Below are 144179 nucleotides of genomic sequence, written 5' to 3'. Positions count from 1 at the left end.
ATCGGTGCTGGTCTAATCGGTGCTGGTACCGGTCTTGGCACTGATACATTTGGTCTCATCACGGGTCCCGAAAATTCGGTCACTTCGAGATCCAGCATCCCTAGGACGAGCGGCAAAGTCATATCGGGATATCTTGCGGGTACTGTTGATAACAGTAATTCGATAAGCTCAGCCCTTCTGAGCCGCGAGTATCCACGTAGGCCAAGGTACCTCGCTCGGGCTCTTAAATCAGGGACCGTGAAAAGATCAAAGTCATCAATATATTCTCTACTGTGTATCAAATCGAGAACGATTCCTGAAGACATGCTTGGCTATGATATACGATTTTGTAATCTTTAAGCCATTTTTATAAATCGTAAACCGGGGTGGAGGATCGTGAGGGGCTTCGTTCGCAAGACAACCACCCGGGGTTGCGCTGCTCCATGGTGGTAAAACACGGTTTATGATACCGACATCGCTCCACCATGGATCGTTTCCCGGAGTGTAAATGTGGGTGGGTACCCCCCCAGGGAAAAAAATCAGGACCTCCGAGGTCGCGAGGATCGTGAGGGGCTTCGTTCGCAAGACAACCACCCGACCCCATGGCGGTAAAACACGTTTTATGATACCAACATCGCTCCACCATGGGTACCCACCCACCAGCACCAAGAGGGTCGTGACCGGTACACCATGGGTACCCACCCACCAGCACCTAGAGGGTCGTGACCGCTCCACCATGGGTACCCACCCACCAACATTTGTTACTCGTCTGAGTAACAAAAAAGGGTTGTTCAATCACTTGGATCTTTTGTCGTTATAACGTTTTTGAGCTTTTAGATATGCCTCCCTGTTTTTCGACCTCCACCTTGAACAGTATCCATACCATTCCTTCTTGGTATCCAGATCGATGGTGTAGGATGGGTCGAGATCATTCTTCTCAATCACCTCAACCAGTTTAGCCTTTCTCATACCCACGATATACTTAATTCCGCGGGATTTGGCAACCTCTCGCAACTCTCTCAGTTTCATCAATTTGTATTCGGGTACGGTGGAATCGCAATGTAGATCGGTATCGGTATTCATGTCTGACATCTTAATATATATATAATAAATATAAAAACTTTAAGCACTTTTATCGTAACACATCATAACAAAAAGGAGATAAATAAAGGTGTGCATAAATAAAACATGTCAAACTCTAAACTTCAAGAGACTTACTATCAACCTCAAAATTTATGGAAAGGACAAAAGGCTGTTCAGAGCTTAAGAGGATTCGGCTTCGGGCCAAAGGAGATTAAGAAGTGGCTATCAAAACAAGCATTTTGGCAAGTACATTTACCCGCCCCAAAACATGTTGAAAGACCACATTATGAAGTTACCACCCCTAATGATTTACATCAATTCGATTTATTGTACATGCCCGGTGACATACTGTATGGTAATAAATATAAGTACATTTTGTCGGGAATCGATGCTGCTTCCAGATACAAGGTAGCCCGACCTTTGAGGACTAAGAAAGCCAAAGAGGATGCCGCTATGATTGAAGACATCTACAAGGCAGGACCATTAACTTATCCGAAAACTTTCCAATGTGATAACGGTTCAGAATTCAAAGCAGATGTGACAAAGCTGTTGGAGAAGCATAAGGTTGAAATTAAAAGGGCGACTACAAAATATAAGCATACGCACACAGCTTTTGTTGAGGCGTTGAACAAGATACTTGCGGAAAATTTATTCAAAATACAAGATGCTCAGGAACTGAATGATTCGGAAAAGGTATCATCTACATGGGTTAAGCATCTGTATAAACTGATTGATAGGCTAAACGATACAAAGACGCAGATGATTGATATGAAGCCAAAAGATGCTATTATAATGAAAGAGGTGCCTTTGGTTAATCAAGAGAGCTATCCACCTGAAGTAGAATTACCTAAAGATGGCCTGTATAGATATCTACTACAACCTGGTGAAGAGCATGATGATGGGCGGAGACGGGCAACCGATAGAATATGGTCGAAAAACACATATAGATTGCGTGAGGTAATAGCGCAACCTGGTAACCGTGTAATGTACTATGTTCAAGACGGACCCGGACGGGCTTTTGTAAAAGAGGAATTGATGTTAATACCTGAAGATACAGAATTACCTCCTGATTATGTGCAAGGTTGGTGAAAAAGGGGGACGATATCTTTACCTGTTTCTGGTAAAGATGATTGTGCCGAGGATCGCGTGGGTCGGTCGGCAGATAGGGCCGCTATGGCTCAGTCTTGGGGGGACGATCGCGCCGCATAATGTCACAAACCGCCTTAATATTAATTTTTATCGTACCACACGAAATATGCGAGCGGTGTACATGCGCACATCACTAACCTTGATTTACGGTCCTTCTGAGGCTTTGAACCTGGTCCATTAGACTTTTTTCAAACTGGTTGCGAGTTTCGCTCTCCATCTTTCTGTCGGTTTTCGTCATCTTGTCCAGAGCTTCGTAGTATATACCGCTCAGGGTTTGAAATTCAATGTGACTAATGTCGTCATTATTCAGAGCCCGCGAGACGGAGTTTTCAAACACGGCGATGGCGGACGTCGCAACATCATATAATTTCATGACCTTGTCAAGTTTGCTCCGATATCTTTTAATCAGAGCCATGACGGAGCCCGTGAAAATGGTTCCCGACAGTGCTACGGCTCCCAATCCGACGGAAGCGGGGATTCCGATGAGCGTAGCACCGGTTACCACCGAACCTATGCCCGAAGCGACGGTTAGGGCCGTGGCGCTGGCATTTAAAAGCACCAGTCTGTGTAGCGTCTTGTTATATTTCTCATATTTTGTATTGAACTTATCCCGTAATTTTCTAAGCTCCCCAAGTTGAGAGTTCACAGTATTAGTATTAAACTTGTCCTGCTCGCTCGAATACTCGGGAGCCGTGGGTAGCTTCGGATAAATCTCTGCCATTTGGTTACTACAAAGAAAAAAACTTTACTCTAAATAACCTATATCCAGTTTATCCAGATCCTTGAGAGTTCTATGATACGTATCACACAAATTCTCAAAATCGGCTCTACAGATCCGAGTGTGCCAGAGTAGCGTTTTATCGAAAACATCGATGGCATTTTGTACAACGCGATATGCGGCTCTTAATTTGATAAGTTTCACCCAATATGTCCTAACATATTGGGCGGTAACCGCATAGGAAGCCGAGCCCAATAGACACATACCCGAATTCCACATGTAATTTCCATGGGTACCGCCCAAATTTCTAATAATGGTCACCGCGGTCGCTATCGAGCCGGTAATTTCTGCGGTTCCGGATAATCCCTCCAGAATCGACCATATGATCAGAGATCCTCCGTGTTCGTGTGTCCTGTCTTGGAACTTACCTCGTAATTTCACCAGCTCCTCAAGTTGGGAATTGGATATATCCGTTTTAAACACTTCTTCTCTGGTACTAGAACTCTCTGCCATTTCTATTATATTAGGAAAAAACTATCCTCTAAATAAATAAAATAATGTCGGACATTGATATTGATCCGTTTGGTGACCACGACCAACCCGACGAGGGTACCGATGACTCCACACCTCTGGTACCGAGGGAACGCACACGAGTACAGATACATACTCCCGATGAGGAGACATCATTCGGTGGAGAAACCTCTCTGCGCTCCAGAGTTACCAGTGAGCTGGTTAAATCGCTCTATAAGAAGCTACTAACTATATATCCAAACGAGAACCCGAGCGTGATACATACCGATCTGTTTGAGTCTCGTGGTGGTGAATTATACTACAAGGGTGATAACAGACCTCTGACAAATGGTGGATCTCTAAGGTCTACCGGTACCATTGCAGATCTATTGGGCAAGAAAAGGCTGCGCGGTTTGGGGTTCGATATACCGAAAGGTAGTATAACCCCCCGACAGGCCGCTAGGCTAAACAAAATAGAAGAGAGACTACCGTCACCGGATAAAATAGAGAATGCGACCGATATAGAATTAGAAACCATGTCTGGGGATGTTGTGAACAGTGCGGAAGATTTAATTTCATTGGTCAAACAACAATCTGTAGACCATGAAGCAACCCAGACCGGTGATCTATTTGAATATCCTATGCGTGAATTGCTAGGATTGGATAGATCATTGAGAAACATAAGAGGAAGTCTTCAGGATGAAGTTGTAAAAAAGGTTCAGCTCGAACAGCATATTGACAGAGAAAAAAGCAAGTTGGAAGAGATGGAAAACACACCAAATATGACCGAGGAACAACAAAATGAAGCGAAAGAAAGGTTGGAAGGTTTGCAAAATGAGTTGAAAGGCCGGCAAGAGATTATCGATATTCTCAAAGGTAAACTTAACAGTCAAATAAAAAGCATCAGGGAGACGATTACCAAAGTACTTGACAAAGAAACTACATTGGGTGAAAAGATACGAACGCTATTCCGTGAACAGGGTATCACCATCGTCAGTGTACTAACGGCATTTGGTATGGTTATCGGCCTTCTAGTTGAAACTTTGACACCAGGGGGTGGGGGGTCATCCACCGGTAATACAAAAAATCATGAAAAAACCAAAGGTGGTGCGAGGGAATGGATAAAGAACAAGCTGAACGCGCTGGGATCTCTCCTGGGTAGATTAGCCAGTGCCGCGGCCGCATCACTACCTGGTATAATTGGATCCATCGTATCGTGGATCCTAAATAGAGCAAAGGAAGCGGTCGGTTGGTTGAGTCAAAACCTGTGGGCTTTGATAGTCGGAATCGGAGGTCTGATATACACCTACATGGTGACAAAGCGTTAGTGATATTGAATATATGTTACATGTGTCATGTAACATAATACCCGCGGTATCGTACTATTTTTCGAAATACCACACGGCACCTCCGACGCCGATCATGCTTAGCGCAATAAATGCCAATTCCCGTTCATGCTGGCCGTTGCTGGGTGTATAAAAGTCGCTCAATACGGGCCTGCGCGGAATATCTGTGAGAGGTGATCCTCCAAATACTTTTTTATATTCCCGCATCGCGTCATCCAGCTCCGTGAATTTACCCTCAGCCTTCTTCTCAAGTCTGAGCTGCTTATTGATAAAGTCCACCCTCTCTTGTCTTTTACGTTGCCATATAACCTGAGCCTTCTGCAGTTGTTCTATGGCTAGATCATGCCGCTTCCGTTCCTTATCTATCCTATCCTTGGATAAACTTGAAAAGAGGTAGCTTGATCCGGTGAAAGCCAAAGCGTTCGCGAAGGCACCTCCCAACATCATTGCAATTGAAGCCATGTTTATATAATCCGATATAATATGGTGGCGTTATTTTAATGCGATAGCCTCGGAGGCTATGACATCAGAGTCGTCTATGACCTCGGTATCGATGTATTCCACCTTGGGTAAAATCCTCTCAACTTTCTTGCGCTGGCATAAAACCCAGACCAACCATTCCAGTATTCGCAACATTATATATTTATAGTTTCAGGTATAATTTTTTGCTTAACTAGATATTCTCTTGTCATTTCACTTGCGGCGACTATGGCTACAAGCTTTCCGGTATCTTCCAGGTCAAACTTCTGAATTGAGGGTGGTGTCATTTTTAATACCTTTTTCCCGAGCATTGAATAGCCTACAGCGAAAACGCATACGACCGATGCCTTATAAATATCGTTGACTATACTTTTCTTATCCATGTCTTATATACTTCGAGATTATAATATCGCGATATTATCCCTTTATTCCATTTCAAGTTTACTCCTAGTTTTTCTGACGTCCGATGGAGCTCTCGGTGGGGTATCCTTCACCTTACTCTGCGAGATGTTGTTCCTCATCACCACCAACGCTCCAATTAGTAGCATAACTATCACACCACCACCCATTATTGTGTAGTTCACTCCACCGTGTTTAGGGCCATCTATCACAGAATCCTCAATTACAATATCCTTAGGATCCTCCAACTGTGTCTGAGGCGCCGACTGTGCCTGAGGTGTCGGCTGGGTTTGTGTCTGAGGTGCCGACTGTACCTCCGTCTGTGCCATGAGCAATCTTTTATATTCTTCCCTATTTTTACGGTTGAATTCGGCAAGCCTCTTACCAGCCTCAACCTTTTTAGGGTTCTTCGTTGTCACCTGAACTGGAGTATCCGACATCTTTAGTATCCGTATCGATATTGTTTAAATTTTTTCCCGCGATATAATGCCTACCTGTAATTAGACCCACACTGATTGGTGATAGTAGTGATCCGAACTTATAATACAAATCGCACGTGAACCTTTGAAGGGCGGAGTTTAGGAATGGGTCATTCTCCAGGTCATCACTCAGAGCTTTTTGATTTTTTATGCCCAGAGCCGCACAGGCACCCAGAGAGTACATGTGGATTATTGACTCTCCAAGAGACTTTATCATTTGACCAGATAGTTTAGCCTCGTATATGGCGAAAAGTTTATCCACCTCACCATTCCCGAGCTTCCGGATCCCCTCCTCCGTATACATCTTCCCCAGATACAGCTTGCTATTTCCGGTCAGCACGCACTCGAGCAATTTCTGTCTCTTCCCATCATCCTGTTCATCCCGTTCATCGATAAAAATTAGGTTGTCAATTGCCGTTTCAGCCATTTTCAATAGCGATAGGTATTTTAATACAAAAAAGGCAAAAACTAACCAATACCAGCAATAGCGCCACGGCTGTCACCAGTAATATGAAATTTATATATTCTATCATGGTATTGTAGGATAGTACTGTAGTTTTCCTATAGATTTGTTACAAGACTCTTGTAACAAAAAAATGCCCATTCTAGCAAATCACATAAGTTCTTGGATGTTCCATTCTCATGACTAAATGTGTGTATTTGCCATCTTTTAGCCTTTCCTTAACCTTCTGGATCTCTGACCGTGATTCAATGACATCATTCTCTTCATGAATAGTTGCGAGATCTTGCCTGTCCTTCGGATACCACACATATAACATTTTTGCCTGCCTTCGTAAGTTCTTCGGTATCGCGGTGTATGATTGTGTGAGTAGCCACATAGTGTGGTTTCGATGTCGTCCACTAATGGCCAACTCCAGAAGCGGTTGCCTCTTTTTGTCCAGTTTCTCATCTGCGATGATATCGTCGATCAGGAATAATGTTTTGTATCCGGCACAGAAATCCGTCATCTTTTGGATCCATTCATACAACATGCCCATGGGCTCAATTAGAATCACATATCTATCCCTCCAGAACCAGTTACTCCCCATATATGTCTTGTTCCATCTTAATGTTGGACATATAATCACAATGAAATCGAAGTGGTTGTAGTACACGCTCTCTAGCAGTTTTACAACGCGTTGGGATTTTCCGCAGCCCGTGGGACCGACGAATAATGCCGTGTGAGGATCTTTCATGTAGTCCATCTTAATATAGTACATCCATAATTTCACCGTTTTGAATATTTAATTGAGCATCCATGATTAGATATATGTAGGCGTTTAAGGATCCCGCGGTTTCGGCCGTCTTTTCAACTTGCAGTGTGATGCCCTCGCTCGCATTTTCAATCCGTCGGCCGGTCCCATGCAGTGAGTTTTCATCTATGGTTCTAAAATCCAGCCATAGAGCATATTTCGTGGTTAGGTAGTCCGCGACCTTCACATCATGTAGTTGCAGATGTTTCTGTATTTCACCAGCGTTGCTGTCCTTTTGCTTGCCCTCTGCGAAATACTTGCATATTTCACCATAATGCTCAAACGGCTGCATCCCCTGAGCGAAAAGTTGGTTAGGCTTACCCTCAACTATGGCCGATACCTTTTTGATCTTCAGAGACTTGCACGGTGTATTGAACGACCAATTCCACGTTGTGTCCGACTTATCCACCCTAATTTGTCTATGTCTCAGAAATCTATCATAGAGCACGGCCATCTTTTCATACTCATTTGAGATGAATCTGGCGAGCGTGGGTTGTGTCACAATCTCATATTCCAGAGATATGTTGAATATTTTATATTTGGCGTCCGGCGCCGGTGCCGCGGATGCTCCCGAGGGTTTGGCTGGTGTTGATAGTACTACCCTGTCGTAATTGTTGAATGTTATCTCATAACACAGCCTATTACCTAGTCCGGCCTGATAATATGGGATCGTGCTATCCAACATTTCGAAATCCAGTGGTATGGTGAACTTGTTTTTGTATGCATCATAGATTGCTTTGTCCGCCACCTCCGATGCGTCTTTATCCGCAGCTCCAACTCTCAGTTTCATACAGTTTTCTGTACACCCTTCATCAAAGATGATACCTTGTCTTATTGCATTTCCTTTTTCGGACTTGGTTAGCCATAAATCTCTGTAGCACCCGAAAAGATCAAAGTCATCAATGCTCAGAATCTCGGTACCCTCGAACTTGATAGCTAGCTTTTTAACAATTGCCCTCCCGATGTTAGAGACCAATGTTCTCTTCGTGTCGACTTTTGACTCGAGTTCAACGTCGAAACTTATTTTGGAAGTCCCTGGAACAATAACATCATCGTTACCTAAATTAGGGAACCTAATCAGGAGTAACTGGTTCTGATCAATCTCACTTGGGTTGTGAGTGACAATTACTTTTTGATGCGTTCCTTTTACGCCATGTGCGGTTCTAAGTGAACGCTCTGGGTTTAACTTTTTCCCGTATTCCATGCTATTCCATATTACTTTTATTTTATTTTACTTTAATTCGGTTAATGCTATTGTATCATCTGTTCGCCGTATCTCTTATGTGTAGGGTAACTGCTGTCTTCATACCACCCCATAGCACCTTACCATCCTGACCTGTGACTCTCATGGTAAGTGATTGAAGTAAACCTTTCTTTAGTTTCTTATATTGCGGATTTTTCGGTTCAATATATGTAAAATCACCACCATACTCGGATATATGATATGTCATCAGGTTGTTGCTATATTCACCATCTTTAAGATTTAACGAGTTATCCAATTCATTAAGATTAAAATGTAGTTCCGTTACACCCTCCATATTGAATATTTTACTCAACTTAGAGTTTCTAGCTAGTTGTGTTGATTTTACATCACCTCTCACGATTGAATTCAACTCCCTCCCCGTGTAGTGCTGACCCTGTTGTAACCTAACCGTGGTAACTCCGTCAGCCAAGGGTATATCTATTGGAGCTGTAGCTACATATGTGACATTATCCGAAAACGTCTCCACGATCGCAACCTCCTTTGTACCATGTGAGTTGTCTATCGGTTGATACAAATAGATTTTCTTCTCGCTATTTACGTCCTTTATTGTGATATACATTATTATATTAGAGATTGTGAATATATTTAAATCAAAGAATGGATGACATTTTCAGATATAACCCGAATGCGACATATAAACCAAATGGAGGGCTGGATCTTCAAATATTGGGCGCTAGGGATCTGTACAAACAGGCCATTATTGTGTCCAAAAATGGCTCTTTCCCCGCTTCCTTTCCTAATATTTTTACCAATTATGAACTTAGTCATAACGCGCAACGTATGAGAATTTGGAATGAGCAACCTTTTAGATTATGGCAAACCCAGCTAAATTTCGCCACTTGGTGTGCTTCAAGTGCCTGTGGGGTAAGTTCGGAACACCTGAAGGATGGTAGATCTATGGTCGGGTCAATATATCGTTTTCATGTGTATTATCACATTAGACGAATCATTAAGCGCCTACAGACACCTCTGCCATTTGAGGATAGTTTTAATCAATATGATAATCCTTATTCAAATGAGGAATTTCTAAAAATCTGTGGTGAGTATGATGTTGATTCCAACCCCATGAAATACAGAGGTCAGTACTTTTTCACTTCATATCAAAAAAGACGTAAAGACTATCCAACTCCCGGGTTGAGTTATTTCACTAACGACTCCATGACGCGGTGGATTGTGGAAAAATCCGATGGATTTACAAAAACGGGCCTTGTGAAGATCTCAAGCAGTGTTAGGGCCTATGCCTATCTTGTTCTTAGTTCTCAGGCCTCGGCACGCTCCTCCATCCTTGGTAATGATTCAAGTGCTCTGACCGCCCAAAGAGTTTTTATGAATAACCTTGAAGACATTGTTAACCGTAGGGTTGATATTCAGGAGGACATTAAGCGTTATCAGGATACGTTAAACTACGCTTCAAGTAAGGTTGATTATTCGGTTGGACAAGGTATTTATATGTTACCTAGTGACATGAATCTCAGAATTAAGACAGGGGTGGTAGGTTACAACAACAAGATTTTGATATCGGGTGAAGATCTTACCATTGGTATCAATCGAAAGGTCAATGTTACCGAATCACATAAGATAACTAAAAAGAAGCCTGTAACACCCGATCATCCTGATAAACACATCACCGTACACCACGTGGATACTACAGATAAACACATTACTGCACCTTACCACAAAGATACTCCTCCTACACACGAAGATGAGAAGATCGCTCTTGTGATTGTTATGACAACGGGTTATTTCATATGGTATTTGTTTAGATAAAGATTGACGTCAATTAAATGTCAATCAAGCCAGAATAACAATAGAGAAACAATGCATTCCTTACATACCAAATATCCTTAGCAACGGCTACTTTCGTTTTAACTTTTTTCTTATGTAAACAACTTTCTAGTATGTAAAATATGTAAAATCCTATTGTTATAAGCGTTTGATTGACAGATGGTTTTACAAGATAACAAAAACTGCTTTCCGATAGAATCTATAAAGTGGTATAAAGAGATATGCGAGAGGACATTATAGACACACATAACACTATAAATTATAGGGCACGACAGATGAGGGTGGGGAGGGACCCATGGGACGGGGAGGGGGCCCGGGGGACACGGCTGGGGAGGGGGTTTTGGACAGATATTATAGAGCATGCCCGCTTATTTAACGTAAAGTGGTAAAGTGCACATGGATTTTATCGACTCTTCTATCGTTGATTTGACGTGGATGATCTATAAATTGACGTGGAGTGGTAAAGTGCTAACGGATTTATCGACTCTTCTATCGTTGATTTGACGTGGATGATCCATAATTTAACGTGGGATAGGAAACTGCTAAGGGGATCTGTCCTAACATTGGTATTTTCCTATCTCTAATCGCGGGTTTTCGATTGCCGGCGATTAAACTTCTTTTATTCAGCGTCTCATCAAAAATAAAAATATTTTTGAAAACTACAAGTCTCATGCGTTTTACTGGTGAAAAAATAATTTGAAAAATCGTTCGGGAAATGAGTTTACTCCCTGGGTACTTTTTTTGTATACTTCTGACCATACGGGCCGAGTCAGGGATTTACTTGAAATCGCGGGTTTTCGTTTCCCGCCGATTAAACTTCTTTTATTCAGCGTCATGAGGGTACTTTCTTTGTATACTTTTGACTATACGAACCGAGTCCGGGATTTACGGGAAATCGCAAGTTTTCGTTTGCTGGCGATTAAACTTCTTTTATTCAGCGTCTCATCAAAAATGAAAACATTTTTAAAAACTACAAGTCTTATGCGTTTTACTGGTGAAAAAATAATTTAAAAAATCGTTCGGGAAATGAGTTTACTCCCTGGGTACTTTCTTTGTATACTTCTGACTATACGGGGCGAGTCAAGGATTTACGGGAAGTCGCGGGTTTTCGTTTGCCGGCGATTAAACTTCTTTTATTCAGCGTCTCTACAAAAATGAAAACATTTTTGAAAACTACAAGTATCATGCGTTTTAGTGGTGAAATACTAATTTAAAAAATCGTTCGGGAAATGAGTTTACTCCCTGGGTACTTTCTTTGTATACTTTTGACTATACGGGCCGAGTCCGGGATTTACGGGAAATCGCAGGTTTTCGTTTGCCGACGATTAAACTTCTTTTATTCAGCGTCTCATCAAAAATGAAAACATTTTAAAAAACTTTGTATACTTTTGACTATACGGGCCGAGTCCGGGATTTACGGGAAATCGCAGGTTTTCGTTTGCCGACGATTAAACTTCTTTTATTCAGCGTCTCATCAAAAATGAAAACATTTTAAAAAACTTTGTATACTTTTGACTATACGGGCCGAGTCCGGGATTTACGGGAAGTCGCGGGTTTTCGTTTGCCGGCGATTAAACTTCTTTTATTCAGCGTCTCTACAAAAATGAAAACATTTTTGAAAACTACAAGTCTCATGCGATTTAGTGGTGAAAAACTAATTTAAAAAATCGGTCGGGAAATGAGTTTACTCCCTGGGTACTTTCTTTGTATACTTTTGACCATACGGGTCGTGTCCGGATTTAGGGGAAATCGCGGGTTTTCGTTTGCCGGCGATTAAACTTGTTTTATTCAGCCTCTCATCAAAAATGTAAACATTTTTAAAAACCACATGTCTCATGCGTTTTAGTGGTGAAATACTAATTTAAAAAATCGTTCGGGAAATGAGTTTACTCCCTGGGTACTTTCTTTGTATACTTTTGACTATACGGGCCGAGTCCGGGATTTACGGGAAATCGCAGGTTTTCGTTTGCCGACGATTAAACTTCTTTTATTCAGCGTCTCATCAAAAATGAAAACATTTTTAAGAACTACAAGTCTCGTGCGTTTATGTGGTGAAAACCTAATTTAAAAAATCGTTCGGGAAATGAGTTTACTTCTTGGATACTTTCTTTGTATACTTTTGACTATACGGGTCGTGTCCGGGATTTAGGGGAAATCGCGGGTTTTCGATTGCCGGCGATTAAACTTCTTTTATTCAGCGTCTCTACAAAAATGAAAACATTTTTGAAAACTACAAGTCTCATGCGATTTAGTGGTGAAAAACTAATTTAAAAAATCGGTCGGGAAATGAGTTTACTCCCTGGGTACTTTCTTTGTATACTTTTGACCATACGGGTCGTGTCCGGATTTAGGGGAAATCGCGGGTTTTCGTTTGCCGGCGATTAAACTTGTTTTATTCAGCCTCTCATCAAAAATGTAAACATTTTTAAAAACCACATGTCTCATGCGTTTTAGTGGTGAAATACTAATTTAAAAAATCGTTCGGGAAATGAGTTTACTCCCTAGGTACTTTCTTTGTATACTTTTGACCATACGGGTCGTGTCAGGGATTTAGGGGAATTCGCGGGTTTTCGTTTGCCGGCGATTAAACTTCTTTTATTCAGCGTCTCATCAAAAATGAAAATATTTTTGAAAACTACAAGTCTCATGCGTTTTACTGGTGAAAAAATAATTTAAAAAATCGTTCGGGAAATGAGTTTACTCCCTGGGTACTTTCTTTGTATACTGCTGACCATACGGGCCGAGTCAGGGATTTACTTGAAATCGCGGGTTTTCGTTTCCCGCCGATTAAACTTCTTTTCTTCAGCGTCATGAGGGTACTTTCTTTGTATACTTTTGACTATACGAACCGAGTCCGGGATTTACGGGAAATCGCAAGTTTTCGTTTGCTGGAGATTAAACTTCTTTTATTCAGCGTCTCATCAAAAATGAAAACATTTTTAAAAACTACAAGTCTTATGCGTTTTACTGGTGAAAAAATAATTTAAAAAATCGTTCGGGAAATGAGTTTACTCCCTGGGTACTTTCTTTGTATACTTCTGACTATACGGGGCGAGTCAAGGATTTACGGGAAGTCGCGGGTTTTCGTTTGCCGGCGATTAAACTTCTTTTATTCAGCGTCTCTACAAAAATGAAAACATTTTTGAAAACTACAAGTATCATGCGTTTTAGTGGTGAAATACTAATTTAAAAAATCGTTCGCGAAATGAGTTTACTCCCTGGGTACTTTCTTTGTATACTTTTGACTATACGGGCCGAGTCCGGATTTAGGGGAAATCGCGGGTTTTCGTTTGCCGGCGATTAAACTTGTTTTATTCAGCCTCTCATCAAAAATGTAAACATTTTTAAAAACCACATGTCTCATGCGTTTTAGTGGTGAAATACTAATTTAAAAAATCGTTCGGGAAATGAGTTTACTCCCTGGGTACTTTCTTTGTATACTTTTGACTATACGGGCCGAGTCCGGGATTTACGGGAAATCGCAGGTTTTCGTTTGCCGACGATTAAACTTCTTTTATTCAGCGTCTCATCAAAAATGAAAACATTTTAAAAAAATTTGTATACTTTTGACTATACGGGCCGAGTCCGGGATTTACGGGAAATCGCAGGTTTTCGTTTGCCGACGATTAAACTTCTTTTATTCAGCGTCTCATCAAAAATGAAAACATTTTAAAAAACTTTGTATACTTTTGACTATACGGGCCGAGTCCGGGATTTACGGGAAGTCGCGGGTTTTCGTTTGCCGGCGATTAAACTTCTTTTATTCAGCGTCTCTACAAAAATGAAAACATTTTTGAAAACTACAAGTCTCATGCGATTTAGTGGTGAAAAACTAATTTAAAAAATCGGTCGGGAAATGAGTTTACTCCCTGGGTACTTTCTTTGTATACTTTTGACCATACGGGTCGTGTCCGGATTTAGGGGAAATCGCGGGTTTTCGTTTGCCGGCGATTAAACTTGTTTTATTCAGCCTCTCATCAAAAATGTAAACATTTTTAAAAACCACATGTCTCATGCGTTTTAGTGGTGAAATACTAATTTAAAAAATCGTTCGGGAAATGAGTTTACTCCCTGGGTACTTTCTTTGTATACTTTTGACTATACGGGCCGAGTCCGGGATTTACGGGAAATCGCAGGTTTTCGTTTGCCGACGATTAAACTTCTTTTATTCAGCGTCTCATCAAAAATGAAAACATTTTTAAGAACTACAAGTCTCGTGCGTTTATGTGGTGAAAACCTAATTTAAAAAATCGTTCGGGAAATGAGTTTACTTCTTGGATACTTTCTTTGTATACTTTTGACTATACGGGTCGTGTCCGGGATTTAGGGGAAATCGCGGGTTTTCGATTGCCGGCGATTAAACTTCTTTTATTCAGCGTCTCTACAAAAATGAAAACATTTTTGAAAACTACAAGTCTCATGCAATTTAGTGGTGAAAAACTAATTTAAAAAATCGGTCGGGAAATGAGTTTACTCCCTGGGTACTTTCTTTGTATACTTTTGACCATACGGGTCGTGTCCGGATTTAGGGGAAATCGCGGGTTTTCGTTTGCCGGCGATTAAACTTGTTTTATTCAGCCTCTCATCAAAAATGTAAACATTTTTAAAAACCACATGTCTCATGCGTTTTAGTGGTGAAATACTAATTTAAAAAATCGTTCGGGAAATGAGTTTACTCCCTAGGTACTTTCTTTGTATACTTTTGACCATACGGGTCGTGTCAGGGATTTAGGGGAATTCGCGGGTTTTCGTTTGCCGGCGATTAAACTTCTTTTATTCAGCGTCTCATCAAAAATGAAAATATTTTTGAAAACTACAAGTCTCATGCGTTTTACTGGTGAAAAAATAATTTAAAAAATCGTTCGGGAAATGAGTTTACTCCCTGGGTACTTTCTTTGTATACTGCTGACCATACGGGCCGAGTCAGGGATTTACTTGAAATCGCGGGTTTTCGTTTCCCGCCGATTAAACTTCTTTTGTTCAGCGTCATGAGGGTACTTTCTTTGTATACTTTTGACTATACGAACCGAGTCCGGGATTTACGGGAAATCGCAAGTTTTCGTTTGCTGGAGATTAAACTTCTTTTATTCAGCGTCTCATCAAAAATGAAAACATTTTTAAAAACTACAAGTCTTATGCGTTTTACTGGTGAAAAAATAATTTAAAAAATCGTTCGGGAAATGAGTTTACTCCCTGGGTACTTTCTTTGTATACTTCTGACTATACGGGGCGAGTCAAGGATTTACGGGAAGTCGCGGGTTTTCGTTTGCCGGCGATTAAACTTCTTTTATTCAGCGTCTCTACAAAAATGAAAACATTTTTGAAAACTACAAGTATCATGCGTTTTAGTGGTGAAATACTAATTTAAAAAATCGTTCGCGAAATGAGTTTACTCCCTGGGTACTTTCTTTGTATACTTTTGACTATACGGGCCGAGTCCGGATTTAGGGGAAATCGCGGGTTTTCGTTTGCCGGCGATTAAACTTGTTTTATTCAGCCTCTCATCAAAAATGTAAACATTTTTAAAAACCACATGTCTCATGCGTTTTAGTGGTGAAATACTAATTTAAAAAATCGTTCGGGAAATGAGTTTACTCCCTGGGTACTTTCTTTGTATACTTTTGACTATACGGGCCGAGTCCGAGATTTACGGGAAATCGCAGGTTTTCGTTTGCCGACGATTAAACTTCTTTTATTCAGCGTCTCATCAAAAATGAAAACATTTTTAAGAACTACAAGTCTCGTGCGTTTATGTGGTGAAAACCTAATTTAAAAAATCGTTCGGGAAATGAGTTTACTCCTTGGATACTTTCTTTGTATACTTTTGACTATACGGGTCGTGTCCGCGATTTAGGGGAAATCGCGGGTTTTCGATTGCCGGCGATTAAACTTCTTTTATTCAGCGTCTCTACAAAAATGAAAACATTTTTGAAAACTACAAGTCTCATGCGTTTTAGTGGTGAAAAAATAATTTAAAAAATCGGTCGGGAAATGAGTTTACTCCCTGGGTACTTTCTTTGTATACTTTTGACCATACGGGTCGTGTCCGGATTTAGGGGAAATCGCGGGTTTTCGTTTGCCGGCGATTAAACTTGTTTTATTCAGCCTCTCATCAAAAATGTAAACATTTTTAAAAACCACATGTCTCATGCGTTTTAGTGGTGAAATACTAATTTAAAAAATCGTTCGGGAAATGAGTTTACTCCCTAGGTACTTTATTTGTATACTTTTGACCATACGGGTCGTGTCAGGGATTTAGGGGAATTCGCGGGTTTTCGTTTGCCGGCGATTAAACTTCTTTTATTCAGCGTCTCATCAAAAATGAAAATATTTTTGAAAACTACAAGTCTCATGCGTTTTACTGGTGAAAAAATAATTTAAAAAATCGTTCGGGAAATGAGTTTACTCCCTGGGTACTTTCTTTGTATACTGCTGACCATACGGGCCGAGTCAGGGATTTACTTGAAATCGCGGGTTTTCGTTTCCCGCCGATTAAACTTCTTTTATTCAGCGTCTCTACAAAAATGAAAACATTTTTGAAAACTACAAGTCTCATGCGATTTAGTGGTGAAAAACTAATTTTAAAAATCGGTCGGGAAATGAGTTTACTCCCTGGGTACTTTCTTTGTATACTTTTGACCATACGGGTCGTGTCGGGATTTAGGGGAAATCGCGGGTTTTCGTTTGCCGGCGATTAAACTTGTTTTATTCAGCCTCTCTTCAAAAATGTAAACATTTTTAAAAACCACATGTCTCATGCGTTTTAGTGGTGAAATACTAATTTAAAAAATCGTTCGGGAAATGAGTTTACTCCCTAGGTACTTTCTTTGTATACTTTTGACCATACGAATCGTGTCAGGGATTTAGGGGAAATCGCGGGTTTTCGTTTGCCGGCGATTAAACTTCTTTTATTCAGCGTCTCATCAAAAATGAAAACATTTTTGAAAACTAAAAGTCTTATGCGTTTTACTGGTGAAAAAATAATTTAAAAAATCGTTCGTGAAATGAGTTAACTCCCTGGGTACTTAATTTGTATACTTCTGACTATACGGGCCGAGTCAGGGATTTACAGGAAATTGCTGGTTTTCGTTTGCCGCTGATTAAACTTCTTTTAATCAGCGTCTCATCAAAAATGAAAACATTTTTGTAAACTACAAGTCTCATGCGTTTTAGTGCTGAAAAAATAATTTAAAAAATCGTTCGAGAAATGAGTTTACTCCCTGGGAACTTTCTTTGTATACTTTTGACTATACGGGCCGAGTCCGGGATTTACGGGAAATCGCAGGTTTTCGTTTGCCAACGATTAAACTTCTTTTATTCAGCGTCTCATCAAAAATGAAAACATTTTTAAGAACTACAAGTCTCATGCGTTTTAGTGGTAAAAAAATAATTTAAAAAATCCTTCAGGAAATGAGTTTACTCCCTGGGTACTTTCTTTGTATACTTTTGACCATACGGGTCGTGTCCGGGATTTAGGGGAAATCGCGAGTTTTCGTTTGCCGGCGATTAAACTTGCTTTATTCAGCGTCTCATCACAAATGAAAACATTTTTGAAAACTACATGTCTCATGCGTTTTAGTGGTAAAAAAATAATTTAAAAAATCGTTCGGGAAATGAGTTTACTTCTTGGGTACTTTCTTTGTATACTTTTGACTATACGGGCCGAGTCAGGGATTTACGGGAAATCGCGTGTTTTCGTTTGCCGGCGATTAAACTTCTTTTATTCAGCGTCTCATCAAAAATGAAATCATTTTTGAAAACTACAAGTTTCCTGCGTTTTAGCGATGAAAAAATAATTTAAAAAATCGTTCGGGAAATGAGTTTACTCCCTAGGTACTTTCTTTGTATACTTTTGACTATACGGGTCGTGGCCAGGATTTAGAGGAAATCGCGGGTTTTCGTTTGCCGGCGATTAAACTTCTTTTATTCAGCGTCTTATCACAAATGAAAACATTTTTGAAAACTACAAGTCTCATGGGTTTTTGTGGTGATAAAATAATTTCCAAAATCGTTTGGGAAATGAGTTTACTCCCTAGGTACTTTCTTTGTATACTTTTCACTATACGGGTCGTGTTCTGGATTTACGGGAAATTGCGGGTTTTCGTTTGCCGGCGATTAAACTTCCTTTATTTAGCGTCTCATCAAAAATGAAAACACTGTTGAAAACCACAAGTCTCATGCGTTTTAGTGCTGAAAAAATAATTTAAAAAATCTTTCGGGAAATGAGTTTACTCCCTGGGTACTTTCTTTGTATACTTTGGACTATACGGGTCGAGTCCGGGATTTAGGGGAAATCGCGTGTTTTGGTTTGCCGGTGATTAAACTTCTTTTATTCAGCGTCTCATCAAAAATGAAAACATTTTTAAAAACTACAAGTCTCATGGGTTTTAGTGGTGAAAAAGTAATTTAAAAAATCGTTCGGGAAATGAGTTTACTTCCTATGTACTTTCTTTGTATACTTTTGACTATACGGGTCGTGGCCAGGATTTAGGGGAAATCGCGGGTTTTCGTTTGCCGGCGATTAAACTTCTTTTATTCAGCGTCTCATCACAAATGAAAATATTTTTGAAAACTACAAGTCTCATGGGTTTTAGTGGTGAAAAAATAATTTAAAAAATCGTTCGGGAAATGAGTTTACTCCCTGGGTACTTTCTTTGTATACTTTTGATTATACGGGTCGTGGCCAGCATTTAGGGGAAATCGCGGGTTTTCGTTTGCCGGCGATTAAACTTCTTTTATTCAGCGTCTCATCAAAAATGAAAACATTTCTGAAAACTACATGTCTCATGCGTTTTAGTGGTGAAAAAATAATTTAAAAAATCGTTCGGGAAATGAGTTTACTTCCTGGGTACTTCCTTTGTATACTTTTGACTATACGGGCCGAGACAGGGATTTACGGGAAATCGCGTGTTTTCGTTTGCCGGCGATTAAACTTCCTTTATTTAGCGTCTCATCAAAAATGAAAACACTGTTGAAAACCACAAGTCTCATGCGTTTTAGTGCTGAAAAAATAATTTAAAAAATCTTTCGGGAAATGAGTTTACTCCCTGGGTACTTTCTTTGTATACTTTTGACTATACGGGTCGTGGCCAGGATTTAGGGGAAATCGCGGGTTTTCGTTTGCCGGCGATTAAACTTCTTTTATTCAGCGTCTCATCACAAATGAAAATATTTTTGAAAACTACAAGTCTCATGGATTTTAGTGGTGAAAAAATAATTTAAAAAATCGTTCGGGAAATGAGTTTACTTCCTGGGTACTTCCTTTGTATACTTTTGACTATACGGGCCGAGACAGGGATTTACGGGAAATCGCGTGTTTTCGTTTGCCGGCGATTAAACTTCCTTTATTTAGCGTCTCATCAAAAATGAAAACATTTCTGAAAACTACAAGTCTAATGCGTTTTAGTGGTAAAAAAATAATTTAAAAAATCGTTCGGGAAATGAGTTTACTCCCTAGGTACTTTCTTTGTATACTTTTGACTATACGGGTCGTGGCCAGGATTTAGGGGAAATCGCAGGTTTTCGTTTGCCGGCGATTAAACTCCTTTTATTCAGCGTCTCATCAAAAATGAAAACATTTCTAAAAAATACATGTCTTATGCGTTTTAGTGGTGAAAAAATAATTTAAAAAATCGTTCGGGAAATGAGTTTACTTCCTGGGTACTTCCTTTGTATACTTTTGACTATACGGGCCGAGACAGGGATTTACGGGAAATCGCGTGTTTTCGTTTGCCGGCGATTAAACTTCCTTTATTTAGCGTCTCATCAAAAATGAAATCACTGTTGAAAACCACAAGTCTCATGCGTTTTAGTGCTGAAAAAACAATTTAAAAAATCTTTCGGGAAATGAGTTTACTCCCTGGGTACTTTCTTTGTATACTTTTGACTATACGGGTCGTGGCCAGGATTTAGGGGAAATCGCGGGTTTTCGTTTGCCGGCGATTAAACTTCTTTTATTCAGCGTCTCATCACAAATGAAAATATTTTTGAAAACTACAAGTCTCATGGGTATTAGTGGTGAAAAAATAATTTAAAAAATCGTTCGGGAAATGAGTTTACTCCCTGGGTACTTTCTTTGTATACTTTTGACTATACGGGTCGTGGCCAGGAATTAGGGGAAATCGCGGGTTTTCGTTTGCCGGCGATTAAACTTCTTTTATTCAGCGTCTCATCAAAAATGAAAACATTTCTGAAAACTACATGTCTCATGCGTTTTAGTGGTGAAAAAATAATTTAAAAAATCGTTCGGGAAATGAGTTTACTTCCTGGGTACTTCCTTTGTATACTTTTGACTATACGGGCCGAGACAGGGATTTACGGGAAATCGCGTGTTTTCGTTTGCCGGCGATTAAACTTCCTTTATTTAGCGTCTCATCAAAAATGAAAACACTGTTGAAAACCACAAGTCTCATGCGTTTTAGTGCTGAAAAAATAATTTTAAAAATCTTTCGGGAAATGAGTTTACTCCCTGGGTCCTTTCTTTGTATACTTTTGACCATACGGGTCGTGGCCAGGATTTAGGGGAAATCGCGGGTTTTCGTTTGCCGGCGATTAAACTTCTTTTATTCAGCGTCTCATCACAAATGAAAATATTTTTGAAAACTACAAGTCTCATGGGTTTTAGTGGTGAAAAAATAATTTAAAAAATCGTTCGGGAAATGAGTTTACTCCCTGGGTACTTTCTTTGTATACTTTTGACTATACGGGTCGTGGCCAGGATTTAGGGGAAATCGCGGGTTTTCGTTTGCCGGCGATTAAACTTCTTTTATTCAGCGTCTCATCAAAAATGAAAACATTTCTGAAAACTACAAGTCTCATGCGTTTTAGTGGTGAAAAAATAATTTTAAAAATCGTTCGGGAAATGAGTTTACTCCCTGGGTACTTTCTTTGTATTCTTTTGACTATACGGGCCAAGTCCGGGATTTACGGGAAATCGAGGTTTTTCGTTTGCCGACGATAAAACTTCTTTTATTCAGCGTCTCATCAAAAATGACAACATTTTTAAAAACTACATGTCTCATGCGTTTTAGTGGTGAAAAAATAATTCAAAAAATCGTTCGGGAAATGAGTTTACTTCCTGGGTACTTCCTTTGTATACTTTTGACTATACGGGCCGAGACAGGGATTTACGGGAAATCGCGTGTTTTCGTTTGCCGGCGATTAAACTTCTTTTATTCAGCGTCTCATCAAAAATGAAAACATTTTTGAAAACTACAAGTCTCCTGCGTTTTAGTGATGAAACAATAATTTAAAAAATCGTTCGGGAAATGAGTTTACTCCCTGGGTACTTTCTTTGTATACTTTTGACCATACGGGTCGTGGCCAGGATTTAGGGGAAATCGCGGGTTTTCGCTTGCCGGCGATTAAACTTCTTTTATTCAGCGTCTCATCACAAATGAAAATATTTTTGAAAACTACAAGTCTCATGGGTTTTAGTGGTGAAAAAATAATTTAAAAAATCGTTCGGGAAATGAGTTTACTCCCTGGGTACTTTCTTTGTATACTTTTGACTATACGGGTCGTGGCCAGGATTTAGGGGAAATCGCGGGTTTTCGTTTGCCGGCGATTAAACTTCTTTTATTCAGCGTCTCATCAAAAATGAAAACATATCTGAAAACTACAAGTCTCATGCGTTTTAGTGGTGAAAAAATAATTTTAAAAATCGTTCGGGAAATGAGTTTACTCGCTGGGTACTTTCTTTGTATTCTTTTGACTATACGGGCCAAGTCCGGGATTTACGGGAAATCGAGGTTTTTCGTTTGCCGACGATAAAACTTCTTTTATTCAGCGTCTCATCAAAAATGACAACATTTCTGAAAACTACAAGTCTCATGCGTTTTAGTGGTGAAAAAATAATTTTAAAAATCGTTCGGGAAATGAGTTTACTCCCTGGGTACTTTCTTTGTATTCTTTTGACTATACGGGCCAAGTCCGGGATTTACGGGAAATCGAGGTTTTTCGTTTGCCGACGATAAAACTTCTTTTATTCAGCGTCTCATCAAAAATGACAACATTTTTAAAAACTACATGTCTCATGCGTTTTAGTGGTGAAAAAATAATTCAAAAAATCGTTCGGGAAATGAGTTTACTTCCTGGGTACTTCCTTTGTATACTTTTGACTATACGGGCCGAGACAGGGATTTACGGGAAATCGCGTGTTTTCGTTTGCCGGCGATTAAACTTCTTTTATTCAGCGTCTCATCAAAAATGAAAACATTTTTGAAAACTACAAGTCTCCTGCGTTTTAGTGATGAAACAATAATTTAAAAAATCGTTCGGGAAATGAGTTTACTCCCTGGGTACTTTCTTTGTATACTTTTGACCATACGGGTCGTGTTCGGGATTTACGGGAAATCGCGGGTTTTCGTTTGCCGGCGATTAAACTTCCTTTATTTAGCGTCCCATCAAAAATGAAAACACTGTTGAAAACCACAAGTCTCATGCGTTTTAGTGCTGAAAAAATAATTTAAAAAATCTTTCGGGAAATGAGTTTACTCCCTGGTTACTTTCTTTGTATACTTTGGACTATACGGGTCGAGTCCGGGATTTACGGGAAATCGCGGGTTTTGGTTTGCCGGTGATTAAACTTCTTTTATTCAGCGTCTCATCAAAAATGAAAACATTTCTGAAAACTACATGTCTCATGCGTTTTAGTGGTGAAAAAATAATTTAAAAAATCGTTCGGGAAATGAGTTTACTTCCTGGGTACTTCCTTTGTATACTTTTGACTATACGGGCCGAGACAGGGATTTACGGGAAAGCGCGTTTTTTCGTTTGCCGGCGATTAAACTTCCTTTATTTAGCGTCTCATCAAAAATGAAAACACTGTTGAAAACTACAAGTCTCATGCGTTTTAGTGGTGAAAAAATAATTTTAAAAATCGTTCGGGAAATGAATTTAGTCCGGGATTTACGGGAAATCGAGGTTTTTCGTTTGCCGACGATTAAACTTCTTTTATACAGCGTCTCATCAAAAATGAAAACATTTTTGAAAACTACATGTCTCATGCGTTTTAGTGGTGAAAAAATAATTTAAAAAATCGTTCGGGAAATGAGTTTACTCCCTGGGTACTTTCTTTGTATACTTTTGACTATACGGGTCGTGGCCAAGATTTAGGGGAAATCGCGGGTTTTCGTTTGCCGGCGATTAAACTTCTTTTATTCAGCGTCTCATCAAAAATGAAAACATTTCTGAAAACTACAAGTCTAATGCGTTTTAGTGGTAAAAAAATAATTTAAAAAATCGTTCGGGAAATGAGTTTACTCCCTAGGTACTTTCTTTGTATACTTTTGACTATACGGGTCGTGGCCAGGATTTAGGGGAAATCGCAGGTTTTCGTTTGCCGGCGATTAAACTCCTTTTATTCAGCGTCTCATCAAAAATGAAAACATTTCTAAAAAATACATGTCTCATGCGTTTTAGTGGTGAAAAAATAATTTAAAAAATCGTTCGGGAAATGAGTTTACTTCCTGGGTACTTCCTTTGTATACTTTTGACTATACGGGCCGAGACAGGGATTTACGGGAAATCGCGTGTTTTCCTTTGCCGGCGATTAAACTTCCTTTATTTAGCGTCTCATCAAAAATGAAATCACTGTTGAAAACCACAAGTCTCATGCGTTTTAGTGCTGAAAAAACAATTTAAAAAATCTTTCGGGAAATGAGTTTACTCCCTGGGTACTTTCTTTGTATACTTTTGACTATACGGGTCGTGGCCAGGATTTAGGGGAAATCGCGGGTTTTCGTTTGCCGGCGATTAAACTTCTTTTATTCAGCGTCTCATCACAAATGAAAATATTTTTGAAAACTACAAGTCTCATGGGTTTTAGTGGTGAAAAAATAATTTAAAAAATCGTTCGGGAAATGAGTTTACTCCCTGGGTACTTTCTTTGTATACTTTTGACTATACGGGTCGTTGCCAGGATTTAGGGGAAATCGCGGGTTTTCGTTTGCCGGCGATTAAACTTCTTTTATTCAGCGTCTCATCAAAAATGAAAACATTTCTGAAAACTACATGTCTCATGCGTTTTAGTGGTGAAAAAATAATTTAAAAAATCGTTCGGGAAATGAGTTTACTTCCTGGGTACTTCCTTTGTATACTTTTGACTATACGGGCCGAGACAGGGATTTACGGGAAATCGCGTGTTTTCGTTTGCCGGCGATTAAACTTCCTTTATTTAGCGTCTCATCAAAAATGAAAACACTGTTGAAAACCACAAGTCTCATGCGTTTTAGTGCTGAAAAAATAATTTTAAAAATCTTTCGGGAAATGAGTTTACTCCCTGGGTCCTTTCTTTGTATACTTTTGACCATACGGGTCGTGGCCAGGATTTAGGGGAAATCGCGGGTTTTCGTTTGCCGGCGATTAAACTTCTTTTATTCAGCGTCTCATCACAAATGAAAATATTTTTGAAAACTACAAGTCTCATGGGTTTTAGTGGTGAAAAAATAATTTAAAAAATCGTTCGGGAAATGAGTTTACTCCCTGGGTACTTTCTTTGTATACTTTTGACTATACGGGTCGTGGCCAGGATTTAGGGGAAATCGCGGGTTTTCGTTTGCCAGCGATTAAACTTCTTTTATTCAGCGTCTCATCAAAAATGAAAACATTTCTGAAAACTACAAGTCTCATGCGTTTTAGTGGTGAAAAAATAATTTTAAAAATCGTTCGGGAAATGAGTTTACTCCCTGGGTACTTTCTTTGTATTCTTTTGACTATACGGGCCAAGTCCGGGATTTACGGGAAATCGAGGTTTTTCGTTTGCCGACGATAAAACTTCTTTTATTCAGCGTCTCATCAAAAATGACAACATTTTTAAAAACTACATGTCTCATGCGTTTTAGTGGTGAAAAAATAATTCAAAAAATCGTTCGGGAAATGAGTTTACTTCCTGGGTACTTCCTTTGTATACTTTTGACTATACGGGCCGAGACAGGGATTTACGGGAAATGGCGTGTTTTCGTTTGCCGGCGATTAAACTTCTTTTATTCAGCGTCTCATCAAAAATGAAAACATTTTTGAAAACTACAAGTCTCCTGCGTTTTAGTGATGAAACAATAATTTAAAAAATCGTTCGGGAAATGAGTTTACTCCCTGGGTACTTTCTTTGTATACTTTTGACCATACGGGTCGTGGCCAGGATTTAGGGGAAATCGCGGGTTTTCGTTTGCCGGCGATTAAACTTCTTTTATTCAGCGTCTCATCACAAATGAAAATATTTTTGAAAACTACAAGTCTCATGGGTTTTAGTGGTGAAAAAATAATTTAAAAAATCGTTCGGGAAATGAGTTTACTCCCTGGGTACTTTCTTTGTATACTTTTGACTATACGGGTCGTGGCCAGGATTTAGGGGAAATCGCGGGTTTTCGTTTGCCGGCGATTAAACTTCTTTTATTCAGCGTCTCATCAAAAATGAAAACATATCTGAAAACTACAAGTCTCATGCGTTTTAGTGGTGAAAAAATAATTTTAAAAATCGTTCGGGAAATGAGTTTACTCCCTGGGTACTTTCTTTGTATTCTTTTGACTATACGGGCCAAGTCCGGGATTTACGGGAAATCGAGGTTTTTCGTTTGCCGACGATAAAACTTCTTTTATTCAGCGTCTCATCAAAAATGACAACATTTCTGAAAACTACAAGTCTCATGCGTTTTAGTGGTGAAAAAATAATTTTAAAAATCGTTCGGGAAATGAGTTTACTCCCTGGGTACTTTCTTTGTATTCTTTTGACTATACGGGCCAAGTCCGGGATTTACGGGAAATCGAGGTTTTTCGTTTGCCGACGATAAAACTTCTTTTATTCAGCGTCTCATCAAAAATGACAACATTTTTAAAAATTACATGTCTCATGCGTTTTAGTGATGAAACAATAATTTAAAAAATCGCTCGGGAAATGAGTTTACTCCCTGGGTACTTTCTTTGTATACTTTTGACCATACGGGTCGTGTTCGGGATTTACGGGAAATCGCGGGTTTTCGTTTGCCGGCGATTAAACTTCCTTTATTTAGCGTCCCATCAAAAATGAAAACACTGTTGAAAACCACGAGTCTCATGCGTTTTAGTGCTGAAAAAATAATTTAAAAAATCTTTCGGGAAATGAGTTTACTCCCTGGTTACTTTCTTTGTATACTTTGGACTATACGGGTCGAGTCCGGGATTTACGGGAAATCGCGGGTTTTGGTTTGCCGGTGATTAAACTTCTTTTATTCAGCGTCTCATCAAAAATGAAAACATTTCTGAAAACTACATGTCTCATGCGTTTTAGTGGTGAAAAAATAATTTAAAAAATCGTTCGGGAAATGAGTTTACTTCCTGGGTACTTCCTTTGTATACTTTTGACTATACGGGCCGAGACAGGGATTTACGGGAAAGCGCGTGTTTTCGTTTGCCGGCGATTAAACTTCCTTTATTTAGCGTCTCATCAAAAATGAAAACACTGTTGAAAACTACAAGTCTCATGCGTTTTAGTGGTGAAAAAATAATTTTAAAAATCGTTCGGGAAATGAATTTAGTCCGGGATTTACGGGAAATCGAGGTTTTTCGTTTGCCGACGATTAAACTTCTTTTATACAGCGTCTCATCAAAAATGAAAACATTTTTGAAAACTACATGTCTCATGCGTTTTAGTGGTGAAAAAATAATTTAAAAAATCGTTCGGGAAATGAGTTTACTTCCTGGGTACTTTCTTTGTATACTTTTGACTATACGTGCTGAGTCAGGGATTTACGGGAAATCGCGTGTTTTCGTTTGCCGGCGATTAAACTTCTTTTATTCAGCTTCTCACCAAAAATGAAATCATTTTTGAAAACTACAAGTTTCCTGCGTTTAAGCGATGAAAAAATAATTTAAAAAACGTTCGGGAAATGAGTTTACTCCTGGGTACTTTTTTTTGTATACTTTGGACTATACGGGTTGAGTCCGGGATTTACGGGAAATCGCGGATTTTGGTTTGCCGGTGATTAAACTTCTTTTATTCAGCGTCTCATCAAAAATGAAAACATTTTTGAAAACTACAAGTCTCATGGGTTTTAGTGGTGAAAAAATAATTTAAAAAATCGTTCGGGAAATGAGTTTACTCCCTAGGTACTTTCTTTGTATACTTTTGACTATACGGGTCGTGGCCAGGATTTAGGGGAAATCGCGGGTTTTCGTTTGCCGGCGATTAAACTTCTTTTATTCAGCGTCTCATCACAAATGAAAACATTTCTGAAAACTACAAGTCTCATGCGTTTTAATGGTGAAAAACTAATTTTAAAAATCGTTGGGGAAATGAGTTTACTCCCTGGGTACTTTCTTTGTATACTTTTGAATATACGGGCCGAGTCCGGGATTTACGGGAAATCGAGGTTTTTTATTTGCCGGCGATAAAACTTCTTTTATCCAGCGTCTCATCAAAAATGAAAACATTTTTGAAAACTACGTGTCTCATGCGTTTTAGTGGTTAAAAAATAATTTAAAAAATCGTTCGGGAAATGAGTTTACTCCCTAGGTACTTTCTTAGTATACTTTTGACTATACGGGCCGAGTCCGAGATTTACGGGAAATCGAGGTTTTTCGTTTGCCGACGATTAAACTTCTTTTATACAGCGTCTCATCAGAAATGAAAACATTTTTGAAAACTACAGGTCTCATGCGTTTTAGTGGTGAAAAAATAATTTAAAAAATCGTTCGGGAAATGAATTTACTCCCTGGGTACTTTCTTTGTATACTTTTGACTATACGGGCCGAGTCCGGGATTTACGGGAAATCGAAGTTTTTCGTTTGCCGACGATTAAACTTCTTTTATCCAGCGTCTCATCAAAAATGAAAACATTTTTGAAAACTACGTGTCTCATGCGTTTTAGTGGTGAAAAAATAATTTAAAAAATCGTTCGGGAAATGAGTTTACTCCCTAATAACTTTCTTAGTATACTTTTGATTATACGGGTCGTGGCCAGGATTTAGGGGGAATCGCGTGTTTTCGTTTGCCGGCGATTAAACTTCTTTTATTCAGCGTCTCATCACAAATGAAAATATTTTTGAAAACTACAAGTCTCATGGGTTTTAGTGGTGAAAAAATAATTTAAAAAATCGTTCGGGAAATGAGTTTACTCCCTGGGTACTTTCTTTGTATACTTTTGACTATACGGGTCGTGGCCAGGATTTAGGGGAAATCGCGGGTTTTCGTTTGCCGGCGATTAAACTTCTTTTATTCAGCGTCTCATCAAAAATGAAAACATTTCTGAAAACTACATGTCTCATGCGTTTTAGTGGTGAAAAAATAATTTAAAAAATCGTTCGGGAAATGAGTTTACTTCCTGGGTACTTCCTTTGTATACTTTTGACTATACGGGCCGAGACAGGGATTTACGGGAAATCGCGTGTTTTCGTTTGCCGGCGATTAAACTTCCTTTATTTAGCGTCTCATCAAAAATGAAAACACTGTTGAAAACCACAAGTCTCATGCGTTTTAGTGCTGAAAAAATAATTTTAAAAATCTTTCGGGAAATGAGTTTACTCCCTGGGTACTTTCTTTGTATACTTTTGACCATACGGGTCGTGGCCAGGATTTAGGGGAAATCGCGGGTTTTCGTTTGCCGGCGATTAAACTTCTTTTATTCAGCGTCTCATCACAAATGAAAATATTTTTGAAAACTACAAGTCTCATGGGTTTTAGTGGTGAAAAAATAATTTAAAAAATCGTTCGGGAAATGAGTTTACTCACAGGGTACTTTCTTTGTATACTTTTGACTATACGGGTCGTGGCCAGGATTTAGGGGAAATCGCGGGTTTTCGTTTGCCGGCGATTAAACTTCTTTTATTCAGCGTCTCATCAAAAATGAAAACATTTCTGAAAACTACAAGTCTCATGCGTTTTAGTGGTGAAAAAATAATTTTAAAAATCGTTCGGGAAATGAGTTTACTCCCTGGGTACTTTCTTTGTATTCTTTTGACTATACGGGCCAAGTCCGGGATTTACGGGAAATCGAGGTTTTTCGTTTGCCGACGATAAAACTTCTTTTATTCAGCGTCTCATCAAAAATGACAACATTTTTAAAAACTACATGTCTCATGCGTTTTAGTGGTGAAAAAATAATTTAAAAAATCGTTCGGGAAATGAGTTTACTTCCTGGGTACTTCCTTTGTATACTTTTGACTATACGGGCCGAGACAGGGATTTACGGGAAAGCGCGTGTTTTCGTTTGCCGGCGATTAAACTTCCTTTATTTAGCGTCTCATCAAAAATGAAAACACTGTTGAAAACTACAAGTCTCATGCGTTTTAGTGGTGAAAAAATAATTTTAAAAATCGTTCGGGAAATGAATTTAGTCCGGGATTTACGGGAAATCGAGGTTTTTCGTTTGCCGACGATTAAACTTCTTTTATACAGCGTCTCATCAAAAATGAAAACATTTTTGAAAACTACATGTCTCATGCGTTTTAGTGGTGAAAAAATAATTTAAAAAATCGTTCGGGAAATGAGTTTACTTCCTGGGTACTTTCTTTGTATACTTTTGACTATACGTGCTGAGTCAGGGATTTACGGGAAATCGCGTGTTTTCGTTTGCCGGCGATTAAACTTCTTTTATTCAGCTTCTCACCAAAAATGAAATCATTTTTGAAAACTACAAGTTTCCTGCGTTTAAGCGATGAAAAAATAATTTAAAAAACGTTCGGGAAATGAGTTTACTCCTGGGTACTTTTTTTTGTATACTTTGGACTATACGGGTTGAGTCCGGGATTTACGGGAAATCGCGGATTTTGGTTTGCCGGTGATTAAACTTCTTTTATTCAGCGTCTCATCAAAAATGAAAACATTTTTGAAAACTACAAGTCTCATGGGTTTTAGTGGTGAAAAAATAATTTAAAAAATCGTTCGGGAAATGAGTTTACTCCCTAGGTACTTTCTTTGTATACTTTTGACTATACGGGTCGTGGCCAGGATTTAGGGGAAATCGCGGGTTTTCGTTTGCCGGCGATTAAACTTCTTTTATTCAGCGTCTCATCACAAATGAAAACATTTCTGAAAACTACAAGTCTCATGCGTTTTAATGGTGAAAAACTAATTTTAAAAATCGTTGGGGAAATGAGTTTACTCCCTGGGTACTTTCTTTGTATACTTTTGAATATACGGGCCGAGTCCGGGATTTACGGGAAATCGAGGTTTTTTATTTGCCGGCGATAAAACTTCTTTTATCCAGCGTCTCATCAAAAATGAAAACATTTTTGAAAACTACGTGTCTCATGCGTTTTAGTGGTTAAAAAATAATTTAAAAAATCGTTCGGGAAATGAGTTTACTCCCTAGGTACTTTCTTAGTATACTTTTGACTATACGGGCCGAGTCCGAGATTTACGGGAAATCGAGGTTTTTCGTTTGCCGACGATTAAACTTCTTTTATACAGCGTCTCATCAGAAATGAAAACATTTTTGAAAACTACAGGTCTCATGCGTTTTAGTGGTGAAAAAATAATTTAAAAAATCGTTCGGGAAATGAATTTACTCCCTGGGTACTTTCTTTGTATACTTTTGACTATACGGGCCGAGTCCGGGATTTACGGGAAATCGAAGTTTTTCGTTTGCCGACGATTAAACTTCTTTTATCCAGCGTCTCATCAAAAATGAAAACATTTTTGAAAACTACGTGTCTCATGCGTTTTAGTGGTGAAAAAATAATTTAAAAAATCGTTCGGGAAATGAGTTTACTCCCTAATAACTTTCTTAGTATACTTTTGATTATACGGGTCGTGGCCAGGATTTAGGGGGAATCGCGTGTTTTCGTTTGCCGGCGATTAAACTTCTTTTATTCAGCGTCTCATCACAAATGAAAATATTTTTGAAAACTACAAGTCTCATGGGTTTTAGTGGTGAAAAAATAATTTAAAAAATCGTTCGGGAAATGAGTTTACTCCCTGGGTACTTTCTTTGTATACTTTTGACTATACGGGTCGTGGCCAGGATTTAGGGGAAATCGCGGGTTTTCGTTTGCCGGCGATTAAACTTCTTTTATTCAGCGTCTCATCAAAAATGAAAACATTTCTGAAAACTACATGTCTCATGCGTTTTAGTGGTGAAAAAATAATTTAAAAAATCGTTCGGGAAATGAGTTTACTTCCTGGGTACTTCCTTTGTATACTTTTGACTATACGGGCCGAGACAGGGATTTACGGGAAATCGCGTGTTTTCGTTTGCCGGCGATTAAACTTCCTTTATTTAGCGTCTCATCAAAAATGAAAACACTGTTGAAAACCACAAGTCTCATGCGTTTTAGTGCTGAAAAAATAATTTTAAAAATCTTTCGGGAAATGAGTTTACTCCCTGGGTACTTTCTTTGTATACTTTTGACCATACGGGTCGTGGCCAGGATTTAGGGGAAATCGCGGGTTTTCGTTTGCCGGCGATTAAACTTCTTTTATTCAGCGTCTCATCACAAATGAAAATATTTTTGAAAACTACAAGTCTCATGGGTTTTAGTGGTGAAAAAATAATTTAAAAAATCGTTCGGGAAATGAGTTTACTCACAGGGTACTTTCTTTGTATACTTTTGACTATACGGGTCGTGGCCAGGATTTAGGGGAAATCGCGGGTTTTCGTTTGCCGGCGATTAAACTTCTTTTATTCAGCGTCTCATCAAAAATGAAAACATTTCTGAAAACTACAAGTCTCATGCGTTTTAGTGGTGAAAAAATAATTTTAAAAATCGTTCGGGAAATGAGTTTACTCCCTGGGTACTTTCTTTGTATTCTTTTGACTATACGGGCCAAGTCCGGGATTTACGGGAAATCGAGGTTTTTCGTTTGCCGACGATAAAACTTCTTTTATTCAGCGTCTCATCAAAAATGACAACATTTTTAAAAACTACATGTCTCATGCGTTTTAGTGGTGAAAAAATAATTCAAAAAATCGTTCGGGAAATGAGTTTACTTCCTGGGTACTTCCTTTGTATACTTTTGACTATACGGGCCGAGACAGGGATTTACGGGAAATCGCGTGTTTTCGTTTGCCGGCGATTAAACTTCTTTTATTCAGCGTCTCATCAAAAATGAAAACATTTTTGAAAACTACAAGTCTCCTGCGTTTTAGTGATGAAACAATAATTTAAAAAATCGCTCGGGAAATGAGTTTACTCCCTGGGTACTTTCTTTGTATACTTTTGACCATACGGGTCGTGTTCGGGATTTACGGGAAATCGCGGGTTTTCGTTTGCCGGCGATTAAACTTCCTTTATTTAGTGTCCCATCAAAAATGAAAACACTGTTGAAAACCACAAGTCTCATGCGTTTTAGTGCTGAAAAAATAATTTAAAAAATCTTTCGGGAAATGAGTTTACTCCCTGGTTACTTTCTTTGTATACTTTGGACTATACGGGTCGAGTCCGGGATTTACGGGAAATCGCGGGTTTTGGTTTGCCGGTGATTAAACTTCTTTTATTCAGCGTCTCATCAAAAATGAAAACATTTCTGAAAACTACATGTCTCATGCGTTTTAGTGGTGAAAAAATAATTTAAAAAATCGTTCGGGAAATGAGTTTACTTCCTGGGTACTTCCTTTGTATACTTTTGACTATACGGGCCGAGACAGGGATTTACGGGAAAGCGCGTGTTTTCGTTTGCCGGCGATTAAACTTCCTTTATTTAGCGTCTCATCAAAAATGAAAACACTGTTGAAAACTACAAGTCTCATGCGTTTTAGTGGTGAAAAAATAATTTTAAAAATCGTTCGGGAAATGAATTTAGTCCGGGATTTACGGGAAATCGAGGTTTTTCGTTTGCCGTCGATTAAACTTCTTTTATACAGCGTCTCATCAAAAATGAAAACATTTTTGAAAACTACATGTCTCATGCGTTTTAGTGGTGAAAAAATAATTTAAAAAATCGTTCGGGAAATGAGTTTACTTCCTGGGTACTTTCTTTGTATACTTTTGACTATACGTGCTGAGTCAGGGATTTACGGGAAATCGCGTGTTTTCGTTTGCCGGCGATTAAACTTCTTTTATTCAGCTTCTCATCAAAAATGAAATCATTTTTGAAAACTACAAGTTTCCTGCGTTTAAGCGATGAAAAAATAATTTAAAAAATCGTTCGGGAAATGAGTTTACTCCTGGGTACTTTTTTTTGTATACTTTGGACTATACGGGTTGAGTCCGGGATTTACGGGAAATCGCGGATTTTGGTTTGCCGGTGATTAAACTTCTTTTATTCAGCGTCTCATCAAAAATGAAAACATTTTTGAAAACTACAAGTCTCATGGGTTTTAGTGGTGAAAAAATAATTTAAAAAATCGTTCGGGAAATGAGTTTACTCCCTAGGTACTTTCTTTGTATACTTTTGACTATACGGGTCGTGGCCAGGATTTAGGGGAAATCGCGGGTTTTCGTTTGCCGGCGATTAAACTTCTTTTATTCAGCGTCTCATCACAAATGAAAACATTTCTGAAAACTACAAGTCTCATGCGTTTTAATGGTGAAAAACTAATTTTAAAAATCGTTGGGGAAATGAGTTTACTCCCTGGGTACTTTCTTTGTATACTTTTGAATATACGGGCCGAGTCCGGGATTTACGGGAAATCGAGGTTTTTTATTTGCCGGCGATAAAACTTCTTTTATCCAGCGTCTCATCAAAAATGAAAACATTTTTGAAAACTACGTGTCTCATGCGTTTTAGTGGTTAAAAAATAATTTAAAAAATCGTTCGGGAAATGAGTTTACTCCCTAGGTACTTTCTTAGTATACTTTTGACTATACGGGCCGAGTCCGAGATTTACGGGAAATCGAGGTTTTTCGTTTGCCGACGATTAAACTTCTTTTATACAGCGTCTCATCAGAAATGAAAACATTTTTGAAAACTACAGGTCTCATGCGTTTTAGTGGTGAAAAAATAATTTAAAAAATCGTTCGGGAAATGAATTTACTCCCTGGGTACTTTCTTTGTATACTTTTGACTATACGGGCCGAGTCCGGGATTTACGGGAAATCGAAGTTTTTCGTTTGCCGACGATTAAACTTCTTTTATCCAGCGTCTCATCAAAAATGAAAACATTTTTGAAAACTACGTGTCTCATGCGTTTTAGTGGTGAAAAAATAATTTAAAAAATCGTTCGGGAAATGAGTTTACTCCCTAATAACTTTCTTAGTATACTTTTGATTATACGGGCCGAGTCAGGGATTTACGGGGAATCGCGTGTTTTCGTTTGCCGGCGATTAAACTTCTTTTATTCAGCGTCTCATCAAAAATGAAACATTTCTGAAAACTAAAAGTCTCATGCGTTTTAGTGCTGAAAAAATAATTTAAAAAATCGTTCGGGAAATGAGTTTACTCCTGGGTACTTTTTTTTGTATACTTTGGACTATACGGGTCGAGTCCGGGATTTACGGAAAATCGCGGATTTTGGTTTGCCGGTGATTAAACTTCTTTTATTCAGCGTCTCATCAAAAATGAAAACATTTTTAAAAACTACAAGTCTCATGCGTTTTAGTGGTGAAAAAATAATTTAAAAAATCGTTCGGGAAATGAGTTTACTCCCTAGGTACTTTCTTTGTATACTTTTCACTATACGGGTCGTGGCCAGGATTTAGGGGAAATCGCGGGTTTTCGTTTGCCGGCGATTAAACTTCTTTTATTCAGCGTCTCATCACAAATGAAAACATTTTTGAAAACTACAAGTCTCATGGGTTTTAGTGGTGAAAAAATAATTTAAAAAATCGTTCGGGAAATGAGTTTACTCCCTGGGTACTTTCTTTGTATACTTTTGACTATACGGGTCGTGGCCAGGATTTAGGGGAAATCGCGGGTTTTCGTTTGCCGGCGATGAAACTTCTTTTATTCAGCGTCTCATCACAAATGAAAACATTTTTGAAAACTACAAGTCTCATGCGTTTTAGTGCTGAAAAAATAATTTAAAAAATCGTTCGGGAAATGAGTTTACTCCTGGGTACTTTTTTTTGTATACTTTGGACTATACGGGTCGAGTCCGGGATTTACGGAAAATCGCGGATTTTGGTTTGCCGGTGATTAAACTTCTTTTATTCAGCGTCTCATCAAAAATGAAAACATTTTTAAAAACTACAAGTCTCATGCGTTTTAGTGGTGAAAAAATAATTTAAAAAATCGTTCGGGAAATGAGTTTACTCCCTAGGTACTTTCTTTGTATACTTTTCACTATACGGGTCGTGGCCAGGATTTAGGGGAAATCGCGGGTTTTCGTTTGCCGGCGATTAAACTTCTTTTATTCAGCGTCTCATGACAAATGAAAACATTTTTGAAAACTACAAGTCTCATGGGTTTTAGTGGTGAAAAAATAATTTAAAAAATCGTTCGGGAAATGAGTTTACTCCCTGGGTACTTTCTTTGTATACTTTTGACTATACGGGTCGTGGCCAGGATTTAGGGGAAATCGCGGGTTTTCGTTTGCCGGCGATGAAACTTCTTTTATTCAGCGTCTCATCACAAATGAAAACATTTTTGAAAACTACAAGTCTGATGGGTTTTAGTGTTGAAAAAATAATTTAAAAAATCGTTCGGGAAATGAGTTTACTCCCTAGGTACTTTCTTTGTATACTTTTCACTATACGGGTCGTGGCCAGGATTTAGGGGAAATCGCGGGTTTTCGTTTGCCGGTGATTAAACTTCTTTTATTCAGCGTCTCATCACAAATGAAAACATTTTTGAAAACTACAAGTCTCATGGGTTTTAGTGGTGAAAAAATAATTTAAAAAATCGTTCGGGAAATGAGTTTACTCCCTGGGTACTTTCTTTGTATACTTTTGACTATACGGGTCGTGGCCAGGATTTAGGGGAAATCGCGGGTTTTCGTTTGCCGGCGATGAAACTTCTTTTATTCAGCGTCTCAACACAAATGAAAACATTTTTGAAAACTACAAGTCTCATGGGTTTTAGTGGTGAAAAAATAATTTAAAAAATCGTTCGGGAAATGAGTTTACTCCCTGGGTACTTTCTTTGTATACTTTGGACTATACGGGTCGAGTCCGGGATTTACGGGAAATCGCGGGTTTTGGTTTGCCGGTGATTAAACTTCTTTTATTCAGCGTCTCATCAAAAATGAAAACATTTTTGAAAACTACAAGTCTCATGGGTTTTAGTGGTGAAAAAGCAATTTAAAAAATCGTTCGGGAAATGAGTTTACTCCCTATGTACTTTCTTTGTATACTTTTGACTATACGGGTCGTGGCCAGGATTTAGGGGAAATCGCGGGTTTTCGTTTGCCGGCGATTAAACTTCTTTTATTCAGCGTCTCATCAAAAATGAAAACATTTTTGAAAACTACAAGTCTCATGGGTTTTAGTGGTGAAAAAATAATTTAAAAAATCGTTCGGGAAATGAGTTTACTCCCTGGGTACTTTCTTTGTATACTTTTGACTATACGGGTCGAGGCCAGTATTTAGGGGAAATCGTGGGTTTTCGTTTGCCGGCGATTAAACTTCTTTTATTCAGCGTCTCATCACAAATGAAAATATTTTTGAAAACTACAAGTCTCATGGGTTTTAGTGGTGAAAAAATAATTTAAAAAATCGTTCGGAAAATGAGTTTACTTCCTGGGTACTTTCTTTGTATACTTTTGACTATACGGGTCGTGGCCAGGATTTAGGGGAAATCGCGGGTTTTCGTTTGCCGGCGATTAAACTTCTTTTATTCAGCGTCTCATCAAAAATGAAAACATTTCTGAAAACTACAAGTCTCATGCGTTTTAGTGGTGGAAAAATAATTTTAAAAATCGTTCGGGAAATGAGTTTACTCCCTGGGTACTTCCTTTGTATACTTTTGACTATACGGGCCGAGACAGGGATTTACGGGAAATCGCTTGTTTTCGTTTGCCGGCGATTAAACTTCTTTTATTCAGCGTCTCATCAAAAATGAAAACATTTTCGAAAACTACAAGTCTCTTGCGTTTTAGTGATGAAACAATAATTTAAAAAATCGTTCGGGAAATGAGTTTACTCCCTGGGTACTTTCTTTGTATACTTTTGACCATACGGGTCGTGTTCGGGATTTACGGGAAATCGCGGGTTTTCGTTTGCCGGCGATTAAACTTCCTTTATTTAGCGTCTCATCAAAAATGAAAACACTGTTGAAAACCCCAAGTCTCATGCGTTTTAGTGCTGAAAAAATAATTTAAAAAATCTTTCGAGAAATGAGTTTACTCCCTGGGTACTTTCTTTGTATACTTTGGACTATACGGGTCGAGTCCGGGATTTACGGGAAATCGCGGGTTTTGGTTTGCCGGCGAATAAACTTCTTTTATTCAGCGTCTCATCAAAAATGAAAACATTTCTGAAAACTACAAGTCTCATGCGTTTTAGTGGTGAAAAAATAATTTTAAAAATCGTTCGGGAAATGAATTTACTCCCTAGGTACTTTCTTTGTATACTTTTGACTATACGGGCCGAGTCCGGGATTTACGGGAAATCGAGGTTTTTCGTTTGCCGATGATTAAACTTCTTTTATACAGTGTCTCATCAAAAATGAAAACATTTTTGAAAACTACATGTCTCATGCGTTTTAGTGGTGAAAAAATAATTTAAAAAATCGTTCGGGAAATGAGTTTACTTCCTGGGTACTTTCTTTGTATACTTTTGACTATACGTGCTGAGTCAGGGATTTACGGGAAATCGCGTGTTTTCGTTTGCCGGCGATTAAACTTCTTTTATTCAGCTTCTCATCAAAAATGAAATCATTTTTTAAAACTACAACTTTCCTGCGTTTTAGCGATGAAAAAATAATTTAAAAAATCGTTCGGGAAATGAGTTTACTCCTGGGTACTTTTTTTGTATACTTTGGACTATACGGGTCGAGTCCGGGATTTACGGGAAATCGCGGATTTTGGTTTGCCGGTGACTAAACTTCTTTTATTCAGCGTCTCATCAAAAATGAAAACATTTTTGAAAACTACAAGTCTCATGGGTTTTAGTGCTGAAAAAATAATTTAAAAAATCTTTCGGGAAATGAGTTTACTCCCTGGGTACTTTCTTTGTATACTTTGGACTATACGGGTCGAGTCCGGGATTTACGGGAAATCGCGGGTTTTGGTTTGCCGGCGAATAAACTTCTTTTATTCAGCGTCTCATCAAAAATGAAAACATTTCTGAAAACTACAAGTCTCATGCGTTTTAGTGGTGAAAAAATAATTTTAAAAATCGTTCGGGAAATGAATTTACTCCCTAGGTACTTTCTTTGTATACTTTTGACTATACGGGCCGAGTCCGGGATTTACGGGAAATCGAGGTTTTTCGTTTGCCGATGATTAAACTTCTTTTATACAGTGTCTCATCAAAAATGAAAACATTTTTGAAAACTACATGTCTCATGCGTTTTAGTGGTGAAAAAATAATTTAAAAAATCGTTCGGGAAATGAGTTTACTTCCTGGGTACTTTCTTTGTATACTTTTGACTATACGTGCTGAGTCAGGGATTTACGGGAAATCGCGTGTTTTCGTTTGCCGGCGATTAAACTTCTTTTATTCAGCTTCTCATCAAAAATGAAATCATTTTTTAAAACTACAACTTTCCTGCGTTTTAGCGATGAAAAAATAATTTAAAAAATCGTTCGGGAAATGAATTTACTCCCTAGGTACTTTCTTTGTATACTTTTGACTATACGGGCCGAGTCCGGGATTTACGGGAAATCGAGGTTTTTCGTTTGCCGATGATTAAACTTCTTTTATACAGTGTCTCATCAAAAATGAAAACATTTTTGAAAACTACATGTCTCATGCGTTTTAGTGGTGAAAAAATAATTTAAAAAATCGTTCGGGAAATGAGTTTACTTCCTGGGTACTTTCTTTGTATACTTTTGACTATACGTGCTGAGTCAGGGATTTACGGGAAATCGCGTGTTTTCGTTTGCCGGCGATTAAACTTCTTTTATTCAGCTTCTCATCAAAAATGAAATCATTTTTTAAAACTACAACTTTCCTGCGTTTTAGCGATGAAAAAATAATTTAAAAAATCGTTCGGGAAATGAGTTTACTCCTGGGTACTTTTTTTGTATACTTTGGACTATACGGGTCGAGTCCGGGATTTACGGGAAATCGCGGATTTTGGTTTGCCGGTGACTAAACTTCTTTTATTCAGCGTCTCATCAAAAATGAAAACATTTTTGAAAACTACAAGTCTCATGGGTTTTAGTGCTGAAAAAATAATTTAAAAAATCTTTCGGGAAATGAGTTTACTCCCTGGGTACTTTCTTTGTATACTTTGGACTATACGGGTCGAGTCCGGGATTTACGGGAAATCGCGGGTTTTGGTTTGCCGGCGAATAAACTTCTTTTATTCAGCGTCTCATCAAAAATGAAAACATTTCTGAAAACTACAAGTCTCATGCGTTTTAGTGGTGAAAAAATAATTTTAAAAATCGTTCGGGAAATGAATTTACTCCCTAGGTACTTTCTTTGTATACTTTTGACTATACGGGCCGAGTCCGGGATTTACGGGAAATCGAGGTTTTTCGTTTGCCGATGATTAAACTTCTTTTATACAGTGTCTCATCAAAAATGAAAACATTTTTGAAAACTACATGTCTCATGCGTTTTAGTGGTGAAAAAATAATTTAAAAAATCGTTCGGGAAATGAGTTTACTTCCTGGGTACTTTCTTTGTATACTTTTGACTATACGTGCTGAGTCAGGGATTTACGGGAAATCGCGTGTTTTCGTTTGCCGGCGATTAAACTTCTTTTATTCAGCTTCTCATCAAAAATGAAATCATTTTTTAAAACTACAACTTTCCTGCGTTTTAGCGATGAAAAAATAATTTAAAAAATCGTTCGGGAAATGAGTTTACTCCTGGGTACTTTTTTTGTATACTTTGGACTATACGGGTCGAGTCCGGGATTTACGGGAAATCGCGGATTTTGGTTTGCCGGTGACTAAACTTCTTTTATTCAGCGTCTCATCAAAAATGAAAACATTTTTGAAAACTACAAGTCTCATGGGTTTTAGTGCTGAAAAAATAATTTAAAAAATCTTTCGGGAAATGAGTTTACTCCCTGGGTACTTTCTTTGTATACTTTGGACTATACGGGTCGAGTCCGGGATTTACGGGAAATCGCGGGTTTTCGTTTGCCGGCGAATAAACTTCTTTTATTCAGCGTCTCATCAAAAATGAAAACATTTCTGAAAACTACAAGTCTCATGCGTTTTAGTGGTGAAAAAATAATTTTAAAAATCGTTCAGGAAATGAATTTACTCCCTAGGTACTTTCTTTGTATACTTTTGACTATACGGGCCGAGTCCGGGATTTACGGGAAATCGAGGTTTTTCGTTTGCTGATGATTAAACTTCTTTTATACAGTGTCTCATCAAAAATGAAAACATTTTTGAAAACTACATGTCTCATGCGTTTTAGTGGTGAAAAAATAATTTAAAAAATCGTTCGGGAAATGAGTTTACTTCCTGGGTACTTTCTTTGTATACTTTTGACTATACGTGCTGAGTCAGGGATTTACGGGAAATCGCGTGTTTTCGTTTGCCGGCGATTAAACTTCTTTTATTCAGCTTCTCATCAAAAATGAAATCATTTTTTAAAACTACAACTTTCCTGCGTTTTAGCGATGAAAAAATAATTTAAAAAATCGTTCGGGAAATGAGTTTACTCCTGGGTACTTTTTTTGTATACTTTGGACTATACGGGTCGAGTCCGGGATTTACGGGAAATCGCGGATTTTGGTTTGCCGGTGACTAAACTTCTTTTATTCAGCGTCTCATCAAAAATGAAAACATTTTTGAAAACTACAAGTCTCATGGGTTTTAGTGGTGAAAAAATAATTTAAAAAATCGTTCGGGAAATGAGTTTACTCCCTAGGTACTTTCTTTGTATACTTTTGACTATACGGGTCGTGGCCAGGATTTAGGGGAAATCGCGGGTTTTCGTTTGCCGGCGATTAAACTTCTTTTATTCAGCGTCTCATCACAAATGAAAACATTTCTGAAAACTACAAGTCTCATGCGTTTTGGTGGTGAAAAACTAATTTTAAAAATCGTTGGGGAAATGAGTTTACTCCCTGGGTACTTTCTTTGTATACTTTTGAATATACGGGCCGAGTCCGGGATTTACGGGAAATCGAGGTTTTTTATTTTCCGACGATTAAACTTCTTTTATCCAGCGTCTCATCAAAAATGAAAACATTTTTGAAAACTACGTGTCTCATGCGTTTTAGTGGTGAAAAAATAATTTAAAAAATCGTTCGGGAAATGAGTTTACTCCCTAGGTACTTTCTTAGTATACTTTTGACTATACGGGCCGAGTCCGGGATTTACGGGAAATCGAGGTTTTTCGTTTGCCGACGATTAAACTTCTTTTATACAGCGTCTCATCAAAAATGAAAACATTTTTGAAAACTACAGGTCTCATGCGTTTTAGTGGTGAAAAAATAATTTAAAAAATCGTTCGGGAAATGAATTTACTCCCTGGGTACTTTCTTTGTATACTTTTGACTATACGGGCCAAGTCCGAGATTTACGGGAAATCGAGGTTTTTCGTTTGCCGACGATTAAACTTCCTTTATCCAGCGTCTCATCAAAAATGAAAACATTTTTGAAAACTACGTGTCTCATGCGTTTTAGTGGTGAAAAGATAATTTAAAAAATCGTTCGGGAAATGAGTTTACTCCCTAGGTACTTTCTTAGTATACTTTTGACTATACGGGCCGAGTCAGGGATTTACGGGAAATCGCGTGTTTTCGTTTGCCGGCGATTAAACTTCTTTTATTCAGGGTCTCATCAAAAATGAAACATTTCTGAAAACTACAAGTCTCATGCGTTTTAGTGCTAAAAAAATAATTTAAAAAATCGTTCGGGTAATGAGTTTACTCCTGGGTACTTTTTTTTGTATACTTTGGACTATACGGGTCGAGTCCGGGATTTACGGGAAATCGCGGATTTTGGTTTGCCGGTGATTAAACTTCTTTTATTCAGCGTCTCATCAAAAATGAAAACATTTTTGAAAACTACAAGTCTCATGGGTTTTAGTGGTGAAAAAATAATTTAAAAAATCGTTCGGGAAATGAGTTTACTCCCTAGGTACTTTCTTTGTATACTTTTCACTATACGGGTCGTGGCCAGGATTTAGGGGAAATCGCGGGTTTTCGTTTGCCGGCGATTAAACTTCTTTTATTCAGCGTCTCATCACAAATGAAAACATTTTTGAAAACTACAAGTCTCATGGGTTTTAGTGGTGAAAAAGTAATTTAAAAAATCGTTCGGGAAATGAGTTTACTCCCTAGGTACTTTCTTTGTATACTTTTCACTATACGGGTCGTGGCCAGGATTTAGGCGAAATCGCGGGTTTTCGTTTGCCGGCGATTAAACTTCTTTTATTCAGCGTCTCATCACAAATGAAAACATTTTTGAAAACTACAAGTCTCATGGGTTTTAGTGGTGAAAAAATAATTTAAAAAATCGTTCGGGAAATGAGTTTACTCCCTGGGTACTTTCTTTGTATACTTTTGACTATACGGGTCGTGGCCAGGATTTAGGGGAAATCGCGGGGTTTCGTTTGCCGGCGATTAAACTTCTTTTATTTAGCGTCTCATCAAAAATGAAAACACTGTTGAAAACCACAAGTCTCATGCGTTTTAGTGCTGAAAAAATAATTTAAAAAATCTTTCGGGAAATGAGTTTACTCCCTGGGTACTTTTTTTGTATACTTTGGACTATACGGGTCGAGTCCGGGATTTACGGGAAATCGCGGATTTTGGTTTGCCGGTGACTAAACTTCTTTTATTCAGCGTCTCATCAAAAATGAAAACATTTTTGAAAACTACAAGTCTCATGGGTTTTAGTGCTGAAAAAATAATTTAAAAAATCTTTCGGGAAATGAGTTTACTCCCTGGGTACTTTCTTTGTATACTTTGGACTATACGGGTCGAGTCCGGGATTTACGGGAAATCGCGGGTTTTGGTTTGCCGGCGAATAAACTTCTTTTATTCAGCGTCTCATCAAAAATGAAAACATTTCTGAAAACTACAAGTCTCATGCGTTTTAGTGGTGAAAAAATAATTTTAAAAATCGTTCGGGAAATGAATTTACTCCCTAGGTACTTTCTTTGTATACTTTTGACTATACGGCCGAGTCAGGGATTTACGGGAAATCGCGTGTTTTCGTTTGCCGGCGATTAAACTTCTTTTATTCAGGGTCTCATCAAAAATGAAACATTTCTGAAAACTACAAGTCTCATGCGTTTTAGTGCTAAAAAAATAATTTAAAAAATCGTTCGGGTAATGAGTTTACTCCTGGGTAATTTTTTTTGTATACTTTGGACTATACGGGTCGAGTCCGGGATTTACGGGAAATCGCGGATTTTGGTTTGCCGGTGATTAAACTTCTTTTATTCAGCGTCTCATCAAAAATGAAAACATTTTTGAAAACTACAAGTCTCATGGGTTTTAGTGGTGAAAAAATAATTTAAAAAATCGTTCGGGAAATGAGTTTACTCCCTAGGTACTTTCTTTGTATACTTTTCACTATACGGGTCGTGGCCAGGATTTAGGGAAAATCGCGGGTTTTCGTTTGCCGGCGATTAAACTTCTTTTATTCAGCGTCTCATCACAAATGAAAACATTTTTGAAAACTACAAGTCTCATGGGTTTTAGTGGTGAAAAAGTAATTTAAAAAATCGTTCGGGAAATGAGTTTACTCCCTAGGTACTTTCTTTGTATACTTTTCACTATACGGGTCGTGGCCAGGATTTAGGCGAAATCGCGGGTTTTCGTTTGCCGGCGATTAAACTTCTTTTATTCAGCGTCTCATCACAAATGAAAACATTTTTGAAAACTACAAGTCTCATGGGTTTTAGTGGTGAAAAAATAATTTAAAAAATCGTTCGGGAAATGAGTTTACTCCCTGGGTACTTTCTTTGTATACTTTTGACTATACGGGTCGTGGCCAGGATTTAGGGGAAATCGCGGGTTTTCGTTTGCCGGCGATTAAACTTCTTTTATTTAGCGTCTCATCAAAAATGAAAACACTGTTGAAAACCACAAGTCTCATGCGTTTTAGTGCTGAAAAAATAATTTAAAAAATCTTTCGGGAAATGAGTTTACTCCCTGGGTACTTTTTTTGTATACTTTGGACTATACGGGTCGAGTCCGGGATTTACGGGAAATCGCGGATTTTGGTTTGCCGGTGACTAAACTTCTTTTATTCAGCGTCTCATCAAAAATGAAAACATTTTTGAAAACTACAAGTCTCATGGGTTTTAGTGCTGAAAAAATAATTTAAAAAATCTTTCGGGAAATGAGTTTACTCCCTGGGTACTTTCTTTGTATACTTTGGACTATACGGGTCGAGTCCGGGATTTACGGGAAATCGCGGGTTTTGGTTTGCCGGCGAATAAACTTCTTTTATTCAGCGTCTCATCAAAAATGAAAACATTTCTGAAAACTACAAGTCTCATGCGTTTTAGTGGTGAAAAAATAATTTTAAAAATCGTTCGGGAAATGAATTTACTCCCTAGGTACTTTCTTTGTATACTTTTGACTATACGGGCCGAGTCCGGGATTTACGGGAAATCGAGGTTTTTCGTTTGCCGATGATTAAACTTCTTTTATACAGTGTCTCATCAAAAATGAAAACATTTTTGAAAACTACATGTCTCATGCGTTTTAGTGGTGAAAAAATAATTTAAAAAATCGTTCGGGAAATAAGTTTACTTCCTGGGTACTTTCTTTGTATACTTTTGACTATACGTGCTGAGTCAGGGATTTACGGGAAATCGCGTGTTTTCGTTTGCCGGCGATTAAACTTCTTTTATTCAGCTTCTCATCAAAAATGAAATCATTTTTTAAAACTACAACTTTCCTGCGTTTTAGCGATGAAAAAATAATTTAAAAAATCGTTCGGGAAATGAGTTTACTCCTGGGTACTTTTTTTGTATACTTTGGACTATACGGGTCGAGTCCGGGATTTACGGGAAATCGCGGATTTTGGTTTGCCGGTGACTAAACTTCTTTTATTCAGCGTCTCATCAAAAATGAAAACATTTTTGAAAACTACAAGTCTCATGGGTTTTAGTGGTGAAAAAATAATTTAAAAAATCGTTCGGGAAATGAGTTTACTCCCTAGGTACTTTCTTTGTATACTTTTGACTATACGGGTCGTGGCCAGGATTTAGGGGAAATCGCGGGTTTTCGTTTGCCGGCGATTAAACTTCTTTTATTCAGCGTCTCATCACAAATGAAAACATTTCTGAAAACTACAAGTCTCATGCGTTTTAGTGGTGAAAAACTAATTTTAAAAATCGTTGGGAAAATGAGTTTACTCCCTGGGTACTTTCTTTGTATACTTTTGAATATACGGGCCGAGTCCGGGATTTACGGGAAATCGAGGTTTTTTATTTTCCGACGATTAAACTTCTTTTATCCAGCGTCTCATCAAAAATGAAAACATTTTTGAAAACTACGTGTCTCATGCGTTTTAGTGGTGAAAAAATAATTTAAAAAATCGTTCGGGAAATGAGTTTACTCCCTAGGTACTTTCTTAGTATACTTTTGACTATACGGGCCGAGTCCGGGATTTACGGGAAATCGAGGTTTTTCGTTTGCCGACGATTAAACTTCTTTTATACAGCGTCTCATCAAAAATGAAAACATTTTTGAAAACTACAGGTCTCATGCGTTTTAGTGGTGAAAAAATAATTTAAAAAATCGTTCGGGAAATGAATTTACTCCCTGGGTACTTTCTTTGTATACTTTTGACTATACGGGCCAAGTCCGAGATTTACGGGAAATCGAGGTTTTTCGTTTGCCGACGATTAAACTTCCTTTATCCAGCGTCTCATCAAAAATGAAAACATTTTTGAAAACTACGTGTCTCATGCGTTTTAGTGGTGAAAAGATAATTTAAAAAATCGTTCGGGAAATGAGTTTACTCCCTAGGTACTTTCTTAGTATACTTTTGACTATACGGGCCGAGTCAGGGATTTACGGGAAATCGCGTGTTTTCGTTTGCCGGCGATTAAACTTCTTTTATTCAGGGTCTCATCAAAAATGAAACATTTCTGAAAACTACAAGTCTCATGCGTTTTAGTGCTAAAAAAATAATTTAAAAAATCGTTCGGGTAATGAGTTTACTCCTGGGTACTTTTTTTTGTATACTTTGGACTATACGGGTCGAGTCCGGGATTTACGGGAAATCGCGGATTTTGGTTTGCCGGTGATTAAACTTCTTTTATTCAGCGTCTCATCAAAAATGAAAACATTTTTGAAAACTACAAGTCTCATGGGTTTTAGTGGTGAAAAAATAATTTAAAAAATCGTTCGGGAAATGAGTTTACTCCCTAGGTACTTTCTTTGTATACTTTTCACTATACGGGTCGTGGCCAGGATTTAGGGGAAATCGCGGGTTTTCGTTTGCCGGCGATTAAACTTCTTTTATTCAGCGTCTCATCACAAATGAAAACATTTTTGAAAACTAAAAGTCTCATGGGTTTTAGTGGTGAAAAAGTAATTTAAAAAATCGTTCGGGAAATGAGTTTACTCCCTAGGTACTTTCTTTGTATACTTTTCACTATACGGGTCGTGGCCAGGATTTAGGCGAAATCGCGGGTTTTCGTTTGCCGGCGATTAAACTTCTTTTATTCAGCGTCTCATCACAAATGAAAACATTTTTGAAAACTACAAGTCTCATGGGTTTTAGTGGTGAAAAAATAATTTACAAAATCGTTCGGGAAATGAGTTTACTCCCTGGGTACTTTCTTTGTATACTTTTGACTATACGGGTCGTGGCCAGGATTTAGGGGAAATCGCGGGTTTTCGTTTGCCGGCGATTAAACTTCTTTTATTTAGCGTCTCATCAAAAATGAAAACACTGTTGAAAACCACAAGTCTCATGCGTTTTAGTGCTGAAAAAATAATTTAAAAAATCTTTCGGGAAATGAGTTTACTCCCTGGGTACTTTCTTTGTATACTTTGGACTATACGGGTCGAGTCCGGGATTTACGGGAAATCGCGGGTTTTGGTTTGCCGGTGATTAAACTTCTTTTATTCAGCGTGTCATCAAAAATAAAAACATTTTTGAAAACTACATGTCTCAAGGGTTTCAATGGTGAAAAAATAATTTAAAAAATCGTTCGGGAAATGAGTTTACTCCCTGGGTACTTTCTTTGTATACTTTTGACTATACGGGTCGTGGCCAGGATTTAGGGGAAATCGCGGGTTTTCGTTTGCCGGCGATTAAACTTCTTTTATTTAGCGTCTCATCAAAAATGAAAACATTTCTAAAAACTACATGTCTCATGCGTTTTAGTGGTGAAAAAATAATTCAAAAAATCGTTCGGGAAATGAGTTTACTTCGTGGGTACTTCCTTTGCATACTTTTGACTATACGCGCCGAGACAGGGATTTACGGGAAATCGCGTGTTTTCGTTTGCCGGCGATTAAACTTCTTTTATTCAGCGTCTCATCAAAAATGAAAACATTTTTGAAAACTACAAGTCTCCTGCGTTTTAGTGATGAAACAATAATTTAAAAAATCGTTCGGGAAATGAGTTTACTCCCTGGGTACTTTCTTTGTATACTTTTGACCATACGGGTCGTGTTCGGGATTTACGGGAAATCGCGGGTTTTCGTTTGCCGGCGATTAAACTTCCTTTATTTAGCGTCTCATCAAAAATGAAAACACTGTTGAAAACCACAAGTCTTATGCGTTTTAGTGCTGAAAAAATAATTTAAAAAATCTTTCGGGAAATGAGTTTACTCCCTGGGTACTTTCTTTGTATACTTTGGACTATACGGGTCGAGTCCGGGATTTACGGGAAATCGCGGGTTTTGGTTTGCCGGTGATTAAACTTCTTTTATTCAGCGTCTCATCAAAAATAAAAACATTTTTGAAAACTACATGTCTCAAGGGTTTCAATGGTGAAAAAATAATTTAAAAAATCGTTCGGGAAATGAGTTTACTCCCTGGGTACTTTCTTTGTATACTTTTGACTATACGGGTCGTGGCCAGGATTTAGGGGAAATCGCGGGTTTTCGTTCGCCGGCGATTAAACTTCTTTTATTTAGCGTCTCATCAAAAATAAAAACATTTCTGAAAACTACAAGTCTCGTGCGTTTTAGTGGTGAAAAAATAATTTTAAAAATCGTTCCGGAAATGAGTTTTCTCCCTGGGTACTTTCTTTGTATTCTTTTGACTATACGGGCCAAGTCCGGGATTTACGGGAAATCGAGGTTTTTCGTTTGCCGACGATAAAACTTCTTTTATTCAGCGTCTCATCAAAAATGACAACATTTTTAAAAACTACATGTCTCATGCGTTTTAGTGGTGAAAAAATAATTCAAAAAATCGTTTGGGAAATGAGTTTACTTCGTGGGTACTTCCTTTGCATACTTTTGACTATACGGGCTGAGACAGGGATTTACGGGAAATCGCGTGTTTTCGTTTGCCGGCGATTAAACTTCTTTTATTCAGCGTCTCATCAAAAATGAAAACATTTTTGAAAACTACAAGTCTCCTGCGTTTTAGTGATGAAACAATAATTTAAAAAATCGTTCGGGAAATGAGTTTACTCCCTGGGTACTTTCTTTGTATACTTTTGACCATACGGGTCGTGTTCGGGATTTACGGGAAATCGCGGGTTTTCGTTTGCCGGCGATTAAACTTCCTTTATTTAGCGTCTCATCAAAAATGAAAACACTGTTGAAAACCACAAGTCTCATGCGTTTTAGTGCTGAAAAAAAAATTTAAAAAATCTTTCGGGAAATGAGTTTACTCCCTGGGTACTTTCTTTGTATACTTTGGACTATACGGGTCGAGTCCGGGATTTACGGGAAATCGCGGGTTTTGGTTTGCCGGTGATTAAACTTCTTTTATTCAGCGTCTCATCAAAAATAAAAACATTTTTGAAAACTACATGTCTCAAGGGTTTCAAAGGTGAAAAAATAATTTAAAAAATCGTTCGGGAAATGAGTTTACTCCCTGGGTACTTTCTTTGTATACTTTTGACTATACGGGTCGTGGCCAGGATTTAGGGGAAATCGCGGGTTTTCGTTTGCCGGCGATTAAACTTCTTTTATTTAGCGTCTCATCAAAAATAAAAACATTTCTGAAAACTACAAGTCTCATGCGTTTTAGTGGTGAAAAAATAATTTTAAAAATCGTTCGGGAAATGAGTTTTCTCCCTGGGTACTTTCTTTGTATTCTTTTGACTATACGGGCCAAGTCCGGGATTTACGGGAAATCGAGGTTTTTCGTTTGCCGACGATAAAACTTCTTTTATTCAGCGTCTCATCAAAAATGACAACATTTTTAAAAACTACATGTCTCATGCGTTTTAGTGGTGAAAAAATAATTTAAAAAATCGTTCGGGAAATGAGTTTACTTCCTGGGTACTTCCTTTGTATACTTTTGACTATACGGGCCGAGACAGGGATATACGGGAAATCGCGTGTTTTCGTTTGCCGGCGATTAAACTTCTTTTATTCAGCGTCTCATCAAAAATGAAAACATTTTTGAAAACTACAAGTCTCCTGCGTTTTAGTGATGAAACAATAATTTAAAAAATCGTTCGGGAAATGAGTTTACTCCCTGGGTACTTTCTTTGTATACTTTTGACCATACGGGTCGTGTTCGGGATTTACGGGAAATCGCGGGTTTTCGTTTGCCGGCGATTAAACTTCCTTTATTTAGCGTCTCATCAAAAATGAAAACACTGTTGAAAACCACAAGTCTCATGCGTTTTAGTGGTGAAAAAATAATTTTAAAAATCGTTCGGGAAATGAGTTTTCTCCCTGGGTACTTTCTTTGTATTCTTTTGACTATACGGGCCAAGTCCGGGATTTACGGGAAATCGAGGTTTTTTGTTTGCCGACGATAAAACTTCTTTTATTCAGCGTCTCATCAAAAGTGACAACATTTTTAAAAACTACATGTCTCATGCGTTTTAGTGGTGAAAAAATAATTTAAAAAATCGTTCGGGAAATGAGTTTACTTCGTGGGTACTTCCTTTGCATACTTTTGACTATACGGGCCGAGACAGGGATTTACGGGAAATTGCGTGTTTTCGTTTGCCGGCGATTAAACTTCTTTTATTCAGCGTCTCATCAAAAATAAAAACATTTTTGAAAACTACAAGTCTCCTGCGTTTTAGTGATGAAACAATAATTTAAAAAATCGTGCGGGAAATGAGTTTACTCCCTGGGTACTTTCTTTGTATACTTTTGACCATACGGGTCGTGTTCGGGATTTACGGGAAATCGCGGGTTTTCGTTTGCCGGTGATTAAACTTCCTTTATTTAGCGTCTCATCAAAAATGAAAACACTGTTGAAAACCACAAGTTTCATGCGTTTTAGTGCTGAAAAAATAATTTAAAAAATCTTTCGGGAAATGAGTTTACTCCCTGGGTACTTTCTTTGTATACTTTGGACTATACGGGTCGAGTCCGGGATTTACGGGAAATCGCGGGTTTTGGTTTGGCGGTGATTAAACTTCTTTTATTCAGCGTCTCATCAAAAATAAAAACATTTTTGAAAACTACATGTCTCAAGGGTTTCAATGGTGAAACAATAATTTAAAAAATCGTTCGGGAAATGAGTTTACTCCCTGGGTACTTTCTTTGTATACTTTTGACTATACGGGTCGTGGCCAGGATTTAGGGGAAATCGCGGGTTTTCGTTTGCCGGCGATTAAACTTCTTTTATTCAGCGTCTCATCAAAAATGAAAACATTTCTGAAAACTACAAGTCTCATGCGTTTTAGTGGTGAAAAAATAATTTTAAAAATCGTTCGGGAAATGAATTTACTCCCTGGGTACTTTCTTTGTATACTTTTGACTATACGGGCCGAGTCCGGGATTTACGGGAAATCGAGGTTTTTCGTTTGCCGACGATTAAACTTCTTTTATACAGCGTCTCATCAAAAATGAAAACATTTTTGAAAACTACATGTCTCATGCGTTTTAGTGGTGAAAAAATAATTTAAAAAATCGTTCGGGAAATGAGTTTACTTCCTGGGTACTTTCTTTGTATACTTTTGACTATACGTGCTGAGTCAGGCATTTACGGGAAATCGCGTGTTTTCGTTTGCCGGCGATTAAACTTCTTTTATTCAGCGTCTCATCAAAAATGAAAACACTGTTGAAAACCATAAGTCTCATGCGTTTTAGTGCTGAAAAAATAATTTAAAAAATCTTTCGGGAAATGAGTTTACTCCCTGGGTACTTTCTTTGTATACTTTGGACTATACGGGTCGAGTCCGGGATTTACGGGAAATCGCGGGTTTTGGTTTGCCGGTGATTAAACTTCTTTTATTCAGCGTCTCATCAAAAATAAAAACATTTTTGAAAACTACAAGTCTCAAGGGTTTTAATGGTGACAAAATAATTTAAAAAATCGTTCGGGAAATGAGTTTACTCCCTGGGTACTTTCTTTGTATACTTTTGACTATACGGGTCGTGGCCAGGATTTAGGGGAAATCGCGGGTTTTCGTTTGCCGGCGATTAAACTTCTTTTATTCAGCGTCTCATCAAAACTGAAAACATTTCTGAAAAGTACAAGTCTCATGCGTTTTAGTGGTGAAAAAATAATTTAAAAAATCGTTCGGGAAATGAGTTTACTCCCTGGGTACTTTCTTTGTATACTTTTGACTATACGGGTCGTGGCCAGGATTTAGGGGAAATCGCGGGTTTTCGTTCGCCGGCGATTAAACTTCTTTTATTTAGCGTCTCATCAAAAATAAAAACATTTCTGAAAACTACAAGTCTCGTGCGTTTTAGTGGTGAAAAAATAATTTTAAAAATCGTTCCGGAAATGAGTTTTCTCCCTGGGTACTTTCTTTGTATTCTTTTGACTATACGGGCCAAGTCCGGGATTTACGGGAAATCGAGGTTTTTCGTTTGCCGACGATAAAACTTCTTTTATTCAGCGTCTCATCAAAAATGACAACATTTTTAAAAACTACATGTCTCATGCGTTTTAGTGGTGAAAAAATAATTCAAAAAATCGTTTGGGAAATGAGTTTACTTCGTGGGTACTTCCTTTGCATACTTTTGACTATACGGGCTGAGACAGGGATTTACGGGAAATCGCGTGTTTTCGTTTGCCGGCGATTAAACTTCTTTTATTCAGCGTCTCATCAAAAATGAAAACATTTTTGAAAACTACAAGTCTCCTGCGTTTTAGTGATGAAACAATAATTTAAAAAATCGTTCGGGAAATGAGTTTACTCCCTGGGTACTTTCTTTGTATACTTTTGACTATACGGGTCGTGGCCAGGATTTAGGGGAAATCGCGGGTTTTCGTTCGCCGGCGATTAAACTTCTTTTATTTAGCGTCTCATCAAAAATAAAAACATTTCTGAAAACTACAAGTCTCGTGCGTTTTAGTGGTGAAAAAATAATTTTAAAAATCGTTCCGGAAATGAGTTTTCTCCCTGGGTACTTTCTTTGTATTCTTTTGACTATACGGGCCAAGTCCGGGATTTACGGGAAATCGAGGTTTTTCGTTTGCCGACGATAAAACTTCTTTTATTCAGCGTCTCATCAAAAATGACAACATTTTTAAAAACTACATGTCTCATGCGTTTTAGTGGTGAAAAAATAATTCAAAAAATCGTTTGGGAAATGAGTTTACTTCGTGGGTACTTCCTTTGCATACTTTTGACTATACGGGCTGAGACAGGGATTTACGGGAAATCGCGTGTTTTCGTTTGCCGGCGATTAAACTTCTTTTATTCAGCGTCTCATCAAAAATGAAAACATTTTTGAAAACTACAAGTCTCCTGCGTTTTAGTGATGAAACAATAATTTAAAAAATCGTTCGGGAAATGAGTTTACTCCCTGGGTACTTTCTTTGTATACTTTTGACCATACGGGTCGTGTTCGGGATTTACGGGAAATCGCGGGTTTTCGTTTGCCGGCGATTAAACTTCCTTTATTTAGCGTCTCATCAAAAATGAAAACACTGTTGAAAACCACAAGTCTCATGCGTTTTAGTGCTGAAAAAAAAATTTAAAAAATCTTTCGGGAAATGAGTTTACTCCCTGGGTACTTTCTTTGTATACTTTGGACTATACGGGTCGAGTCCGGGATTTACGGGAAATCGCGGGTTTTGGTTTGCCGGTGATTAAACTTCTTTTATTCAGCGTCTCATCAAAAATAAAAACATTTTTGAAAACTACATGTCTCAAGGGTTTCAAAGGTGAAAAAATAATTTAAAAAATCGTTCGGGAAATGAGTTTACTCCCTGGGTACTTTCTTTGTATACTTTTGACTATACGGGTCGTGGCCAGGATTTAGGGGAAATCGCGGGTTTTCGTTTGCCGGCGATTAAACTTCTTTTATTTAGCGTCTCATCAAAAATAAAAACATTTCTGAAAACTACAAGTCTCATGCGTTTTAGTGGTGAAAAAATAATTTTAAAAATCGTTCGGGAAATGAGTTTTCTCCCTGGGTACTTTCTTTGTATTCTTTTGACTATACGGGCCAAGTCCGGGATTTACGGGAAATCGAGGTTTTTCGTTTGCCGACGATAAAACTTCTTTTATTCAGCGTCTCATCAAAAATGACAACATTTTTAAAAACTACATGTCTCATGCGTTTTAGTGGTGAAAAAATAATTTAAAAAATCGTTCGGGAAATGAGTTTACTTCCTGGGTACTTCCTTTGTATACTTTTGACTATACGGGCCGAGACAGGGATATACGGGAAATCGCGTGTTTTCGTTTGCCGGCGATTAAACTTCTTTTATTCAGCGTCTCATCAAAAATGAAAACATTTTTGAAAACTACAAGTCTCCTGCGTTTTAGTGATGAAACAATAATTTAAAAAATCGTTCGGGAAATGAGTTTACTCCCTGGGTACTTTCTTTGTATACTTTTGACCATACGGGTCGTGTTCGGGATTTACGGGAAATCGCGGGTTTTCGTTTGCCGGCGATTAAACTTCCTTTATTTAGCGTCTCATCAAAAATGAAAACACTGTTGAAAACCACAAGTCTCATGCGTTTTAGTGGTGAAAAAATAATTTTAAAAATCGTTCGGGAAATGAGTTTTCTCCCTGGGTACTTTCTTTGTATTCTTTTGACTATACGGGCCAAGTCCGGGATTTACGGGAAATCGAGGTTTTTTGTTTGCCGACGATAAAACTTCTTTTATTCAGCGTCTCATCAAAAGTGACAACATTTTTAAAAACTACATGTCTCATGCGTTTTAGTGGTGAAAAAATAATTTAAAAAATCGTTCGGGAAATGAGTTTACTTCGTGGGTACTTCCTTTGCATACTTTTGACTATACGGGCCGAGACAGGGATTTACGGGAAATTGCGTGTTTTCGTTTGCCGGCGATTAAACTTCTTTTATTCAGCGTCTCATCAAAAATAAAAACATTTTTGAAAACTACAAGTCTCCTGCGTTTTAGTGATGAAACAATAATTTAAAAAATCGTGCGGGAAATGAGTTTACTCCCTGGGTACTTTCTTTGTATACTTTTGACCATACGGGTCGTGTTCGGGATTTACGGGAAATCGCGGGTTTTCGTTTGCCGGTGATTAAACTTCCTTTATTTAGCGTCTCATCAAAAATGAAAACACTGTTGAAAACCACAAGTTTCATGCGTTTTAGTGCTGAAAAAATAATTTAAAAAATCTTTCGGGAAATGAGTTTACTCCCTGGGTACTTTCTTTGTATACTTTGGACTATACGGGTCGAGTCCGGGATTTACGGGAAATCGCGGGTTTTGGTTTGGCGGTGATTAAACTTCTTTTATTCAGCGTCTCATCAAAAATAAAAACATTTTTGAAAACTACATGTCTCAAGGGTTTCAATGGTGAAACAATAATTTAAAAAATCGTTCGGGAAATGAGTTTACTCCCTGGGTACTTTCTTTGTATACTTTTGACTATACGGGTCGTGGCCAGGATTTAGGGGAAATCGCGGGTTTTCGTTTGCCGGCGATTAAACTTCTTTTATTCAGCGTCTCATCAAAAATGAAAACATTTCTGAAAACTACAAGTCTCATGCGTTTTAGTGGTGAAAAAATAATTTTAAAAATCGTTCGGGAAATGAATTTACTCCCTGGGTACTTTCTTTGTATACTTTTGACTATACGGGCCGAGTCCGGGATTTACGGGAAATCGAGGTTTTTCGTTTGCCGACGATTAAACTTCTTTTATACAGCGTCTCATCAAAAATGAAAACATTTTTGAAAACTACATGTCTCATGCGTTTTAGTGGTGAAAAAATAATTTAAAAAATCGTTCGGGAAATGAGTTTACTTCCTGGGTACTTTCTTTGTATACTTTTGACTATACGTGCTGAGTCAGGCATTTACGGGAAATCGCGTGTTTTCGTTTGCCGGCGATTAAACTTCTTTTATTCAGCGTCTCATCAAAAATGAAAACACTGTTGAAAACCATAAGTCTCATGCGTTTTAGTGCTGAAAAAATAATTTAAAAAATCTTTCGGGAAATGAGTTTACTCCCTGGGTACTTTCTTTGTATACTTTGGACTATACGGGTCGAGTCCGGGATTTACGGGAAATCGCGGGTTTTGGTTTGCCGGTGATTAAACTTCTTTTATTCAGCGTCTCATCAAAAATAAAAACATTTTTGAAAACTACAAGTCTCAAGGGTTTTAATGGTGACAAAATAATTTAAAAAATCGTTCGGGAAATGAGTTTACTCCCTGGGTACTTTCTTTGTATACTTTTGACTATACGGGTCGTGGCCAGGATTTAGGGGAAATCGCGGGTTTTCGTTTGCCGGCGATTAAACTTCTTTTATTCAGCGTCTCATCAAAACTGAAAACATTTCTGAAAAGTACAAGTCTCATGCGTTTTAGTGGTGAAAAAATAATTTTTAAAATCGTATGGGAAATGAGATTACTCCCTGGGTACTTTCTTTGTATACTTTTGACTATACGGGCCGAGTCCGGGATTTACGGGAAATCGAGGTTTTTCGTTTGCCGACGATTAAACTTCTTTTATACAGCGTCTCATCAAAAATGAAAACATTTTTGAAAACTACATGTCTGATGCGTTTCAGTGGTGAAAAAATAATTTAAAAAATCGTTCGGGAAATGAGTTTACTTCCGGGGTACTTTCTTTGTATACTTTTGACTATACGTGCTGAGTCAGGGATTTACGGGAAATCGCGTGTTTTCGTTTACCAACGATTAAACTTCTTTTATTCAGCGTCTCATCAAAAATAAAAACATTTTTGAAAACTACAAGTCTCCTGCGTTTTAGTGATGAAATAATAATTTAAGAAATCGTTCGGGAAATGAGTTTACTCCCTGGGTACTTTCTTTGTATACTTTTGACCATACGGGTCGTGTTCGGGATTTACGGGAAATCGCGGGTTTTCGTTTGCCGGCGATTAAACTTCCTTTATTTAGCGTCTCATCAAAAATGAAAACACTGTTGAAAACCACAAGTCTCATGCGTTTTAGTGCTGAAAAAATAATTTAAAAAATCTTTCGGGAAATGAGTTTACTCCCTGGGTACTTTCTTTGTATACTTTGGACTATACGGGTCGAGTCCGGAATTTACGGGAAATCGCGGGTTTTGGTTTGGCGGTGATTAAACTTCTTTTATTCAGCGTCTCATCAAAAATAAAAACATTTTTGAAAACTACATGTCTCAAGGGTTTCAATGGTGAAACAATAATTTAAAAAATCGTTCGGGAAATGAGTTTACTCCCTGGGTACTTTCTTTGTATACTTTTGACTATACGGGTCGTGGCCAGGATTTAGGGGAAATCGCGGGTTTTCGTTTGCCGGCGATTAAACTTCTTTTATTCAGCGTCTCATCAAAAATGAAAACATTTCTGAAAACTACAAGTCTCATGCGTTTTAGTGGTGAAAAAATAATTTTAAAAATCGTTCGGGAAATGAATTTACTCCCTGGGTACTTTCTTTGTATACTTTTGACTATACGGGCCGAGTCCGGGATTTACGGGAAATCGAGGTTTTTCGTTTGCCGACGATTAAACTTCTTTTATACAGCGTCTCATCAAAAATGAAAACATTTTTGAAAACTACATGTCTCATGCGTTTTAGTGGTGAAAAAATATTTTAAAAAATCGTTCGGGAAATGAGTTTACTTCCTGGGTACTTTCTTTGTATACTTTTGACTATACGTGCTGAGTCAGGCATTTACGGGAAATCGCGTGTTTTCGTTTGCCGGCGATTAAACTTCTTTTATTCAGCGTCTCATCAAAAATGAAAACACTGTTGAAAACCATAAGTCTCATGCGTTTTAGTGCTGAAAAAATAATTTAAAAAATCTTTCGGGAAATGAGTTTACTCCCTGGGTACTTTCTTTGTATACTTTGGACTATACGGGTCGAGTCCGGGATTTACGGGAAATCGCGGGTTTTGGTTTGCCGGTGATTAAACTTCTTTTATTCAGCGTCTCATCAAAAATAAAAACATTTTTGAAAACTACAAGTCTCAAGGGTTTTAATGGTGACAAAATAATTTAAAAAATCGTTCGGGAAATGAGTTTACTCCCTGGGTACTTTCTTTGTATACTTTTTACTATACGGGTCGTGGCCAGGATTTAGGGGAAATCGCGGGTTTTCGTTTGCCGGCGATTAAACTTCTTTTATTCAGCGTCTCATCAAAACTGAAAACATTTCTGAAAAGTACAAGTCTCATGCGTTTTAGTGGTGAAAAAATAATTTTTAAAATCGTATGGGAAATGACATTACTCCCTGGGTACTTTCTTTGTATACTTTTGACTATACGGGCCGAGTCCGGGATTTACGGGAAATCGAGGTTTTTCGTTTGCCGACGATTAAACTTCTTTTATACAGCGTCTCATCAAAAATGAAAACATTTTTGAAAACTACATGTCTGATGCGTTTTAGTGGTGAAAAAATAATTTAAAAAATCGTTCAGGAAATGAGTTTACTTCCTGGGTACTTTCTTTGTATACTTTTGACTATACGTGCTGAGTCAGGGATTTACGGGAAATCGCGTGTTTTCGTTTACCAACGATTAAACTTCTTTTATTCAGCGTCTCATCAAAAATGAAAACATTTTTGAAAACTACAAGTTTCCTGCGTTTTAGTGATGAAAAAATAATTTAAAAAATCGTTCAGGAAATGAGTTTAATCCCTGGGTACTTTCTTTTTATACTTTTGACTATACGGGTCGTGGCCAGGATTTAGGGGAAATGGCGGGTTTTCGTTTGCCGGCGATTAAACTTCTTTTATTCACCGTCTCATCAAAAATGAAAACATTTTTGAAAACTACAAGTCTCATGGGTTTTAGTGGTAAAAAAATAATTTAAAAAATCGTTCGGGAAATGAGTTTACTTCCTGTGTACTTTCTTTGTATACTTTTGACTATACGGGCCGAGTCCGGTATTTACGGGAAATCGAGGTTTTTCGTTTGCCGACGATTAAACTTCTTTTATACAGCGTCTCATCAAAAATGAAAACATTTTTGAAAACTACATGTCTCATGCTTTTTAGTGGTGAAAAAATAATTTAAAAAATCTTTCGGGAAATGAGTTTACTCCCTGGGTACTTTCTTTGTATACTTTGGACTATACGGGTCGAGTCCGGGATTTACGGGAAATCGCGGGTTTTGGTTTGCCGGCGCTTAAACTTCTTTTATTCAGCGTCTCATCAAAAATGAAAACACTGTTGAAAACCATAAGTCTCATGCGTTTTAGTGCTGAAAAAATAATTTAAAAAATCTTTCGGGAAATGAGTTTACTCCCTGGGTACTTTCTTTGTATACTTTGGACTATACGGGTCGAGTCCGGGATTTACGGGAAATCGCGGGTTTTGGTTTGCCGGTGATTAAACTTCTTTTATTCAGCGTCTCATCAAAAATAAAAACATTTTTGAAAACTACAAGTCTCAAGGGTTTTAATGGTGACAAAATAACTTAAAAAATCGTTCGGGAAATGAGTTTACTCCCTGGGTACTTTCTTTGTATACTTTTGACTATACGGGTCGTGGCCAGGATTTAGGGGAAATCGCGGGTTTTCGTTTGCCGGCGATTAAACTTCTTTTATTCAGCGTCTCATCAAAACTGAAAACATTTCTGAAAAGTACAAGTCTCATGCGTTTTAGTGGTGAAAAAATAATTGTTAAAATCGTATGGGAAATGAGATTACTCCCTGGGTACTTTCTTTGTATACTTTTGACTATACGGGCCGAGTCCGGGATTTACGGGAAATCGAGGTTTTTCATTTGCCGACGATTAAACTTCTTTTATACAGCGTCTCATCAAAAATGAAAACATTTTTGAAAACTACATGTCTGATGCGTTTTAGTGGTGAAAAAATAATTTAAAAAATCGTTCGGGAAATGAGTTTACTTCCTGGGTACTTTCTTTGTATACTTTTGACTATACGTGCTGAGTCAGGGATTTACGGGAAATCGCGTGTTTTCGTTTACCAACGATTAAACTTCTTTTATTCAGAGTCTCATCAAAAATGAAAACATTTTTTGAAAACTACAAGTTTCCTGCGTTTTAGTGATGAAAAAATAATTTAAAAAATCGTTCAGGAAATGAGTTTAATCCCTGGGTACTTTCTTTTTATACTTTTGACTATACGGGTCGTGGCCAGGATTTAGGGGAAATGGCGGGTTTTCTTTTGCCGGCGATTAAACTTCTTTTATTCAGCGTCTCATCAAAAATGAAAACATTTTTGAAAACTACAAGTCTCATGGGTTTTAGTGGTAAAAAATAATTTAAAAAATCGTTCGGGAAATGAGTTTACTTTCTGGGTACTTTCTTTGTATACTTTTGACTATACGTGCTGAGTCAGGGATTTACGGGAAATCGCGTGTTTTCGTTTGCCGGCGATTAAACTTCTTTTATTCAGCGTCTCATCAAAAATGAAAACATTTTTGAAAACTACAAGTTTCCTGAGTTTTAGTGATGAAAAAATAATTTAAAAAATCGTTCGGGAAATGAGTTTACTCCCTGGGTACTTTCTTTGTATACTTTTGACTATACGGGCCAAGTCCGGGATTTACGGGAAATCGAGGTTTTTCGTTTGCCGACGAGAAAACTTCCTTTATTTAGCGTCTCATCAAAAATGACAACATTTTTAAAAACTACATGTCTCATGCGTTTTAGTGGTGAAAAAATAATTTAAAAAATCTTTCGGGAAATGAGTTTACTCCCTGGGTACTTTCATTGTATACTTTGGACTATACGGGTCGAGTCCGGGATTTACGGGAAATCGCGGGTTTTGGTTTGCCGGCGATTAAACTTCTTCTATTCAGCGTCTCATCAAAAATGAAAACACTGTTGAAAACCATAAGTCTCATGCGTTTTAGTGCTGAAAAAATAATTTAAAAAATCTTTCGGGAAATGAGTTTACTCCCTGGGTACTTTCTTTGTATACTTTGGACTATACGGGTCGAGTCCGGGATTTACGGGAAATCGCGGGTTTTGGTTTGCCGGTGATTAAACTTCTTTTATTCAGCGTCTCATCAAAAATAAAAACATTTTTGAAAACTACAAGTCTCAAGGGTTTTAATGGTGACAAAATAATTTAAAAAATCGTTCGGGAAATGAGTTTACTCCCTGGGTACTTTCTTTGTATACTTTTGACTATACGGGTCGTGGCCAGGATTTAGGGGAAATCGCGGGTTTTCGTTTGCCGGCGATTAAACTTCTTTTATTCAGCGTCTCATCAAAACTGAAAACATTTCTGAAAAGTACAAGTCTCATGCGTTTTAGTGGTGAAAAAATAATTTTTAAAATCGTATGGGAAATGAGATTACTCCCTGGGTACTTTCTTTGTATACTTTTGACTATACGGGCCGAGTCCGGGATTTACGGGAAATCGAGGTTTTTCGTTTGCCGACGATTAAACTTCTTTTATACAGCGTCTCATCAAAAATGAAAACATTTTTGAAAACTACATGTCTGATGCGTTTTAGTGGTGAAAAAATAATTTAAAAAATCGTTCGGGAAATGAGTTTACTTCCTGGGTACTTTCTTTGTATACTTTTGACTATACGGGTCGTGGCCAGGATTAAGGGGAAATGGCGGGTTTTCTTTTGCCGGCGATTAAACTTCTTTTATTCAGCGTCTCATCAAAACTGAAAACATTTCTGAAAAGTACAAGTCTCATGCGTTTTAGTGGTGAAAAAATAATTTTTAAAATCGTATGGGAAATGAGATTACTCCCTGGGTACTTTCTTTGTATACTTTTGACTATACGGGCCGAGTCCGGGATTTACGGGAAATCGAGGTTTTTCGTTTGCCGACGATTAAACTTCTTTTATACAGCGTCTCATCAAAAATGAAAACATTTTTGAAAACTACAAGTTTCCTGCGTTTTAGTGATGAAAAAATAATTTAAAAAATCGTTCAGGAAATGAGTTTAATCCCTGGGTACTTTCTTTTTATACTTTTGACTATACGGGTCGTGGCCAGGATTAAGGGGAAATGGCGGGTTTTCTTTTGCCGGCGATTAAACTTCTTTTATTCAGCGTCTCATCAAAAATGAAAACATTTTTGAAAACTACAAGTCTCATGGGTTTTAGTGGTAAAAAATAATTTAAAAAATCGTTCGGGAAATGAGTTTACTTTCTGGGTACTTTCTTTGTATACTTTTGACTATACGTGCTGAGTCAGGGATTTACGGGAAATCGCGTGTTTTCGTTTGCCGGCGATTAAACTTCTTTTATTCAGCGTCTCATCAAAAATGAAAACATTTTTGAAAACTACAAGTTTCCTGAGTTTTAGTGATGAAAAAATAATTTAAAAAATCGTTCGGGAAATGAGTTTACTCCCTGGGTACTTTCTTTGTATACTTTTGACTATACGGGCCAAGTCCGGGATTTACGGGAAATCGAGGTTTTTCGTTTGCCGACGAGAAAACTTCCTTTATTTAGCGTCTCATCAAAAATGACAACATTTTTAAAAACTACATGTCTCATGCGTTTTAGTGGTGAAAAAATAATTTAAAAAATCTTTCGGGAAATGAGTTTACTCCCTGGGTACTTTCATTGTATACTTTGGACTATACGGGTCGAGTCCGGGATTTACGGGAAATCGCGGGTTTTGGTTTGCCGGCGATTAAACTTCTTCTATTCAGCGTCTCATCAAAAATGAAAACACTGTTGAAAACCATAAGTCTCATGCGTTTTAGTGCTGAAAAAATAATTTAAAAAATCTTTCGGGAAATGAGTTTACTCCCTGGGTACTTTCTTTGTATACTTTGGACTATACGGGTCGAGTCCGGGATTTACGGGAAATCGCGGGTTTTGGTTTGCCGGTGATTAAACTTCTTTTATTCAGCGTCTCATCAAAAATAAAAACATTTTTGAAAACTACAAGTCTCAAGGGTTTTAATGGTGACAAAATAATTTAAAAAATCGTTCGGGAAATGAGTTTACTCCCTGGGTACTTTCTTTGTATACTTTTGACTATACGGGTCGTGGCCAGGATTTAGGGGAAATCGCGGGTTTTCGTTTGCCGGCGATTAAACTTCTTTTATTCAGCGTCTCATCAAAACTGAAAACATTTCTGAAAAGTACAAGTCTCATGCGTTTTAGTGGTGAAAAAATAATTTTTAAAATCGTATGGGAAATGAGATTACTCCCTGGGTACTTTCTTTGTATACTTTTGACTATACGGGCCGAGTCCGGGATTTACGGGAAATCGAGGTTTTTCGTTTGCCGACGATTAAACTTCTTTTATACAGCGTCTCATCAAAAATGAAAACATTTTTGAAAACTACATGTCTGATGCGTTTTAGTGGTGAAAAAATAATTTAAAAAATCGTTCGGGAAATGAGTTTACTTCCTGGGTACTTTCTTTGTATACTTTTGACTATACGGGTCGTGGCCAGGATTAAGGGGAAATGGCGGGTTTTCTTTTGCCGGCGATTAAACTTCTTTTATTCAGCGTCTCATCAAAACTGAAAACATTTCTGAAAAGTACAAGTCTCATGCGTTTTAGTGGTGAAAAAATAATTTTTAAAATCGTATGGGAAATGAGATTACTCCCTGGGTACTTTCTTTGTATACTTTTGACTATACGGGCCGAGTCCGGGATTTACGGGAAATCGAGGTTTTTCGTTTGCCGACGATTAAACTTCTTTTATACAGCGTCTCATCAAAAATGAAAACATTTTTGAAAACTACAAGTTTCCTGCGTTTTAGTGATGAAAAAATAATTTAAAAAATCGTTCAGGAAATGAGTTTAATCCCTGGGTACTTTCTTTTTATACTTTTGACTATACGGGTCGTGGCCAGGATTAAGGGGAAATGGCGGGTTTTCTTTTGCCGGCGATTAAACTTCTTTTATTCAGCGTCTCATCAAAAATGAAAACATTTTTGAAAACTACAAGTTTCCTGAGTTTTAGTGATGAAAAAATAATTTAAAAAATCGTTCGGGAAATGAGTTTACTCCCTGGGTACTTTCTTTGTATACTTTTGACTATACGGGCCAAGTCCGGGATTTACGGGAAATCGAGGTTTTTCGTTTGCCGACGAGAAAACTTCCTTTATTTAGCGTCTCATCAAAAATGACAACATTTTTAAAAACTACATGTCTCATGCGTTTTAGTGGTGAAAAAATAACTTAAAAAATCATTCGGGAAATGAGTTTACTCCCTGGGTACTTTCTTTGTATACTTTTGACCATTCTAGTCATGTTCGGGATTTACGGGAAATCGCGGGTTTTCGTTTGCCGGCGATTAAACTTCCTTTATTTAGCGTCTCATCAAAAATGAAAACACTGTTGAAAACCACAAGTCTCATGCGTTTTAGTGCTGAAAAAATAATTTAAAAAATCTGTCGGAAAATGAGTTTACTCCCTGGGTACTTTCTTTGTATACTTTGGACTATACGGGTCGAGTCCGGGATTTACGGGAAATCGCGGGTTTTGGTTTGCCGGTGATTAAACTTCTTTTATTCAGCGTCTCATCAAAAATGAAAACACTGTTGAAAACCACAAGTCTCATGCGTTTTAGTGCTGAAAAAAAAATTTAAAAAATCTTTCGGGAAATGAGTTTACTCCCTGGGTACTTTCTTTGTATACTTTGGACTATACGGGCCGAGTCCGGGATTTACGGGAAATCGAGGTTTTTCGTTTGCCGCCGATAAAACTTCTTTTATTCAGCGTCTCATCAAAAATGAAAACATTTTTGAAAACTACATGTTTCATGCGTTTTAGTGGTAAAAAAATAATTTAAAAAATCGTTCGGGAAATGAGTTTACTTCCTGGGTACTTTCTTTGTATACTTTGGACTATACGGGTCGAGTCCGGGATTTACGGGAAATCGCGGGTTTTGGTTTGCCGGTGATTAAACTTCTTTTATTCAGCGTCTCATCAAAAATAAAAACATTTTTGAAAACTACAAGTCTCAAGGGTTTTAATGGTGACAAAATAATTTAAAAAATCGTTCGGGAACTGAGTTTACTCCCTGGGTACTTTCTTTGTATACTTTTGACTATACGGGTCGTGGCCAGGATTTAGGGGAAATCGCGGGTTTTCGTTTGCCGGCGATTAAACTTCTTTTATTCAGCGTCTCATCAAAACTGAAAACATTTCTGAAAAGTACAAGTCTCATGCGTTTTAGTGGTGAAAAAATAATTTTTAAAATCGTATGGGAAATGAGATTACTCCCTGGGTACTTTCTTTGTATACTTTTGACTATACGGGCCGAGTCCGGGATTTACGGGAAATCGAGGTTTTTCGTTTGCCGACGATTAAACTTCTTTTATACAGCGTCTCATCAAAAATGAAAACATTTTTGAAAACTACATGTCTGATGCGTTTTAGTGGTGAAAAAATAATTTAAAAAATCGTTCGGGAAATGAGTTTACTTCCTGGGTACTTTCTTTGTATACTTTTGACTATACGTGCTGAGTCAGGGATTTACGGGAAATCGCGTGTTTTCGTTTACCAACGATTAAACTTCTTTTATTCAGAGTCTCATCAAAAATGAAAACATTTTTGAAAACTACAAGTTTCCTGCGTTTTAGTGATGAAAAAATAATTTAAAAAATCGTTCAGGAAATGAGTTTAATCCCTGGGTACTTTCTTTTTATACTTTTGACTATACGGGTAGTGGCCAGGATTAAGGGGAAATGGCGGGTTTTCTTTTGCCGGCGATTAAACTTCTTTTATTCAGCGTCTCATCAAAAATGAAAACATTTTTGAAAACTACAAGTTTCCTGAGTTTTAGTGATGAAAAAATAATTTAAAAAATCGTTCGGGAAATGAGTTTACTCCCTGGGTACTTTCTTTGTATACTTTTGACTATACGGGCCAAGTCCGGGATTTACGGGAAATCGAGGTTTTTCGTTTGCCGACGAGAAAACTTCCTTTATTTAGCGTCTCATCAAAAATGACAACATTTTTAAAAACTACATGTCTCATGCGTTTTAGTGGTGAAAAAATAACTTAAAAAATCATTCGGGAAATGAGTTTACTCCCTGGGTACTTTCTTTGTATACTTTTGACCATTCTGGTCATGTTCGGGATTTACGGGAAATCGCGGGTTTTCGTTTGCCGGCGATTAAACTTCCTTTATTTAGCGTCTCATCAAAAATGAAAACACTGTTGAAAACCACAAGTCTCATGCGTTTTAGTGGTGAAAAAATAATTTAAAAAATCTGTCGGAAAATGAGTTTACTCCCTGGGTACTTTCTTTGTATACTTTGGACTATACGGGTCGAGTCCGGGATTTACGGGAAATCGCGGGTTTTGGTTTGCCGGTGATTAAACTTCTTTTATTCAGCGTCTCATCAAAAATGAAAACACTGTTGAAAACCACAAGTCTCATGCGTTTTAGTGCTGAAAAAAAAATTTAAAAAATCTTTCGGGAAATGAGTTTACTCCCTGGGTACTTTCTTTGTATACTTTGGACTATACGGGCCGAGTCCGGGATTTACGGGAAATCGAGGTTTTTCGTTTGCCGCCGATAAAACTTCTTTTATTCAGCGTCTCATCAAAAATGAAAACATTTTTGAAAACTACATGTTTCATGCGTTTTAGTGGTAAAAAAATAATTTAAAAAATCGTTCGGGAAATGAGTTTACTTCCTGGGTACTTTCTTTGTATACTTTTGACTATACGGGCCGAGTCAGGGATTTACGGGAAATCGCGTGTTTTCGTTTGCCGACGATTAAACTTCTTTTATACAGCGTCTCATCAAAAATGAAAACATTTTTGAAAACTACATGTCTCATGCGTTTTAGTGGTGAAAAAATAATTTAAAAAATCGTTCGGGAAATGAGTTTACTTCCTGGGTACTTTCTTTGTATACTTTTGACTATACGTGCTGAGTCAGTGATTTACGGGAAATCGCGTGTTTTCGTTTGCCGGCGATTAAACTTCTTTTATTCAGCGTCTCATCAAAAATGAAAACATTTTTGAAAACTACAAGTTTCCTGCGTTTTAGTGATGAAAAAATAATTTAAAAAATCGTTCAGGAAATGAGTTTACTCCCTGGGTACTTTCTTTGTATACTTTGGACTATACGGGCCGAGTCCGGGATTTACGGGAAATCGAGGTTTTTCGTTTGCCGCCGATAAAACTTCTTTTATTCAGCGTCTCATCAAAAATGAAGACATTTTTGAAAACTACATGTTTCATGCGTTTTAGTGGTGAAAAAATAATTTAAAAAATCGTTCGGGAAATGAGTTTACTTCCTGGGTACTTTATTTGTATACTTTTGACTATACGGGCCGAGTCAGGGATTTATGGGAAATCGCGTGTTTTCGTTTGCCGACGATTAAACTTCTTTTATACAGCGTCTCATCAAAAATGAAAACATTTTTGAAAACTACATGTCTCATGCGTTTTAGTGGTGAAAAAATAATTTAAAAAATCGTTCGGAAAATGAGTTTACTTCCTGGGTACTTTCGTTGTAAACTTTTGACTATACGTGCTGAGTCAGGGATTTACGGGAAATCGCGTGTTTTTGTTTGCCGGCGATTAAACTTCTTTTATTCAGCGTCTCATCAAAAATGAAAACATTTTTGAAAACTACAAGTTTCCTGCGTTTTAGTGATGAAAAAATAATTTAAAAAATCGTTCAGGAAATGAGTTTACTCCCTGGGTACTTTCTTTTTATACTTTTGACTATACGGGTCGTGGCCAGGATTTAGGGGAAATCGCGGGTTTTCGTTTGCCGGCGATTAAACTTCTTTTATTCAGCGTCTCATCAAAAATGAAAACATTTTTGAAAACTACAAGTCTCATGGGTTTTAGTGGTAAAAAAATAATTTAAAAAATCGTTCGGGAAATGAGTTTACTTCCTGGGTACTTTCTTTGTATACTTTTGACTATACGGCCGAGTCAGGGATTTACGGGAAATTGCGTGTTTTCGTTTGACGGCGATTAAACTTCTTTTATTCAGCGTCTCATCAAAAATGAAAACACTGTTGAAAACCACAAGTCTCATGCGTTTTAGTGCTAAAAAAATAATTTAAAAAATCTTTCGGGAAATGAGTTTACTCCCTGGGTACTTTCTTTGTATACTTTTGACTATACGGGCCGAGTCCGGGATTTACGGGAAATCGAGGTTTTTCGTTTGCCGACGATTAAACTTCTTTTATTCAGCGTCTCATCAAAAATGAAAACATTTTTGAAAACTACAAGTCTCAAGGGTTTTAATGGTGAAAAAATAATTTAAAAAATCGTTCGGGAAATGAGTTTACTCCCTGGGTACTTTCTTTGTATACTTTTGACTATACGGGTCGTGGCCAGGATTTAGGGGAAATCGCGGGTTTTCGTTTGCCGGCGATTAAACTTCTTTTATTCAGCGTCTCATCAAAAATGAAAACATTTCTGAAAAGTACAAGTCTCATGCGTTTTAGTGGTGAAAAAATAATTTTTAAAATCGTTCGGGAAATGAGTTTACTCCCTGGGTACTTTCTTTGTATACTTTTGACTATACGGGCCGAGTCCGGGATTTACGGGAAATCGAGGTTTTTCGTTTGCCGACGATTAAACTTCTTTTATACAGCGTCTCATCAAAAATGAAAACATTTTTGAAAACTACATGTCTGATGCGTTTTAGTGGTGAAAAAATAATTTAAAAAATCGTTCGGGAAATGAGTTTACTTCCTGGGTACTTTCTTTGTATACTTTTGACTATACGTGCTGAGTCAGGGATTTACGGGAAATCGCGTGTTTTCGTTTGCCGGCGATTAAACTTCTTTTATTCAGCGTCTCATCAAAAATGAAAACATTTTTGAAAACTACAAGTTTGCTGCGTTTTAGTAATGAAAAAATAATTTAAAAAATCGTTCAGGAAATGAGTTTAATCCCTGGGTACTTTCTTTTTATACTTTTGACTGTACGGGTCGTGGCCAGCATTTAGTGGAAATCGCGGGTGAAAAGATAATTTAAAAAAACCGTTCTGGAAATGAGTTTACTCGTAGGGTACTTTCTTTGTATACTTTCGACTATACGGGCCGAGTCCGGGATTTACGGGAAATCGCGGGTTTTAGTTTGCCGGCGATTAAACTTTTTTTATTCAGCGTCTCATCAAAAATGAAAACATTTTTGAAAGCTACAAGTCTCATGCGTTTTAGTGCTGAAAAAATAATTTAAAAAATCGTTCGGGAAATGGGTTTACTCCCTGGGTACTTTCTTTGTATACATTCGACTATACGGGCCTAGCTCTGGATTTACGGGAAATCGCTAGTTTTCGTTTGCAGGCGATTAAACCTCTTTAATTAAGCGTCTCATCAAAAATGAAAACATTTTTGAAAACTACAAGTCTCACGCGTTATAGTGGCGAAAACATAATTTAAAAAATCGTTCGGGAAGTGAGTTTACTTCTTGGGTACTATCTCTGTATACTTTTGACTATACGGGCCGAGTCCGAGATTTACGGGAAATCGCGGGTTTTCGTTTGCCGGCGATTAAACTTCTTTTATTTAGCGTCTCATCAAAAATGAAAACATTTTTGAAAACTACAAGTCTTATGCGTTTTAGTAGTGAAAAAATAATTTAAAAAATCATTCGGGAAATGAGTTTACTCCCTGGGTAGTTTCTTTGTATACTTTTGACTATACGGGCCCAGTCCGGGATTTACGGGAAATCGCGGGTTTTTGTTTGCCAGCGATTAAACTTCTTTTATTCCGCGTCTCATCAAAAATGAAAACATTTTTGTAAACTACGAGTCTCATGCGTTTTAGTGGTGAAAAGATAATTTAAAAAATCGTTATGGAAATGAGTTTCCTCACAAGGTACTTTCTTTGTATATATTCGACTATACGGGCCAAGCCCGGGATTTACGGGAAATCGCGGGTTTTCGTTTGCCGGCGATTAAACTTCTTTTATTCAGCGTCTCATCAAAAATGAAAACATTTTTGAAAACTACAAGTCACATGCGTTTTAGTGGTGAAAAAATAATTTGAAAAATCGTTCGGGAAATGAGTTTACTCCCTGGGTACTTTCTTTGTATACCTTTGGCTATACGGGCCGAGTCCGGGATTTACGGGAATTCGCGGGTTTTCGTTTGCCGGCGATTAAACTTCTTTTATTCACCGTCTCATCAAAAATGAAAACATTTTTGAAAACTGTAAGTCTCATGCGTTTTAGTGAAGAAAAGATAATTTAAAAAATCGTTCTGGAAATGACTTTACTCACAGGGTTCTTTCTTTGTATACATTCGACTATACGGGCCAAGCCCGGGATTTACGGGAAATCGCGGGTTTTCGTTTGCCAGCAATTAAACCTCTTTCATTAAGCGTCTCATCAAAAAAGAAAACATTTTTGAAAACTACAAGTCTCATGCCTTTTAGTGGTGAAAAAATAATTTATAAAAACGTTCGGGAAATGAGTTTACTCCCTGGGTACTTTCTTTGTATACATTCGACTAAACGGGCCTAGCTCGGGATTTACGGGAAATCGCTAGTTTTTGTTTGCCGGCGATTAAACCTCTTTCATTAAGCGTCTCATCAAAAATGAAAACATTTTTGAAAACTACAAGTCTCATGCGTTTTAGTGGCGAAGAAATAATTTAAAAAATCGTTCTGGAAATGAGTTTACTCCCTGAGTACTTTCTTTGTATACTTTTGACTATACGGGCCGAGTCCGGGATTTACGGGAAATCGCTGGTTTTCGTTTGCCGGCGATTAATTTTCTTTTATTCAGCGTCTCATCAAAAATGAAAACATTTTTGAAAACTACAAGTCTTATGCGTTTTAGTAGTGAAAAAATAATTTAAAAAATCGTTCGGGAAATGAGTTTTCTCCCTGGGTAGTTTCTTTGTATACTTTTGACTATACGGGCCGAGTCCGGGATTTACGGGAAATCGCGGGTTTTCGTTTGCCAGCAATTAAACCTCTTTCATTAAGCGTCTCATCAAAAAAGAAAACATTTTTGAAAACTACAAGTCTTATGCCTTTTAGTGGTGAAAAAATAATTTAAAAAAACGTTCGGGAAATGAGTTTTCTCCCTGGGTACTTTCTTTGTATACTTTTGACTATACGGGCCGAGTCCGGGATTTACGGGAAATCGCGGGTTTTCGTTTGCCAGCGATTAAACTTCTTTTATTCCGCGTCTCATCAAAAATGAAAACATTTTTGAAAACTACGAGTCTCATGCGTTTTAGTGGTGAAAAGATAATTTAGGAAATCGTTATGGAAATGAGTTTACTCACAGGGTACTTGTATATATTCGACTATACGGGCCAAGCCGGGGATTTACGGGAAATCGCGGGTTTTCGTTTGCCGGCGATTAAACTTCTTTTATTCAGCGTCTCATCAAAAATGAAAACATTTTTGAAAACTACAAGTCTCATGCGTTTTAGTGGTGAAAAAATAATTTAAAAAATCGTTCGGGAAATGAGTTTACTTCCTGGATACTTTCTTTGTATACTTTTGGCTATACGGGCCGAGCTTGAGATTTACGGGAATTCGCGGGTTTTCGTTTGCCGGCGATTAAACTTCTTTTATTCAGCGTCTCATCAAAAATGAAAACATTTTTGAAAACTACAAGTCTCATGCGTTTTAGTGGCGAAGAAATAATTTAAAAAATCGTTCTGGAAATGAGTTTACTCCCTGAGTACTTTCTTTGTATACTTTTGACTATACGGGCCGAGTCCGGGATTTACGGGAAATCGCTGGTTTTCGTTTGCCGGCGATTAATTTTCTTTTATTCAGCGTCTCATCAAAAATGAAAACATTTTTGAAAACTACAAGTCTTATGCGTTTTAGTAGTGAAAAAATAATTTAAAAAATCGTTCGGGAAATGAGTTTTCTCCCTGGGTAGTTTCTTTGTATACTTTTGACTATACGGGCCGAGTCCGGGATTTACGGGAAATCGCGGGTTTTCGTTTGCCAGCAATTAAACCTCTTTCATTAAGCGTCTCATCAAAAAAGAAAACATTTTTGAAAACTACAAGTCTCATGCCTTTTAGTGGTGAAAAAATAATTTAAAAAAACGTTCGGGAAATGAGTTTACTCCCTGGGTACTTTCTTTGTATACATTCGACTAAACGGGCCTAGCTCGGGATTTACGGGAAATCGCTAGTTTTTGTTTGCCGGCGATTAAACCTCTTTCATTAAGCGTCTCATCAAAAATGAAAACATTTTTGAAAACTACAAGTCTCATGCGTTTTAGTGGCGAAGAAATAATTTAAAAAATCGTTCTGGAAATGAGTTTACTCCCTGAGTACTTTCTTTGTATACTTTTGACTATACGGGCCGAGTCCGGGATTTACGGGAAATCGCTGGTTTTCGTTTGCCGGCGATTAATTTTCTTTTATTCAGCGTCCCATCAAAAATGAAAACATTTTTGAAAACTACAAGTCTTATGCGTTTTAGTAGTGAAAAAATAATTTAAAAAATCGTTCGGGAAATGAGTTTTCTCCCTGGGTAGTTTCTTTGTATACTTTTGACTATACGGGCCGAGTCCGGGATTTACGGGAAATCGCGGGTTTTCGTTTGCCAGCGATTAAACTTCTTTTATTCCGCGTCTCATCAAAAATGAAAACATTTTTGAAAACTACGAGTCTCATGCGTTTTAGTGGTGAAAAGATAATTTAGGAAATCGTTATGGAAATGAGTTTACTCACAGGGTACTTGTATATATTCGACTATACGGGCCAAGCCGGGGATTTACGGGAAATCGCGGGTTTTCGTTTGCCGGCGATTAAACTTCTTTTATTCAGCGTCTCATCAAAAATGAAAACATTTTTGAAAACTACAAGTCTCATGCGTTTTAGTGGTGAAAAAATAATTTAAAAAATCGTTCGGGAAATGAGTTTACTTCCTGGATACTTTCTTTGTATACTTTTGGCTATACGGGCCGAGCTTGAGATTTACGGGAATTCGCGGGTTTTCGTTTGCCGGCGATTAAACTTCTTTTATTCAGCGTCTCATCAAAAATGAAAACATTTTTGAAAACTACAAGTCTCATGCGTTTTAGTGGTGAAAAGATAATTTAAAAAAACCGTTCTGGAAATGAGTTTACTCGCAGGGTACTTTCTTTGTATACTTTCGACTATACGGGCCGAGTCCAGGATTTACGGGAAATCGCGGGTTTTAGTTTGCCGGCGATTAAACTTTTTTTATTCAGCGTCTCATCAAAAATGAAAACATTTTTGAAAGCTACAAGTCTCATGCGTTTTAGTGCTGAAAAAGTAATTTAAAAAATCGTTCGGGAAATGAGTTTACTCCCTGGGTACTTTCTTTGTATACATTCGACTATACGGGCCTAGCTCTGGATTTACGGGAAATCGCTAGTTTTCGTTTGCAGGCGATTAAACCTCTTTAATTAAGCGTCTCATCAAAAATGAAAACATTTTTGAAAACTACAAGTCTCACGCGTTATAGTGGCGAAAACATAATTTAAAAAATCGTTCGGGAAACGAGTTTACTTCTTGGGTACTATCTCTGTATACTTTTGACTATACGGGCCGAGTCCGAGATTTACGGGAAATCGCGGGTTTTCGTTTGCCGGCGATTAAACTTCTTTTATTTAGCGTCTCATCAAAAATGAAAACATTTTTGAAAACTACAAGTCTTATGCGTTTTAGTAGTGAAAAAATAATTTAAAAAATCATTCGGGAAATGAGTTTACTCCCTGGGTAGTTTCTTTGTATACTTTTGACTATACGGGCCCAGTCCGGGATTTACGGGAAATCGCGGGTTTTCGTTTGCCAGCGATTAAACTTCTTTTATTCCGCGTCTCATCAAAAATGAAAACATTTTTGTAAACTACGAGTCTCATGCGTTTTAGTGGTGAAAAGATAATTTAAAAAATCGTTATGGAAATGAGTTTCCTCACAAGGTACTTTCTTTGTATATATTCGACTATACGGGCCAAGCCTGGGATTTACGGGAAATCGCGGGTTTTCGTTTGCCGGCGATTAAACTTCTTTTATTCAGCGTCTCATCAAAAATGAAAACATTTTTGAAAACTACAAGTCACATGCGTTTTAGTGGTGAAAAAATAATTTGAAAAATCGTTCGGGAAATGAGTTTACTCCCTGGGTACTTTCTTTGTATACCTTTGGCTATACGGGCCGAGTCCGGGATTTACGGGAATTCGCGGGTTTTCGTTTGCCGGCGATTAAACTTCTTTTATTCAGCATCTCATCAAAAATGAAAACATTTTTGAAAACTGTAAGTCTCATGCGTTTTAGTGGTGAAAAGATAATTTAAAAAATCGTTCTGGAAATGAGTTTACTCCCTGGGTACTTTCTTTTTATACATTCGACTAAACGGGCCTAGCTCGGGATTTACGGGAAATCGCTAGTTTTCGTTTGCCGGCGATTAAACCTCTTTCATTAAGCGGCTCATCAAAAAAGAAAACATTTTTGAAAACTACAACTCTCATGCCTTTTAGTGGTGAAAAAATAGTTTAAAAAAACGTTCGGGAAATGAGTTTACTCCCTGGGTACTTTCTTTTTATACATTCGACTAAACGGGCCTAGCTCGGGATTTACGGGAAATCGCTAGTTTTCGTTTGCTGGCGATTAAACCTCTTTCATTAAGCGTCTCATCAAAAATGAAAATATATTTGAAAACTACAAGTCTCATGCGTTTTAGTGGCGAAAAAATAATTTAAAAAATCGTTCTGGAAATGAGTTTACTCCCTGAGTACTTTCTTTGTATACTTTTGACTATACGGGCCGAGTCCGGGATTTACGGGAAATCGCTGGTTTTCGTTTGCCGGCGATTAAACTTGTTTTATTCAGCGTCTCATCAAAAATGAAAACATTTTTGAAAACTACCATTCTTATGCGTTTTAGTGGTGAAAAAATAATTTAAAAAATCGTTCGGGAAATGAGTTTCCTCACAGGGTACTTTCTTTGTATATATTCGACTACACGGGCCAAGCCCGGGATATACAGGAAATCGCGGGTTTTCGTTTGCCGGCGATTAAACTTCTTTTATTCAGCGTCTCATCAAAAATGAAAACATTTTTGAAAACTACAAGTCTCATGCGTTTTAGTGGTGAAAAAATAATTTAAAAAATCGTTCGGGAAATGAGTTTACTTCCTGGATACTTTCTTTGTATACTTTTGGCTATACGGGCCGAGTCCGGGATTTACGGGAATTCGCGGGTTTTCGTTTGCCAGCGATTAAACTTCTTTTATTCAGCGTCTCATCAAAAATGAAAACATTTTTGAAAACTGCCAGTCTCATGCGTTTTAGTGGTGAAAAAATAATTTAAAAAATCGTTCGGGAAATGAGTTTACTTCCTGGATACTTTCTTTGTATACTTTTGGCTATACGGGCCGAGTCCGGGATTTACGGGAATTCGCGGGTTTTCGTTTGCCAGCGATTAAACTTCTTTTATTCAGCGTCTCATCAAAAATGAAAACATTTTTGAAAACTGCCAGTCTCATGCGTTTTAGTGGTGAAAAGATAATTTAAAAAATCGTTCTGGAAATGAGTTTCCTCACAGGGTACTTTCTTTGTATACATTCGACTATACGGGCCAAGGCCGGGATTTACGGGAAATCGCGGGTTTTCGTTTGCCGGCGATTAAACTTCTTTTATTCAGCGTCTCATCAAAAATGAAAACATTTTTGAAAACTACAAGTCACATGCGTTTTAGTGGTGAAAAAATAATTTAAAAAATCGTTCGGGAAATGAGTTTACTCCCTGGGTACTTTCTTTTTATACATTCGACTAAACGGGCCTAGCTCGGGATTTACGGGAAATCGCTAGTTTTCGTTTGCCGGCGATTAAACCTCTTTCATTAAGCGGCTCATCAAAAATGAAAATATTTTTGAAAACTACAAGTCTCATGCGTTTTAGTGGCGAAAAAATAATTTAAAAAATCGTTCTGGAAATGAGTTTACTCCCTGAGTACTTTCTTTGTATACTTTTGACTATACGGGCCGAGTCCGGGATTTACGGGAAATCGCTGGTTTTCGTTTGCCGGCGATTAAACTTCTTTTATTCAGCGTCTCATCAAAAATGAAAACATTTTTGAAAACTACAAGTCTCATGCGTTTTAGTGGTGAAAAGATAATTTAAAAAATCGTTATGGAAATGAGTTTACTCACAGGGTACTTTCTTTGTATATATTCGACTATACGGGCCAAGCCCGGGATTTACGGGAAATCGCTAGTTTTGGTTTGCCGGCGATTAAACCTCTTTCATTAAGCGTCTCATCAAAAATGAAAACATTTTTGAAAACTACAAGTCTTATGCGTTTTAGTGGTGAAAAAATAATTTAAAAAATCGTTCGGGAAATGAGTTTACTTCCTGGATACTTTCTTTGTATACTTTTGGCTATACGGGCCGAGTCCGGGATTTACGGGAATTCGCGGGTTTTCGTTTGCCAGCGATTAAACTTCTTTTATTCAGCGTCTCATCAAAAATGAAAACATTTTTGAAAACTGCCAGTCTCATGCGTTTTAGTGGTGAAAAGATAATTTAAAAAATCGTTCTGGAAATGAGTTTCCTCACAGGGTACTTTCTTTGTATACATTCGACTATACGGGCCAAGGCCGGGATTTACGGGAAATCGCGGGTTTTCGTTTGCCGGCGATTAAACTTCTTTTATTCAGCGTCTCATCAAAAATGAAAACATTTTTGAAAACTACAAGTCTTATGCGTTTTAGTAGTGAAAAAATAATTTAAAAAATCGTTCGGGAAATGAGTTTACTCCCTGGGTACTTTCTTTTTATACATTCGACTAAACGGGCCTAGCTCGGGATTTACGGGAAATCGCTAGTTTTCGTTTGCCGGCGATTAAACCTCTTTCATTAAGCGGCTCATCAAAAATGAAAATATTTTTGAAAACTACAAGTCTCATGCGTTTTAGTGGCGAAAAAATAATTTAAAAAATCGTTCTGGAAATGAGTTTACTCCCTGAGTACTTTCTTTGTTTACTTTTGACTATACGGGCCGAGTCCGGGATTTACGGGAAATCGCTGGTTTTCGTTTGCCGGCGATTAAACTTCTTTTATTCAGCGTCTCATCAAAAATGAAAACATTTTTGAAAACTACAAGTCTCATGCGTTTTAGTGGTGAAAAGATAATTTAAAAAATCGTTATGGAAATGAGTTTACTCACAGGGTACTTTCTTTGTATATATTCGACTATACGGGCCAAGCCCGGGATTTACGGGAAATCGCTAGTTTTGGTTTGCCGGCGATTAAACCTCTTTCATTAAGCGTCTCATCAAAAATGAAAACATTTTTGAAAACTACAAGTCTTATGCGTTTTAGTGGTGAAAAAATAATTTAAAAAATCGTTCGGGAAATGAGTTTACTTCCTGCATACTTTCTTTGTATACCTTTGGCTATACGGTCCGAGTCCGGGATTTACGGGAAATCGCGGGTTTTCGTTTGCCAGCGATTAAACTTCTTTTATTCAGCGTCTCATCAAAAATAAAAACATTTTTGAAAACTGCAAGTCTCATGCGTTTTAGTGGTGAAGAGATAATTTAAAAAATCGTTCTGGAAATGAGTTTACTCACAGGGTACTTTCTTTGTATACATTCGACTATACGGGCAAAGCCCGGGATTTACGGGAAATCGCCGGTTTTCGTTTGCCAGCAATTAAACCTCTTTCATTAAGCGTCTCATCAAAAAAGAAAACATTTTTGAAAACTACAAGTCTCATGCCTTTTAGTGGTAAAAAAATAGTTTAAAAAAACGTTCGGGAAATGAGTTTACTCCCTGGGTACTTTCTTTTTATACATTTGACTAAACGGGCCTAGCTCGGGATTTACGGGAAATCGCTAGTTTTCGTTTGCTGGCGATTAAACCTCTTTCATTAAGCGTCTCATCAAAAATGAAAATATATTTGAAAACTACAAGTCTCATGCGTTTTAGTGGCGAAAAAATAATTTAAAAAATCGTTCTGGAAATGAGTTTACTCCCTGAGTACTTTCTTTGTTTACTTTTGACTATACGGGCCGAGTCCGGGATTTACGGGAAATCGCTGGTTTTCGTTTGCCGGCGATTAAACTTCTTTTATTCAGCGTCTCATCAAAAATGAAAACATTTTTGAAAACTACAAGTCTCATGCGTTTTAGTGGTGAAAAGATAATTTAAAAAATCGTTATGGAAATGAGTTTACTCACAGGGTACTTTCTTTGTATATATTCGACTATATGGGCCAAGCCCGGGATTTACGGGAAATCGCTAGTTTTAGTTTGCCGGCGATTAAACCTCTTTCATTAAGCGTCTCATCAAAAATGAAAACATTTTTGAAAACTACAAGTCTTATGCGTTTTAGTGGTGAAAAAATAATTTAAAAAATCGTTCGGGAAATGAGTTTACTTCCTGCATACTTTCTTTGTATACCTTTGGCTATACGGTCCGAGTCCGGGATTTACGGGAAATCGCGGGTTTTCGTTTGCCAGCGATTAAACTTCTTTTATTCAGCGTCTCATCAAAAATAAAAACATTTTTGAAAACTGCAAGTCTCATGCGTTTTAGTGGTGAAGAGATAATTTAAAAAATCGTTCTGGAAATGAGTTTACTCACAGGGTACTTTCTTTGTATACATTCGACTATACGGGCAAAGCCCGGGATTTACGGGAAATCGCCGGTTTTCGTTTGCCAGCAATTAAACCTCTTTCATTAAGCGTCTCATCAAAAAAGAAAACATTTTTGAAAACTACAAGTCTCATGCCTTTTAGTGGTAAAAAAATAGTTTAAAAAAACGTTCGGGAAATGAGTTTACTCCCTGGGTACTTTCTTTTTATACATTTGACTAAACGGGCCTAGCTCGGGATTTACGGGAAATCGCTAGTTTTCGTTTGCTGGCGATTAAACCTCTTTCATTAAGCGTCTCATCAAAAATGAAAATATATTTGAAAACTACAAGTCTCATGCGTTTTAGTGGCGAAAAAATAATTTAAAAAATCGTTCTGGAAATGAGTTTACTCCCTGAGTACTTTCTTTGTATACTTTTGACTATACGGGCCGAGTCCGGGATTTACGGGAAATCGCTGGTTTTCGTTTGCCGGCGATTAAACTTGTTTTATTCAGCGTCTCATCAAAAATGAAAACATTTTTGAAAGCTACGAGTCTCATGCGTTTTAGTGGTGAAAAGATAATTTAAAAAATCGTTCTGGAAATGAGTTTTCTCACAGGGTACTTTCTTTGTATATATTCGACTATACGGGCCAAGCCCGGGATATACAGGAAATCGCGGGTTTTCGTTTGCCGGCGATTAAACTTCTTTTATTCAGCGTCTCATCAAAAATGAAAACATTTTTGAAAACTACAAGTCTCATGCGTTTTAGTGGTGAAAAAATAATTTAAAAAATCGTTCGGGAAATGAGTTTACTTCCTGGATACTTTCTTTGTATACTTTTGGCTATACGGGCCGAGTCCGGGATTTACGGGAATTCGCGGGTTTTCGTTTGCCAGCGATTAAACTTCTTTTATTCAGCGTCTCATCTGCCAGTCTCATGCGTTTTAGTGGTGAAAAGATAATTTAAAAAATCGTTCTGGAAATGAGTTTCCTCACAGGGTACTTTCTTTGTATACATTCAACTATATGGGCCAAGGCCGGGATTTACGGGAAATCGCGGGTTTTCGTTTGCCGGCGATTAAACTTCTTTTATTCAGCGTCTCATCAAAATGAAAACATTTTTGAAAACTACAAGTCTTATGCGTTTTAGTAGTGAAAAAATAATTTAAAAAATCGTTCGGGAAATGAGTTTACTCCCTGGGTACTTTCTTTTTATACATTCGACTAAACGGGCCTAGCTCGGGATTTACGGGAAATCGCTAGTTTTCGTTTGTCGGCGATTAAACCTCTTTCATTAAGCGGCTCATCAAAAATGAAAATATTTTTGAAAACTACAAGTCTCATGCGTTTTAGTGGCGAAAAAATAATTTAAAAAATCGTTCTGGAAATGAGTTTACTCCCTGAGTACTTTCTTTGTATACTTTTGACTATACAGGCCGAGTCCGGGATTTACGGGAAATCGCTGGTTTTCGTTTGCCGGCGATTAAACTTCTTTTATTCAGCGTCTCATCAAAAATGAAAACATTTTTGAAAACTACAAGTCTCATGCGTTTTAGTGGTGAAAAGATAATTTAAAAAATCGTTATGGAAATGAGTTTACTCACAGGGTACTTTATTTGTATATATTCGACTATACGGGCCAAGCCCGGGATTTACGGGAAATCGCTAGTTTTGGTTTGCCGGCGATTAAACCTCTTTCATTAAGCGTCTCATCAAAAATGAAAACATTTTTGAAAACTACAAGTCTTATGCGTTTTAGTGGTGAGAAAATAATTTAAAAAATCGTTCGGGAAATGAGTTTACTTCCTGGATACTTTCTTTGTATACCTTTGGCTATACGGTCCGAGTCCGGGATTTACGGGAAATCGCTGGTTTTCGTTTGCCGGCGATTAAACTTCTTTTATTCAGCGTCTCATCTAAAATGAAAACATTTTTGAAAACTACAAGTCTCATGCGTTTTAGTGGTGAAGAGATAATTTAAAAAATCGTTCTTGAAATGAGTTTACTCACAGGGTACTTTCTTTGTATACATTCGACTATACGGGCAAAGCCCGGGATTTACGGGAAATCGCCGGTTTTCGTTTGCCAGCAATTAAACCTCTTTCATTAAGCGTCTCATCAAAAAAGAAAACATTTTTGAAAACTACAAGTCTCATGCCTTTTAGTGGTAAAAAAATAGTTTAAAAAAACGTTCGGGAAATGAGTTTACTCCCTGGGTACTTTCTTTTTATACATTCGACTAAACGGGTCTAGCTCGGAATTTACGGGAAATCGCTAGTTTTCGTTTGCTGGCGATTAAACCTCTTTCATTAAGCGTCTCATCAAAAATGAAAATATATTTGAAAACTACAAGTCTCATGCGTTTTAGTGGCGAAAAAATAATTTAAAAAATCGTTCTGGAAATGAGTTTACTCCCTGAGTACTTTCTTTGTATACTTTTGACTATACGGGCCGAGTCCGGGATTTACGGGAAATCGCTGGTTTTCGTTTGCCGGCGATTAAACTTGTTTTATTCAGCGTCTCATCAAAAATGAAAACATTTTTGAAAACTACAAGTCTTATGCGTTTTAGTGGTGAAAAAATAATTTAAAAAATCGTTCGGGAAATGAGTTTACTCCCTGGGTAGTTTCTTTGTATACTTTTGACTATACGGGCCGAGTCCGGGATTTACGGGAAATCGCGGGTTTTCGTTTGCCTGCGATTAAACCTCTTTCATTAAGCGTCTCATCAAAAATGAAAACATTTTTGAGAACTACAAGTCTCGTGCGTTATAAGGGCGAAAAAATAATTTAAAAAATAGTTCTGGAAATGAGTTTACTCCCTGAGTACTTTCTTTGTATACTTTTGACTATACGGGCCGAGTCCGGGGATTTACGGGAAATCGCTGGTTTTCGTTTGCCGGCGATTAAACTTCTTTTATTCAGGGTCTCATCAAAAATGAAAACATTTTTGAAAACTACAAGTCTCATGCGTTTTAGTGGTGAAGAGATAATTTAAAAAATCGTTCTGGAAATGAGTTTACTCACAGGGTACTTTCTTTGTATACATTCGACTATACGGGCAAAGCCCGGGATTTACGGGAAATCGCCGGTTTTCGTTTGCCAGCAATTAAACCTCTTTCATTAAGCGTCTCATCAAAAAAGAAAACATTTTTGAAAACTACAAGTCTCATGCCTTTTAGTGGTAAAAAAATAGTTTAAAAAAACGTTCGGGAAATGAGTTTACTCCCTGGGTACTTTCTTTTTATACATTCGACTAAACGGGCCTAGCTCGGGATTTACGGGAAATCGCTAGTTTTCGTTTGCTGGCGATTAAACCTCTTTCATTAAGCGTCTCATCAAAAATGAAAATATATTTGAAAACTACAAGTCTCATGCGTTTTAGTGGCGAAAAAATAATTTAAAAAATCGTTCTGGAAATGAGTTTACTCCCTGAGTACTTTCTTTGTATACTTTTGACTATACGGGCCGAGTCCGGGATTTACGGGAAATCGCTGGTTTTCGTTTGCCGGCGATTAAACTTGTTTTATTCAGCGTCTCATCAAAAATGAAAACATTTTTGAAAGCTACGAGTCTCATGCGTTTTAGTGGTGAAAAGATAATTTAAAAAATCGTTCTGGAAATGAGTTTCCTCACAGGGTACTTTCTTTGTATACATTCAACTATACGGGCCAAGGCCGGGATTTACGGGAAATCGCGGGTTTTCGTTTGCCGGCGATTAAACTTCTTTTATTCAGCGTCTCATCAAAATGAAAACATTTTTGAAAACTACAAGTCTTATGCGTTTTAGTAGTGAAAAAATAATTTAAAAAATCGTTCGGGAAATGAGTTTACTCCCTGGGTACTTTCTTTTTATACATTCGACTAAACGGGCCTAGCTCGGGATTTACGGGAAATCGCTAGTTTTCGTTTGTCGGCGATTAAACCTCTTTCATTAAGCGGCTCATCAAAAATGAAAATATTTTTGAAAACTACAAGTCTCATGCGTTTTAGTGGCGAAAAAATAATTTAAAAAATCGTTCTGGAAATGAGTTTACTCCCTGAGTACTTTCTTTGTATACTTTTGACTATACAGGCCGAGTCCGGGATTTACGGGAAATCGCTGGTTTTCGTTTGCCGGCGATTAAACTTCTTTTATTCAGCGTCTCATCAAAAATGAAAACATTTTTGAAAACTACAAGTCTCATGCGTTTTAGTGGTGAAAAGATAATTTAAAAAATCGTTATGGAAATGAGTTTACTCACAGGGTACTTTATTTGTATATATTCGACTATACGGGCCAAGCCCGGGATTTACGGGAAATCGCTAGTTTTGGTTTGCCGGCGATTAAACCTCTTTCATTAAGCGTCTCATCAAAAATGAAAACATTTTTGAAAACTACAAGTCTTATGCGTTTTAGTGGTGAGAAAATAATTTAAAAAATCGTTCGGGAAATGAGTTTACTCCCTGGGTACTTTCTTTTTATACATTCGACTAAACGGGTCTAGCTCGGAATTTACGGGAAATCGCTAGTTTTCGTTTGCTGGCGATTAAACCTCTTTCATTAAGCGTCTCATCAAAAATGAAAATATATTTGAAAACTACAAGTCTCATGCGTTTTAGTGGCGAAAAAATAATTTAAAAAATCGTTCTGGAAATGAGTTTACTCCCTGAGTACTTTCTTTGTATACTTTTGACTATACGGGCCGAGTCCGGGATTTACGGGAAATCGCTGGTTTTCGTTTGCCGGCGATTAAACTTGTTTTATTCAGCGTCTCATCAAAAATGAAAACATTTTTGAAAACTACAAGTCTTATGCGTTTTAGTGGTGAAAAAATAATTTAAAAAATCGTTCGGGAAATGAGTGTACTCCCTGGGTAGTTTCTTTGTATACTTTTGACTATACGGGCCGAGTCCGGGATTTACGGGAAATCGCGGGTTTTCGTTTGCCGGCGATTAAACCTCTTTCATTAAGCGTCTCATCAAAAATGAAAACATTTTTGAGAACTACAAGTCTCGTGCGTTATAAGGGCGAAAAAATAATTTAAAAAATAGTTCTGGAAATGAGTTTACTCCCTGAGTACTTTCTTTGTATACTTTTGACTATACGGGCCGAGTCCGGGGATTTACGGGAAATCGCTGGTTTTCGTTTGCCGGCGATTAAACTTCTTTTATTCAGGGTCTCATCAAAAATGAAAACATTTTTGAAAACTACAAGTATTATGCGTTTTAGTGGTGAAAAAATAATTTAAAAAATCGTTCGGGAAATGAGTTTACTCCCTGGGTAGTTTCTTTGTATTCTTTTGACTATACGGGCCGAGTCCGGGATTTACGGAAAATCGCGGGTTTTCGTTTGCCGGCGATTAAACCTCTTTCATTAAGCGTCTCATCAAAAATGAAAACATTTTTGAAAACTACGAGTCTCATGCGTTTTAGTGGTGAAGAGATAATTTAAAAAATCGTTCTGGAAATGGGTTTTCTCACAGGGTACTTTCTTTGTATACTTTTGGCTATACGGGCCGAGTCCGAGATTTACGGGAATTCGCGGGTTTGCGTTTGCTGGCGATTAAACTTCTTTTATTCAGCGTCTCATCAAAAATGAAAACCTTTTTGAAAACTGCAAGTCTCATGCGTTTTAGTGGTGAAAAGATAATTTAAAAAATCGTTCTGGAAATGAGTTTACTCCCTGGGTAGTTTCTTTGTATACTTTTGACTATACGGGCCGAGTCCAGGATTTACGAGAAATCGCGGGTTTTCGTTTGCCGGCGATTAAACCTCTTTCATTAAGCGTCTCATCAAAAATGAAAACATTTTTGAAAACTACGAGTCTCATGCGTTTTAATGGTGAAAAGATAATTTAAAAAATCGTTCTGGAAATGAGTTTTCTCACAGGGTACTTTTTTTGTATATATTCGACTATACGGGCCAAGCCCGGGATTTACGGGAAATCGCGGGTTTGTGTTTGCCGGCGATTAAACTTCTTTTATTCAGCGTCTCATCGAAAATGAAAACATTTTTGAAAACTACAAGTCTCATGCGTTTTAGTGGTGAAGAGATAATTTAAAAAATCGTTCTGGAAATGAGTTTACTCACAGGGTACTTTCTTTGTATACATTCGACTATACGGGCAAAGCCCGGGATTTACGGGAAATCGCCGGTTTTCGTTTGCCAGCAATTAAACCTCTTTCATTAAGCGTCTCATCAAAAAAGAAAACATTTTTGAAAACTACAAGTCTCATGCCTTTTAGTGGTAAAAAAATAGTTTAAAAAAACGTTCGGGAAATGAGTTTACTCCCTGGGTACTTTCTTTTTATACATTCGACTAAACGGGTCTAGCTCGGGATTTACGGGAAATCGCTAGTTTTCGTTTGCTGGCGATTAAACCTCTTTCATTAAGCGTCTCATCAAAAATGAAAATATATTTGAAAACTACAAGTCTCATGCGTTTTAGTGGCGAAAAAATAATTTAAAAAATCGTTCTGGAAATGAGTTTACTCCCTGAGTACTTTCTTTGTATACTTTTGACTATACGGGCCGAGTCCGGGATTTACGGGAAATCGCTGGTTTTCGTTTGCCGGCGATTAAACTTGTTTTATTCAGCGTCTCATCAAAAATGAAAACATTTTTGAAAGCTACGAGTCTCATGCGTTTTAGTGGTGAAAAGATAATTTAAAAAATCGTTCTGGAAATGAGTTTCCTCACAGGGTACTTTCTTTGTATACATTCAACTATACGGGCCAAGGCCGGGATTTACGGGAAATCGCGGGTTTTCGTTTGCCGGCGATTAAACTTCTTTTATTCAGCGTCTCATCAAAATGAAAACATTTTTGAAAACTACAAGTCTTATGCGTTTTAGTAGTGAAAAAATAATTTAAAAAATCGTTCGGGAAATGAGTTTACTCCCTGGGTACTTTCTTTTTATACATTCGACTAAACGGGCCTAGCTCGGGATTTACGGGAAATCGCTAGTTTTCGTTTGTCGGCGATTAAACCTCTTTCATTAAGCGGCTCATCAAAAATGAAAATATTTTTGAAAACTACAAGTCTCATGCGTTTTAGTGGCGAAAAAATAATTTAAAAAATCGTTCTGGAAATGAGTTTACTCCCTGAGTACTTTCTTTGTATACTTTTGACTATACAGGCCGAGTCCGGGATTTACGGGAAATCGCTGGTTTTCGTTTGCCGGCGATTAAACTTCTTTTATTCAGCGTCTCATCAAAAATGAAAACATTTTTGAAAACTACAAGTCTCATGCGTTTTAGTGGTGAAAAGATAATTTAAAAAATCGTTATGGAAATGAGTTTACTCACAGGGTACTTTATTTGTATATATTCGACTATACGGGCCAAGCCCGGGATTTACGGGAAATCGCTAGTTTTGGTTTGCCGGCGATTAAACCTCTTTCATTAAGCGTCTCATCAAAAATGAAAACATTTTTGAAAACTACAAGTCTTATGCGTTTTAGTGGTGAGAAAATAATTTAAAAAATCGTTCGGGAAATGAGTTTACTCCCTGGGTACTTTCTTTTTATACATTCGACTAAACGGGTCTAGCTCGGAATTTACGGGAAATCGCTAGTTTTCGTTTGCTGGCGATTAAACCTCTTTCATTAAGCGTCTCATCAAAAATGAAAATATATTTGAAAACTACAAGTCTCATGCGTTTTAGTGGCGAAAAAATAATTTAAAAAATCGTTCTGGAAATGAGTTTACTCCCTGAGTACTTTCTTTGTATACTTTTGACTATACGGGCCGAGTCCGGGATTTACGGGAAATCGCTGGTTTTCGTTTGCCGGCGATTAAACTTGTTTTATTCAGCGTCTCATCAAAAATGAAAACATTTTTGAAAACTACAAGTCTTATGCGTTTTAGTGGTGAAAAAATAATTTAAAAAATCGTTCGGGAAATGAGTGTACTCCCTGGGTAGTTTCTTTGTATACTTTTGACTATACGGGCCGAGTCCGGGATTTACGGGAAATCGCGGGTTTTCGTTTGCCGGCGATTAAACCTCTTTCATTAAGCGTCTCATCAAAAATGAAAACATTTTTGAGAACTACAAGTCTCGTGCGTTATAAGGGCGAAAAAATAATTTAAAAAATAGTTCTGGAAATGAGTTTACTCCCTGAGTACTTTCTTTGTATACTTTTGACTATACGGGCCGAGTCCGGGGATTTACGGGAAATCGCTGGTTTTCGTTTGCCGGCGATTAAACTTCTTTTATTCAGGGTCTCATCAAAAATGAAAACATTTTTGAAAACTACAAGTATTATGCGTTTTAGTGGTGAAAAAATAATTTAAAAAATCGTTCGGGAAATGAGTTTACTCCCTGGGTAGTTTCTTTGTATTCTTTTGACTATACGGGCCGAGTCCGGGATTTACGGAAAATCGCGGGTTTTCGTTTGCCGGCGATTAAACCTCTTTCATTAAGCGTCTCATCAAAAATGAAAACATTTTTGAAAACTACGAGTCTCATGCGTTTTAGTGGTGAAGAGATAATTTAAAAAATCGTTCTGGAAATGGGTTTTCTCACAGGGTACTTTCTTTGTATACTTTTGGCTATACGGGCCGAGTCCGAGATTTACGGGAATTCGCGGGTTTGCGTTTGCTGGCGATTAAACTTCTTTTATTCAGCGTCTCATCAAAAATGAAAACATTTTTGAAAACTGCAAGTCTCATGCGTTTTAGTGGTGAAAAGATAATTTAAAAAATCGTTCTGGAAATGAGTTTACTCCCTGGGTAGTTTCTTTGTATACTTTTGACTATACGGGCCGAGTCCAGGATTTACGAGAAATCGCGGGTTTTCGTTTGCCGGCGATTAAACCTCTTTCATTAAGCGTCTCATCAAAAATGAAAACATTTTTGAAAACTACGAGTCTCATGCGTTTTAATGGTGAAAAGATAATTTAAAAAATCGTTCTGGAAATGAGTTTTCTCACAGGGTACTTTTTTTGTATATATTCGACTATACGGGCCAAGCCCGGGATTTACGGGAAATCGCGGGTTTGTGTTTGCCGGCGATTAAACTTCTTTTATTCAGCGTCTCATCGAAAATGAAAACATTTTTGAAAACTACAAGTCTCATGCCTTTTAGTGGTGAAAAAATAATTTAAAAAATCGTTCGGGAAATGAGTTTACTCCCTGAGTCCTTTCTTTGTATACTTTTGACTATACAGGCCGAGTCCGGGATTTACGGGAAATTGCTGGTTTTCGTTTAGCGGCGATTAAACTTCTTTTATTCAGCGTCTCATCAAAAATGAAAACATTTTTGAGAACTACAAGTCTTATGCGTTTTAGTGGTGAAAAAATAATTTAAAAAATCGTTCGGGAAATGAGTTTACTTCCTGGATACTTTCTTTGTATACCTTTGGCTATACGGTCCGAGTCCGGGATTTACGGGAAATCGCGGGTTTTCGTTTGCCGGCGATTAAACCTCTTTCATTAAGCGTCTCATCAAAATGAAAAACATTTTTGAAAACTACAAGTCTTATGCGTTTTAGTGGTGAAAAAATAATTTAAAAAATCGTTCGGGAAATGAGTTTACTTCCTGGATACTTTCTTTGTATACCTTTGGCTATACGGTCCGAGTCCGGGATTTACGGGAAATCGCGGGTTTTCGTTTGCCAGCGATTAAACTTCTTTTATTCAGCGTCTCATCAAAAATAAAAAAATTTTTGAAAACTGCAAGTCTCATGCGTTTTAGTGGTGAAGAGATAATTTAAAAAATCGTTCTGGAAATGAGTTTACTCACAGGGTACTTTCTTTGTATACATTCGACTATACGGGCAAAGCCCGGGATTTACGGGAAATCGCCGGTTTTCGTTTGCCAGCAATTAAACCTCTTTCATTAAGCGTCTCATCAAAAAAGAAAACATTTTTGAAAACTACAAGTCTCATGCCTTTTAGTGGTAAAAAAATAGTTTAAAAAAACGTTCGGGAAATGAGTTTACTCCCTGGGTACTTTCTTTTTATACATTCGACTAAACGGGCCTAGCTCGGGATTTACGGGAAATCGCTAGTTTTCGTTTGCTGGCGATTAAACCTCTTTCATTAAGCGTCTCATCAAAAATGAAAATATATTTGAAAACTACAAGTCTCATGCGTTTTAGTGGCGAAAAAATAATTTAAAAAATCGTTCTGGAAATGAGTTTACTCCCTGAGTACTTTCTTTGTATACTTTTGACTATACGGGCCGAGTCCGGGATTTACGGGAAATCGCTGGTTTTCGTTTGCCGGCGATTAAACTTGTTTTATTCAGCGTCTCATCAAAAATGAAAACATTTTTGAAAACTACAAGTCTTATGCGTTTTAGTGGTGAAAAAATAATTTAAAAAATCGTTCGGGAAATGAGTTTACTCCCTGGGTAGTTTCTTTGTATACTTTTGACTATACGGGCCGAGTCCGGGATTTACGGGAAATCGAGGGTTTTCGTTTGCCGGCGATTAAACCTCTTTCATTAAGCGTCTCATCAAAAATGAAAACATTTTTGAAAGCTACGAGTCTCATGCGTTTTAGTGGTGAAAAGATAATTTAAAAAATCGTTCTGGAAATGAGTTTTCTCACAGGGTACTTTCTTTGTATATATTCGACTATACGGGCCAAGCCCGGGATATACAGGAAATCGCGGGTTTTCGTTTGCCGGCGATTAAACTTCTTTTATTCAGCGTCTCATCAAAAATGAAAACATTTTTGAAAACTACAAGTCTCATGCGTTTTAGTGGTGAAAAAATAATTTAAAAAATCGTTCGGGAAATGAGTTTACTTCCTGGATACTTTCTTTGTATACTTTTGGCTATACGGGCCGAGTCCGGGATTTACGGGAATTCGCGGGTTTTCGTTTGCCAGCGATTAAACTTCTTTTATTCAGCGTCTCATCAAAAATGAAAACATTTTTGAAAACTGCCAGTCTCATGCGTTTTAGTGGTGAAAAGATAATTTAAAAAATCGTTCTGGAAATGAGTTTCCTCACAGGGTACTTTCTTTGTATACATTCAACTATACGGGCCAAGGCCGGGATTTACGGGAAATCGCGGGTTTTCGTTTGCCGGCGATTAAACTTCTTTTATTCAGCGTCTCATCAAAATGAAAACATTTTTGAAAACTACAAGTCTTATGCGTTTTAGTAGTGAAAAAATAATTTAAAAAATCGTTCGGGGAATGAGTTTACTCCCTGGGTACTTTCTTTTTATACATTCGACTAAACGGGCCTAGCTCGGGATTTACGGGAAATCGCTAGTTTTCGTTTGTCGGCGATTAAACCTCTTTCATTAAGCGGCTCATCAAAAATGAAAATATTTTTGAAAACTACAAGTCTCATGCGTTTTAGTGGCGAAAAAATAATTTAAAAAATCGTTCTGGAAATGAGTTTACTCCCTGAGTACTTTCTTTGTATACTTTTGACTATACAGGCCGAGTCCGGGATTTACGGGAAATCGCTGGTTTTCGTTTGCCGGCGATTAAAATTCTTTTATTCAGCGTCTCATCAAAAATGAAAACATTTTTGAAAACTACAAGTCTCATGCGTTTTAGTGGTGAAAAGATAATTTAAAAAATCGTTATGGAAATGAGTTTACTCACAGGGTACTTTATTTGTATATATTCGACTATACGGGCCAAGCCCGGGATTTACGGGAAATCGCTAGTTTTGGTTTGCCAGCGATTAAACCTCTTTCATTAAGCGTCTCATCAAAAATGAAAACATTTTTGAAAACTACAAGTCTTATGCGTTTTAGTGGTGAGAAAATAATTTAAAAAATCGTTCGGGAAATGAGTTTACTTCCTGGATACTTTCTTTGTATACCTTTGGCTATACGGTCCGAGTCCGGGATTTACGGGAAATCGCTGGTTTTCGTTTGCCGGCGATTAAACTTCTTTTATTCAGCGTCTCATCAAAAATGAAAACATTTTTGAAAACTACAAGTCTCATGCGTTTTAGTGGTGAAGAGATAATTTAAAAAATCGTTCTTGAAATGAGTTTACTCACAGGGTACTTTCTTTGTATACATTCGACTATACGGGCAAAGCCCGGGATTTACGGGAAATCGCCGGTTTTCGTTTGCCAGCAATTAAACCTCTTTCATTAAGCGTCTCATCAAAAAAGAAAACATTTTTGAAAACTACAAGTCTCATGCCTTTTAGTGGTAAAAAAATAGTTTAAAAAAACGTTCGGGAAATGAGTTTACTCCCTGGGTACTTTCTTTTTATACATTCGACTAAACGGGCCTAGCTCGGAATTTACGGGAAATCGCTAGTTTTCGTTTGCTGGCGATTAAACCTCTTTCATTAAGCGTCTCATCAAAAATGAAAATATATTTGAAAACTACAAGTCTCATGCGTTTTAGTGGCGAAAAAATAATTTAAAAAATCGTTCTGGAAATGAGTTTACTCCCTGAGTACTTTCTTTGTATACTTTTGACTATACGGGCCGAGTCCGGGATTTACGGGAAATCGCTGGTTTTCGTTTGCCGGCGATTAAACTTGTTTTATTCAGCGTCTCATCAAAAATGAAAACATTTTTGAAAACTACAAGTCTTATGCGTTTTAGTGGTGAAAAAATAATTTAAAAAATCGTTCGGGAAATGAGTTTACTCCCTGGGTAGTTTCTTTGTATACTTTTGACTAAACGGGCCGAGTCCGGGATTTACGGGAAATCGCGGGTTTTCGTTTGCCGGCGATTAAACCTCTTTCATTAAGCGTCTCATCAAAAATGAAAACATTTTTGAGAACTACAAGTCTCGTGCGTTATAAGGGCGAAAAAATAATTTAAAAAATAGTTCTGGAAATGAGTTTACTCCCTGAGTACTTTCTTTGTATACTTTTGACTATACGGGCCGAGTCCGGGGATTTACGGGAAATCGCTGGTTTTCGTTTGCCGGCGATTAAACTTCTTTTATTCAGGGTCTCATCAAAAATGAAAACATTTTTGAAAACTACAAGTATTATGCGTTTTAGTGGTGAAAAAATAATTTAAAAAATCGTTCGGGAAATGAGTTTACTCCCTGGGTAGTTTCTTTGTATTCTTTTGACTATACGGGCCGAGTCCGGGATTTACGGAAAATCGCGGGTTTTCGTTTGCCGGCGATTAAACCTCTTTCATTAAGCGTCTCATCAAAAATGAAAACATTTTTGAAAACTACGAGTCTCATGCGTTTTAGTGGTGAAGAGATAATTTAAAAAATCGTTCTGGAAATGGGTTTTCTCACAGGGTACTTTCTTTGTATACTTTTGGCTATACGGGCCGAGTCCGAGATTTACGGGAATTCGCGGGTTTGCGTTTGCTGGCGATTAAACTTCTTTTATTCAGCGTCTCATCAAAAATGAAAACATTTTTGAAAACTGCAAGTCTCATGCGTTTTAGTGGTGAAAAGATAATTTAAAAAATCGTTCTGGAAATGAGTTTACTTACAGGGTACTTTCTTTGTATACATTCGACTATACGGGCCAAGCCCGGGATTTACGGGAAATCGCGGGTTTTCGTTTGCCGGCGATTAAACCTCTTTCATTAAGCGTCTCATCAAAAATGAAAACATTTTTGAAAACTACGAGTCTCATGCGTTTTAGTGGTGAAAAGATAATTTAAGAAATCGTTCTGGAAATGAGTTTTCTCACAGGGTACTTTCTTTGTATATATTCGACTATACGGGCCAAGCCCGGGATTTACGGGAAATCGCGGGTTTTCGTTTGCCGGCGATTAAACTTCTTTTATTCAGCGTCTCATCAAAAATGAAAACATTTTTGAAAACTACAAGTCTCATGCGTTTTAGTGGTGAAAAAATAATTTGAAAAATCGTTCGGGAAATGAGTTTACTCCCTGGGTAGTTTCTTTGTATACTTTTGACTATACGGGCCGAGTCCGAGATTGACGGGAAATCGCGGGTTTTCGTTTGCCGGCGATTAAACCTCTTTCATTAAGCGTCTCATCAAAAATGAAAACATTTTTGAAAACTACGAGTCTCATGCATTTTAATGGTGAAAAGATAATTTAAAAAATCGTTCTGGAAATGAGTTTTCTCACAGGGTACTTTCTTTGTATATATTCGACTATACGGGCCAAGCCCGGGATTTACGGGAAATCGCGGGTTTTCGTTTGCCGGCGATTAAACTTCTTTTATTCAGCGTCTCATCAAAAATGAAAACATTTTTGAAAACTAAAAGTCTCCTGCGTTTTAGTGGTGCAAAAATAATTTAAAAAATCGTTCGGGAAATGAGTTTAGTTCCTGGATACTTTATTTGTATACTTTTTGCTATACGGGCTGAGTCCGGGATTTACGGGAATTCGCGGGTTTTCGTTTGCCGGCGAATAAACTTCTTTTATTCAGCGTCTCTTCAAAAATGAAAACATTTTTGAAAACTACAAGTCTCATGCGTTTTAGTGGTGAAAAAATAATTTAAAAAATCGTTCGGGAAATGAGTTTACTTCCTGGATACTTTCTTTGTATACTTTTGGCTATACGGGCCGAGTCCGGGATTTACGGGAATTTGCGGGTTTTCGTTTGCCGGCGATTAAACTTCTTTTATTCAGCGTCTCATCAAAAATGAAAACATTTTGGAAAACTGCAAGTCTCATGCGTTTTAGTGGTGAAAAGATAATTTAAAAAAACGTTCGGGAAATGAGTTTACTCCCTGGGTACTTTCTTTGTATACATTCGACTAAACGGGCCTAGCTCGGGATTTACGGGAAATCGCTAGTTTTCGTTTGCCGGCGATTAAACTTCTTTTATTCAGCGTCTCATCAAAAATGAAAACATTTTTGAAAACTACAAGTCTCATGCGTTTTAGTGGTGAAAAAATAATTTAAAAAATCGTTCGGAAATGAGTTTACTTCCTGGATACTTTATTTGTATACTTTTGGCTATACGGGCCGAGTCCGAGATTTACGGGAATTCGCGGGTTTTCGTTTGCCGGCGATTAAACCTCTTTCATTAAGCGTCTCATCAAAAATGAGAACATTTTTGAAAACTACGAGTCTCATGCGTTTTAGTGGTGAAAAGATAATTTAAAAAATCGTTCTGGAAATGAGTTTTCTCACAGGGTACTTTCTTTGTATATATTCGACTATACGGGCCAAGCCCGGGATTTACGGGAAATCGCGGGTTTTCGTTTGCCGGCGATTAAACTTCTTTTATTCAGCGTCTCATCAAAAATGAAAACATTTTTGAAAACTACAAGTCTCATGCGTTTTAGTGGTGAAAATATAATTTAAAAAATCGTTCTGGAAATGAGTTTACTCACAGGGTACTTTATTTTTATACATTCGACTATACGGGCCAAGCCCAGGATTTACGGGAAATCGCGGGTTTTCGTTTGCCAGCAATTAAACCTCTTTCATTAAATGTCTCATCAAAAAAGAAAACATTTTTGAAAACTACAAGTCTCATGCCTTTTAGTGGTGAAAGAATAATTTAAAAAATCGTTCGGGAAATGAGTTTACTCCCTGGATAGTTTCTTTGTATACTTTTGACTATACGGCCGAGTCCGGGATTTACGGGAAATAGCGGGTTTTCGTTTGCCAGCGATTAAACTTCTTTTATTCCGCGTCTCATCAAAAATGAAAACATTTTTAAAAACTACGAGTCTCATGCGTTTTAGTGGTGAAAAGATAATTTAAAAAATCGTTATAGAAATGAGTGTACTCACAGGGTACTTTTTTTGTATATATTCGACTATACGGGCCAAGCCCGGGATTTACGGGAAGTCGCGGGTTTTCGTTTGCCGGCGATTAAACTTCTTTTATTCAGCGTCTCATCAAAAATAAAAACATTTTTAAAAACTACAAGTCTCATTCGTTTTAGTGGTGAAAAGGTAATTTAAAAAATCGTTCTGAAAATGAGTTTACTCGCAGGGTACTTTCTTTGTATACTTTCGACTATACGGGCCGAGTCCGAGATTTTCGGGAAATCGCGGGTTTTAGTTTGCCGGCGATTAACCTTTTTTTATTCAACGTCTCACCAAAAATGAAAACATTTTTAAAAACTACAAGTCTCATGCGTTTTAGTGGTGAAAAAATAATTTAAAAAATCGTTCGGGAAATGAGTTTACTCCCTGGGTACTTTCTTTGTATACAATCGACTATACGGGCCTAGCTCGGGATTTACGGGAAATCGCTAGTTTTCCTTTGCCGGCGATTAAACCTCTTTCATTAAGCGTCTCATCAAAAATGAAAACATTTTTGAAAACTACAAGTCTCACGCGTTATAGTGGCGAAAACATAATTTAAAAAATCGTTTGGGAAATGAGTTTACTTCCTGGGTACTATCTCTGTATACTTTTGACTATACGGGCCGAGTCCCAGATTTACGGGAAATCGCGGGTTTCAGTGTGCCGGCGATTAACCTTTTTTTATTCAGCGTCTCATCAAAAAAGAAAACATTTTTGAAAACTACAAGTCTCATGCGTTTTAGTGGTGAAAAAATTATTTAAAAAATCGTTCTGGAAATGAGTTTACTCACAGTGTACTTTCTTTTTATATACTCGCCTATACGAGCCAAGCACGGGATTTACGGGAAATCGCGGGTTTTCGTTTGCCGGCGATTAAACTTCTTTTATTCAGCATCTCATCAAAAAAGAAAACATTTTTAAAAACTACAAGTCTTATGCGTTTTAGTGGTGAAAAAATTATTTAAAAAATCGTTCCGGAAATGAGTTTACTCCCTGGGTAGTTTCTTTGTATACTTTTGACTATACGGGCCGAGTCCGGGATTTACGGGAAATCGCGGGTTTTCGTTGCCAGCGATTAAACTTCTTTCATTCCGCGTCTCATCAAAAATGAAAACATTTTTGAAAACTACGAGTCTCATGCGTTTTAGTGGTGAAAAGATAATTTAAAAAATTGTTATGGAAATGAGTTTACTGACAGCGTACTTTCTTTTTATATACTCGACTATACGAGCCAAGCACGGGATTTACGGGAAATCGCGGGTTTTCGTTTGCCGGCGATTAAACTTCTTTTATTCAGCGTCTCATCAAAAATGAAAACATTTTTGAAAACTACAAGTCTCATGCGTTTTAGTGGTGAAAAAATAATTTAAAAAATCGTTCGGGAAATGAGTTTACTTCCTGGATACTTTCTTTGTATACTTTTGGCTATCCGGGCCGAGTCCGGGATTTACGGGAATTCGCGGGTTTTCGTTTGCCGGCGATTAAACTTCTTTTATTCAGCGTCTCATCAAAAATGAAAACATTTTTGAAAACTGCAGGTCTCATGCGTTTTAGTGGTGAAAAGATAATTTAAAAAATTGTTCTGGAAATGAGTTTACTCCCTGGGTAGTTTCTTTGTATACTTTTGACTATACGGGCCGAGTCCGGGATTTACGGGAATTTGCGGGTTTTTGTTTGCCGGCGATTAAACTTCTTTTATTCAGCGTCTCATCAAAAATAAAAACATTTTTTAAAACTGCAAGTCTCATGCGTTTTAGTGGTGAAAAGATAATTTAAAAAATCGTTCTGGAAATGAGTTTACTCACAGTGTACTTTCTTTTTATACATTCGACTATACGGGCCAAGCCCGGGATTTACGGGAAATCGCGGGTTTTCGTTTGCCAGCAATTAAACCTCTTTCATTAAGCGTCTCATCAAAAAAGAAAACATTTTTGAAAACTACAAGTCTCATGCCTTTTAGTGGTGAAAAAGTAATTTAAAAAATCGTTCGGGAAATGAGTTTACTCCCTGGGTAGTTTCTTTGTATACTTTTGACTATACGGGCCGAGTCCGGGATTTACGGGAAATAGCGGGTTTTCGTTTGCCAGCGATTAAACTTCTTTTATTCCGCGTCTCATCAAAAATGAAAACATTTTTGAAAACTACGAGTCTCATGCGTTTTAGTGGTGAAAAGATAATTTAAAAAATCGTTATGGAAATGAGTGTACTCACAGAGTACTTTCTTTGTATATATTCGACTATACGGGCCAAGCCCGCGATTTACGGGAAATCGCGGGTTTTCGTTTGCCGGCGATTAAACTTCTTTTATTCCGCGTCTCATCAAAAATGAAAACGTTTTTAAAAACTACGAGTCTCATGCGTTTTAGTGGTGAAAAGATAATTTAAAAAATCGTTCTGGAAATGAGTGTACTCACAGAGTACTTTCTTTGTATACTTTCGACTATACGGGCCAAGTCCGGGATTTACGGGAAATCGCGGGTTTTAGTTTGCCGGCGATTAACCTTTTTTTATTCAGCGTCTCATCAAAAATGAAAACATTTTTAAAAACTACAAGTCTCATGCGTTTTAGTGGTGAAAAAATAATTTAAAAAATCGTTCGGGAAATGAGTTTACTCCCTGGGTACTTTCTTTGTATACATTCGACTATACGGGCCTAGCTCGGGATTTACGGGAAATCGCTAGTTTTCCTTTGCCGGCGATTAAACCTCTTTCATTAAGCGTCTCATCAAAAATGAAAACATTTTTGAAAACTACAAGTCTCACGCGTTATAGTGGCGAAAACATAATTTAAAAAATCGTTCGGGAAATGAGTTTACTCCCTGGGTAGTTTCTTTGTATACTTTTGACTATACGGGCCGAGTCCGGGATTTACGGGAAATCGCGGGTTTTCGTTTGCCAGCGATTAAACTTCTTTTATTCCGCGTCTCATCAAAAATGAAAACATTTTTGAAAACTACGAGTCTCATGCGTTTTAGTGGTGAAAAGATAATTTAAAAAATCGTTATGGAAATGAGTTTACTCACAGGGTACTTTCTTTGTATATATTCGACTATACGGGCCAAGCCCGGGATTTACGGGAAATCGCGGGTTTTCGTTTGCCGGCGATTAAACTTCTTTTATTCAGCGTCTCATCAAAAATGAAAACATTTTTGAAAACTACAAGTCTCATGCGTTTTAGTGGTGAAAAAATAATTTAAAAAATCGTTATGGAAATGAGTGTACTCAGAGGGTACTTTCTTTGTATATAATCGACTATACGGGCCAAGCCCGGGATTTACGGGAAATCGCGGGTTTTCGTTTGCCGGCGATTAAACTTCATTTAATCAGCGTCTCATCAAAAATGAAAACATTTTTGAAAACTACGAGTCTCATGCGTTTTAGTGGTGAAAAAATAATTTAAAAAATCGTTATGGAAATGAGTGTACTCACAGGGTACTTTCTTTGTATATATTCGACTATACGGGCCAAGCCCGGGATTTACGGGAAATCACGGGTTTTCGTTTGCCGGCGATTAAACTTCTTTTATTCAGCGTCTCATCAAAAATGAAAACATCTTTGAAAACTACAAGACTCATGCGTTTTAGTGGTGAAAAGGTAATTTAAAAAATCGTTCTGGAAATGAGTTTACTCCCTGAGTACTTTCCTTGTATACTTTTGACTATACGGGCCGAGTCCTGGATTTACGGGAAATCGCTGGTTTTCGTTTGCCGGCGATTAAACTTCTTTTATTCAGCGTCTCATCAAAAATGAAAACATTTTTGAAAACTACAAGTCTCATGCGTTTTAGTGGTGAAAAAATAATTTAAAAAATCGTTCGGGAAATGAGTTTACTTCCTGGATACTTTCTTTGTACACTTTTGCCTATACGGGCCGAGTCCGAGATTTACGGAAATTCGCGGGTTTTAGTTTGCCGGCGATTAAACTTCTTTTATTCCGCGTCTCATCAAAAATGAAAACATTTTTGAAAACTACAAGTCTCATGCCTTTTAGTGGTGAAAAAGTAATTTAAAAAATCGTTCGGGAAATGAGTTTACTCCCTGGGTAGTTTCTTTGTATACTTTTGACTATACGGGCCGAGTCCGGGATTTACGGGAAATAGCGGGTTTTCGTTTGCCAGCGATTAAACTTCTTTTATTCCGCGTCTCATCAAAAATGAAAACATTTTTGAAAACTACGAGTCTCATGCGTTTTAGTGGTGAAAAGATAATTTAAAAAATCGTTATGGAAATGAGTGTACTCACAGAGTACTTTCTTTGTATATATTCGACTATACGGGCCAAGCCCGCGATTTACGGGAAATCGCGGGTTTTCGTTTGCCGGCGATTAAACTTCTTTTATTCCGCGTCTCATCAAAAATGAAAACGTTTTTAAAAACTACGAGTCTCATGCGTTTTAGTGGTGAAAAGATAATTTAAAAAATCGTTCTGGAAATGAGTGTACTCACAGAGTACTTTCTTTGTATACTTTCGACTATACGGGCCAAGTCCGGGATTTACGGGAAATCGCGGGTTTTAGTTTGCCGGCGATTAACCTTTTTTTATTCAGCGTCTCATCAAAAATGAAAACATTTTTAAAAACTACAAGTCTCATGCGTTTTAGTGGTGAAAAAATAATTTAAAAAATCGTTCGGGAAATGAGTTTACTCCCTGGGTACTTTCTTTGTATACATTCGACTATACGGGCCTAGCTCGGGATTTACGGGAAATCGCTAGTTTTCCTTTGCCGGCGATTAAACCTCTTTCATTAAGCGTCTCATCAAAAATGAAAACATTTTTGAAAACTACAAGTCTCACGCGTTATAGTGGCGAAAACATAATTTAAAAAATCGTTCGGGAAATGAGTTTACTCCCTGGGTAGTTTCTTTGTATACTTTTGACTATACGGGCCGAGTCCGGGATTTACGGGAAATCGCGGGTTTTCGTTTGCCAGCGATTAAACTTCTTTTATTCCGCGTCTCATCAAAAATGAAAACATTTTTGAAAACTACGAGTCTCATGCGTTTTAGTGGTGAAAAGATAATTTAAAAAATCGTTATGGAAATGAGTTTACTCACAGGGTACTTTCTTTGTATATATTCGACTATACGGGCCAAGCCCGGGATTTACGGGAAATCGCGGGTTTTCGTTTGCCGGCGATTAAACTTCTTTTATTCAGCGTCTCATCAAAAATGAAAACATTTTTGAAAACTACAAGTCTCATGCGTTTTAGTGGTGAAAAAATAATTTAAAAAATCGTTATGGAAATGAGTGTACTCAGAGGGTACTTTCTTTGTATATAATCGACTATACGGGCCAAGCCCGGGATTTACGGGAAATCGCGGGTTTTCGTTTGCCGGCGATTAAACTTCATTTAATCAGCGTCTCATCAAAAATGAAAACATTTTTGAAAACTACGAGTCTCATGCGTTTTAGGGGTGAAAAAATAATTTAAAAAATCGTTATGGAAATGAGTGTACTCACAGGGTACTTTCTTTGTATATATTCGACTATACGGGTCAAGCCCGGGATTTACGGGAAATCACGGGTTTTCGTTTGCCGGCGATTAAACTTCTTTTATTCAGCGTCTCATCAAAAATGAAAACATTTTTGAAAACTACAAGACTCATGCGTTTTAGTGGTGAAAAGGTAATTTAAAAAATCGTTCTGGAAATGAGTTTACTCCCTGAGTACTTTCCTTGTATACTTTTGACTATACGGGCCGAGTCCTGGATTTACGGTAAATCGCTGGTTTTCGTTTGCCGGCGATTAAACTTCTTTTATTCAGCGTCTCATCAAAAATGAAAACATTTTTGAAAACTACAAGTCTCATGCGTTTTAGTGGTGAAAAAATAATTTAAAAAATCGTTCGGGAAATGAGTTTACTTCCTGGATACTTTCCTTGTACACTTTTGGCTATACGGGCCGAGTCCGAGATTTACGGAAATTCGCGGGTTTTAGTTTGCCGGCGATTAAACTTCTTTTATTCCGCGTCTCATCAAAAATGAAAACATTTTTGAAAACTACAAGTCTCATACGTTTTAGTGGTGAAAAAATAATTTAAAAAATCGTTCTGGAAATGAGTTCACTTGCAGGGCACTTTCTTTGTATACCTTCGACTATACGGGCCGAGTCCGGGATTTACGGGAAATAGCGGGTTTTCGTTTGCCAGCGATTAAACTTCTTTTATTCCGCGTCTCATCAAAAATGAAAACCATTTTTGAAAACTACGAGTCTCATGCGTTTTAGTGGTGAAAAGATAATTTAAAAAATCGTTATGGAAATGAGTGTACTCACAGAGTACTTTCTTTGTATATATTCGACTATACGGGCCAAGCCTGCGATTTACGGGAAATCGCGGGTTTTCGTTTGCCGGCGATTAAACTTCTTTTATTCCGCGTCTCATCAAAAATGAAAACATTTTTAAAAACTACGAGTCTCATGCGTTTTAGTGGTGAAAAAATAATTTAAAAAATCGTTCGGGAAATGAGTTTACTTCCTGGATACTTTCTTTGTATACTTTTGGCTATACGGGCCGAGTCCGAGATTTACGGGAATTCGCGGGTTTTCGTTTGCTGGCGATTAAACCTCTTTTATTCAGCGTCTCATCAAAAATGAAAACATTTTTGAAAACTACAAGACTCATGCGTTTTAGTGGTGAAAAGGTAATATAAAAAATCGTTCTGGAAATGAGTTTACTCCCTGAGTACTTTCCTTGTATACTTTTGACTATACGGGCCGAGTCCTGGATTTACGGGAAATCGCTGGTTTTCGTTTGCCGGCGATTAAACTTCTTTTATTCAGCGTCTCATCAAAAATGAAAAAATTTTTGAAAACTACAAGTATCATGCGTTTTAGTGGTGAAAAAATAATTTAAAAAATCGTTCGGGAAATGAGTTTACTTCCTGGATACTTTCTTTGTACACTTTTGGCTATACGGGCCGAGTCCGAGATTTACGGGAATTCGCGGGTTTTCGTTTGCCGGCGATTAAACTTCTTTTATTCCGCGTCTCATCAAAAATGAAAACATTTTTGAAAACTACAAGTCTCATACGTTTTAGTGGTGAAAAAATAATTTAAAAAATCGTTATGGAAATGAGTGTACTCACAGAGTACTTTCTTTGTATATATTCGACTATACGGGCCAAGCCCGCGATTTACGGGAAATCGCGGGTTTTCGTTTGCCGGCGATTAAACTTCTTTTATTCCGCGTCTCATCAAAAATGAAAACATTTTTAAAAACTACGAGTCTCATGCGTTTTAGTGGTGAAAAGATAATTTAAAAAATCGTTCTGGAAATGAGTGTACTCACAGAGTACTTTCTTTGTATACTTTCGACTATACGGGCCAAGTCCGGGATTTACGGGAAATCGCGGGTTTTAGTTTGCCGGCGATTAACCTTTTTTTATTCAGCGTCTCATCAAAAATGAAAACATTTTTAAAAACTACAAGTCTCATGCGTTTTAGTGGTGAAAAAATAATTTAAAAAATCGTTCGGGAAATGAGTTTACTCCCTGGGTACTTTCTTTGTATACATGCGACTATACGGGCCTAGCTCGGGATTTACGGGAAATCGCTAGTTTTCCTTTGCCGGCGATTAAACCTCTTTCATTAAGCGTCTCATCAAAAATGAAAACATTTTTGAAAACTACAAGTCTCACGCGTTATAGTGGCGAAAACATAATTTAAAAAATCGTTCGGGAAATGAGTTTACTTCCTGGGTACTATCTCTGTATACTTTTGACTATACGGCCCGAGTCCGAGATTTACGGGAAATCGCGGGTTTTCGTTTGCCGGCGATTAAACTTCTTTTATTCAGCGTCTCATCAAAAATGAAAACATTTTTGAAAACTACAAGTCTTATGCGTTTTAGTAGTGAAAAAATAATTTAAAAAATCGTTCGGGAAATGAGTTTACTCCCTGGGTAGTTTCTTTGTATACTTTTGACTATACGGGCCGAGTCCGGGATTTACGGGAAATCGCGGGTTTTCGTTTGCCAGCGATTAAACTTCTTTTATTCCGCGTCTCATCAAAAATGAAAACATTTTTGAAAACTACAAGTCTCATGCGTTTTAGTGGTGAAAAAATAATTTAAAAAATCGTTATGGAAATGAGTGTACTCAGAGGGTACTTTCTTTGTATATATTCGACTATACGGGCCAAGCCCGGGATTTACGGGAAATCGCGGGTTTTCGTTTGCCGGCGATTAAACTTCATTTATTCAGCGTCTCATCAAAAATGAAAACATTTTTGAAAACTATGAGTCTCATGCGTTTTAGTGGTGAAAAGATAATTTAAAAAATCGTTATGGAAATGAGTGTACTCACAGGGTACTTTCTTTGTATATATTCGACTATACGGGCCAAGCCCGCGATTTACGGGAAATCGCGGGTTTTCGTTTGCCGGCGATTAAACTTCTTTTATTCCGCGTCTCATCAAAAATGAAAACATTTTTAAAAACTACGAGTCTCATGCGTTTTAGTGGTGAAAAGATAATTTAAAAAATCGTTCTGGAAATGAGTGTACTCACAGAGTACTTTCTTTGTTTACTTTCGACTATACGGGCCAAGTCCGGGATTTACGGGAAATCGCGGGTTTTAGTTTGCCGGCGATTAACCTTTTTTTATTCAGCCTCTCATCAAAAATGAAAACATTTTTAAAAATTACAAGTCTCATGCGTTTTAGTGGTGAAAAAATAATTTAAAAAATCGTTCGGGAAATGAGTTTACTCCCTGGGTACTTTCTTTGTATACATTCGACTATACGGGCCTAGCTCGGGATTTACGGGAAATCGCTAGTTTTCCTTTGCCGGCGATTAAACCTCTTTCATTAAGCGTCTCATCAAAAATGAAAACATTTTTGAAAACTACAAGTCTCACGCGTTATAGTGGCGAAAACATAATTTAAAAAATCGTTCGGGAAATGAGTTTACTTCCTGGGTACTATCTCTGTATACTTTTGACTATACGGGCCGAGTCCGAGATTTACGGGAAATCGCGGGTTTTCGTTTGCCGGCGATTAAAATTCTTTTATTCAGCGTCTCATCAAAAATGAAAACATTTTTGAAAACTACAAGTCTTATGCGTTTTAGTAGTGAAAAAATAATTTAAAAAATCGTTCGGGAAATGAGTTTACTCCCTGGGTAGTTTCTTTGTATACTTTTGACTATACGGGCCGAGTCCGGGATTTACGGGAAATCGCGGGTTTTCGTTTGCCAGCGATTAAACTTCTTTTATTCCGCGTCTCATCAAAAATGAAAACATTTTTGAAAACTACGAGTCTCATGCGTTTTAGTGGTGAAAAGATAATTTAAAAAATCGTTATGGAAATGAGTTTACTCACAGGGTACTTTCTTTGTATATATTCGACTATACGGGCCAAGCCCGGGATTTACGGGAAATCGCGGGTTTTCGTTTGCCGGCGATTAAACTTCTTTTATTCAGCGTCTCATCAAAAATGAAAACATTTTTGAAAACTACAAGTCTTATGCGTTTTAGTAGTGAAAAAATAATTTAAAAAATCGTTCGGGAAATGAGTTTACTCCCTGGGTAGTTTCTTTGTATACTTTTGACTATACGGGCCGAGTCCGGGATTTACGGGAAATCGCGGGTTTTCGTTTGCCAGCGATTAAACTTCTTTTATTCCGCGTCTCATCAAAAATGAAAACATTTTTGAAAACTACAAGTCTCATGCGTTTTAGTGGTGAAAAAATAATTTAAAAAATCGTTATGGAAATGAGTGTACTCAGAGGGTACTTTCTTTGTATATATTCGACTATACGGGCCAAGCCCGGGATTTACGGGAAATCGCGGGTTTTCGTTTGCCGGCGATTAAACTTCATTTATTCAGCGTCTCATCAAAAATGAAAACATTTTTGAAAACTATGAGTCTCATGCGTTTTAGTGGTGAAAAGATAATTTAAAAAATCGTTATGGAAATGAGTGTACTCACAGGGTACTTTCTTTGTATATATTCGACTATACGGGCCAAGCCCGCGATTTACGGGAAATCGCGGGTTTTCGTTTGCCGGCGATTAAACTTCTTTTATTCCGCGTCTCATCAAAAATGAAAACATTTTTAAAAACTACGAGTCTCATGCGTTTTAGTGGTGAAAAGATAATTTAAAAAATCGTTCTGGAAATGAGTGTACTCACAGAGTACTTTCTTTGTTTACTTTCGACTATACGGGCCAAGTCCGGGATTTACGGGAAATCGCGGGTTTTAGTTTGCCGGCGATTAACCTTTTTTTATTCAGCCTCTCATCAAAAATGAAAACATTTTTAAAAATTACAAGTCTCATGCGTTTTAGTGGTGAAAAAATAATTTAAAAAATCGTTCGGGAAATGAGTTTACTCCCTGGGTACTTTCTTTGTATACATTCGACTATACGGGCCTAGCTCGGGATTTACGGGAAATCGCTAGTTTTCCTTTGCCGGCGATTAAACCTCTTTCATTAAGCGTCTCATCAAAAATGAAAACATTTTTGAAAACTACAAGTCTCACGCGTTATAGTGGCGAAAACATAATTTAAAAAATCGTTCGGGAAATGAGTTTACTTCCTGGGTACTATCTCTGTATACTTTTGACTATACGGGCCGAGTCCGAGATTTACGGGAAATCGCGGGTTTTCGTTTGCCGGCGATTAAAATTCTTTTATTCAGCGTCTCATCAAAAATGAAAACATTTTTGAAAACTACAAGTCTTATGCGTTTTAGTAGTGAAAAAATAATTTAAAAAATCGTTCGGGAAATGAGTTTACTCCCTGGGTAGTTTCTTTGTATACTTTTGACTATACGGGCCGAGTCCGGGATTTACGGGAAATCGCGGGTTTTCGTTTGCCAGCGATTAAACTTCTTTTATTCCGCGTCTCATCAAAAATGAAAACATTTTTGAAAACTACGAGTCTCATGCGTTTTAGTGGTGAAAAGATAATTTAAAAAATCGTTATGGAAATGAGTTTACTCACAGGGTACTTTCTTTGTATATATTCGACTATACGGGCCAAGCCCGGGATTTACGGGAAATCGCGGGTTTTCGTTTGCCGGCGATTAAACTTCTTTTATTCAGCGTCTCATCAAAAATGAAAACATTTTTGAAAACTACAAGTCTCATGCGTTTTAGTGGTGAAAAAATAATTTAAAAAATCGTTATGGAAATGAGTGTACTCAGAGGGTACTTTCTTTGTATATATTCGACTATACGGGCCAAGCCCGGGATTTACGGGAAATCGCGGGTTTTCGTTTGCCGGCGATTAAACTTCATTTATTCAGCGTCTCATCAAAAATGAAAACATTTTTGAAAACTACGAGTCTCATGCGTTTTAGTGGTGAAAAGATAATTTAAAAAATCGTTATGGAAATGAGTGTACTCACAGGGTACTTTCTTTGTATATATTCGACTATACGGGCCAAGCCCGGGATTTACGGGAAATCACGGGTTTTCGTTTGCCGGCGATTAAACTTCTTTTATTCAGCGTCTCATCAAAAATGAAAACATTTTTGAAAACTACAAGTCTTATGCGTTTTAGTAGTGAAAAAATAATTTAAAAAATCGTTCGGGAAATGAGTTTACTCCCTGGGTAGTTTCTTTGTATACTTTTGACTATACGGGCCGAGTCCGGGATTTACGGGAAATCGCGGGTTTTCGTTTGCCAGCGATTAAACTTCTTTTATTCCGCGTCTCATCAAAAATGAAAACATTTTTGAAAACTACGAGTCTCATGCGTTTTAGTGGTGAAAAGATAATTTAAAAAATCGTTATGGAAATGAGTTTACTCACAGGGTACTTTCTTTGTATATATTCGACTATACGGGCCAAGCCCGGGATTTACGGGAAATCGCGGGTTTTCGTTTGCCGGCGATTAAACTTCTTTTATTCAGCGTCTCATCAAAAATGAAAACATTTTTGAAAACTACAAGTCTCATGCGTTTTAGTGGTGAAAAAATAATTTAAAAAATCGTTATGGAAATGAGTGTACTCAGAGGGTACTTTCTTTGTATATATTCGACTATACGGGCCAAGCCCGGGATTTACGGGAAATCGCGGGTTTTCGTTTGCCGGCGATTAAACTTCATTTATTCAGCGTCTCATCAAAAATGAAAACATTTTTGAAAACTACGAGTCTCATGCGTTTTAGTGGTGAAAAGATAATTTAAAAAATCGTTATGGAAATGAGTGTACTCACAGGGTACTTTCTTTGTATATATTCGACTATACGGGCCAAGCCCGCGATTTACGGGAAATCGCGGGTTTTCGTTTGCCGGCGATTAAACTTCTTTTATTCAGCGTCTCATCAAAAATGAAAACATTTTTGAAAACTACAAGTCTCATGCGTTTTAGTGGTGAAAAAATAATTTAAAAAATCGTTATGGAAATGAGTGTACTCAGAGGGTACTTTCTTTGTATATATTCGACTATACGGGCCAAGCCCGGGATTTACGGGAAATCGCGGGTTTTCGTTTGCCGGCGATTAAACTTCATTTATTCAGCGTCTCATCAAAAATGAAAACATTTTTGAAAACTACGAGTCTCATGCGTTTTAGTGGTGAAAAGATAATTTAAAAAATCGTTATGGAAATGAGTGTACTCACAGGGTACTTTCTTTGTATATATTCGACTATACGGGCCAAGCCCGGGATTTACGGGAAATCACGGGTTTTCGTTTGCCGGCGATTAAACTTCTTTTATTCAGCGTCTCATCAAAAATGAAAACATTTTTGAAAACTACAAGTCTTATGCGTTTTAGTAGTGAAAAAATAATTTAAAAAATCGTTCGGGAAATGAGTTTACTCCCTGGGTAGTTTCTTTGTATACTTTTGACTATACGGGCCGAGTCCGGGATTTACGGGAAATCGCGGGTTTTCGTTTGCCAGCGATTAAACTTCTTTTATTCCGCGTCTCATCAAAAATGAAAACATTTTTGAAAACTACGAGTCTCATGCGTTTTAGTGGTGAAAAGATAATTTAAAAAATCGTTATGGAAATGAGTTTACTCACAGGGTACTTTCTTTGTATATATTCAACTATACGGGCCAAGCCCGGGATTTACGGGAAATCGCGGGTTTTCGTTTGCCGGCGATTAAACTTCTTTTATTCAGCGTCTCATCAAAAATGAAAACATTTTTGAAAACTACAAGTCTCATGCGTTTTAGTGGTGAAAAAATAATTTAAAAAATCGTTATGGAAATGAGTGTACTCAGAGGGTACTTTCTTTGTATATATTCGACTATACGGGCCAAGCCCGGGATTTACGGGAAATCGCGGGTTTTCGTTTGCCGGCGATTAAACTTCATTTATTCAGCGTCTCATCAAAAATGAAAACATTTTTAAAAACTACGAGTCTCATGCGTTTTAGTGGTGAAAAGATAATTTAAAAAATCGTTCTGGAAATGAGTGTACTCACAGAGTACTTTCTTTGTTTACTTTCGACTATACGGGCCAAGTCCGGGATTTACGGGAAATCGCGGGTTTTAGTTTGCCGGCGATTAACCTTTTTTTATTCAGCGTCTCATCAAAAATGAAAACATTTTTAAAAACTACAAGTCTCATGCGTTTTAGTGGTGAAAAAATAATTTAAAAAATCGTTCGGGAAATGAGTTTACTCCCTGGGTACTTTCTTTGTATACATTCGACTATACCGGCCTAGCTCGGGATTTACGGGAAATCGCTAGTTTTCCTTTGCCGGCGATTAAACCTCTTTCATTAAGCGTCTCATCAAAAATGAAAACATTTTTGAAAACTACAAGTCTCACGGGTTATAGTGGCGAAAACATAATTTAAAAAATCGTTCGGGAAATGAGTTTACTTCCTGGGTACTATCTCTGTATACTTTTGACTATACGGGCCGAGTCCGAGATTTACGGGAAATCGCGGGTTTTCGTTTGCCGGCGATTAAACTTCTTTTATTCAGCGTCTCATCAAAAATGAAAACATTTTTGAAAACTACAAGTCTTATGCGTTTTAGTAGTGAAAAAATAATTTAAAAAATCGTTCGGGAAATGAGTTTACTCCCTGGGTAGTTTCTTTGTATACTTTTGACTATACGGGCCGAGTCCGGGATTTACGGGAAATCGCGGGTTTTCGTTTGCCGGCGATTAAACTTCTTTTATTCCGCGTCTCATCAAAAATGAAAACATTTTTGAAAACTACGAGTCTCATGCGTTTTAGTGGTGAAAAGATAATTTAAAAAATCGTTCGGGAAATGAGTTTACTTCCTGGATACTTTCTTTGTATACTTTTGGCTATACGGGCCGAGTCCGAGATTTACGGGAATTCGCGGGTTTTCGTTTGCCGGCGATTAAACTTCTTTTATTCAGCGTCTCATCAAAAATGAAAACATTTTTGAAAACTACAAGACTCATGCGTTTTAGTGGTGAAAAGGTAATTTAAAAAATCGTTCTGGAAATGAGTTTACTCCCTGAGTACTTTCCTTGTATACTTTTGACTATACGGGCCGAGCCTTGGATTTACGGGAAATCGCTGGTTTTCGTTTGCCGGCGATTAAACTTCTTTTATTCAGCGTCTCATCAAAAATGAAAACATTTTTGAAAACTACAAGTCTCATGCGTTTTAGTGGTGAAAAAATAATTTAAAAAATCGTTCGGGAAATGAGTTTACTTTCTGGATACTTTCTTTTTACACTTTTGGCTATACGGGCCGAGTCCGAGATTTACGGGAATTCGCGGGTTTTCGTTTGCCGGCGATTAAACTTCTTTTATTCCGCGTCTCATCAAAAATGAAACATTTTTGAAAACTACAAGTCTCATGCGTTTTAGTGGTGAAAAGATAATTTAAAAAATCATTATGGAAATGAGTGTACTGAGAGGGCACTTTCTTTGTATATATTCGACTATACGGGCAAAGCCCGGGATTTACGGGAAATCGCGGGTTTTCGTTTGCCGGCGATTAAACTTCTTTTATTCAGCGTCTCATCAAAAATGAAAACATTTTTGAAAACTACAAGTCTCATGCGTTTTAGTGGTGAAAAAATAATTTAAAAAATCGTTATGGAAATGAGTGTACTCAGAGGGTACTTTCTTTGTATATATTCGACTATACGGGCCAAGCCCGGGATTTACGGGAAATCGCGGGTTTTCGTTTGCCGGCGATTAAACTTCATTTATTCAGCGTCTCATCAAAAATGAAAACATTTTTGAAAACTACGAGTCTCATGCGTTTTAGTGGTGAAAAGATAATTTAAAAAATCGTTATGGAAATGAGTGTACTCACAGGGTACTTTCTTTGTATATATTCGACTATACGGGCCAAGCCAGGGATTTACGGGAAATCACGGGTTTTCGTTTGCCGGCGATTAAACTTCTTTTATTCAGCGTCTCATCAAAAATGAAAACATTTTTGAAAACTACAAGTCTCATGCGTTTTAGTGGTGAAAAAATAATTTAAAAAATCGTTATGGAAATGAGTGTACTCAGAGGGTACTTTCTTTGTATATAATCGACTATACGGGCCAAGCCCGGGATTTACGGGAAATCGCGGGTTTTCGTTTGCCGGCAATTAAACTTCATTTAATCAGCGTCTCATCAAAAATGAAAACATTTTTGAAAACTACGAGTCTCATGCGTTTTAGTGGTGAAAAAATAATTTAAAAAATCGTTATGGAAATGAGTGTACTCACAGGGTACTTTCTTTGTATATATTCGACTATACGGGCCAAGCCCGGGATTTACGGGAAATCGCTAGTTTTCCTTTGCCGGCGATTAAACCTCTTTCATTAAGCGTCTCATCAAAAATGAAAACATTTTTGAAAACTACAAGTCTCACGGGTTATAGTGGCGAAAACATAATTTAAAAAATCGTTCGGGAAATGAGTTTACTTCCTGGGTACTATCTCTGTATACTTTTGACTATACGGGCCGAGTCCGAGATTTACGGGAAATCGCGGGTTTTCGTTTGCCGGCGATTAAACTTCTTTTATTCAGCGTCTCATCAAAAATGAAAACATTTTTGAAAACTACAAGTCTTATGCGTTTTAGTAGTGAAAAAATAATTTAAAAAATCGTTCGGGAAATGAGTTTACTCCCTGGGTAGTTTCTTTGTATACTTTTGACTATACGGGCCGAGTCCGGGATTTACGGGAAATCGCGGGTTTTCGTTTGCCGGCGATTAAACTTCTTTTATTCCGCGTCTCATCAAAAATGAAAACATTTTTGAAAACTACGAGTCTCATGCGTTTTAGTGGTGAAAAGATAATTTAAAAAATCGTTCGGGAAATGAGTTTACTTCCTGGATACTTTCTTTGTATACTTTTGGCTATACGGGCCGAGTCCGAGATTTACGGGAATTCGCGGGTTTTCGTTTGCCGGCGATTAAACTTCTTTTATTCAGCGTCTCATCAAAAATGAAAACATTTTTGAAAACTACAAGACTCATGCGTTTTAGTGGTGAAAAGGTAATTTAAAAAATCGTTCTGGAAATGAGTTTACTCCCTGAGTACTTTCCTTGTATACTTTTGACTATACGGGCCGAGCCTTGGATTTACGGGAAATCGCTGGTTTTCGTTTGCCGGCGATTAAACTTCTTTTATTCAGCGTCTCATCAAAAATGAAAACATTTTTGAAAACTACAAGTCTCATGCGTTTTAGTGGTGAAAAAATAATTTAAAAAATCGTTCGGGAAATGAGTTTACTTTCTGGATACTTTCTTTTTACACTTTTGGCTATACGGGCCGAGTCCGAGATTTAAGGGAATTCGCGGGTTTTCGTTTGCCGGCGATTAAACTTCTTTTATTCCGCGTCTCATCAAAAATGAAACATTTTTGAAAACTACAAGTCTCATGCGTTTTAGTGGTGAAAAGATAATTTAAAAAATCATTATGGAAATGAGTGTACTGAGAGGGCACTTTCTTTGTATATATTCGACTATACGGGCAAAGCCCGGGATTTACGGGAAATCGCGGGTTTTCGTTTGCCGGCGATTAAACTTCTTTTATTCAGCGTCTCATCAAAAATGAAAACATTTTTGAAAACTACAAGTCTCATGCGTTTTAGTGGTGAAAAAATAATTTAAAAAATCGTTATGGAAATGAGTGTACTCAGAGGGTACTTTCTTTGTATATATTCGACTATACGGGCCAAGCCCGGGATTTACGGGAAATCGCGGGTTTTCGTTTGCCGGCGATTAAACTTCATTTATTCAGCGTCTCATCAAAAATGAAAACATTTTTGAAAACTACGAGTCTCATGCGTTTTAGTGGTGAAAAGATAATTTAAAAAATCGTTATGGAAATGAGTGTACTCACAGGGTACTTTCTTTGTATATATTCGACTATACGGGCCAAGCCAGGGATTTACGGGAAATCACGGGTTTTCGTTTGCCGGCGATTAAACTTCTTTTATTCAGCGTCTCATCAAAAATGAAAACATTTTTGAAAACTACAAGTCTCATGCGTTTTAGTGGTGAAAAAATAATTTAAAAAATCGTTATGGAAATGAGTGTACTCAGAGGGTACTTTCTTTGTATATAATCGACTATACGGGCCAAGCCCGGGATTTACGGGAAATCGCGGGTTTTCGTTTGCCGGCGATTAAACTTCATTTAATCAGCGTCTCATCAAAAATGAAAACATTTTTGAAAACTACGAGTCTCATGCGTTTTAGTGGTGAAAAAATAATTTAAAAAATCGTTATGGAAATGAGTGTACTCACAGGGTACTTTCTTTGTATATATTCGACTATACGGGCCAAGCCCGGGATTTACGGGAAATCACGGGTTTTCGTTTGCCGGCGATTAAACTTCTTTTATTCAGCGTCTCATCAAAAATGAAAACATTTTTAAAAACTACAAGTCTCATGCGTTTTAGTGGTGAAAAAATAATTTAAAAAATCGTTCGGGAAATGAGTTTACTTCCTGGATACTTTCTTTGTATACTTTTGGCTATACGGGCCGAGTCCGAGATTTACGGGAATTCGCGGGTTTTCGTTTGCCGGCGATTAAACTTCTTTTATTCAGCGTCTCATCAAAAATGAAAACATTTTTGAAAACTACAAGACTCATGCGTTTTAGTGGTGAAAAGGTAATTTAAAAAATCGTTCTGGAAATGAGTTTACTCCCTGAGTACTTTCCTTGTATACTTTTGACTATACGGGCCGAGCCTTGGATTTACTGGAAATCGCTGGTTTTCGTTTGCCGGCGATTAAACTTCTTTTATTCAGCGTCTCATCAAAAATGAAAACATTTTTGAAAACTACAAGTCTCATGCGTTTTAGTGGTGAAAAAATAATTTAAAAAATCGTTCGGGAAATGAGTTTACTTTCTGGATACTTTCTTTGTACACTTTTGGCTATACGGGCCGAGTCCGAGATTTACGGGAATTCGCGGGTTTTCGTTTGCCGGCGATTAAACTTCTTTTATTCCGCGTCTCATCAAAAATGAAACATTTTTGAAAACTACAAGTCTCATGCGTTTTAGTGGTGAAAAGATAATTTAAAAAATCATTATGGAAATGAGTGTACTCAGAGGGCACTTTCTTTGTATATATTCGACTATACGGGCAAAGCCCGGGATTTACGGGAAATCGCGGGTTTTCGTTTGCCGGCGATTAAACTTCTTTTATTCAGCGTCTCATCAAAAATGAAAACATTTTTGAAAACTACAAGTCTCATGCGTTTTAGTGGTGAAAAAATAATTTAAAAAAATGGTCGGGAAATGAGTTTACTTCCTGGATACTTTCTTTGTATACTTTTGGCTATACGGGCCGGGTCCGAGATTTACGGGAATTCGCGGGTTTTCGTTTGCCGGCGATTAAACTTCTTTTATTCAGCGTCTCATCAAAAATGAAACCATTTTTGAAAACTACAAGTCTCATGCGTTTTAGTGGTGAAAAGGTAATTTAAAAAATCGTTCTGGAAATGAGTTTACTCGCAGGGTACTTTCTTTGTATACTTTCGACTATACGGGCCGAGTCCGGGATTTACGGGAAATTGCGGGTTTTTGTTTGCCGGCGATTAACCTTTTTTTATTCAGCGTCTCATCAAAAATGAAAACATTTTTAAAAACTACAAGTCTCATGCGTTTTAGTGGTGAAAAAATAATTTAAAAAATCGTTCGGGAAATGAGTTTACTCCCAGGGTACTTTCTTTGTATACATTCGACTATACGGGCCTAGCTCGGGATTTACGGGAAATCGCTAGTTTTCGTTTGCCGGCGATTAAACCTCTTTCATTAAGCGTCTCATCAAAAATGAAAACATTTTTGAAAACTACAAGTCTCACGCGTTATAGTGGCGAAAACATAATTTAAAAAATCGTTCGGCAAATGAGTTTACTTCCTGGGTACTATCTCTGTATACTTTTGACTATACGGGCCGAGTCCGAGATTTACGGGAAATCGCGGGTTTTCGTTTGCCGGCGATTAAACTTCTTTTATTCAGCGTCTCATCAAAAATGAAAACATTTTTGAAAACTACAAGTCTTATGCGTTTTAGTAGTGAAAAAATAATTTAAAAAATCGTTCGGGAAAGGAGTTTACTCCTTGGGCAGTTTCTTTGTATACTTTTGACTATACGGGCCAAGTCCGGGATTTTCGGGAAATCGCGGGTTTTCGTTTGCCAGCGATTAAACTTCTTTTATTCCGCGTCTCATCAAAAATGAAAACATTTTTGAAAACTACGAGTCTCATGCGTTTTAGTGGTGAAAAGATAATTTAAAAAATCGTTATGGAAATGAGTTTACTCACAGGGTACTTTCTTTGTATATATTCGACTATACGGGCCAAGCCCGGGATTTACGGGAAATCGCGGGTTTTCGTTTGCCGGCGATTAAACTTCTTTTATTCAGCGTCTCATTAAAAATGAAAACATTTTTAAAAACTACAAGTCACATGCGTTTTAGTGGTGAAAAAATAATTTAAAAAATCGTTTGGGAAATGAGTTTACTTCCTGGATACTTTCTTTGTATACTTTTGTCTATACGGGCCGAGTCCGAGATTTACGGGAATTCGCGGGTTTTCGTTTGCCGGCAATTAAACTTCTTTTATTCAGCGTCTCATCAAAAATGAAAACATTTTTGAAAACTACAAGACTCATGCGTTTTAGTGGTGAAAAGATAATTTAAAAAATCATTATGGAAATGAGTGTACTCAGAGGGTACTTTCTTTGTATATATTCGACTATACGGGCAAAGCCCGGGATTTACGGGAAATCGCGGGTTTTCGTTTGCCGGCGATTAAACTTCTTTTATTCAGCGTCTCATCAAAAATGAAAACATTTTTGAAAACTACAAGTCTCATGCGTTTTAGTGGTGAAAAAATAATTTAAAAAATTGGTCGGGAAATGAGTTTACTTCCTGGATACTTTCTTTGTATACTTTTGGCTATACGGGCCGGGTCCGAGATTTACGGGAATTCGCGGGTTTTCGTTTGCCGGCGATTAAACTTCTTTTATTCAGCGTCTCATCAAAAATGAAACCATTTTTAAAAACTACAAGTCTCATGCGTTTTAGTGGTGAAAAGGTAATTTAAAAAATCGTTCTGGAAATGAGTTTACTCGCAGGGTACTTTCTTTGTATACTTTCGACTATACGGGCCGGGTCCGAGATTTACGGGAAATCGCTAGTTTTCGTTTGCCGGCGATTAAACCTCTTTCATTAAGCGTCTCATCAAAAATGAAAACATTTTTGAAAACTACAAGTCTCACGCGTTATAGTGGCGAAAACATAATTTAAAAAATCGTTCGGCAAATGAGTTTACTTCCTGGGTACTATCTCTGTATACTTTTGACTATACGGGCCGAGTCCGAGATTTACGGGAAATCGCGGGTTTTCGTTTGCCGGCGATTAAACTTCTTTTATTCAGCGTCTCATCAAAAATGAAAACATTTTTGAAAACTACAAGTCTTATGCGTTTTAGTAGTGAAAAAATAATTTAAAAAATCGTTCGGGAAAGGAGTTTACTCCCTGGGCAGTTTCTTTGTATACTTTTGCCTATACGGGCCAAGTCCGGGATTTTCGGGAAATCGCGGGTTTTCGTTTGCCAGCGATTAAACTTCTTTTATTCCGCGTCTCATCAAAAATGAAAACATTTTTGAAAACTACGAGTCTCATGCGTTTTAGTGGTGAAAAGATAATTTAAAAAATCGTTATGGAAATGAGTTTACTCACAGGGTACTTTCTTTGTATATATTCGACTATACGGGCCAAGCCCGGGATTTACGGGAAATCGCGGGTTTTCGTTTGCCGGCGATTAAACTTCTTTTATTCAGCGTCTCATTAAAAATGAAAACATTTTTAAAAACTACAAGTCACATGCGTTTTAGTGGTGAAAAAATAATTTAAAAAATCGTTTGGGAAATGAGTTTACTTCCTGGATACTTTCTTTGTATACTTTTGTCTATACGGGCCGAGTCCCAGATTTACGGAAATTCGCGGGTTTTCGTTTGCCGGCGATTAAACTTCTTTTATTCAGCGTCTCATCAAAAATGAAAACATTTTTGAAAACTACAAGACTCATGCGTTTTAGTGGTGAAAAGGTAATTTAAAAAATCGTTCTGGAAATGAGTTTACTCCCTGAGTACTTTCTTTGTATACTTTTGACTATACGGGCCGAGTCCTGGATTTACGGGAAATCATGGTTTTCGTTTGCCGGCGATTAAACTTCTTTTATTCAGCGTCTCATCAAAAATGAAAACATTTTTGAAAACTACAAGTCTCATGCGTTTTAGTGGTGAAAAAATAATTTAAAAAATTGTTCGGGAAATGAGTTTACTTCCTGGATACTTTCTTTGTATACTTTTGGCTATACGGGCCGAGTCCGAGATTTACGGGAATTCGCGGGTTTTCGTTTGCCGGCGATTAAACTTCTTTTATTCCGCGTCTCATCAAAAATGAAAACATTTTTGAAAACTACAAGTCTCATGCGTTTTAGTGGTGAAAAGATAATTTAAAAAATCGTTATGGAAATGAGTGTACTCAGAGGGTACTTTCTTTGCATATATTCGACTATGCGGGCCAAGCCCGGGATTTACGGGAAATCGCGGGTTTTCGTTTGCCGGCGATTAAACTTCTTTTATTCAGCGTCTCATCAAAAATGAAAACATTTTTGAAAACTACAAGTCTTATGCGTTTTAGTAGTGAAAAAATAATTTAAAAAATCGTTCGGGAAAGGAGTTTACTCCTTGGGCAGTTTCTTTGTATACTTTTGACTATACGGGCCAAGTCCGGGATTTTCGGGAAATCGCGGGTTTTCGTTTGCCAGCGATTAAACTTCTTTTATTCCGCGTCTCATCAAAAATGAAAACATTTTTGAAAACTACGAGTCTCATGCGTTTTAGTGGTGAAAAGATAATTTAAAAAATCGTACTGGAAATGAGTTTACTCACAGGGTACTTTCTTTGTATATATTCGACTATACGGGCCAAGCCCGGGATTTACGGGAAATCGCGGGTTTTCGTTTGCCGGCGATTAAACTTCTTTTATTCAGCGTCTCATTAAAAATGAAAACATTTTTAAAAACTACAAGTCACATGCGTTTTAGTGGTGAAAAAATAATTTAAAAAATCGTTTGGGAAATGAGTTTACTTCCTGGATACTTTCTTTGTATACTTTTGTCTATACGGGCCGAGTCCGAGATTTACGGGAATTCGCGGGTTTTCGTTTGCCGGCAATTAAACTTCTTTTATTCAGCGTCTCATCAAAAATGAAAACATTTTTGAAAACTACAAGACTCATGCGTTTTAGTGGTGAAAAGATAATTTAAAAAATCATTATGGAAATGAGTGTACTCAGAGGGTACTTTCTTTGTATATATTCGACTATACGGGCAAAGCCCGGGATTTACGGGAAATCGCGGGTTTTCGTTTGCCGGCGATTAAACTTCTTTTATTCAGCGTCTCATCAAAAATGAAAACATTTTTGAAAACTACAAGTCTCATGCGTTTTAGTGGTGAAAAAATAATTTAAAAAATTGGTCGGGAAATGAGTTTACTTCCTGGATACTTTCTTTGTATACTTTTGGCTATACGGGCCGGGTCCGAGATTTACGGGAATTCGCGGGTTTTCGTTTGCCGGCGATTAAACTTCTTTTATTCAGCGTCTCATCAAAAATGAAACCATTTTTGAAAACTACAAGTCTCATGCGTTTTAGTGGTGAAAAGGTAATTTAAAAAATCGTTCTGGAAATGAGTTTACTCGCAGGGTACTTTCTTTGTATACTTTCGACTATACGGGCCGAGTCCGGGATTTACGGGAAATTGCGGGTTTTTGTTTGCCGGCGATTAACCTTTTTTTATTCAGCGTCTCATCAAAAATGAAAACATTTTTAAAAACTACAAGTCTCATGCGTTTTAGTGGTGAAAAAATAATTTAAAAAATCGTTCGGGAAATGAGTTTACTCCCAGGGTACTTTCTTTGTATACATTCGACTATACGGGCCTAGCTCGGGATTTACGGGAAATCGCTAGTTTTCGTTTGCCGGCGATTAAACCTCTTTCATTAAGCGTCTCATCAAAAATGAAAACATTTTTGAAAACTACAAGTCTCACGCGTTATAGTGGCGAAAACATAATTTAAAAAATCGTTCGGCAAATGAGTTTACTTCCTGGGTACTATCTCTGTATACTTTTGACTATACGGGCCGAGTCCGAGATTTACGGGAAATCGCGGGTTTTCGTTTGCCGGCGATTAAACTTCTTTTATTCAGCGTCTCATCAAAAATGAAAACATTTTTGAAAACTACAAGTCTTATGCGTTTTAGTAGTGAAAAAATAATTTAAAAAATCGTTCGGGAAAGGAGTTTACTCCCTGGGCAGTTTCTTTGTATACTTTTGACTATACGGGCCAAGTCCGGGATTTTCGGGAAATCGCGGGTTTTCGTTTGCCAGCGATTAAACTTCTTTTATTCCGCGTCTCATCAAAAATGAAAACATTTTTGAAAACTACGAGTCTCATGCGTTTTAGTGGTGAAAAGATAATTTAAAAAATCGTTATGGAAATGAGTTTACTCACAGGGTACTTTCTTTGTATATATTCGACTATACGGGCCAAGCCCGGGATTTACGGGAAATCGCGGGTTTTCGTTTGCCGGCGATTAAACTTCTTTTATTCAGCGTCTCATTAAAAATGAAAACATTTTTAAAAACTACAAGTCACATGCGTTTTAGTGGTGAAAAAATAATTTAAAAAATCGTTTGGGAAATGAGTTTACTTCCTGGATACTTTCTTTGTATACTTTTGTCTATACGGGCCGAGTCCCAGATTTACGGAAATTCGCGGGTTTTCGTTTGCCGGCGATTAAACTTCTTTTATTCAGCGTCTCATCAAAAATGAAAACATTTTTGAAAACTACAAGACTCATGCGTTTTAGTGGTGAAAAGGTAATTTAAAAAATCGTTCTGGAAATGAGTTTACTCCCTGAGTACTTTCTTTGTATACTTTTGACTATACGGGCCGAGTCCTGGATTTACGGGAAATCATGGTTTTCGTTTGCCGGCGATTAAAATTCTTTTATTCAGCGTCTCATCAAAAATGAAAACATTTTTGAAAACTACAAGTCTCATGCGTTTTAGTGAAGAAAAAATAATTTAAAAAATTGTTCGGGAAATGAGTTTACTTCCTGGATACTTTCTTTGTATACTTTTGGCTATACGGGCCGAGTCCGAGATTTACGGGAATTCGCGGGTTTTCGTTTGCCGGCGATTAAACTTCTTTTATTCCGCGTCTCATCAAAAATGAAAACATTTTTGAAAACTACAAGTCTCATGCGTTTTAGTGGTGAAAAGATAATTTAAAAAATCGTTATGGAAATGAGTGTACTCAGAGGGTACTTTCTTTGCATATATTCGACTATGCAGGCCAAGCCCGGGATTTACGGGAAATCGCGGGTTTTCGTTTGCCGGCGATTAAACTTCTTTTATTCAGCGTCTCATCAAAAATGAAAACATTTTTGAAAACTACAAGTCTCATGCGTTTTAGTGGTGAAAAAATAATTTAAAAAATCGTTCGGGAAATGAATTTACTTCCTGGATACTTTCTTTGTATACTTTTGGCTATACGGGCCGAGTCCGAGATTTACGGGAATTCGCGGGTTTTCGTTTGCCGGCGATTAAACTTCTTTTATTCAGCGTCTCATCAAAAATGAAAACATTTTTGAAAACTACAAGTCTCATGCGTTTTAGTGGTGAAAAGGTAATTTAAAAAATCGTTCTGGAAATGAGTTTACTCGCAGGGTACTTTCTTTGTATACTTTCGACTATACGGGCCGAGTCCGGGATTTACGGGAAATCGCGGGTTTTAGTTTGCCGGCGATTAACCTTTTTTTATTCAGCGTCTCATCAAAAATGAAAACATTTTTAAAAACTACAAGTCTCATGCGTTTTAGTGGTGAAAAAATAATTTAAAAAATCGTTCGGGAAATGAGTTTACTCCCAGGATACTTTCTTTGTATACATTCGACTATACGGGCCTAGCTCGGGACTTACGGGAAATCGCTAGTTTTCGTTTGCCGGCGATTAAACCTCTTTCCTTAAGCGTCTCATCAAAAATGAAAACATTTTTGAAAATTACAAGTCTCACGCGTTATAGTGGCGAAAACATAATTTAAAAAATCGTTCGGGAAATGAGTTTACTTCCTGGGTACTATCTCTGTATACTTTTGACTATACGGGCCGAGTCCGAGATTTACGGGAAATCGCGGGTTTTCGTTTGCCGGCAATTAAACTTCTTTTATTCAGCGTCTCATCAAAAATGAAAACATTTTTGAAAACTACAAGTCTTATGCGTTTTAGTAGTGAAAAAATAATTTAAAAAAACGTTCGGGAAATGAGTTTACTCCCTGGGTAGTTTCTTTGTATACTTTTGACTATACGGGCCGAGTCCGGGATTTACGGGAAATCGCGGGTTTTCGTTTTCCAGCGATTAAACTTCTTTTATTCCGCGTCTCATCAAAAATGAAAACATTTTTGAAAACTACGAGTCTCATGCGTTTTAGTGGTGAAAAGATAATTTAAAAAATCGTTATGGAAATGAGTTTACTCACAGGGTACTTTCTTTGTTTATATTCGACTATACGGGCCAAGCCCGGGATTTACGGGAAATCGCGGGTTTTCGTTTGCCGGCGATTAAACTTCTTTTATTCAGCGTCTCATCAAAAATGAAAACATTTTTGAAAACTACAAGTCACATGCGTTTTAGTGGTGAAAAAATAATTTAAAAAATCGTTCGGGAAATGAGTTTACTTCCTGGATACTTTCTTTGTATACTTTTGGCTATACGGGCCGAGTCCGAGATTTACGAGAATTCGCGGGTTTTCGTTTGCCGGCGATTAAACTTCTTTTATTCAGCGTCTCATCAAAAATGAAAACATTTTTGAAAACTACAAGTCTCACGCGTTATAGTGGCGAAAACATAATTTATAAAATCGTTCGGGAAATGAGTTTACTTCCTGGGTAGTTTCTTTGTATACTTTTGACTATATGGGCCGAGTCCGGGATTTACGGGAAATCGCGGGTTTTCGTTTGCCAGCGATTAAACTTCTTTTATTCCGCGTCTCATCAAAAATGAAAACATTTTTGAAAACTACGAGTCTCATGCGTTTTAGTTGTGAAAAAATAATTTAAAAATCGTTATGGAAATGAGTTTCCTCACAGGGTACTTTCTTTGTATATATTCGACAATACGGGCCAAGCCCGGGATTTACGGGAAATCGCGGGTTTTCGTTTGCCGGCGATTAAACTTCTTTTATTCAGCGTCTCATCAAAAATGAAAACGTTTTTGAAAACTACAAGTCACATGCGTTTTAGTGGTGAAAAAATAATTTAAAAAATCGTTCGGGAAATGAGTTTACTTCCTGGATACTTTCTTTGTATATTTTTGGCTATACGGGCCGAGTCCGAGATTTACGGGAATTCGCGGGTTTTCGTTTGCCGGCGATTAAACTTCTTTTATCCAGCGTCTCATCAAAAATGAAAACATTTTTGAAAACTACAAGACTCATGCGTTTTAGTGGTGAAAAGGTAATTTAAAAAATCGTTCTGGAAATGAGTTTACTCCCTGAGTACTTTCTTTGTATACTTTTGACTATACGGGCCGAGTCCTGGATTTACGGGAAATCGCTGGTTTTCGTTTGCCGGCGATTAAACTTCTTTTATCCAGCGTCTCATCAAAAATGAAAACATTTTTGAAAACTACAAGACTCATGCGTTTTAGTGGTGAAAAGGTAATTTAAAAAACCGTTCTGGAAATGAGTTTACTCCCTGAGTACTTTCTTTGTATACTTTTGACTATACGGGCCGAGTCCTGGATTTACGGGAAATCGCTGGTTTTCGTTTGCCGGCGATTAAACTTCTTTTATTCAGCGTCTCATCAAAAATGAAAACATTTTTGAAAACTACAAGACTCATGCGTTTTAGTGGTGAAAAGGTAATTTAAAAAACCGTTCTGGAAATGAGTTTACTCCCTGAGTACTTTCTTTGTATACTTTTGACTATACGGGCCGAGTCCTGGATTTACGGGAAATCGCTGGTTTTCGTTTGCCGGCGATTAAACTTCTTTTATTCAGCGTCTCATCAAAAATGAAAACATTTTTGAAAACTACAAGTCTCATGCGTTTTAGTGGTGAAAAGATAATTTAAAAAATCGTTGTGGAAATGAGTGTACTCAGAGGGTACTTTCTTTGTATATATTCGACTATACGGGCCAAGCCCGGGCTTTACGGGAAATCGCGGTTTTTCGTTTGCCGGCGATTAAACTTCTTTTATTCAGCGTCTCATCAAAAATGAAAACATTTTTGAAAATTACAAGTCTCACGCGTTATAGTGGCGAAAACATAATTTAAAAAATCGTTCGGGAAATGAGTTTACTTCCTGGGTACTATCTCTGTATACTTTTGACTATACGGGCCGAGGCCGAGATTTACGGGAAATCGCGGGTTTTCGTTTGCCGGCAATTAAACTTCTTTTATTCAGCGTCTCATCAAAAATGAAAACATTTTTGAAAACTACAAGTCTTATGCGTTTTAGTAGTGAAAAAGTAATTTAAAAAATCGTTCGGGAAATGAGTTTACTCCCTGGGTAGTTTCTTTGTATACTTTTGACTATACGGGCCGAGTCCGGGATTTACGGGAAATCGCGGGTTTTCGTTTGCCAACGATTAAACTTCTTTTATTCCGCGTCTCATCAAAAATGAAAACATTTTTGAAAACTACGAGTCTCATGCGTTTTAGTGGTGAAAAGATAATTTAAAAAATCGTTATGGAAATGAGTTTACTCACAGGGTACTTTCTTTGTTTATATTCGACTATACGGGCCAAGCCCGGGATTTACGGGAAATCGCGGGTTTTCGTTTGCCGGCGATTAAACTTCTTTTATTCAGCGTCTCATCAAAAATGAAAACATTTTTGAAAACTACAAGTTACATGCGTTTTAGTGGTGAAAAAATAATTTAAAAAATCGTTCGGGAAATGAGTTTACTTCCTGGATACTTTCTTTGTATATTTTTGGCTATACGGGCCGGGTCCGAGATTTACGGGAATTCGCGGGTTTTCGTTTGCCGGCGATTAAACTTCTTTTATCCAGCGTCTCATCAAAAATGAAAACATTTTTGAAAACTACAAGACTCATGCGTTTTAGTGGTGAAAAGGTAATTTAAAAAATCGTTCTGGAAATGAGTTTACTCCCAGGATACTTTCTTTGTATACATTCGACTATACGGGCCTAGCTCGGGATTTACGGGAAATCGCTAGTTTTCGTTTGCCGGCGATTAAACCTCTTTCCTTAAGCGTCTCATCAAAAATGAAAACATTTTTGAAAATTACAAGTCTCACGCGTTATAGTGGCGAAAACATAATTTAAAAAATCGTTCGGGAAATGAGTTTACTTCCTGGGTACTATCTCTGTATACTTTTGACTATACGGGCCGAGTCCGAGATTTACGGGAAATCGCGGGTTTTCGTTTGCCGGCAATTAAACTTCTTTTATTCAGCGTCTCATCAAAAATGAAAACATTTTTGAAAACTACAAGTCTTATGCGTTTTAGTAGTGAAAAAATAATTTAAAAAAACGTTCGGGAAATGAGTTTACTCCCTGGGTAGTTTCTTTGTATACTTTTGACTATACGGGCCGAGTCCGGGATTTACGGGAAATCGCGGGTTTTCGTTTTCCAGCGATTAAACTTCTTTTATTCCGCGTCTCATCAAAAATGAAAACATTTTTGAAAACTACGAGTCTCATGCGTTTTAGTGGTGAAAAGATAATTTAAAAAATCGTTATGGAAATGAGTTTACTCACAGGGTACTTTCTTTGTTTATATTCGACTATACGGGCCAAGCCCGGATTTACGGGAAATCGCGGGTTTTCGTTTGCCGGCGATTAAACTTCTTTTATTCAGCGTCTCATCAAAAATGAAAACATTTTTGAAAACTACAAGTCACATGCGTTTTAGTGGTGAAAAAATAATTTAAAAAATCGTTCGGGAAATGAGTTTACTTCCTGGATACTTTCTTTGTATACTTTTGGCTATACGGGCCGAGTCCGAGATTTACGAGAATTCGCGGGTTTTCGTTTGCCGGCGATTAAACTTCTTTTATTCAGCGTCTCATCAAAAATGAAAACATTTTTGAAAACTACAAGTCTCACGCGTTATAGTGGCGAAAACATAATTTATAAAATCGTTCGGGAAATGAGTTTACTTCCTGGGTAGTTTCTTTGTATACTTTTGACTATACGGGCCGAGTCCGGGATTTACGGGAAATCGCGGGTTTTCGTTTGCCAGCGATTAAACTTCTTTTATTCCGCGTCTCATCAAAAATGAAAACATTTTTGAAAACTACGAGTCTCATGCGTTTTAGTTGTGAAAAGATAATTTAAAAAATCGTTATGGAAATGAGTTTCCTCACAGGGTACTTTCTTTGTATATATTCGACTATACGGGCCAAGCCCGGGATTTACGGGAAATCGCGGGTTTTCGTTTGCCGGCGATTAAACTTCTTTTATTCAGCGTCTCATCAAAAATGAAAACATTTTTGAAAACTACAAGTCACATGCGTTTTAGTGGTGAAAAAATAATTTAAAAAATCGTTCGGGAAATGAGTTTACTTCCTGGATACTTTCTTTGTATATTTTTGGCTATACGGGCCGAGTCCGAGATTTACGGGAATTCGCGGGTTTTCGTTTGCCGGCGATTAAACTTCTTTTATCCAGCGTCTCAACAAAAATGAAAACATTTTTGAAAACTACAAGACTCATGCGTTTTAGTGGTGAAAAGGTAATTTAAAAAATCGTTGTGGAAATGAGTTTACTCCCTGAGTACTTTCTTTGTATACTTTTGACTATACGGGCCGAGTCCTGGATTTACGGGAAATCGCTGGTTTTCGTTTGCCGGCGATTAAACTTCTTTTATTCAGCGTCTCATCAAAAATGAAAACATTTTTGAAAACTACAAGTCTCGTGCGTTTTAGTGGTGAAAAAATAATTTAAAAAATCGTTCGGGAAATGAGTTTACTTCCTGGATACTTTCTTTGTATACTTTTGGCTATACGGGCCGAGTCTGAGATTTACGGGAATTCGCGGGTTTTCGTTTGCCGGCAATTAAACTTCTTTTATTCCGCGTCTCATCAAAAATGAAAACATTTTTGAAAACTACAAGTCTCATGCGTTTTAGTGGTGAAAAGATAATTTAAAAAATCGTTGTGGAAATGAGTGTACTCAGAGGGTACTTTCTTTGTATATATTCGACTATACGGGCCAAGCCCGGGCTTTACGGGAAATCGCGGTTTTTCGTTTGCCGGCGATTAAACTTCTTTTATTCAGCGTCTCATCAAAAATGAAAACATTTTTGAAAATTACAAGTCTCACGCGTTATAGTGGCGAAAACATAATTTAAAAAATCGTTCGGGAAATGAGTTTACTTCCTGGGTACTATCTCTGTATACTTTTGACTATACGGGCCGAGTCCGAGATTTACGGGAAATCGCGGGTTTTCGTTTGCCGGCAATTAAACTTCTTTTATTCAGCGTCTCATCAAAAATGAAAACATTTTTGAAAACTACAAGTCTTATGCGTTTTAGTAGTGAAAAAGTAATTTAAAAAATCGTTCGGGAAATGAGTTTACTCCCTGGGTAGTTTCTTTGTATACTTTTGACTATACGGGCCGAGTCCGGGATTTACGGGAAATCGCGGGTTTTCGTTTGCCAACGATTAAACTTCTTTTATTCCGCGTCTCATCAAAAATGAAAACATTTTTGAAAACTACAAGTCTCATGCGTTTTAGTGGTGAAAAGATAATTTAAAAAATCGTTATGGAAATGAGTTTACTCACAGGGTACTTTCTTTGTTTATATTCGACTATACGGGCCAAGCCCGGGATTTACGGGAAATCGCGGGTTTTCGTTTGCCGGTGATTAAACTTCTTTTATTCAGCGTCTCATCAAAAATGAAAACATTTTTGAAAACTACAAGTCACATGCGTTTTAGTGGTGAAAAAATAATTTAAAAAATCGTTCGGGAAATGAGTTTACTTCCTGGATACTTTCTTTGTATATTTTTGGCTATACGGGCCGGGTCCGAGATTTACGGGAATTCGCGGGTTTTCGTTTGCCGGCGATTAAACTTCTTTTATTCAGCGTCTCATCAAAAATGAAAACATTTTTGAAAATTACAAGACTCATGCGTTTTAGTGGTGAAAAGGTAATTTAAAAAATCGTTCTGGAAATGAGTTTACTCCCTGAGTACTTTCTTTGTATACTTTTGACTATACGGGCCGAGTCCTGGATTTACGGGAAATCGCTGGTTTTCGTTTGCCGGCGATTAAACTTCTTTTATTCAGCGTCTCATCAAAAATGAAAACATTTTTGAAAACTACAAGTCTCGTGCGTTTTAGTGGTGAAAAAATAATTTAAAAAATCGTTCGGGAAATGAGTTTACTTCCTGGATACTTCCTTTGTATACTTTTGGCTATACGGGCCGAGTCCGAGATTTACGGGAATTCGCGGGTTTTCGTTTGCCGGCGATTAAACTTCTTTTATTCCGCGTCTCATCAAAAATGAAAACATTTTTGAAAACTACAAGTCTCATGCGTTTTAGTGGTGAAAAGATAATTTAAAAAATCGTTGTGGAAATGAGTGTACTCAGAGGGTACTTTCTTTGTATATATTCGACTATACGGGCCAAGCCCGGGCTTTACGGGAAATGGCGGTTTTTCGTTTGCCGGCGATTAAACTTCTTTTATTCAGCGTCTCATCAAAAATGAAAACATTTTTGAAAATTACAAGTCTCACGCGTTATAGTGGCGAAAACATAATTTAAAAAATCATTCGGGGAATGAGTTTACTTCCTGGGTACTATCTCTGTATACTTTTGACTATACGGGCCGAGTCCGAGATTTACGGGAAATCGCGGGTTTTCGTTTGCCGGCAATTAAACTTCTTTTATTCAGCGTCTCATCAAAAATGAAAACATTTTTGAAAACTACAAGTCTTATGCGTTTTAGTAGTGAAAAAATAATTTAAAAAATCGTTCGGGAAATGAGTTTACTTCCTGGGTACTATCTCTGTATACTTTTGACTATACGGGCCGAGTCCGAGATTTACGGGAAATCGCGGGTTTTCGTTTGCCGGCAATTAAACTTCTTTTATTCAGCGTCTCATCAAAAATGAAAACATTTTTGAAAACTACAAGTCTTATGCGTTTTAGTAGTGAAAAAGTAATTTAAAAAATCGTTCGGGAAATGAGTTTACTCCCTGGGTAGTTTCTTTGTATACTTTTGACTATACGGGCCGAGTCCGGGATTTACGGGAAATCGCGGGTTTTCGTTTGCCAACGATTAAACTTCTTTTATTCCGCGTCTCATCAAAAATGAAAACATTTTTGAAAACTACGAGTCTCATGCGTTTTAGTGGTGAAAAGATAATTTAAAAAATCGTTATGGAAATGAGTTTACTCACAGGGTACTTTCTTTGTTTATATTCGACTATACGGGCCAAGCCCGGGATTTACGGGAAATCGCGGGTTTTCGTTTGCCGGCGATTAAACTTCTTTTATTCAGCGTCTCATCAAAAATGAAAACATTTTTGAAAACTACAAGTCACATGCGTTTTAGTGGTGAAAAAATAATTTAAAAAATCGTTCGGGAAATGAGTTTACTTCCTGGATACTTTCTTTGTATATTTTTGGCTATACGGGCCGGGTCCGAGATTTACGGGAATTCGCGGGTTTTCGTTTGCCGGCGATTAAACTTCTTTTATTCCGCGTCTCATCAAAAATGAAAACATTTTTGAAAACTACAAGTCTTATGCGTTTTAGTAGTGAAAAAATAATTTAAAAAATCGTTCGGGAAATGAGTTTACTCCCTGGGTAGTTTCTTTGTATACTTTTGACTATACGGGCCGAGTCCGGGATTTACGGGAAATCGCGGGTTTTCGTTTGCCAGCGATTAAACTTCTTTTATTCCGCGTCTCATCAAAAATGAAAACATTTTTGAAAACTACGAGTCTCATGCGTTTTAGTGGTGAAAAGATAATTTAAAAAATCGTTATGGAAATGAGTTTACTCACAGGGTACTTTCTTTGTATACTTTTGGCTATACGGGCCGAGTCCGAGATTTACGGGAATTCGCGGGTTTTCGTTTGCCGGCGATTAAACTTCTTTTATTCAGCGTCTCATCAAAAATGAAAACATTTTTGAAAACTACAAGTCTCATGCGTTTTAGTGGTGAAAAGATAATTTAAAAAATCGTTCTGGAAATGAGTTTACTCCCAGGGTACTTTCTTTTTATACTTTCGACTATACGGGCCGAGTCCGGGATTTACGGGAAATCGCGGGTTTTAGTTTGCCGGCGATTAAACCTCTTTCATTAAGCGTCTCATCAAAAATGAAAACATTTTTGAAAACTACAAGTCTCACGCGTTATAGTGGCGAAAACATAATTTATAAAATCGTTCGGGAAATGAGTTTACTTCCTGGGTACTATCTCTGTATACTTTTGACTATACGGGCCGAGTCCGAGATATACGGGAAATCGCGGGTTTTCGTTTGCCGGCGATTAAACTTCTTTTATTCAGCGTCTCATCAAAAATGAAAACATTTTTGAAAACTACAAGTCTTATGCGTTTTAGTAGTGAAAAAATAATTTAAAAAATCGTTCGGGAAATGAGTTTACTCCCTGGGTAGTTTCTTTGTATACTTTTGACTATACGGACCGAGTCCGGGATTTACGGGAAATCGCAGGTTTTCGTTTGCCAGCGATTAAACTTCTTTTATTCCGCGTCTCATCAAAATTGAAAACATTTTTGAAAACTACGAGTCTCATGCGTTTTAGTGGTGAAAAGATAATTTAAAAAATCGTTATGGAAATGAGTTTCCTCACAGGGTACTTTCTTTGTATATATTCGACTATACGGGCCAAGCCCGGGATTTACGGGAAATCGCGGGTTTTCGTTTGCCGGCGATTAAACTTCTTTTATTCAGAGTCTCATCAAAAATGAAAACATTTTTGAAAACTACAAGTCACATGCGTTTTAGTGGTGAAAAAATAATTTAAAAAATCGTTCGGGAAATGAGTTTACTTCCTGGATACTTTCTTTGTATATTTTTGGCTATACGGGCCGAGTCCGAGATTTACGGGAATTCGCGGGTTTTCGTTTGCCGGCTATTAAACTTCTTTTATTCAGCGTCTCATCAAAAATGAAAACATTTTTGAAAACTACAAGACTCATGCGTTTTAGTGGTGAAAAGGTAATTTAAAAAATCGTTCTGGAAATGAGTTTACTCCCTGAGTACTTTCTTTGTATACTTTTGACTATACGGGCCGAGTCCTGGATTTACGGGAAATCGCTGGTTTTCGTTTGCCGGCGATTAAACTTCTTTTATTCAGCGTCTCATCAAAAATGAAAACATTTTTGAAAACTACAAGTCTCGTGCGTTTTAGTGGTGAAAAAATAATTTAAAAAATCGTTCGGGAAATGAGTTTACTTCCTGGATACTTTCTTTGTATACTTTTGGCTATACGGGCCGAGTCCGAGATTTACGGGAATTTGCGGGTTTTCGTTTGCCGGCGATTAAACTTCTTTTATTCCGCGTCTCATCAAAAATGAAAACATTTTTGAAAACTACAAGTCTCATGCGTTTTAGTGGTGAAAAGATAATTTAAAAAATCGTTATGGAAATGAGTGTACTCAGAGGGTACTTTCTTTGTATATATTCGACTATACGGGCCAAGCCCGGGATTTACGGGAAATCGCGGTTTTTCGTTTGCCGGCGATTAAACTTCTTTTATTCAGCGTCTCATCAAAAATGCAAACATTTTTGAAAACTACAAGTCTCATGCGTTTTAGTGGTGAAAAAATAATTTAAAAAATCGTTCGCGAAATGAGTTTACTTCCTGGATACTTTCTTTGTATACTTTTGGCTATACGGGCCGAGTCCGAGATTTACGGGAATTCGCGGGTTTTCGTTTGCCGGCGATTAAACTTCTTTTATTCAGCGTCTCATCAAAAATGAAAACATTTTTGAAAACTACAAGTCTCATGCGTTTTAGTGGTGAAAATATAATTTAAAAAATCGTTATGGAAATGAGTTTCCTCACAGGGTACTTTCTTTGTATATATTCGACTATACGGGCCAAGCACGGGATTTACGGGAAATCGCGGGTTTTCGTTTGCCGGCGATTAAACTTCTTTTATTCAGCGTCTCATCAAAAATGAAAACATTTTTGAAAACTACAAGTCACATGCGTTTTAATGGTGAAAAAATAATTTAAAAAATCGGTCGGGAAATGAGTTTCCTCACAGGGTACTTTCTTTGTATATATTCGACTATACGGGCCAAGCACGGGATTTACGGGAAATCGCGGGTTTTCGTTTGCCGGCGATTAAACTTCTTTTATTCAGCGTCTCATCAAAAATGAAAACATTTTTGAAAACTACCAGTCACATGCGTTTTAATGGTGAAAAAATAATTTAAAAAATCGGTCGGGAAATGAGTTTACTTCTTGGATACTTTCTTTGTATATTTTTGGCTATACGGGCCGAGTCCGAGATTTACGGGAAATCGCGGGTTTTCGTTTGCCGGCGATTAAACTTCTTTTATTCAGCGTCTCATCAAAAATGAAAACATTTTTGAAAACTACAAGTCTCATGCGTTTTAGTGGTGAAAAAATAATTTAAAAAATCGTTCGGGAAATGAGTTTACTTCCTGGATACTTTCTTTGTATACTTTTGGCTATACGGGCCGAGTCCGAGATTTACGGGAATTCCCGGGTTTTCGTTTGCCGGCGATTAAACTTCTTTTATTCAGCGTTTCATCAAAAATGAAAACATTTTTGAAAACTACAAGTCTCATGCGTTTTAGTGGTGAAAAGATAATTTAAAAAATCGTTATGGAAATGAGTTTCCTCACAGGGTACTTTCTTTGTATATATTCGACTATACGGGCCAAGCACGGGATTTACGGGAAATCGCGGGTTTTCGTTTGCCGGCGATTAAACTTCTTTTATTCAGCGTCTCATCAAAAATGAAAACATTTTTGAAAACTACAAGTCACATGCGTTTTAATGGTGAAAAAATAATTTAAAAAATCGGTCGGGAAATGAGTTTCCTCACAGGGTACTTTCTTTGTATATATTCGACTATACGGGCCAAGCACGGGATTTACGGGAAATCGCGGGTTTTCGTTTGCCGGCGATTAAACTTCTTTTATTCAGCGTCTCATCAAAAATGAAAACATTTTTGAAAACTACCAGTCACATGCGTTTTAATGGTGAAAAAATAATTTAAAAAATCGGTCGGGAAATGAGTTTACTTCTTGGATACTTTCTTTGTATATTTTTGGCTATACGGGCCGAGTCCGAGATTTACGGGAAATCGCGGGTTTTCGTTTGCCGGCGATTAAACTTCTTTTATTCAGCGTCTCATCAAAAATGAAAACATTTTTGAAAACTACAAGTCTCATGCGTTTTAGTGGTGAAAAAATAATTTAAAAAATCGTTCGGGAAATGAGTTTACTTCCTGGATACTTTCTTTGTATACTTTTGGCTATACGGGCCGAGTCCGAGATTTACGGGAATTCCCGGGTTTTCGTTTGCCGGCGATTAAACTTCTTTTATTCAGCGTTTCATCAAAAATGAAAACATTTTTGAAAACTACAAGTCTCATGCGTTTTAGTGGTGAAAAGATAATTTAAAAAATCGTTATGGAAATGAGTTTCCTCACAGGGTACTTTCTTTGTATATATTCGACTATACGGGCCAAGCCCGGGATTTACGGGAAATCGCGGGTTTTCGTTTGCCGGCGATTAAACTTCTTTTATTCAGCGTCTCATCAAAAATGAGAACATTATTGAAAACTACAAGTCACCTGCGTTTTAGTGGTGAAAAAATAATTTAAAAAATCGTTTGGGAAATGAGTTTACTTCCTGGATACTTTCTTTGTATACTTTTGGCTATACGGGCCGAGTCCGAGATTTACGGGAATTCGCGGGTTTTCGTTTGCCGGCAATTAAACTTCTTTTATTCCGCGTCTCATCAAAAATGAAAACATTTTTGAAAACTACAAGTCTCATGCGTTTTAGTGGTGAAAAGATAATTTAAAAAATCGTTATGGAAATGAGTGTACTCAGAGGGTACTTTCTTTGTATATATTCGACTATACGGGCCAAGCCCGGGATTTACGGGAAATCGCGGTTTTTCGTTTGCCGGCGATTAAACTTCTTTTATTCAGCGTCTCATCAAAAATGAAAACATTTTTGAAAACTACAAGTCTCATGCGTTTTAGTGGTGAAAAAATAATTTAAAAAATCGTTCGGGAAATGAGTTTACTTCCTGGATACTTTCTTTGTATACTTTTGGCTATATGGGCCGAGTCCGAGATTTACGGGAATTCGCGGAAATTCGTTTGCCGGCGATTAAACTTCTTTTATTCAGCGTCTCATCTAAAATGAAAACATTTTTGAAAACTACAAGTCTCATGCGTTTTAGTGGTAAAAAGGTAATTTAAAAAATCGTTCTGGAAATGAGTTTACTCGCAGGGTACTTTCTTTGTATACTTTCGACTATACGGGCCGAGTCCGGGATTTACGGGAAATCGCGGGTTTTATTTTGCCGGCGATTAACCTTTTTTTATTCAGCGTCTCATCAAAAATGAAAACATTTTTAAAAACTACAAGTCTCATGCGTTTTAGTGGTGAAAAAATAATTTAAAAAATCGTTCGGGAAATGAGTTTACTCCCAGGGTACTTTCTTTGTAAACATTCGACTATACGGGCCTAGCTCGGGATTTACGGGAAATCGCTAGTTTTTGTTTGCCGGCGATTAAACCTCTTTCATTAAGCGTCTCATCAAAAATGAAAACATTTTTGAAAACTACAAGTCTCACGCGTTATAGTGGCGAAAACATAATTTAAAAAATCGTTCGGAAAATGAGTTTACTTCCTGGGTACTATCTCTGTATACTTTTGACTATACGGGCCGAGTCCAAGATTTACGGGAAATCGCGGGTTTTCGTTTGCCGGCGATTAAACTTCTTTTATTCAGCGTCTCATCAAAAATGAAAACATTTTTGAAAACTACAAGTTTTATGCGTTTTAGTAGAGAAAAAATAATTTAAAAAATCGTTCGGGAAATGAGTTTACTCCCTGGGTGGTTTCTTTGTATACTTTTGACTATACGGGCCGAGTCCGGGATTTACGGGAAATCGCGGGTTTTCGTTTGCCAGCGATTAAACTTCTTTTATTCCGCGTCTCATCAAAAATGAAAACATTTTTGAAAACTACGAGTCTCATGCGTTTTAGTGGTGAAAAGATAATTTAAAAAATCGTTATGGAAATGAGTTTACTCACAGGGTACTTTCTTTGTATATATTCGACTATACGGGCCAAGCCCGGGATTTACGGGAAATCGCGGGTTTTCGTTTGCCGGCGATTAAACTTCTTTTATTCAGCGTCTCATCAAAAATGAAAACATTTTTGAAAACTACAAGTCACATGCGTTTTAGTGGTGAAAAAATAATTTAAAAAATCGTTCGGGAAATGAGTTTACTTCCTGGATACTTTCTTTGTATACTTTTGGCTATACGGGCCGAGTCCGAGATTTACGGGAATTCGCGGGTTTTCGTTTGCCGGCGATTAAACTTCTTTTATTCAGCGTCTCATCAAAAATGAAAACATTTTTGAAAACTACAAGTCTCATGCGTTTTAGTGCTGAAAAGATAATTTAAAAAATCGTTCTGGAAATGAGTTTACTCCCAGGGTACTTTCTTTGTATACTTTCGACTATACGGGCCGAGTCCGGGATTTACGGGAAATCGCGGGTTTTAGTTTGCCGGCGATTAAACTTTTTTTATTCAGCGTCTCATCAAAAATTAAAACATTTTTGAAAGCTACAAGTCTCATGCGTTTTAGTGGTGAAAAAATAATTTAAAAAATCGTTCGGGAAATGAGTTTACTCCCTGGGTACTTTCTTTGTATACATTCGACTATACGGGCCTAGCTCGGGATTTACGGGAAATCGCTAGTTTTCGTTTGCCGGCGATTAAACCTCTTTCATTAAGCGTCTCATCAAAAATGAAAACATTTTTAAAAACTACAAGTCTCACACGTTATAGTGGCGAAAAAATAATTTAAAAAATCGTTCGGGAAATGAGTTTACTTCCTGGGTACTATCTCTATATACTTTTGACTATACGGGCCGAGTCCGAGATTTACGGGAAATCGCGGGTTTTCGTTTGCCGGCGAATAAACTTCTTTTATTCGGCGTCTGATCAAAAATAAAAACATTTTTAAAAAATACAAGTCTCATACGTTTTAGTGTTGAAAAAATAATTTAAAAAATCGTTCGGGAAATGAGTTTACTCCCTGGGTACTTTCTTTGTATACCTTTGGCTATACGGGCCGAGTCCGGGATTTACGGGAATTCGCGGGTTTTCGTTTGCCGGCGATTAAACCTCTTTCATTCAGCGTCTCATCAAAAATGAAAACATTTTTGAAAACTACAAGTCTTATGCGTTTTATTGTTGAAAAAATAATTTAAAAAATCGTTCGGGAAATGAGTTTACTCCCTGGGTAGTTTCTTTGTATACTTTTGACTATACGGGCTGAGTCCGGGATTTACGGGAAATCGCGGGTTTTCGTTTGCCAGCGATTAAACTTCTTTTATTGCGCGTCTCATCAAAAATGAAAACATTTTTGAAAACTACGAGTCTCATGCGTTTTAGTGGTGAAAAGATAATTTAAAAAATCGTTCTGGAAATGAGTTTACTCCCTGAGTACTTTATTTGTATACTTTTGACTATACGGGCCGAGTCCTGGATTTACGGGAAATCGCTGGTTTTCGTTTGCCAGCGATTAAACGTCTTTTATTCAGCGTCTCATCAAAAATGAAAACATTTTTGAAAACTACAAGTCTCATGCGTTTTAGTGGTGAAATGATAATTTAAAAAATCGTTCTGGAAATGAGTTTACTCCCTGAGTACTTTCTTTGTATACTTTTGACTATACGGGCCGAGTCCTGGATTTACGGGAAATCGCTGGTTTTCGTTTGCCGGCGATTAAACGTCTTTTATTCAGCGTCTCATCAAAAATGAAAACATTTTTGAAAACTACAAGTCTCATGCGTTTTAGTGGTGAAAAGATAATTTAAAAAATCGTTCTGGAAATGAGTTTACTTCCTGCGTACTATCTCTATAGACTTTTGACTATACGGGCCGAGTCCGAGATTTACGGAAAATCGCGGGTTTTCGTTTGCCGGCGAATAAACTTCTTTTATTCGGCGTCTCATCAAAAATAAAAACATTTTTAAAAAATACAAGTCTCATACGTTTTAGTGTTGAAAAAATAATTTAAAAAATCGTTCGGGAAATGAGTTTACTCCCTGGGTACTTTCTTTGTATACCTTTGGCTATACGGGCCGAGTCCGGGATTTACGGGAATTCGCGGGTTTTCGTTTGCCGGCGATTAAACCTCTTTCATTCAGCGTCTCATCAAAAATGAAAACATTTTTGAAAACTACAAGTCTTATGCGTTTTATTGTTGAAAAAATAATTTAAAAAACCGTTCGGGAAATGAGTTTACTCCCTAGGTACTTTCTTTGTATACTTTTGACTATACGGGCTGAGTCCGGGATTTACGGGAAATCGCGGGTTTTCGTTTGCCAGCGATTAAACTTCTTTTATTCCGCGTCTCATCAAAAATGAAAACATTTTTGAAAACTACGAGTCTCATGCGTTTTAGTGGTGAAAAGATAATTTAAAAAATCGTTCTGGAAATGAGTTTACTCACAGGGTACTTTCTTTGTATATATTCGACTATACGGGCCAAGCCCGGGATTTACGGGAAATCGCGGGTTTTCGTTTGCCGGCGATTAAACTTCTTTTATTCAGCGTCTCAGCAAAAATGAAAACATTTTTGAACATACAAGTCTCATGCGTTTTAGTGTTGAAAAAATAATTTAAAAAATCGTTCTGGAAATGAGTTTACTCCCTGAGTACTTTCTTTGTATACTTTTGACTATACGGGCCGAGTCCTGGATTTACGGGAAATCGCTGGTTTTCGTTTGCCGGCGATTAAACGTCTTTTATTCAGCGTCTCATCAAAAATGAAAACATTTTTGAAAACTACAAGTCTCATGCGTTTTAGTGGTGGAAAGATAATTTAAAAAATCGTTCTGGAAATGAGTTTACTCCCTGGGTACTTTCTTTGTATACATTCGACTAAACGGGCCTAGCTCGGGATTTACGGGAAATCACGGGTTTTCGTTTGCCGGCGATTAAACCTCTTTCATTCAGCGTCTCATAAAAAATGAAAACATTTTTGAAAACTACAAGTCTCATGCGTTTTAGTGGTGAAAACATAATTTAAAAAATCGTTCGGGAAATGAGTTTACTTCCTGGATACTTTCTTTGTGTACTTTTGGCTATACGGGCCGAGTCCGATATTTACGGGAATTCGCGGGTTTTCGTTTGCCGGCGATTAAACTTCTTTTATTCAGCGTCTCATCAAAAATGAAAACATTTTTGAAAACTACAAGTCTCATGCGTTTTAGTGGTGAAAAGGTAATTTAAAAAATCGTTCTGAAAATGAGTTTACTCGCAGGGTACTTTCTTTGTATACTTTCGACTATACGGGCCGAGTCCGGGATTTACGGGAAATCGCGGGTTTTAGTTTGCCGGCGATTAACCTTTTTTTATTCAGCGTCTCATCAAAAATGAAAAAAAAATTAAAAACTACATGTCTCATGCGTTTTAGTGGTGAAAAAATAATTTAAAAAATCGTTCAGGAAATGAGTTTACTCCCTGGGTACTTTCTCTGTATACATTCGACTATACGGGCCTAGCTCGGGATTTACGGGAAATCGCTAGTTTTCGTTGGCCGGCGATTAAACCTCTTTCATTAAGCGTCTCATCAAAAATGAAAACATTTTTGAAAACTACAAGTCTCACGCGTTATAGTGACGAAAACATAATTTAAAAAATCGTTCGGGAAATGAGTTTACTTCCTGGGTACTATCTCTGTATACTTTTGACTATACGGGCCGAGTCCGAGATTTACGGGAAATCGCGGGTTTTCGTTTGCCGGCGATTAAACTTTTTTTATTCAGCGTCTCATCAAAAATGAAAACATTTTTGAAAACTACAAGTCTTATGCGTTTTAGTAGTGAAAAAATAATTTAAAAAATCGTCCGGGAAATGAGTTTACTACCTGGGTAGTTTCTTTGTATACTTTTGACTATACGGGCCGAGTCCGGGATTTACGGGAAATCGCGGGTTTTCGTTTGCCAGCGATTAAACTTCTTTTATTCCGCGTCTCATCAAAAATCAAAACATTTTTGAAAACTACGAGTCTCATGCGTTTTAGTGGTGCAAAGATAATTTAAAAAATCGTTATGGAAATGAGTTTACTCACAGGGTACTTTCTTTGTATATATTCGACTATACGGGCCAAGCCCGGGATTTACGGGAAATCGCGGGTTTTCGTTTGCCGGCGATTAAACTTCTTTTATTCAGCGTCTCATCAAAAATGAAAACATTTTTAAAAACTACAAGTCACATGCGTTTTAGTGGTGAAAAAATAATTTAAAAAATCGTTCGGGAAATGAGTTTACTTCCTGGATACTTTCTTTGTATACTTTTGGCTATACGGGCCGAGTCCAAGATTTACGGGAATTCGCGGGTTTTCGTTTGCCAGCGATTAAACTTCTTTTATTCAGCGTCTCATCAAAAATGAAAACATTTTTAAAAACTACAAGTCTCATGCGTTTTAGTGGTAAAAAGATAATTTAAAAAATCGTTCTGGAAATGAGTTTACTCCCAGGGTACTTTCTTTGTATACTTTCGACTATACGGGCCGAGTCCGGGATTTACGGGAAATGGCGGGTTTTAGTTTGCCGGCGATTAAACATTTTTTATTCAGCGTCTCATCAAAAATGAAAACATTTTTGAAAGCTACAAGTCTCATGCGTTTTAGTGGTGAAAAAATAATTTAAAAAATCGTTCGGGAAATGAGTTTACTCCCTGGGTACTTTCTTTGTATACATTCGACTATACGGGCCTAGCTCGGGATTTACGGGAAATCGCTAGTTTTCGTTTGCCGGCGATTAAACCCCTTTCATTAAGCGTCTCATCAAAAATGAAAACATTTTTGAAAACTACAAGCCTCACGCGTTACAGTGGCGAAAAAATAATTTAAAAAATCGTTCGGGAAATGAGTTTACTTCCTGGGTACTATCTCTATATACTTTTGACTATACGGGCCGAGTCCGAGATTTACGGGAAATCGCGGGTTTTCGTTTGCCGGCGATTAAACTTCTTTTATTCGGCGTCTCATCAAAAATAAAAACATTTTTAAAAAATACAAGTCTCATGCGTTTTAATGTTGAAAAAATAATTTAAAAAATCGTTCGGGAAATGAGTTTACTCCCTGGGTACTTTCTTTGTATACCTTTGGCTATACGGGCCGAGTCCGGGATTTACGGGAATTCGCGGGTTTTCGTTTGCCGGCGATTAAACCTCTGTCATTCAGCGTCTCATCAGAAATGAAAACATTTTTGAAAACTACAAGTCTTATGCGTTTTAGTGGCGAAAAAATAATTTAAAAAATCGTTCGGGAAATGAGTTTACTCCCTGGGTAGTTTCTTTGTATACTTTTGACTATACGGGCTGAGTCCGGGATTTACGGGAAATCGCGGGTTTTCGTTTGCCAGCGATTAAACTTCTTTTATTCTGCGTCTCATCAAAAATGAAAACATTTTTGAAAACTACAAGTCTCATGCGTTTTAGTGGTGAAAAGATAATTTAAAAAATCGTTCGGGAAATGAGTTTACTCCCTGAGTACTTTCTTTGTATACTTTTGACTATACGGGCCGAGTCCTGGATTTACGGGAAATCGCTGGTTTTCGTTTGCCGGCGATTAAACGTCTTTTATTCAGCGTCTCATCAAAAATGAAAACATTTTTGAAAACTACAAGTCTTATGCGTTTTAGTGGTGAAAAAATAATTTAAAAAATCGTTCTGGAAATGAGTTTACTCCCTGAGTACTTTCTTTGTATACTTTTGACTATACGGGCCGAGTCCTGGATTTGCGGGAAATCGCTGGTTTTCGTTTGCCGGCGATTAAACTTCTTTTATTCAGCGTCTCATCAAAAATGAAAACATTTTTGAGAACTACAAGTCTCGTGCGTTTTAGTGGCGAAAAAATAATTTAAAAAATCGTTCTGGAAATGAGTTTACTCCCTGAGTACTTTCTTTTTCTACTTTTGACTATACGGGCCGAGTCCGGGATTTACGGGAAATCGCTGGTTTTCGTTTGCCGGCGATTAAACTTCTTTTATTCAGCGTCTCATCAAAAATGAAAACATTTTTGAAAACTACAAGTCTTATGCGTTTTAGTGTTGAAAAAATAATTTAAAAAATCGTTCGGGAAATGAGTTTACTCCCTGGGTAGTTTCTTTTTATACTTTTGACTATACGAGCTGAGTCCGGGATTTACGGGAAATCGCGGGTTTTCGTTTGCCAGCGATTAAACTTCTTTTATTCCGCGTCTCATCAAAAATGAAAACATTTTTGAAAACTACGAGTCTCATGCGTTTTAGTGGTGAAAAGATAGTTTAAAAAATCGTTCTGGAAATGAGTTTACTCACAGGGTACTTTCTTTGTATATATTCGACTATACGGGCCAAGCCCGGGATTTACGGGAAGTCGCGGGTTTTCGTTTGCCGGCGATTAAACTTCTTTTATTCAGCGTCTCATCAAAAATGAAAACATTTTTGAAAACTACAAGTCTCATGCGTTTTATTGGTGAAAAGATAATTTAAAAAATCGTTCTGGAAATGAGTTTACTCCCTGAGTACTTTCTTTGTATACTTTTGACTATACGGGCCGAGTCCTGGATTTACGGGAAATCGCTGGTTTTCGTTTGCCGGCGATTAAACGTCTTTTATTCAGCGTCTCATCAAAAATGAAAACATTTTTGAAAACTACAAGTCTTATGCGTTTTAGTGGTGAAAAAATAATTTAAAAAATCGTTCTGGAAATGAGTTTACTCCCTGAGTACTTTCTTTGTATACTTTTGACTATACGGGCCGAGTCCTGGATTTACGGGAAATCGCTGGTTTTCGTTTGCCGGCGATTAAACTTCTTTTATTCAGCGTCTCATCAAAAATGAAAACATTTTTGAGAACTACAAGTCTCGTGCGTTTTAGTGGCGAAAAAATAATTTAAAAAATCGTTCTGGAAATGAGTTTACTCCCTGAGTACTTTCTTTTTATACTTTTGACTATACGGGCCGAGTCCGGGATTTACGGGAAATCGCTGGTTTTCGTTTGCCGGCGATTAAACTTCTTTTTTTCAGCGTCTCATCAAAAATGAAAACATTTTTAAAAACTGCAAGTATTATGCGTTTTAGTGTTGAAAAAATAATTTAAAAAATCGTTCGGGAAATGAGTTTACTCCCTGGGTAGTTTCTTTGTATACTTTTGACTATACGGGCCGAGTCCTGGATTTACGGGAAATCGCTGGTTTTCGTTTGCCGGCGATTAAACGTCTTTTATTCAGCGTCTCATCAAAAATGAAAACATTTTTGAAAACTACAAGTCTCATGCGTTTTAGTGGCGAAAAAATAATTTAAAAAATCGTTCTGGAAATGAGTTTACTCCCAGGGTACTTTCTTTGTATACTTTTGACTATACGGGCCGAATCCGGGATTTACGGGAAATCGCTGGTTTTCGTTTGCCGGCGATTAAACTTCTTTTATTCAGCGTTTCATCAAAAATGAAAACATTTTTGAAAACTACAAGTCTCATGCGTTTTAGTGGTGAAAAGATAATTTAAAAAATTGTTCTGGAAATGAGTTTACTCCCTGGGTACTTTCTTTGTATACTTTTGACTATACGGGCCGAGTCCGGGATTTACGGGAAATCGCTGGTTTTCGTTTGCCGGCGATTAAACTTTTATTCAGCGTCTCATCAAAAATGAAAACATTTTTGAAAACTACAAGTCTTATGCGTTTTAGTGTTGAAAAAATAATTTAAAAAATCGTTCGGGAAATGAGTTTACTCCCTGGGTAGTTTCTTTGTATACTTTTGACTATACGGGCTGAGTCCGGGATTTACGGGAAATCGCGGGTTTGAGTTTGCCAGCGATTAAACTTCTTTTATTCCGCGTCTCATCAAAAATGAAAACATTTTTGAAAACTACGAGTCTCATGCGTTTTAGTGGTGAAAAGATAATTTAAAAAATCGTTCTGGAAATGAGTTTACTCACAGGGTACTTTCTTTGTATATATTTGACTATACGGGCCAAGCCCGGGATTTTCGGAAAATCGCGGGTTTTCGTTTGCCGGCGATTAAACTTCTTTTATTCAGCGTCTCATCAAAAATGAAAACATTTTTGAAAACTACAAGTCTCATGCCTTTTAGTGGTAAAAAGATAATTTAAAAAATCGTACTGGAAATGAGTTTAATCACAGGGTACGTTCTTTGTATATATTCGACTATACGGGCCAAGCCCGGGATTTACGGGAAATCGCGGGTTTAGGCTTGCCAGCGATTAAACTTCTTTTATTCCGCGTCTCATCAAAAATGAAAACATTTTTGAAAACTACGAGTCTCATGCGTTTTAGTGGTGAAAAAATAATTTAAAAAATCGATCGGGAAATGAGTTTACTCACAGGGTACTTTCTTTGTATACTTTTGACTATACGTTCCGAGTCTGGGATTTACGGGAAATCGCGTGTTTTCGTTTGCCGGCGATTAAACTTCTTTTATTCAGCGTCTCATCAAAAATGAAAATATTTTTGAAATCTACAAGTCTCATGCGTTTTAGTGGTGAAAAGATAATTTAAAAAATTGTTCTGGAAATGAGTTTACTCCCTGAGTACTTTCTTTGTATACTTTTGACTATACGGGTCGAGTCCTGGATTTACGGGAAATCGCTGGTTTTCGTTTGCCGGCGATTAAACGTCTTTTATTCAGCGTCTCATCAAAAATGAAAACATTTTAGAAAACTACAAGTCTCATGCATTTTAGTGGTGAAAAGATAATTTAAAAAATCGTTCTGGAAATGAGTTTACTCCCTGAGTACTTTCTTTGTATACTTTTGACTATACGGGCCGAGTCCTGGATTTACGGGAAATCGCTGGTTTTCGTTTGCCGGCGATTAAACGTCTTTTATTCAGCGTCTCATCAAAAATGAAAACATTTTTGAAAACTACGAGTCTCATGCGTTTTAGTGGTGAAAAGATAATTTAAAAAATCGTATTGGAAATGAGTTTAATCACAGGGTACTTTCTTTGTATATATTCGACTATACGGGCCAAGCCCGGGATTTACGGGAAATCGCGGGTTTCCGTTTGCCGGCTATTAAACTTCTTTTATTCAGCGTCTCATCAAAAATGAAAACATTTTTGAAAACTACAAGTCTTATGCGTTTTAGTGGTAAAAAAATAATTTAAAAAATCGTTCGGGAAATGAGTTTACTCCCTGGCTAATTTCTTTGTATACTTTTGACTATACGGGCTGAGTCCGGGATTTACGGGAAATCGCGGGTTTTCGTTTGCCAGCGATTAAACTTCTTTTATTCCGCGTCTCATCAAAAATGAAAACATTTTTGAAAACTACGAGTCTCATGCGTTTTACTGGTGAAAAGATAATTTAAAAAATCGTTCTGGAAATGAGTTTACTCACAGGGTACTTTCTTTGTATATATTCGACTATACGGGCCAAGCCCGGGATTTACTGGAAATTGCGGGTTTTCGTTTGCCGGCGATTAAACTTCTTTTATTCAGCGTCTCATCACAAATGAAAACATTTTTGAAAACTACAAGTCTCATGCGTTTTAGTGGTGAAAAGATAATTTAAAAAATCGTTCTGGAAATGAGTTTACTCACAGGGTACTTTCTTTGTATATATTCGACTATACGGGCCAAGCCCGGGATTTACGGGAAATTGCGGGTTTTCGTTTGCTGGCGATTAAACTTCTTTTATTCAGCGTCTCATCAAAAATGAAAACATTTTTGAAAACTACAAGTCTCATGCGTTTTAGTGGTGAAAAGATAATTTAAAAAATCGTTCTGGAAATGAGTTTACTCCCTGAGTACTTTCTTTGTGTACTTTTGACTATACGGGCCGAGTCGTGGATTTACGGGAAATCGCTGGTTTTCGTTTGCCGGCGATTAAACGTCTTTTATTCAGTGTCTCATCAAAAATGAAAACATTTTTAAAAACTACAAGTCTCATGCGTTTTAGTGGTGAAAAAATAATTTAAAAAATCGTTCGGGAAATGAATTTACTCCCTGGGTACTTTCTTTGTATACATTCGACTAAACGGGCCTAGCTTGGGATTTACGGGAAATCGCGGGTTTTCGTTTGCCGGCGATTAAACCTCTTTCATTCAGCGTCTCATGAAAAATGAAAACATTTTTAAAAACTACAAGTCTCATGCGTTATAGTGGCGAAAAAATAATTTAAAAAATCGTCCTGGGAATGAGTTTACTCCCTGAGTACTTTCTTTGTATACTTTTGACTATACGGGCCGAGTCCGGGATTTACGGGAAATCGCTGGTTTTCGTTTGCCGGCGATTAAACGTCTTTTATTCAGCGTCTCATCAAAAATGAAAACATTTTTGAAAACTACAAGTCTCATGCGTTTTAGTGGCGAAAAAATAATTTAAAAAATCGTTCTGGAAATGAGTTTACTCCCAGGGTACTTTCTTTGTATACTTTTGACTATACGGGCCGAATCCGGGATTTACGGGAAATCGCTGGTTTTCGTTTGCCGGCGATTAAACTTCTTTTATTCAGCGTTTCATCAAAAATGAAAACATTTTTGAAAACTACAAGTCTCATGCGTTTTAGTGGTGAAAAGATAATTTAAAAAATTGTTCTGGAAATGAGTTTACTCCCTGGGTACTTTCTTTGTATACTTTTGACTATACGGGCCGAGTCCGGGATTTACGGGAAATCGCTGGTTTTCGTTTGCCGGCGATTAAACTTTTATTCAGCGTCTCATCAAAAATGAAAACATTTTTGAAAACTACAAGTCTTATGCGTTTTAGTGTTGAAAAAATAATTTAAAAAATCGTTCGGGAAATGAGTTTACTCCCTGGGTAGTTTCTTTGTATACTTTTGACTATACGGGCTGAGTCCGGGATTTACGGGAAATCGCGGGTTTGAGTTTGCCAGCGATTAAACTTCTTTTATTCCGCGTCTCATCAAAAATGAAAACATTTTTGAAAACTACGAGTCTCATGCGTTTTAGTGGTGAAAAGATAATTTAAAAAATCGTTCTGGAAATGAGTTTACTCACAGGGTACTTTCTTTGTATATATTTGACTATACGGGCCAAGCCCGGGATTTTCGGAAAATCGCGGGTTTTCGTTTGCCGGCGATTAAACTTCTTTTATTCAGCGTCTCATCAAAAATGAAAACATTTTTGAAAACTACAAGTCTCATGCCTTTTAGTGGTAAAAAGATAATTTAAAAAATCGTACTGGAAATGAGTTTAATCACAGGGTACGTTCTTTGTATATATTCGACTATACGGGCCAAGCCCGGGATTTACGGGAAATCGCGGGTTTAGGCTTGCCAGCGATTAAACTTCTTTTATTCCGCGTCTCATCAAAAATGAAAACATTTTTGAAAACTACGAGTCTCATGCGTTTTAGTGGTGAAAAAATAATTTAAAAAATCGATCGGGAAATGAGTTTACTCACAGGGTACTTTCTTTGTATACTTTTGACTATACGTTCCGAGTCTGGGATTTACGGGAAATCGCGGGTTTTCGTTTGCCGGCGATTAAACTTCTTTTATTCAGCGTCTCATCAAAAATGAAAATATTTTTGAAATCTACAAGTCTCATGCGTTTTAGTGGTGAAAAGATAATTT

The sequence above is a fragment of the Hydractinia symbiolongicarpus genome, chromosome 3 (genome assembly GCF_029227915.1).
Source record: "Hydractinia symbiolongicarpus strain clone_291-10 chromosome 3, HSymV2.1, whole genome shotgun sequence".
Classification (NCBI taxonomy): domain Eukaryota; kingdom Metazoa; phylum Cnidaria; class Hydrozoa; order Anthoathecata; family Hydractiniidae; genus Hydractinia; species Hydractinia symbiolongicarpus.
Note: the sequence above shows the minus strand (reverse complement) of the source record.